The 132,377-nt window shown below is 35.6% G+C and overlaps 6 protein-coding genes, 1 long non-coding RNA gene and 1 pseudogene across 7 annotated transcripts; 2 read left to right on the top strand and 6 right to left on the bottom strand.

The window, feature by feature from the left end:
• Window positions 1-11,509: 11,509 nt before the first annotated feature.
• On the bottom strand, window positions 11,510-23,698 carry LOC133871744 (disease resistance protein RPV1-like; annotated as a pseudogene).
• Window positions 23,699-26,090: 2,392 nt separating this feature from the next.
• Window positions 26,091-29,058, bottom strand: LOC133871735 (heat stress transcription factor A-5-like). Its single transcript, XM_062309150.1, has 2 exons — window positions 28,687-29,058; window positions 26,091-26,750 (listed from the first exon to the last, which is right to left on the bottom strand). Exons 1-2 carry the CDS (start codon window positions 28,921-28,923, stop codon window positions 26,676-26,678), a joined length of 312 nt encoding a protein of 103 aa, XP_062165134.1. The 5' UTR covers window positions 28,924-29,058; the 3' UTR covers window positions 26,091-26,675.
• Window positions 29,059-35,219: 6,161 nt separating this feature from the next.
• On the bottom strand, window positions 35,220-42,636 carry LOC133871725 (disease resistance protein RPV1-like). Its single transcript, XM_062309141.1, has 6 exons — window positions 41,893-42,636; window positions 39,502-40,603; window positions 38,796-39,077; window positions 38,557-38,679; window positions 36,075-36,306; window positions 35,220-35,973 (listed from the first exon to the last, which is right to left on the bottom strand). Exons 1-3 carry the CDS (start codon window positions 42,387-42,389, stop codon window positions 39,015-39,017), a joined length of 1,662 nt encoding a protein of 553 aa, XP_062165125.1. The 5' UTR covers window positions 42,390-42,636; the 3' UTR covers window positions 35,220-35,973; window positions 36,075-36,306; window positions 38,557-38,679; window positions 38,796-39,014.
• Window positions 42,637-61,047: 18,411 nt separating this feature from the next.
• On the bottom strand, window positions 61,048-62,458 carry LOC133868091 (uncharacterized). Its single transcript, XM_062304944.1, has 3 exons — window positions 62,443-62,458; window positions 62,167-62,348; window positions 61,048-62,085 (listed from the first exon to the last, which is right to left on the bottom strand). Exons 1-3 carry the CDS (start codon window positions 62,456-62,458, stop codon window positions 61,447-61,449), a joined length of 837 nt encoding a protein of 278 aa, XP_062160928.1. The 3' UTR covers window positions 61,048-61,446.
• Window positions 62,459-66,984: 4,526 nt separating this feature from the next.
• On the top strand, window positions 66,985-68,650 carry LOC133868011 (uncharacterized). The gene is made up of 6 exons (XM_062304837.1): window positions 66,985-67,054; window positions 67,157-67,390; window positions 67,501-67,593; window positions 67,714-67,815; window positions 67,907-68,360; window positions 68,468-68,650. The coding sequence occupies exons 1-6, from the start codon at window positions 66,992-66,994 to the stop codon at window positions 68,638-68,640; spliced, it is 1,119 nt and encodes a 372-aa protein (XP_062160821.1). The 5' UTR covers window positions 66,985-66,991; the 3' UTR covers window positions 68,641-68,650.
• A 6,794-nt stretch (window positions 68,651-75,444) lies between these two features.
• Window positions 75,445-79,546, top strand: LOC133871713 (uncharacterized). The gene is made up of 3 exons (XR_009900862.1): window positions 75,445-76,013; window positions 77,859-77,957; window positions 79,255-79,546. It is a non-coding gene; the product is annotated as an uncharacterized LOC133871713 (long non-coding RNA).
• A 15,523-nt stretch (window positions 79,547-95,069) lies between these two features.
• LOC133867924 (disease resistance protein Roq1-like) lies at window positions 95,070-97,224 on the bottom strand. The gene is made up of 2 exons (XM_062304737.1): window positions 96,710-97,224; window positions 95,070-95,217 (listed from the first exon to the last, which is right to left on the bottom strand). Exons 1-2 carry the CDS (start codon window positions 97,204-97,206, stop codon window positions 95,070-95,072), a joined length of 645 nt encoding a protein of 214 aa, XP_062160721.1. The 5' UTR covers window positions 97,207-97,224.
• Window positions 97,225-99,392: 2,168 nt separating this feature from the next.
• On the bottom strand, window positions 99,393-105,681 carry LOC133867839 (disease resistance protein RPV1-like). Its single transcript, XM_062304635.1, has 5 exons — window positions 105,606-105,681; window positions 101,691-102,792; window positions 101,257-101,532; window positions 100,247-101,158; window positions 99,393-99,959 (listed from the first exon to the last, which is right to left on the bottom strand). The coding sequence occupies exons 2-5, from the start codon at window positions 102,726-102,728 to the stop codon at window positions 99,393-99,395; spliced, it is 2,793 nt and encodes a 930-aa protein (XP_062160619.1). The 5' UTR covers window positions 102,729-102,792; window positions 105,606-105,681.
• Window positions 105,682-132,377: the final 26,696 nt, after the last annotated feature.

Genomic DNA, 132,377 nt, shown 5'->3' with positions numbered 1-132,377 from the left:
AGTTCAATTAGCTTCTCAATTCATGCACGAACGACGGTTTAAGGAGACGTGGCCCCGGGTGTACGGATATTTCGGGTTCCGTTTACCTCGGGAGCACAATCAAGTTTCATGTCGTGCGTCGTGTCCCTTAGATTTCGGGTACTGCCGAGATATACGCGGACGTGGACATCGACTAGTATTTGGGTCGGCAATTTGGGACAGTTGAACAGATTGGGCCCAAGTGGTCTAAACGGGCTATGGTGGATTATTCTCTCTTTAATACTTGGACCTGGTCGGGTGGACCCAATGGGCCTAACTCCCGAGAAGGCCGATTTTTTCCCAACAGTGGTTTACCTAATTTACAACTAGTTTTCTGTAGTATCAAAATGAACTAAAAGATTCTTGAGGCATACCAAAAAAATAATTTACTCTCTAGAATTAATTTTTGTCCATTGACTTGACAAATTTAGTTAGTGTGCCACGACAAGCCAATAAAGACGCGACATGTGGCACACATAATAAAAATATATAAATTTTGACCCCTTTGAAGCAAAATGCGTTCAGCCACTGTCTACAACTATTTAGGAAAAATATAAATAAATAAATAAAGAAGACATAGTACAACTACCTCTTCTGATCATCTGAAACATATATATTTAATTATGAACATTTTGTCTTAGTTTTGGTTTTCGATGATACATACAACTATCTTCTCCTTCTCCTTTCTCAAATAAACATTTTAATCAACATTTTGTCAACTATTTTCTCCAGAGTTCCTATAAATTCAATAACCTATACATCAAACTTTTCAATAAGGATAAAAGCGATTTTGATCTCCTTATATATATGATGAAATGAATGTGAAGCAATATCTAGAACCTTAATTTGTCCTTGGCCTACTCCAATTAGTGCCATTGTACGTGCCACCTCTATTCTCCTTTTTCTCGTATTTTTATGTTATACATATTGGATATTACTCTAATCTTGGACTTGGACTGGCATATATTTTTGGTAATGCCTTCAAACTTAAAAAAAGAAGAAAAAAAGAAAAGAAAAAAAAAAAGCGTTTTCTTAGAGGCCGAAGCTTTTTCTTTCTTCTTATCAGCCATTTTTTCCCTGCAAAAATTCACGGGTTAAGAAATCAGGGATAGAATTCTGACTTCCCTTAATGTACTCAATGTCAAAATCAAATTTGCTTAAAATTGCTTGCCATCTGGCAACAATCTGTTTAGATGCAATGTTTTGAACATCCTTTTCTAAAACATGTTTTGCACTCATGCAATCAACTCTAATTAAAAACTTTTGGTTCAAGAGATCATCTTGAAACTTAGAAATGCATAGTATTATAGATAAAATCTCTTTCTTAATAGTACTATAATTCTTTTGGGCTGAATTCCAAACACCTGAATGGAAACGAACAATTTGTTCAGGTTGGTTGGAATGAATTTGCTGCTTAAGAATACCACCGTACCCAATGTCGGAGGCATCAGTCTCAACAATTTTAAAAGACTCATTGGTGGGAATGCCAAGACAAGGTAATGTCTGGACATAGGACTTAATATCTTTGACAACTGAAGTATGTTCAGTGGTCCATGGAGGAGGGTTCTTTTGAAGTCTATCAAACAATGACTTGCATTTTTTGCGAAGATTTTGATAGAAATCAGCAACATAGTTGAGGGATCCTAGGAACCGCTGAAGTTGGGATTTCTCAAGGATTTCATCAGGAAACTTATCAGCAAATTGGATTACTCTGCTAATTGGGCTTATTTTCGATTGATGGATGTTGTATCCAAGAAATCGGATGTTGGTTAAACAACTTGATTTTGGTAGCAGAAACAACCAATCCATTTGATTTGATAACTTCTAGAAACAAGTTCAAATGTTTCCAGTGTTCTTTAACAGATTTAGAGAAGATGAGGACATCATCTATGTAAACTATGGCGTATTTGCTTAGAGGATTAAGAATATCATTCATAATATTCTGGAACTCACTAGGGGCATTCTTAAGACCAAAGGGCATTACATTCCATTCGTACTGTCCAAAGGGTGTAACAAAAGCAGTCTTATACTTATCCTTCTCATGAATTTGGATATGCCAATATCCACTTTTCATGTCGAACTTAGAGAAGATAACAGAACCACTTAACCTATTGATTAGGTCTCTCTTATTTGGAATTGGATATCTTATCCATTCCAGGACTTTGTTGAGGGGCTTGTAGTTAATGACTAACCTGGGGGCTTCTCTCTCAAGTTCAGCATTTTTCTAGACATAAAAGGCTGAACACGACCAGGGTGACTTACTCTTACGAATAATGCCTTTGTGCAATAAATCCTCTATTTCTTTCCGGCAGAATTCAGTAACTTCTTGAGTCATTTGGATGGGTCTAGCCTTAGTGGTGATTCTTCCTTCATCAAAATCTTTGATATAAGGAAGGCTTATTGTGTGCTTCTTCCTATGCCAAAAGGCTGTAGGGACATCAGAACAAACCTCACTTTTGATCCTATCCTCAAAGAGTTGGATTCTTTGCTGAAGGGTCTTTTGACTTAATTGATCTTCGATTCTTTTAACCTTAATCTCCTCTTGTAAAAACCCTATATGTTGGGTCTTTGACTTGATTAGGTTAACAGACTTAGAAATTGAATTGCTTTTGAAAGCATTCAATTGACTTAATTCTGGTTTGGCCAGAAACTTAAACTTAACCTTTTCATCCATGGGATAGGTAATTAAACCATCCTGGTCTGTTGTAAAAGGATACAGCAAAGTAATGAAAGGTAGACCTAATATGACTTTGTCAGTCATATTCTTAACCAAGACAAATGATGTTTTGAAGCAAACATTGTCTTGACACACATGGGCTTTGCTTATCTCAAAAGTGATTTGCATCTTGCTTCCATTAGCAGATCGCAAATTCTCTTTTGACTTACTGTAGTACTTTGTAGGAACAAGTCCTTCTTGTATACAGTTCAGATCTGCACCTGTATCAATTAATACAACTACAGATAATTCAAAATCATGTATCTTAATTTTAACCTTGGAATACCATTTCTTAATATGGATTCGGTTGATTAGACTTATACAATTTTCTTCAAATTGTGGAGGTGTATCTTCAAGCTTAGGCTGGGACTCGGCTTCGCTACCATTAGGACTGCTAGTGGCTGACTTAAGCTTGTGCTCAATTTTCAAGAGATTAACATCCTGTTTTAACTCTTGATTTTCTTCCTTAAGTATTTTAATCTCAGACTTAATTTGATTAACTTCAAGTTGCAAATCTTTTATTGTAATTTGTTCCTTTGGTTTATCAAATCTTTTAAGCGTGTTGCTTAAACTTATATCAAGACTTTTAGGCTTATTAACTTCTCTTTTTGTTAGAAGTCTTCTTAACTTTTCTAGATAATGTCTTTTTAACTCAGGATTCTCAATTTTACTTATAAGATCAAGAAGCAATTCTTCTTGCTCTTCTTCCTTGGTCATAACACCAATTGTTTTACAACAAGTGTCGTTACAACCGAAACTTATGTCTGGACCAGACTCGTTGCTACTGCAGGAGCGATAGCTATTATTGCTTGAACTAATACTTAGTTCAGACTCATAATCACTGGGTTCAGTGTCTTTTATCTCTAACATTCTTATTAAATTCTCTTTTTCTTCGTTAGAGACTTTTAGAGACTTAATTGTTTCCTTGGCTTTGCAATCTCTTGCAAAGTGACCTGGTTTACTACACTTATAACAATTATCTTTGTTGTTCTTAGATCTTTTAAACCTTTTCTTAGGTTTTCTCTTTTCCTTTTTATAGAAATCGTTTGGCTCAAAGTTTCTTCTCTTGAATCTTTTAAACCGTTTTTTATGCTTTCTATATTCTTCGTGCTTATGAGACTTCTTATGTTTCTTAGATGGTGCTACCGAAGGCAGACCATACTGCTCACAAAAATTACCCATTTCGTATTTAGCCTTTTTCTTATCCTTATTGGCTTGGTTCGATATTTTCATATCAATACACATCTTAAGACCTTCTTTCTGGATAGCACTTATGATATTCCCGTAAGTGAGATTATCATACTCTATCACATTGTTCTCATTGACTAAGACTTCTTTGATCTTATGGGCGAAGAGGTAAGGCAGACCGTTTATGAATTTCTCTTTCCAAAATGGTTGGTTGCTATCATCTCTTAGCATGACTCTAGAAAGGAAAACATCCTTATACCATCTAAAGTCGCTCAGGGTTGGACATCTAAGGTTACTCAACTGATCATGAACCCTAGACGCAAGGTGACTTGGCGTGCCAATAAAATGTTCTACAATGGTATAGAACAAAGTGTTGACAGCATCAGAATCTCCTAATCCAATTTTCTCATTGAATATGGGGATTCCTTCCTCATTGGTTTTGACAGCACTTCTTATACTGGCTCTAGACTCATCGGTGAGATGCTTTTCCCACCAGGATTGAAGGGTTCCTGTGAAACCCTTAACCAGGAGGTCAACAACCTCTGGTTGGCTTAAATTATGGTTCATAACATAACTGCTAGAGACCATGGTCATATGGGTCAACTTTTCAAGAATTTGCTGCTCTGCTAAACCATCGATGTTCCACTCGTATAGTTTATCTGCAGAAACTGCAAATTGACTTTGGAAGTTTCTTTCTTCAAACTGGATGTCCGGAGGGGTAGGTCTGGGATACCAATTCTTAGTAAAACTTGTTGGTGAAAACTTAGGCTTATGGATCCTATTTAGTTCTAAGGCTGAAAGGGCTTTTTCAACTTTTCTGATATTTTCATCAGATTCAGACTCCGAAGAGGATTATGTTTCAGATGAATTCTCAGAAGACTCAGGGATCTTAGTAACAGACAAAGTATTGGAACTACTAGGCTGTTCTTGTTTGGTCTTGACCAAATCCTTAAGCATATCTTCTATTTTATCAATAAAGGGCTTTTCCTTATTAACCTTTAAACTAGTTCCTGATTTAAGATCTGGAAACTTGATTATTGGTTTTTCTTGCTTAAAAGGCTTATGTTTCTCTTTTGGGAGAGGCTTAGTATCGAGCTTTTCTTCAATCTTATCCAACTGGTTTCCTATGGAGTTTAGGTACTGGTTGGTGTAATTGGCTTGCTCAATGACTTTCTTAACATCTGTGTTCTCAGATGCAACCTTAAAGGGTGAGGCCTTAACCGTAGTGGTTCTATGTTGGAACACTATGGTTTCTTGCGGAGGGTGACTTGAAGAAACGACTGTGCTATCTTCTTTTACCCACTTTTCCTTAGAGATGGTTTGGACCTGGTTTTCTACAGGGTAAAACTCATCAACAAAATCGAAATAAGAGATATGCATCTCTATTTCACTTATGTGTTTCTTAAAGTGACTTAAGATTCCTTTCTTCTGCTCAAGATTGAATCTTTCCTTATAGGCTTTTCTTCTTTCGAGATTTGCTTCTAACTCAAAATCCTTGTTGAGCAAATCGAAATCTATCTCAAAAGGTTTTCTCATGGTGCATAGTTGGGGGTCTACAGCTGTTTCAACTATGAAATCAGATTCCGTGGGAGAGGCATTTCCTTCCTGGGATTCCTCATCTTCTAGATGTGTGTCAGCTGTATAACATGGATGACTTACTTGGGAGGTCGTCTGGACTCCTTTTAACTTAAGCCAAAACAAGTTTCAGAGTTTTAAAATTTTTTTTAACTCCTTTTCAAACACTCATAAGTATCTCCCTCGCTCTCATCTCTCTTAATCTCTTCAAACAGAATCTCTCTTTCTTTACTCTCTCTATCTGATCCGTCTCTCATCTCTCCATAGCTTCATGGTTTTCCTTTCTCTCTTTCTTTCTTGTTCTTCTTCTCCCTTCTTCCTCTCTCTCTCTCTCTCTCTCTCTCTCTCTCTCTCTCTCTCTCTCTCTCTCTCTCTCTCTCTCTCTCTCTCTCTCTCTCTCTCTCTCTCTCTCTCCCGACGACCACCACCGTGGGTCTCTCAAGAGACCCACGTCCTGGGTCTCTCCTGGGTCTTTTTTATTTGCGCTGGATTGGGCGAAGAGAGCGGTTTCGATGGGGAATGGTGACGATAAGCGATTCGTTTTCCCTCTAACAAGTTTACAAATTGAGTAAGACTTTGTTTTCATTTCTTTCTTTTGTATTTACATGCTTAATGCATTTTTTTTTTGCTCTTTTTTGTTGGAATTTGTGTTAATTTGAATGTGAATCTTGATACAAGAATGAGTAACGAGTAAAAATTAGAACTTTGTTTGGTAATTTTTCATGCTTCTTTGCTCATTATGAAGTCATTCGCAGTTCTGGGTCTTTTTGATTTTTTTTTTTTAATTTTTTTTAATATCATTAGCGGCGACCTGTATGTCGCCGCTAATAATTATTTTTTTTTAATTTTTTTCATATCATTAGCGGCGACCCTTATGTCGCCGCTAATGATAGCACATTAGCGGCCACATTGGTGTCGCCGCTAATGATAGATCATTAGCGGCGACAGTGGTCTCTGTTCTATAATTTTTTTGCGGCGCCAAAAAATATTAAATGTCGCCGCTATTGAGCGAGCATTAGCGGCGACTCTATATGTCGTCGCTATTGATCTTTAGAGGCGGAGTATATGCGGCGACTGCATTAGCGGCCATATGTCGCCGCTATTGATCAATAGCGGCGACAAAAAGACTTTTAGCGGCGACTTTTTGTCGCCGCTAATGATCTTTTTTTTTTTTGTAGTGGTTGCATGTTACCGGTTTTTTTCTTTTTTAAGAAATTTATTTGAAGAGTATAATTGTATTTTCAGTGTAGAAATAAATATAAAATAGAAAATAATATTATGTGAAAGAGAAAGAAAAAGAGAGCGAAAACGGAGAGAGACGTATGTGTTACATCTTGTCTATTCACTTCATTAAACAATATTACATAACTTACTATTTATAGAGAGATAATGAGTAGCGAGAAAGAAATTCAAGACTTAAATAAGGTAAATATCGATAAACCTAACTTAAAGAATATAAGTTTTTTTTTTTTGGTAAGTATATAAATATTCTAACATAATGGGAATAAACCCTACAAGGAAATCAAACCTAAATGGGAATATTATTTTAAGAAAATACATCAACGTAATATGAAAAATATATTCTAACATCCCCCCTCAAACTCAAGCTGCATGTAAGCTTGAGTTTGGAAATGAGAATGAATTAAAAGTAGTCGAAGTCGATGGTTGGATTAAGGCGGTGATAAAGAGAAAGACTGAAAGTGACGGCCAGAGAACGTAGACTATTGGTTAAAAGAATCCGGTGAAGGGCCAAGCCGCAACTGACAATGAGGTCAGAAAACAAAAACTAGCCGTTAAAAATCTAGTGAAGGGCCAAACCACATTGCATGTGCCAAGATTCGCTAATGAACAACGAGAAAGGCTAAAAGTGACGGCCGGAAAATAGAGACTATTCGTTAAAAGAGTCCCGTGAGGGGCCAAGCCACAACTGACAAAGATGGTAGGAGAACGGAAAACTAGCCGTAAAAAATCCTATGAATGACCAAACCACATTGTGTCAAGATTCGCCAATGAATTGAGCCGCAGATCACAACAAAATAGGCTTATGATATTTGTTAAAGGCCACATGAATTTAGCTCTGATACCATGTAAAAATAAATAGAAAATTATATTATGTGAAAGAGAGAGAAAATTAAAGAGAGAGCGAAGCAGAGATAGACGTATGGGCAACATCTTGTCTATTCACTACTTTAAACATTATTAAGTAACTCTTTATTTCCTTCAAGTTAATTGTAACGATCCAAGGAAAAGCGCTAGCCACATCTGCGATATCACCCAAAAGGACTAGTCAGTTTAAAGCTTCCATACAATTCCTTATAAAGCTTAGTTTCATCTAGTAACTAGACAATGTGGGACTTAGCACTCATGAGTATCTTTATAAACTATTTACTCTATGTGAGCTATTTATCTCTTCCCAATATGGGACCGGTGAATTATAAACTCCCTCCCCTAAATCCCTGACGTCCTCGACAGAGCAACGTCATACGGTGCTCCAATACCACATGACCTATCGTTACTAATTGGTTTTGATATCATTTGTAACGACCCAAGGAAAAGCGTTAGCCACATCTACACTATCACCCTAAAAGGACTAGTCAATTTGAAGCTTCCCTAGAATTCCTTATAAAGCCCAGTTTCACCTACTAACTAGGCAATGTTGGACTTAGCACTAATGAGTATCTTTATAAACCACTCATTCTATTTGAGCTATTCATCTCTTCCCTCTGGTCCACACCATCCAATGTCATGTATTGAAGAAAGGGAACAATCAAACCCGAAGAATTTGAACTCAATTCGCCAATACTAAGAAATCAGAAACCAACACGTCATCATATTGAAAACTGTGTCAACAATATTTATTAGAAAATTTTCTTGTTCAACAACTTTACACAAGAGAGATTCTAAGGCATGGGGTAATTTTCTGAGATGAAAGAATTGAGCAGTCTCTTCTATTCTCTCAGATGAACTTCAATTACTACTCAGTCGATAAATTTGTAATTATTTACAACAAGAGCTATGCCACTTTCCCATTGATATTTCAAAATCAATAGCCCACTACTATATATATATATCAAAACTCATTTCACTTTTTTACTGGGTTTAATGAAAATTTATGATAAACGTGAATGAGTAGTTCACAAATTTAAACAGACATGATGATTCAGAGTCATCACAATTTCACTCATACATTAACTATGTTTGTCCAACTAATTAAACCATGCATTTCGAGAATGATTAATTAAAGCATGGCAAATTAGTTTGAAATTATTTTGATCGATGAAAACATAGATTAAATTGATACTTCCGTATATTCATCCCCAAAAAAAACATAGATTAAATTTGGATTTAAAATATTTTTTAAGAACTTGTTTAAATTTTGTCAATAATTTCTGCCCAACTTTAATTTTTATGAATTTTTGTCTAACATTAAAAGAAAAGAAAAGACATAAACAGATCAAAAAACTGCATGAAAAAACACAAGAGAGAGCTTAACATAACATAATACCCATTTGCAATATTATGAAGATCCCAGCCGGAATAGTTTGCAGCTTCAGTAAGAGCTGCTCTCCACTTGTGCACCCTCTCCATCTCCGATTGAAACCGGTCTTCATGCCTAGCAAATGCTTCGGCAAAAGTTCTGGTTTGTTTTCGCACATAAGAGGGGTTCACATCATAAAATATGGGGAGAAGAATTTGGCCTATGGTATTCTTACGGTACAGGATTTCCACAAGCTCATCAAGGCACTAACTGGAAAAAGCATAGCCTTGAGAAAAATTCACAATGGAAACCCTTGATTCTTGAATAGCTTTGAGCAGTTCCGTAGAGATGTGGTTCCCACTAGGAAGCTCGTTGTCATCTCGGAAGGTGTGAATTTCAGCATGCACCAAGGCAGTGTAGAGGTGATCGGTGAAGATTTTGCGGGTGTCTTCCCCTCTGAAACACAAGAAAACGTTGTGATTCCAACGAGGTTTGGAAGGTGATGGAAGGGTTGCAGCAGCCATGGATAAGCGGCTGCTCTGCTATGACTGAGGTTGACTTGACTGCAAAAGGAGGCTCTTGTGAGTTAATAGGAGGAGCCTGGTGCCAGCATACTGTGTGAAATCGAGAATCTTTTTTTGCTTTTGTTTTTGTTTTAGATTTTATTTTTCTTCTTTTTATTGGTGTCATTCCTTTCTATTATTATTTTCATAATTTACTAAAAAAACAAAAAGTGAGAGGGAGCGACGGAGTGGCTTAAGAAGCTTTTTATTTATTTATTTACTATTATTAAAGAGGAGAGGCATTTTCTTTTAGGGAAATGCATAATGTAATACAATATTTATTATAATTTTTTATAAACTCACCTCCTAGGTTATAAGAGTGTCACACAAGTCATTAACTAATTAAATTTACTTGGAGCAGCATTTTCTTTTTGGAAAATGAATGTGTTACAATATTTATTATCTTTTATTCATGAGACTAATGTGATAAATGATACGGTAGACTTTTAAGAAATTTGTAATATAAGCTAGTATCTCTAACACCATTTCTTTTTAATTCGTGAACATGATATATATAGAAATATATTTCTTGAACATCATGTTTGTGAGATTTTGTCATATTGTTTTCACGTATCCTTTTATTGTTGGTATCAGTTTGCCTTGCTTCTGGTCGTCTACATATACAGAAAAACTATCACGTTTCTTTTGTATTTTTATTTTCTATCTTTTATTTTTTATTCTTAAGATAAATATATTAATAGATAACTTAAAATAATGTTAAAAATATAAAAATAATTTTCGCATTTATATTATAATACATTTTGAAAAAACTAAAAACTATTTTTATCTTCGTGTATCGCGTCATAACAAAAAGCAAAAAAGTTGATAAAAGTTCAAGTAAATAACTTTTTTTGGTACGAGTTCAAATAAATAAATTAAAAGAAGAAGAGTGGTACAAATAAAATGGCTAAACAAATACAAATAATTGGCCCACTCAACTGTAGCAGTTTTAAAGGGTATACACGCACGGATCCGGCTACTATGCGGTAGAAAAAAGTACCGCATATCTGCGGTACTTTTTTTTACGACTGAGATTTACGTGAAAAAATAAGGTGACTTCCCCGTTAGTCTTATTTTTAGTTTTTTTTTTTTTTTTTCTTCTTAGAATGCTCACGGCTTGTCACTTCATGAATGCCTCCTCTGTTTCTTCTCTCTCCTTTTATTTTCTTTCCCTGCTTCTTCTCTTCTCTTCCTCCTCTTCTCTTCTCTTCTTCTCTTCTGTTCCAGAAACATATGAGTTTCTCTTATTTTTTAGTTTTTTCTTTTTTTGTTCACCCCTCCTCCTTTTTCTTCCCTCTCCTTTTATTTTCTTTCCTTGCTTCTTCTCTTCTCTTCTTCTTTTGGGTTCCACATACAGAGAGAGCGAGAGTGATACCATAACTAAGAGAGCGGAAGAGCGAGAGAGATGCAGAAAGTGAGAGAAAATAGAGAAAGAGTGACCGGTTGAGGCAAAATGGGTTTCTTCAAGGTAGATCCTTTTCCTCTCTAGCTCTTTAGTCTTGAATTTCTTGGGTTGATTGAAGATAAAATTTGGGTATTTTGGTTTTTGATTGATTAGGCTGGTTTGGTTCTTTGTTCGAACTCCACACCGAATGGGTGGGTATTGGAGTTTCAGTTTGGGTTTCATTGAGATTGCTTAGATTCCGGTTGATGGGTTTGATTTGGGTTGTTATTGTGGTGGATTTTCTGGGCTGGATGAAACATTTTAAGAAAAAGAAAAAGAAAGAAACTAAAAAGAGGAGAAAAGAAACTCGTATGTTTCTGGAACGTAAGAGAAGAGAGAAGAAGAGGAAAAGAAGAGAAGAAGGGAAAGAAAATAAAATGAGAGAGAAGAAAAAAGAGGAAGCGTGAACATTCTAAAGAAAAAGAAAAAAAACTAAACGGAGGGTAACTAACGGAGAAGTCACGGTAATTTCTATGTGAATCCCAGCCGTGGAAAAAAGTACCGCAGATATGCGGTACTTTTTTCTACCGCATAGTAGCCGGATCCTACACGCACAGCACTACCGCAGAAATCGCATCTTCTTTTCATTTTTCTCGAACCGCGCGTTGACATCAAGAATGTGATGCGGCTTGATCCGGCCTCATTGTCATGATCATCACGACCTCTCATGGCGGATGCCATATCCATTGAATATTCGGAATCCATTATTGCATTTGGCTCATCAACGACTAGATGAATTCCAAACTCCTTCACTTCAATGAGTGTCCCAACCAAGGATATCGTCATTTCCATTCCACTTGCTATCTCATCTTCAGTAAATGGATTGGGTGTATACATTATGCAGCAGTAACGCTCTCTCTTAAGCGTTACAGGAATCAAGAAATAGGGATGTTTGTCTGGCTTCAAACGGCGGTTGTTAATCTCAATAGGGACCCCACGGACACCACGCACGTTCTCCTCGAAATTATCTGCACTTTGTCCACAAACAGCACAAACAAATAACCCCTTGATTTGATTCTTTGGAAGTGAAGGTAGTTGAAAGGATATCGATTTAGATCCATTTCTCTTATGGCTGAACCAATTTGGAATCTCATCACCCGGGAGCACAATGTAACGATACCGGTCACCACACTCGGACAAGTACTGTTTCGAAAGAAAAAAAAATGTTCACATGCATGATAAAAAAAGTTCACATCATAAAATGAGAGAATGACAGAGAGAGACACAGAGAGAGAGAGATCGAGAACCTGGAGAAGACTCTTCCTGAAATCATATGCTAGACCGTCACATCTCTCCATGAAAAAATTTGTCCATAATCTTTCCAGGTTCGGCACATTTGGGAGTCTCTGCAATGATGAGCAGCCACGTGCATACAACTCGTCTAAACTTGCAGGAAGTTCTGGAATTGATTGGAGACTTGTACACTCCTCCAACCAAAGTCTTTCTAATTTAGGGAGGCTACCGATCCAATGAGGCAGGCTACGAAAATTGTTTCGTGATAAATTCAATATTTTCAATGAAGATAAACTCCGAAGACCCATAAGAATCTCATCTTCAAACAAATTGTAATCACTGAGATTCAACTTTCTCAAACAACACAATCCAGAAACAGAAGTTGGTAGCAAATTTATGGGTTTCGGGCATTTTCGTGATAACCCTGACAAAAATTGTGACATCCAAGATTCTGATGATTGCCCTTTACATCCAGATAATGATACATTTTCGAGTTTCTCAATAGCAGTTGCTCAATAGCGTTCCATCAGCAACCAGATATATTAAAGCAACCATATTCCCAAATTGTTTTGGTAACTTGTCAATTTTTATGCAGTCAGACAAGTCAAGAATCATTAAAGAATGCAAGTTTGAAATACTTTCCGGAAGATTCTTCAAGTTCTCGCATCCTTGTAAATCTAATACAAGAAGTTTTTCCAAATCTCCAATAGACTCATGCACCTCAATCAAACTCATGCAACCTTTAAGTCTCAACGTTGTTAAACCAACCATATTCCCTAATTGTTTTGGTAACTTGTCAATTTTTATGCAAAATGACAAGTTAAGAGTCTCTAAAGATTCTAAGTTCGAAATGCTTTCTGGAAGATTTTTCAAGCTTTTGCATCCTTGTAAATTCAATAAAACAAGTTTTTTCATAAGTCCAATGGACTCATGTACCTCAACCAAGCTTGTGCAACCTTTAAGGATCAGCTTTGTTAAAGCAACCATATTCCCCAATTGGTTTGGTAACTTGTTAATTTTTATGCAGTCAGGCAAGTTAAGAGTCTCTAAAGATTCTAAGTTAGAAATGCTTTCTGGAAGACTCTTCAAGTTCTCACATCCTTGTAAATTTAATAAAACAAGTTTTTCCAAATGTCCAATGGACTCATGTACCTCAACCAAACTCGTGCAACCTTCAAGTATCAGCATCTCCAAATGTGGGACTAGTAAGAAGTTTGGCGATTGGGTGAGACGTTTAGAACCTTTGAGATTAAGAACTTTTAACTTGTTGAGTACCTGTCAAAACGAAATCAAATGAAAAAAAGAAAAAAAAAAGAAAAGAAAAGAGAATTTCATGTAATTTATTCATTCATATTTAATAAGAAAATAATAGGCAAAGTAAGATTTGTTATACTTTGTTCTCTTTCCAAACTTGTTTGACATTACTATGCTGCATGTCGAGAATAACAAGGTTCTCTAGGTGGAAATTTGGTGGTAGAAATTTCAAAGGGCACTTATGCCAATGAAGCCATCTTAACTCTTTGGAAAGATGTTCATAACATCCAGTGAGATATGCACCATCGATTTGGAGCAATCTTAAATTTTTCATCTTTGCAAATGCTTCAGTTTTCAATTGTACATCTTCAACTTCAAGTGTAGGTAGACTTAGGTTGAGACCCTCTATTGCTCTTGATCCCTGAAAACATAGATGGGTTAGCAATGCATATTCACATTTTTTGTGAAGCTAGAACACCTTCAAATTGGAGGTGACCTATATATTTTCACCATAATCAAATAAATAAATAAAACTAATGTGATTTATACATGGCCAGAATTGCATACTTCAATTTTTATTTTTTTTTTTAATTTTTTAATTTACTAAAGTCAAGTACTAGTTGCTTGATTGATTAGAGAATTGTACGTAGGATTTAAGATCTTCCAGTTATGGGTCATATTGATAGAATATTCAAGCTATATTCAAGTTTGGCAAAAAGACAAAACTCTCATATAGAAATACTTTCATAACATATGCATATTATGTCTATGTGCATGTACATGTACATGTATTTATATAATATTAATGCATCTACCTCTTACCAGATGCTTGTTAAGCACATCTAAGACATTCTCGCGAAACCACAATCTACTACGTTTTCCAGGATTCTTGGGTGACATTTCTCGAACAACCTCCCTTCCCATATCGCGAATCAAATCATGCATCCTCAACTCATTTTTGTCATTGAATGTCATGAGAGACCTCTCAATGAGAATATTAATACCAATATCCGGAAAGAAACCACAACCATCAAAAATTTTGATGGCATAATCTTTGTCCATGCCAACAAAGAAACACGCAATATCAAGGAATGTGTCCTTCACAGTATCATCATCTAGTGAATCAAAGCTCATTCTAAGTATTTTCTAAATCTCATGGTGAGGATGTTTTTGTAATTTTTCCAATGCAGTTTTCCACTCAATAGTGCTTCTTCCTGATAGAGAGGAACCCAAAATTTCAAGAGCTAATGGAAGCCCTCCCACATAATTAACTATACTAATTGAAAGCTCTCGGTAATCTTCTATTGGATGAGCTATCCTAAAGGCATGCCAACTAAAAAGTTGAAGAGATTCCTCATGATTCAATTCCTCGACCTTATATTTGTCATGCACTCTAAGTTCGGTTAACAAATGTTCATCTCGAGTTGTTAAAATGATTCTACTTCCTGGACCAAACCATTCAGAGCTTCCAGCTAATGAATTGAGTTGTTTCAAGTGATCCACATCATCAAGGATAACAAGAACTCTTGTACAACGAAATCTTTCCTTAATCAAATTGATTCCTCTATCAACATTGGCAATCTTCAAGTTCTTGGTTTTCAAGACATCAGAAAGAAGTTGTTCTTGCAAATGAACTAAACCATTGAGATGTTCAGAAATTTCTTTAACATTTAAAAGACAACTGCTTCCTTCAAACCCATTATATATTTGGTTATAAACAGCTTTGGCTAAGGTTGTTTTACCGATTCCACCCATGCCATAGATGCATACAATGCGAACATCACTTGTTCCAAGATTTAATAAAGCTTTAATCTTTTCAGCACGATAATCTATACTTATTGGATGTTTAGCAATATCCAAGCAAGAATTGTTCACTTTATGCAAAACTACTTCAACAATTTGCTCGATGAACCTTGATTCGTACCTGATAATTATAGTTTAAAAGAAAACAAAAAAAACAACATAAGCACAAGAAAAGAAAATGAAGAAAATTATATGAGTCATAGGATTCAAAAGGATATTATCATTTCGGTCATTTGAGACTAATTTTCGTTGTAAACACAAGCCTATTTCGGTGTCTTGTTCGAATAAAACACAAGTCTTGCCAGAGAATGGAAACAACATGATGAATTAAATGCGGAATATAATGGATAGAGTTAGGGACATGCTTTATGTAGTTCTAATGAAACAGTTTTCTAGTTTTAGAAATTTGAAAAACAAAGATATAAATGGAACCTTTTTTTAAAACAATATCTTTATCGGTGTTTACTTTTTTGATAATTAATAATAAATTGAATTAAACCACAATGGAAAATTATACAGACAAATATTTCTTCCGAACTAGGTTGGAAAAACTGCTTCCAACCCAATCCATAAAAATGTCATGCGTTCATTTTGCACATGAGAAGCACGTGCTTTTTAAATAGTAAGGATAAAGTTAGAAAAAACACATGCTTTTTTAATTAAAAATTTTCAAACTCTGTATTTGCTATTTAAAAAGCATATGCTTCTCACGCATAAAAAGACAATGACATTTTTATAAACTGAATTGAAGGAAGTCGGAGAAAAACTCTGTCCATCTTTTTTAGGATTAACCCCAATCCCAAACAAACATCATGTTAACATTGAGTTGTTAATGCTGTATGACAAAATTGAGTTCAATTTCAAAACAAAAGATTTGATAGAGTCTAATACCCCAGAATTCTATGCATCTTGATTTTAGATTTGATGTTGCCCATCACTATAAAACTCGTATTACTTTTTCTATAACAAAGATAAATGTGGATTAGGAGTCATAAAGTTAAACAGAAATGATGAAACATGACTCATCACAGTTTCGGTTGTAAGATATTATCTCCATATATGGCATATATGCCATATATACGGTGTTTATTATATTTATTATAAATATAATATACGGTATTATGGTTATGGTAATTTCTATTAATTTAGATTACCGTAATGGAATCGTTTAATTGATTGAAAATCAATTAATAATATTGTTTCCTTGATGGGATGAACAATACGGTACTTACCATATTTGGGGTCTCTGACTTAGCCTATCAATTAATAGCATGTATATACCATCAGTACGGCAATACAGTCATAGGCATAGGTTAGAAGATCACTCAAATAATATATTTTTGTTCTTCAGATATTCGTGGAAACGCTTGAACAAAGATGGCTAGAGGTAAGCCTGAATCCTGTCTTTTTATCTCCGTTGCGCATGTTAGTTTGAGCATAATATGTTTATATGTTCTAACATGTGGTATCAGAGCCACCTTTATACTATTTTGCTAAGCAATAAGTTTTTGTTGATTCTTAATTTACATTGAATCGAGTAGATTTTTTGTGAATATAGTTACGTTAATTTTTTGTTTACTATTCACATACTTGAAAAGCATGAAAACCTAGATATGGGTATTTTCTACTGTTTTACCCTTGTGAAACCCACTGTGAATTGCCTAGTGGATTTGAAATAATTGTAAAGCATAGAAAAACCCGTGAAACCCATCTAGTCACCAGCATGATCGGCATGTGGGAAAATCAGCCGTGAAACCCATCTTCAACTCCGGCCATTCGCTGGCGAAAACCCGCATAAAGCTAAGCGGGTTTCCACTGCATATAGTAGGCACCACCCGTCGTGGACGGCGTCGTTCCGCGTGGACCGTCACCGAAACTAGCGGCCCTTAGGGGGTGCCTAGTTCCGGGGCAAACGTGGGTCGCCGCTTTCGGGCCGCTGCTACTCAAGTAAACGACGATCCATAAGGGTCATCGTCAGTTCTCAAGCAGCAGCCTTTCCGGGCCGCTGCTTCTCCGGTAAATAGCGACCTACACGGGTCGCCGTTAGTCGTCAAGCGGCGGCCTCGAGGCCGTCGCATAAGGGGTGGCAGGAATAGGGGTGGCGACACATGGGGATGGGTGGCGGCGGCGCATAAATGGGTGGTGGCTAGGGCTTTCTTTTAAGCTTTTAGGGTTTTTTAACCCATCAAGACAAATACGGGTCGGGTTGGGCATCAAGTAAGGTTTTTAAACCCGTTGTCCCTATCTAGTATTACAAAAAAAAAACTCATTGAAGTGGGTTGACCTGGTTTGGGCCAGCCCAATACAACAACCCATTTCAGTAGCCCATCAAGAATTAAAAATAATAGGCTCATGTGGGGTTTAGAACTTGAGTCAACCAAGTGTAAAGAGCTTAAAACCACCTACTAAACCATTGGGCCATGTATTTTTATCATGTCCTCATATTGCAATTTTATTTATCTTATGTTTTGCATTGATCTGTATTAAAATTATTGTTTCTTCAATACATGAATTGAGGAATATATTTTAATTATTGAATTTATATTGTTTAAATATAAATTGCTTGATGCATAGACATAAGAATAATTAACAATACCATATATGTTGGCGTGTTTATGGTAATATCCAAGAATGCAATGTCTTGAAAAGTTATGGCTAGGAAAGTCTTGGGATTTAAGTGTGTCCTTGTGACCCCCCTCACTTTCCTGGGAACTCACCTGGTTGCACCTTGAAAAATACTGTTTACCCCATTTTCGTATTGGTTTGTTATATTCCTGGGGCTATTTAGGGGGCATCTACAAAGTTGTTAGATGTTAATGAAGTTGCAATTATTATAATGATTTTGGGAGAGCCACATCATCCCAATTTTTAATGATAATTGCATCAAGATTACACACACGTAATTATCATAATAATTTTTGGGAGAGCCACAGCATCCCAAATTTTAATGATAATTACATCAAGATTACACGCATGAACCTCATAATGAATTTCATTAGATGTTCATGAATTGCTGCGTGATTATTATGATTTTGGGAGAGCCACATCATCTCAATTTTATAATAATTGCATAAAGATCATACAGATGAACTTCATATAGAAAAATTAACATCTTCTTGTAATTAATTCATAAATTTAATTCCTTATCCCCACAGGAAAATTTTTATTTTTATGACTTAATTAGAATAAGATAACAAATTTAGTATTAAAAGTAAAATTTCTCTCGGTTGCCCATAGGTACGGAGAATTTTATTTATTAATGTTTAAATTTGCTTTTAGTTTTATTAATAAAGAGTAAATTTCATGCATGATGCAACCTTTACCCACAGGTAGGTTGAAATTTACTATTTAAATTGGCATTGGCTAATTTAAAATAAAGTTACTTCATAGCATTAAAGTATTCTTATTTTAATTTTCTTGGTGATTGCAGATATTCCTATTACTCCACCTTTTGGTAGTTTTATGTTCTAATACTTTGTGATAATATTTTTATGATTGGAAAAAGATTAATATGCTTTTTCATTTGAATAGTTTTTAATCACATTATGGAAATGAAGGATATTATAGTTTAGCTTAAGTCCTTAAAGATTGAGAGTTTGAGTCATTATTGGTCTATTTCAATTTTTGAATTCTTTCTTCTAAGCATATAATTTTATCAAACATAAGGATAAATGGTTAGGAACTTCTAACCATGTGTTCAAGAAGATGAGAGAATTCATAAAGTGTTTACATTATTATTCAGGAAAAGACCAATAAATGCAATCATGTCCATCAATTAAAGTATGAGAATAAGGTGCCAATAAAGTATTATGGCAATCAAGATACCTATTTCTCATGCAATAAGAAAAATTAAGGGCATATAAAGAAAGATTGCATAAAGTATGAGAAATGACTTAAAATAAAGATAATCTCATATATCTAGTATGTCGTGAATCTCTTTTAGTGGCTCATTCAAATATGTTGTGGATTGATTATTGTTTAACAATCCACATTGTCAACAAATGCAGAACAAGTGTTTTTTTTTTTTTTTTTTTTTTTTTTTTTTTTTTTTTTTATAGTTGGAGGTTGTTGGGATCTATAGGTCACTTTTAAAATTCAGTTATATTTTTTACTTCAAAATATTTTATATTCCATAATCTTTTAGAAATTTATTTTCTAGTTTAGTTTGTTAAAAATTTCAATTTTATTTTAAACTTGAAATTTTCTTATTTGGGTGGAATATTGGTTTGGGGTTTATTTAAAGTCTATTTAAAATTAACCTATGTCCCAACTTTTGAAACAAAATTATTTGTTTATTTCTACATACTGATGTTGATGTAAAGTAGAGTCTTTGTGAATTTAAAAATGCTCTTATTATGGCTTTGGAGATTGAAATATATCTCCATACATAAAATAAAAGTTGGTAATTTATTGACTTTGGTACTTGTGTGGACTACATAAGGAAAAGCATACCAACAAGACGATTAAAGGTGCCGAAAAGAGCTTTTTGAAATCCTTGAGATTATGTACATTGAAAGGTGTTGACATTTTTCATACTTATTGCCTAAATGTTAGAGATATTTTTATTTCCTTTAGTGATGACCATATAAGGTTTATGTTTCTCTATCTTCTAAATAATAAAGCTAAGGTATATATTGAATATTTTCAATACCTATAAGGAAGAAGAAGAGAAACAACATGAAGATCATAAGATTTGATATAGGTAAAAAGTATTATGGTAGGTACACACAAAAGGAAAATTATTAGTAATACTAATCTTCTATTACCCTTATAGAGTAAAGCCCTGAAGACTGTTGTGTATATGTTAAACATGATTCCATCTAAGGTTATCCCTAAGACACCTTTTAAAGTATGAAATAGATAGAAGCTTACTTTAAATTATTTACACATAAATAAGCTAAAGAGGGGATTTACAATTATCGCCTAAGGAAATTAGATTCAAGGACAACCAGCAGATCTTTTATAGGCTATACAGTAAACTCTAAAGGGTTTTTCTGTTTTATTATCCTTCATATAATCCTAAAGTTGTTGATTGTAAAATTTCTAGATGATGTTGAACCTAGTGGGAGTGTTTATCCTCAAAGGTTTTACTTAGAGGAAACACGAGAGTTGACTGAGGCTCCTTTATATGAAGAACGTTTGATTGTACTTATGGAAAATCAAATTGATTACCTTGAACTACAATCAGTTTTAGAATTGTCAACTCATGAAGAATAGGTTCAGTTTGAATCTACTTAGACTTTGCAAAATGCAGAGGAAGTAGAATTAAGAAAATCCTATAGAATAAGGAGATCAACAATTCTTAGTGATTATGTTGTATACCTCCCAGAGTCTGATGTTGACGTTGGACATAAAGATGATCCAAAATTGTTTTCACATGCTATGAGTGGAGATAACTCCACATTGTGGTTCAATGCCATAAAGTAAGAGATAAATCCATGGCTCAAAAGTCAAGCTAGACTCATAGCCAATGGTTTTACTTATAAGGAAGGCGTTGATTATCATGAAACATTCTCTCCGGTGTCTAAGAATGGTTCATTAAGATAATCATAGCATTAGTAGCTTATTTTGACCTAGAGCTACATCAAATGGATGTGAGAACAACTTTCCTGAATGGAAATCTTAAGTAAGAGGTTTACACAAAACAACCAAAATGTTTTTATAAATAACAGTCAGAATGCTTGCAAATTAAAGAATTCTATTTATAGGCTGTGACAGATCTCTCATCGGTGGTATACTTTTTACAAGGTTGTTACTTCATTGTTTATTGAAAACCTTGTTAATTAGTATATATACCTTAAGGTCAATGGGAGTAAAGTAATCTTTTTAGACCCATATGTAGATATTATTTTTTGCAAGTGGTGATTTAGGTTTGCTAAATGAAGTTCATTTCACAAAACTTCAAAATGAAGGATTTGAGTGAAATCTCTTATGTCTTTTGACACAGAGATTCACTGGGACATAAAGAACATTAACATAATTGTCTCAGAAGGCCTACATTGAAAAGATTTTTGGGAAGATTTAGAATGAAGGATTTTTGCACCTTTAGTAGCAACTACGATGGACAAATTCAATACAGATTATTGTCCCAACATGTATTGGAACATGGGCAGATGAAAAGTTTTTGGTAAAGCATCTGCATTATGCAACCTAATGCAAGCATATGCTTGCACTAGACTTAACCATTGGACTGGCAATAAGAATACTGGGTCAATAAAGTGCTGCAAATAAAGTCTCCCGGTATACGCAAGGAACCAAGAAGTACAACTTAACCTAAAGATACACTTTCCATTTGGAGGTGGTTAGTTGTTTAGATTTTGAGTTTTGCTGATTGTGTAGATAGTAGAAAATCTACTTTAGGGTATATATTTTCTTATTGAGGGATATATCCTAGAGATGTAGTAAGCAGACTATAATTGGTACGTCTAACAAGAAAGCTAAAATTCTTACTTGCTATGAATTTGGTACACAGGCATGATGGATGAGACATTTTGTTGAAAGTCTCAATATTGTCAATTTTACAGTTAGACCATAAAGATACTCTGCGGTAATTTTACTATAGTTTTCTTTTATAAGAATAAAGAGTAGAAGCAAAAGTAAATCGACATCATGTATCTCAATACGAGAGATAACATTAAGAGACATAAAGGGTCTATTGAGCATATAAGCACTGAATTAATAATTGCGGATCCTATGACTAAAAGTTTACCGGTAAAGAAAGTATAAAGTCATGCAGAGTATGTGAAATTCATTAATTCATTTTTGCTTGGTTAAATTCGTTTGTCTCTTTTTGGTCTATAGACATGAAGTTATTATAATAAAGATTTTGTGCACATTTGTTATTTTATCCATGAGGATAAATAAAGTTGGACCCGAATGATTTATAGGAAGTTCATTCATAAAGCTTGATTATCCATAAGGTACTCATTTAAGGAGTGTTTTATATTGTGATACATGGAAAGGATGACCTAATTTTATAATGGTTTTACCGTCATGATTCATGTGAAACATTTCTTATCTGAGTGGGAGGATTCCATAAGTGATTGGCCAAACTAAAGAACCTAATACTATAAGGTCATGTGTCATAAAGGTGAAGTGGGAGAATGTATAATATTATCTCCATATATGGCCTATATGCCACATATACGGTGTTTATTATATTTATTATAAATATAATATACGGTATTATGGTTATGATAATTTCTATTAATTTAGATCACAGTAATGGAATCGTTTAATTGATTTAAAATCAATTAATAATATTGTTTCCTTGATGGGAGGAACAATACTGTACTTACCATATTTGGGGTCCCTAACCTAGCCTATAAATTAATAGCATGTGTACACCATCAGTACGGTAATACAGTCATAGGCATAGGTTAGAAGATAACTCAAATAATATATTTTTGTTCTTCATATATTCGTGGAAACGCTTTATCAAAGATGGCTAGAGGTAAGCCTGAATCCTATCTTTTTATCTCCACAGCGCATGTTAGTTTGAGCGTAATATGTTTATATGTTCTAACATCGGTTACTTGTCATTAATTTGGTTTTGTCCAAATAAAAGATGTATTTCGAGATGATTGAAGCATCCCAAATTAGTTTGAAATTATTTAGATTAATGAAAGTCTAGATTTCCATTGGATTCTAGTTGAAATAACTTTGAGATTTTGTTCTTTAAATTTTGTCAATCTATTTTTACCTCATCCTCAACCTCAATATTATTTTATTTTATCAATTTTCGACTAACATTTAACAGAAAAACGAAAGACAAAATAATAATAATTTATTAATGCATCAAAAAGCATAAGAGATCGTAAGATATAATACCCGTTTGCAACGTTTTGGATATCCCAACCGGAATAGTTTGCAGCTTCAGTAAGAGCTGCTTTCCACTTATGCACCCTCTCCATCTCCGCCTGAAACCGCTCTTCGTGCCTAGAAAATGCTTTAGCAAAAGATCCGGTCTGTCTTCGTATGTCCGAGGGGTTTACATCATAAAATATGGGAAGAAAAGTTTGGCCTATAGTATTCTTACAATGCAAGATCTCCACAAGCTCATCAAGGCACCAACTGGAAGAAGCATAGCCTTTAGAGAAAACCACAATAGAAACCCTTGAACCTTGAATAGCTTTGAGCAGTTCGTTAGAGATGTGGTTCCCTTTAGGAAGCTCGTCGTCATCTCGGAAGGTGTGAATTCCGGCATGCACCAAGGCGGTGTAGAGGTGATCGGTGAAGGTTTTGCGGGTGTCTAAACCTCTGAAACTCAAGAAGACATCGTGATTCCAACGAGGCTCGGAAGGTGATGAAAGGGTTTGAGCAGCCATGGATAAGCAGGTGCTTGTTGTAAACTTGAAATTGAGGAATTGGCTGGACTGCAAAGGGGGCTCTTTGAGTTAATAGGAAGGTTGGCGGAACTTTTATATAGATGAAGGAAGGAAGGAAGGCTGGTATGAAAAAGGAAGGACGGTGGAAGTTATATGAAAGAAACGGGAAGGGTGGTGGAGACAGCATAGCGCGTTAATTCGACAACAATAATTCTTCCTTTGACGTCCATTAATTGAAAGAAGGAATACCGCGTCTATTGACCGGTGCCATTCCCTACTATTCTTTTCTATTTACTATTTATTTATTTGTTATACTTGCTAACATTTACATCTCTTCGAGGAGATAAGGATAATGATTTATTAAGTACAATTTATAAATCTAGTTTAGCACCAATGGATTCAACCCATTCAAAATCGCTTAAAATTTACCTACAACACGCTTCCCCCCCTTCAAATAAATTCAACAATTAGAATCTGAAACCAATTCGAATCAGAAGCGGAATCAAAACAAATAATAAGAAAGCGAACAGAGAGAGAGAGAACAGACATAGGTGTTGAGCTGGATTTTAAATTTCTATTAGAATTTTTCGTTAAATCTCAACGGAGGGATGTTAAAATTCTTAAAATACCCATCCTGTTTTTAAGGGAAGAAAAAAATAAGGTAAGGATTTAGGCGTTGGTCAGGATTTAACAAAATTTACAAAAATACCCATGCCTTGAATCTTCGAATATATATATATATATATATATATATAATAATATTTTGAGAATTTTGACATGATTTTACAAAAAAATCCTAACAGATGAGTGAAATTGAAAAAAATTGAAAGATTAATACACTAAATTGACACTTTTTAAAGTTTAAAGATATGATTATAAAAGTGATAAAAGATTAGGGGTGTTAAGTAAAGTTTTATATAAAACAAATGTTATGAAGCATACATTAGGTGTTAAATTTTTGGAATGTTCATGATATTGAGAGGCTGAAGAAACATCCTCATGGATGAGGCTGGTTATATATATATACACGGTGTAGGAGCGTATAGTGTACGTTATATATACAAACAAAATTCAATTTATTTTGAATAAACATATATATGTCGTTTCATTGTTACACTTCAGAGTCAGTTTCGTCACAAGGCCAATAAGTGCTTGGTCCGGCCTCATTGTCATGATCACGACCTCTCTTGGCGGACACCATATCCATTGAATATTCGGAATCCATTATTGCATTTGGCTCATCGATCAACGTCTAGATGAATTCCACACTCCTTCACTTCACAGAGTCCCCCAACCTGGCAATCTATGTTTATTTCCATTCCACTTGCTATTTCAGCTTCAGTAAATGGATTTGGGTATATACAGTATGCAGCAATGGTCTCTAATTAACGTTACAGTAATGCAAGGACAAAATATCCCCAAATGGCGGTTGCGGTTGCTGTTGCTAATCTTAATAGAGAATACCACTAACTTGGGCGCAGTTTCTTTTTTGAGTGCATAAACAACACAAACAAACAACCCCTTGGTTTGACCCTTTGGAAGTGAAGTTATTTGAAAGGATATCAAATTAGATCCAATTAATTCTCTTATGGCTGAACCAATTTGGAACCTCACCAGCAGGGAGCACAATGTAACGATACCGGTCACCACACTTGGACAAGTACTGTTTCGAAAGAAAAAAAGTTCACATCATAAAGTGAGAGAATGATAGAGAGAGAGAGAGTACCGAACTATTCGATATTTTGATGGAAGGATGCCGAATTATCATTTCTCTCGAATAAGGGTATTAAACTATCAAAAACCCTCAAATAAGGGTATTTCGTTAGCTTTGAGCGTTAAATCCTAACGGAAAGCCCAAAATACCCCTCTTCGTTTTCTAGAAGAAAAAAAAAATATTAGGATTTAGGTGTTGGTCAGAATTTAACAGAATTTATAAAAATACCTATGCCTGAATCTTTGAAAATTTTTATAAAATTTTTTTAAAAAATAAACACATGAGTATTTTTAAAATTTTGGCATGATTTAACACCCAAAGTTGACGGAATACCCTTATTTGAGGGTTTTTGATAGTTTAATACCCTGGTTCGAGAGAAATGATAGTTCGGTACCCTTCCAACAAAACATCAAATAATTCGGTACCCTTATGTAAAGTTAACCCTAAATTAAAAGAAGAAGAGTTTTAAAGAGGTTCAAATAAAATGGCTAAACAAATAATTGCCCCACTCACCTGTAGCAGTTTTAAAGCGTATACACACTATCGCATAAAAGCAAGTTTGATCTCCATATACAATGAAATGAAAATGAAGCAATATCAAGAATGAAGAATTTGTCGGTACTCCCTTCTTTTTTCTTTTTCTTTTTTTGTACTTTTTCTTTTCTTTTCTTTTTTAGATTCACATTGGGAAAAAAAAAAAGCTTTTTCAAAAATTTTCTTGCCCAATATTTAATGCATATTTTTGTTTTGTAGTAACATGTTGCCATGTTGGAATATTGTTCATATGACAAAAATTAAAGATGCCCTTTTTGTAAAAATGAGTTGTTTACTCATTTAAATTACTATTAGTTGTTCCTTTGTTATCAAATATATTTCATTCTTGTGCTTGAGACTCTATCCTTGACCTTTTATGGCACTTTTGTTGATCATTAGAACAATCATTGCTTGGTCCTGCCTCATTGTCGTCTCGACCTCTCTTAGCAGACGACTCCATATCCATACTTCCATATCCATCTCCTACATTTGAATCATCAAATAGTACATGAATTCCACACTTCTTCACTTCAATGCCTTACTGAGATATGATGTAGACCTCCACTTCCTCTCCACTTTCCATCTCAAATTGATGTCTTTTGAGTGGTATATGGCAGACACAGGAATGATCTTCACATGTTATGGGGATGGCAGAGAACGTTGGCCAAAAAATATCTTCGTGGCCTCTAGTTTTATTAGTGATTTTCATGGAAGGAACTGAAGTTGTCGCATCGGATTCTTGGCTGCATAAACAGCGCAAACGAGCAACCCCTGGATTTCACCCTCTGAAAGTGGGGGTACGTCGAAGGAAATAGAACACCCAATTCCCTAATGGCTGAACCAATTTGGAACTTCACTACCAGGGAGGAAAACGGCACGAACCTCGTCACGCTTGGACAGGCACTACATATTTCAAACCAAAAAAAAAAATAAAGGTCCACATCATAAAACTAGAGAGAGAGAGAGAGAGAGAAACCTGAAGAACACTCCTAAAATCACATGCTAGATTGCTCTGTTCCATGTGAATTAATGGTCCAAATTCCGAACTCTCCAAGCCCTAAATCTCAACCAATTTCTGACAGTTTGTAAGGAAAAAATGTAGGTGGCCTTTTTAGATTCAACAGAATTGAGAGTGTTTATATTGATGTGCAGTCAGTTGCATGCAAGCTCGTTAAACTTGTGGGGAGTTCTGAAATTGATTGAAGACTCGTGCACTTAGTCAACCACAATGTTGTTAATTTAGGAAGGTGGCTGATGCAATGAGTAGATTACGATAATTGTTTCTTGCTAAATCCAATTCCTCAAGTGAAGATAAACACCCAAGATCAATTGGAATCCCATCTTTAGATAGATTGCACTCGCTCAAAACTAGTTTTCTCAAAGACCATAGTCCTGAAAGGGAAGCTGGGAGCAAACGTGTGGGATTGGAGCTTTTTGGCGATATCCATGATGAGAAACGTGATAACCAAGATTTTGAGGCTTGTCCCCACACAAGTCAAGAGTTTGAAGAGATTTTAAGTTACAAGTACTTCTTGGAAAAGATCCTTTAAGTTTTGGCATCCTTCTAGATTCAGCAAAATAATTCTTTTTAGATTTCCAATGGACTCATGAAGCTTAACTAAATTTGTGCAACTTTCAAGCATCAGTATCTCCAAATTTGGGACTTGTAAGAAAGTTTGGTGACTCGGTGAGATTTTTGGAAATTTTCGGTCTCAGCAAAGGAAACAGAAAAACTCAAAATAGAAAAATCCAGTGGTTGAGAAAAAGCATTTAACAAAGAAGAAAAATCGATTGGGTGAGAGTTACATTCAAGCCTTAAAATTAACCTAAATATATGATAGTTTTATAGAACAGAAGAAGAAGAAAAAAAAAAAAAAAAAAATCTATTCTTGCAGTACCACCAAAGTACAGAACTAGAATCAGGAGGCCCATTTCCAATACCCAACCTCAATTCTGCCTCCAACTTTGATCTCCTCATCTCCAATTGGAGCCTTACAATTTGAATATTATGCCAAATTTCCTTCCAACAAAAGCTCGATTGTTCACTTTAGAGGTCTGACGACTTGTATGCTACCATACCTGAGTATCCTCCCCACAGACATTCTAACTTTTGCCCTCCCTAGAAGATCACCAACATGTAAACCCTTACAAAATCCTGGACACCAATGAAGAGCACTTCCAGACATCAAATGCAACTCAATAAAAAGGGCCTCATCTTCAGCACCAGCAAACCAATCCGAGAAAACAAATCCCAACAGTTCCTATCCGCATCAAACATCCTGCCATCCTTACTATAGTATAACACTTGCCTTAAAAAAGAAAAAGAAAAAGAATCTCCAACCTGCCTCGTTAAATCCCAGTTATCCTAAACGTTTAAGCTAATAGAAAATAGTAAACTTAATCATTTAATTGATATTTTAACACGCCCAGCAAACTAACTACCATGCAGATCTCTCAACGAAAAACAACTCCAAAAAAAAATTTAAGTTAAAAACATAAGCAATCAGAATACTTGAAAAGGATGCTACTTTATATATGCCATAACCTTCTCATAAGCTAAGGAATAAGACCCCAAAAGAAAATGAACCCCATTTCAGAAACCGCCAAGACATACAGAAAACGAACCCAATTTCAATCTGGGAAAACTAACAAAAAAAAATACAATTTATAAATCTAGTTTAGCACCAATGGATTCAACCCATTCAAAATCGCTTAAAATTTACCTACAACACGCTTCCCCCCCTTCAAATAAATTCAACAATTAGAAGCTGAAAACAATTCGAATCAGAAGCGGAATCAAAACAAATAATAAGAAAGCGAACAGAGAGAGAGAACAGACATAGGTGTTGAGCTGGCGGATGAAGCTGGAGAAGTTGTTGTGCTTGAAAAAGACGGGGAGGAGGACCCGGGCAAACTCGGGCGGGTTCCACACCACGAAGCTCGTCTTGTTCTGGCTCCACGACACGATCTCGTCCGTCGTCGAGTCGTCCACCATGTCGCACGTCTTTATCAGAAACGGCGCCGGGCCGCCTCCCCCTCCTCCTCCGCTCCCGCTCGTCGTCGGAGCTCCGTCCATCTTCAGGTCCCGGATTCCTCGGGTTGGGCTTGGGACTTGAATGGGTGGTTGTTTGTGGACGCGATTAATTAATTGACTTGAATAGTGTGTGTCACAGACAAATGAGACGGTGGTAAAACCTGTACGATGGAGGACCTGTTGACTTTTCTTACACACGGTTTCAATTGTTGGACAATTTTTTCTTAATAATTCCGTCTATTAAATTTAACATTTATTTTTAGAGTATTTGTTTTCCACGTGCACTTTTAATAAAGCAAGTAATTCTCATATTTAAATTTTAAATCATAGATAAGAATTACGTGCTCTAAAAATAGATTTCAACATATATTTTTTGAGTATTCTATTTTTACCTACACTTTTAATAAATCATGTGATTCTCACATTTGAATTTTAAAATATAGATAATAAGAATCATATGTTTTAAAGATAGATGGTAACATTTATTTTTAAAGTATTTCATTTTTACATGCACTTTTAATAAAGCATGTGATTCGCATTAAATTTTTAAATATAGATAAGAATTGCATACTCTAAAGATAAAAGCCAATATTTATTTTTAGAGTATTTTATTTTTTACATGCACTTTTAATAAAGTAAGTGATTCTCACATTTAAATTCTAAAATATAGGTGATAATCAACTACTCTAAAAATAAATGTCACTTTAATAGATTGAGTTGAACGAATTTTTTATAATCTAATTTAAAGAAAATAAATAAAAACTCATTAGGGATTTTTAATCTTTGTAGTGGACTCTTTGATGGAATGGATTCATATATTTTTTTATTTTTTTTTTTTTAAAAAAATGCTATTTTTCTATTTCTTGTCCAATTTCAATATATATATATATATATATATATATATATATATATATATATATATATATATATATATATATATATATATATATATATATTTTTAAATTGTCCATTAAATATGTAAGACCAACATGTAAGGAAACAGGTTCAAAGATTGATTTGAAAAAAGTTGAATGAAAGTTCGATAGGATTTGAAAGAATAGCAAGTCTCATTTCTTTTAACTTTGCTAAGGTCATGAGTTAGAATATTTATGACCTTAAAAAAAAAAAAATTTCTTTTCAAATTTTGAAAAATACTTTTTAGGAAAGGTACACATATTCCTCTCAAACTGTCATTCAATTGTGTCAATGTCATCCCTAAACTACCAAAAAATGTCAATACCCCCAAAACCAACAAAAAGACAAAAATGGCCCTAATTTTTTTTTTTTCAATAAGATAAAAATGTCCTTTAAGTTCGAAAAAATAAAAAACTAAAACTTGAAAAAATAAAAAAACGAAAATAAAAAATAAAATGAAAAAATGATTTTTTTTTTTTTGAAAGGAAAATCAAAATTTTAGAAAATTTTAGAAAAAAAAAAATCAAAAATGTAAAAATAACTGAAAAAACCAATTTTTTTATTTTATTTTCATTTTTAATTTTTTCATATAATTTTAATAATTTTATAAGGTTATTTTGTCATTGAGGGAATATTGACATTTTTTAGTAGTTTAGGGAGTACATTAACACAATTGATAATTTGATAGTTTGAGAATACATTAACAATGATGCGATAGTTTGAGAGAGTATGTGTACTTTTATCTACCTTTTACATAGTAATTATGGAACAATTGTTAAATGTGGCTCCCACAACTAATACACTTTTCAAAACACATTTTTGAAAATTTCTAACCTCCATATAAGAATATTTTGAAAAGATAAACGTTATTTTTCAAATTCATTTTCAATTCTTGTCTAACTCTAACAACTTTTTTAAAAATGAACCATTGAATATATAAGATCCACATCTAGAAAAATATATCTAATGGTTAGTTTAAAAAAAAAATGTTGGTTAAGAGTTTGATAAGAGTTGAAAAAGTAGCAGGTCTCTTTTGAAAATACATGCTTATTTTTCAGTGTGAAGGATGACTCTTGTTACTTAAAAAGAAAAAGAAAAATTAAGATTTTTAGGAAAAAAAAAATACACTTTGAAAATAAATCTAGACTCCTAGATAACCGTATCCAAATAGATAACCAAATATAAAAAGCAGTAAAGAGACAAAACACAGATATTTGGTTACGAAGTGGGAACTCTTTGAACCACAGAGAAAAACTACTCCATGGCAGCAAAACCTAGAAAATCAACTAACAGAAGAAATAACTAGTTATAAGAAGTTTGTACTCAGAACCCTTTGCAGTAGTCACTTTCTTGAATTCTAATAAGCACTTACTTGTCTGCTTATCTCCCAAACCCGTCTCGAGAGTTCTTCAATTGACTTCCTTAACTAGAGCTCCTCTCTAGTTAGATTTCAACGGTTGAACGATTACAACACAAAAATTCTAAAAGAGACACATATAACAATTTATGCATAAATAATATTCTCTTAGCATACTGAAATTCTCTAAAAGAATTATTACAATAACACTGCTTAAAAGCCCCTTTAAATAGGCTTTGAAAATCTTAAAACAAGTTAGGAACAGATTTTTAGGCAGCGGCATCCGGACATGACATCGGGCGTCCGGACAACCGACAGGCAACAACAACTTCATATTTTGCTGAAGGGCGTCCGGACAGCTTGCCTTAGTATCAGGACGGTTGCATAAAAAGCTTCTCAGTCTGTAGTCTTCACTTCTGCGTTCGGACATCTTTGCAAACAAAAGCTGTCTATGGTTCACGTCTGCTAGGCCGTCCAGATAGGTTGTGAACATGAACTCTCTGTGGCTTGCGTTCACTGAGCCGTTCGGACAAGTATTGAACATAGACTTTCTATGACTGGCGTCTAGACGCTACTTCTAGCCGTCCGAACGAGCTGCAGGAAAACCGACTTTTCTGATTTTGTAAAGTCTTTGTAATATTTTCTTCACTAGATTCTTTCCTTATTTGAGAAATACACTGCACATCTTGCCTTGTTTAGCCATTTCCTTTTCTTGATAAATATTCTTGTAATATAAATTCTGACAATCTTGGAAATATAGAGTCCCTGATATAGAAGTGTTTTTGTTGACAGAATAAAGCCAGTAAATAAAAAACCAACACACTTTACCCTCTTAAGTATCACCACTTTGGCATCTTGGCCTCCAAAGTAAAGTAACATTTGAACAACCCACAAACTATCAAATTGTGACAATTTTAGCCTATTTGTTGAGTTTTTACGATTGTTTGGACAAAATATAAATCATGTGTGTTGCACGTAGCCCCTAAACTCCCAAAAATGTCTTGATGATAAAGTTTTTTTTTTTTAAAAAAAAAAAGATTAAAAAAGGGTTAAATACAAAATTAAAAAGAAATTAAAAAAAGGAGATAAAATTTGGGGTTGGCCGGCCACCCCATTTGGAAAAAAATGGTGGCTTCGCCACCTCCTTTGGCTAGACTAGGGTGGCTGAAACCATTCCTAATTTTTTTTTTCTTTTATATTCAGCCTTTTGTTTTGTTTTATTTTGTTTTGTTTTATTTTATTTTTATTTTTATATATATTTTTTTAAGTTTAGGGGCCGAAAAGTCACATGTGATGCACATAGCTTTCATTCCCTTCAAACAAATGGGAATTTTAATGAATGGGCTAAATTGTCATAGTTCGATAGTTTGTGAGATTTAAGTGTCATTTTTAAACTTTATAAGCTAAAATGCAAAAATGGTAATCCATTTGAGGTAGGAATGTGGTCGTGCAAGAACCCTAAATGGAAGAGGGACCGAGGGAGGGGGATACATGATAAAAGGGAATGAAGGAGAGGGGATGGCTACAAGGGGTTGTTATAAATTTGAGGTAGTCTCCCTCTCGACACTCTATTCAATGTCATCGTCTCTGTTAGTTTTTTAATTGGCTACATTCTGGATAAAACAAAAACACTTTATGTAATGGTTGCATTTTAACATGATGGTCGGTTTTCAATTCAGAATCTTCATGTATCCAGACAATGATCAAATCAAAGACAATAACTGATCACAAGCTTCTTGAAGATGTCCATGAAGAATCCTTGCAAAATTCAAGACAAAAACAGCCGGTTCCTATGCAACTGTCCGGACGGGCCTTTGAAGGCGTCCAGATGCCCCTCAGTGTCCAACAATAACGATGAAGATGTCCGGATGTCAAAGCAACACCGTCCGGACGCTAGGTCAATCCGTATTCAACAAGGAGTTGGATTTCAGAAGTCGACACTGTTTGGGAAGTCTCTGCCACATCGTCCAGACGATATCTAGTATTTCAGAATATTCTAGAGTTCCGTTCGAACGCATAAAGGATTTTAGATAAGACAGTCCGGACACTCGGTCAAGCCATCCGGTTGTGATCCTGATAAAGATAAAATTGCGCTGTTTCTGAAAGGATATCGCAGAAAAACGTCCGGACAAGGCTAACTTCCATCCGGACGCTCACCAGTCAGAGCCCGAATCTTAGCAGTTTTAGGTTTCCTGTAAGCCTATAAATAGAGGGTCTTAGGCTTGTGTTTTGTACATAATTCAACAGTGAATTCCATAGTGCTTAGAGAGGGTGTTTAGAGAGAATCGAAGATCCTCTAGCTCTCATGCCATTTCCGGTGTGTGCTTAACTGTTCGTGTGAAGTCTATCTTAAGGGTCGGCCCTAAGGTAAAAGAATCCATAAAAAACCCCTTCAGGTGAAAGATTTGGTTGGGAAGCGTTCACGATGGGCTTTGTATCAAAGTTAAAAGTATGACTACTGCATAAGGTTATGTGAGTACGAGTGTCTTGTAACTAGCTTTATTTTTGGATAGTGGATTTCTTGGGATTGGCTGCCCCGGAGTAATTTTTCTCTTCACAGAGTTTCCACTTCGTAACAAATATTTTGTTTTATTTAAATTCCACATTTAAGATATTTGTTTGCACACAAACACACACACTTGGGTTGTTTAGAAGTTAATAATTTATTTTTCAGTCTCTTTGGAGAATAAACTACTAGTAACAGACTTGTTGGAGTACAAGTACTACTGGTATCCAGGGTTAGCTTGATGAATTTCGAGGCTTGATGTAAAAAATTTAAGTGTAACATTTTTATTATATTTAAATATTAATTAGATAATATTTATTTTAGCTTTATATTAAAGATTTTCTAATATTTCATTCTCAATTGATAAGACATATTTAAATATCCAACTCTCCTTACCATCTAGCTACCTCTCCTAACTAATTTCTTAAATAAACATTTTTATGAACATTTTGTCAACTATTTTAACCGTATTCTCTATTTTTATAAACATTTTCTTAGCCTACATTTGTGCATAATTTTCTTTTTCTCTTTTTCAATTTCATAATTTCGTTAGAGTTTTCCGTTAAATCTTGACGGAATTGTGTCAAAATTCTTAAAATACCCCTTCTGTTTTTTAGGAAAAGAAATTGCAAAGATTTAGGGATTGGTAAGGATTTAACGGAATTTACAAAAATACTCATACCTGAATCTAAAAAAAAAATTATATATATAAAAGGATATTTTGAAAATTTTGACAGAATTTAACGGAAAATCTTAATGGATGAGTAAAATTGAAAAAATTGAAAGATTGACACACACACACACACACACATTTTAACGAAAGATATGAGTATTTCGTTTATTTAAGGTCATGAGTATAAAGCTCTTACATCACAAAGCATAAAGCTCTGCAAAATCATAGGCATATGCTATGAGGTTACATAGTCATAGATATAAACAAATTTTTTAGAATAAATTGCCATCTATGACTTTCATCTTCAGCTAATCTATGTACAAAAGTAGTTAAAAAGCAAATCTGTTCCGAGCAGACTAGATCTAAGACAAAAGAACTCAAATATCCAAAAAAATTATTTAAATCGGTCGTGAGAGATAACCCCTCACACTGAACTATCCAAACCGTGAGAGATAACCCCTCACACTTGACTAATCTTTATCCTATAGATTGCCCATGATGACAGATCTAAAGAGAATAAAACTTTTATTCAAAGAAAAACACAACTTGCAAACAGCAACAGCCAAGGAAGAGATGAACGGCACAACACGGAGGTAAAATGAAAGATGCATAGCAGAGAGACTGAAATTGCTAATTTAGTTGGAGAACACTTACAATCAAAAGAAAAATCCAGAATTGAATGGGGAGGGTAGGAGTGAAGAGTAGAAGGGGAAGGAAGAGAGTGAAGAGTAGAAGGGGAATGAAGAGGAGGAGTGACAGATCTGTTTTCTGAGGGGTGAAGCCTAAAGCCGGCTTGTAAAACAACCCGAAGTTAGGATATTGATACACTAAATTGTCACTTTTTAAAATTTAAGAATATGATTATAAAAGTTATAAAAGATTAAGGGTGGTTAAGTGAAGTTTTCTATAAAACAAATCTAATGAAGCATACATTAGGTGTTAACTTTTTGGAATGTTCATGATACTGGTCATATACAAGATGTAGGAAGGGTAATGTTATACATACAAACAAAATTCAATTTATTTAGAATATATAAACATATTAACAAGTCCTTTCATTCTTACGCTTCAGAGTCAACGATCCTTGATCTTTTATGGCAGTTTTCGTCACTATACCAATCATTGCTTGATCTGGCCTCATTGTCATGATCATCACGACCTCTCTTAATTGGCGGACGCCATATCCATTGAATATTCGGAATCCATTATTGCATTTGGCTCATCAACGGCTAGATGAATTCCAAACTCCTTCACTTCAATGAGTGTCCCAACCAAGGATATCGTCATTTCCATTCCACTTGCTATCTCATCTTCAGTAAATGGATTGGGTATATACATTATGCAGCAGTAACGCTCTCTCTTAAGCGTTACAGGAATCAAGAAATAGGGATGTGTGTCTGGCTTCAAACGGCGGTTGTTAATCTCAATAGGGCTCCCCACGGACACCACGTTCTCCTCGAAATTATCTGCACTTTGTCCACAAACAGCACAAATAAATAACCCCTTGATTTGATCCTTTGGAAGTGAAGGTAGTTGAAAGGATATCGATTTAGATCCATTTCTCTTATGGCCGAACCAATTTGGAACCTCATCACCACGGAGCACAATGTAACGATACCGGTCACCACACTCGAACAAGTACTGTTTCGAAAGAAAAAAAAAAAAAAAGTTCACATGCATCATAAAAAAAGTTAACATCATAAAATGAGAGAATGACAGAGAGAGACAGAGAGAGAGAGAACCTGGAGAAGACTCTTCCTGAAATCATATGCTAGACCGTCACATCTCTCCATGAAAAAATTTGTCCATAATCTTTCCTGGTTCGGCACATTTGGGAGTCTCTGCAATGATGAGCAGCCACGTGCATACAACTCCTCTAAACTTGCAGGAAGTTCTGGAATTGATTGGAGACTTGTACACTCCTCCAACCAAAGTCTTTCTAATTTAGGGAGGCTACCGATCCAATGAGGCAGGCTACGAAAATTGTTTCGTGATAAGTTTAATATTTTCAATGAAGATAAACTCCGAAGATCCATAAGAATCTCATCTTCAAACAAATTGTAATCACTGAGATTCAACTTTCTCAAACGACACAATCCAAAAACAGAAGTTGGTAGCAAATTTATGGGTTTCGGGCATTTTCGTGATAACCCTGACAAAAAATGTGACATCCAAGATTCTGAGGATTGCCCTTTACATCAAGATAATGATACATTTTCGAGTTTCTCAATAGCAGTTGTTCAATTGCGTCCCATCAGCAACCAGATATATTAAAGCAACCATATTCTCCAATTGTTTTGGTAACTTGTCAATTTTTTTGCAGCCAGACAAGTCAAGAATCATTAAAGAATACAAGTTTGAAATACTTTCCGGAAGATTCTTCAAGTTCTCGCATCCTTGTAAATCTAATACAAGAAGTTTTTCCAAATGTCCAATGGACTCATGTACCTCAACCAAACTCGTGCAACCTTTAAGTCTCAACGTTGTTAAACCAAACATATTCCCCAATTGTTTTGGTAACTTGTCAATTTTTATGCAGAATGACAAGTTAAGAGTCTCTAAAGATTCTAAGCTAGAAATGCTTTCCGGAAGATTTTTCAAGTTTTTGCATCCTTGTAAATTCAGCTTTGTTAAAGCAACCATATTCCCCAATTGTTTTGGTAAATTGACAATTTTTATGCAATCAGGCAAGTTAAGAGTCTCTAAAGATTCTAAGTTAGAAATGCTTTCTGGAAGATTCTTCAAGTTCTCACATCCTTGTAAATTTAATAAAACAAGTTTTTCCAAATGTCCAGGGCCGGCTCAATATTTTGTGAGGCCTAAGGCGATAATTTTAAATGGGGCCTTTTTTATATTTAAATATTAAATAATTTTTAATTTATATATTATAATTTTATTTCATTTTTCTCAATATTTTTGTATTTTTAAAATTTTTCATATCCTTTGCATCTTTTTAACACACATATATAATTAAAAAAATTACATAAAAGAATAATTGAACCTAATTTTTCAAAGTCACTTCACTTTAAATAAAATCATTTAACACTCTAAACTGGTATAAATAAAGACAATTTTTCTTTAAAATTTGATCATCAATGACTAATTAATGGACAAGCTAGAATGTTTCAAAGTTTAATATACTTAATATTAATTTATTAATTTACGTTTTTGTTGAAAAAATATATAATACTATTTTATTAAAAAAAAAAAAAACATAAAGTTAAGTCTGAAGACTCAAGTCACTTCCTCCTTTTCCTTATTGTTTAGGGAAAAAAAAAAAAAAACAAAAGTTCATGAATTCACGTTGCAATGACAAAAAAAAAAAAAAAAAAAAAAAAAAACAAAGAAAGAAGAGCTTGAAATGACCGTAGAAAAGTCCACAGCCACATCTTTTTATCATTATCTCTGACAACACAAGTATGGTTTGAACTTTAAAATGACTATAGAAAGATTCAGAAAAAGAAATGCCTAGAAGGGCAAGCGACAAATCCAAATAAAAATAGCAGAGTCGAATGGGTGTCAAATACCTCTTTGGTGTTGTGTGTCAAGCGGAGAACGGCAAGAGAGAGCTCAGAGAGGCAGAGAGAAGCTAGAAGCTAGAGCTGGCTGGTGCTGGTGGTCAAGCGGACGAGTACCGAGCAGCAGATTGTAGATGGGTTCCTGCATCTCCTACTTTCTGGCTGCTAGAGGAAAATGTCAAAAATGCGGTGCATTATAGGTAGTAATTTTAGTAATTTGTTGGAAAGACGCTGTTCTGTAATTTTTTTTAAAAAAAATCAGATTTGTGTTCTTTGCTTATAGGGTTGATTTTTTTTATGCGAGAGTTACAGAGTCCCCAAAGGAAGAAATATATATATATATATATATATATATATATATATATATATATATATATATATATATATATTTTGACAAAATCATTGTGTTTCTTGGAATCTAACGGTTGGTTTTTCCATGGGAGTTTTAGAGTCCATGGAAAAGATAAATCACTTTATTTCTTTTTCTTTCCCAAAATCATGTGTTATTGTTTTTTGGGCTCACCTTTAATTTTTCTATCAGATCTAGAGTCTCCAAAAAGGTTTTTTTTTTTTTTTTTTTTTTTTTTTTATTATATATTATCACGAATGGCTAATTGGGGGCCTTCTTTTCCCTGGGGCCTTAGGCGACCGCCTAAGTCGCCTAAGGAAAGAGCCGGCCCTGCAAATGTCCAATGGACTCATGTACCTCAACCAAACTCGTGCAACCTTCAAGTATCAGCACCTCCAAATGTGGGACTAGTAAGAAGTTTGGCGATTGGGTGAGACATTTAGAACCTTTGAGATTAAGAACTTTTAACTTGTTGAGTACCTGTCAAAACGAAATCAAATGAAAAAAAGAACAAAAAGAAAAGAAAAGAGAATTTCATGTAATTTATTCATTCATATTTAATAAGAAAATAGTAGGCAAAGTAAGATTTGTTATACCTTGTTCTCTTTCCAAACTTGTTTGACATTACTATGCTGCATGTCGAGAATAACAAGGTTCTCTAGGTGGAAATTTGGTGGTAGAAATTTCAGAGGGCACTTATGCCAGTGAAGCCATCTTAACTCTTTGGAAAGATGTTCATAGCATCCTATGAGATATGCACCATCGATTTGGAGCAATCTTAAATTTTTCATCTTTGCAAATGCTTCAGTTTTCAATTATACATCTTCAACTTCAAGTGCAGGTAGACTTAGGTTGAGACCCTCTATTGCTTTTGATCCCTGAAAACATAGATGGGTTAGCAATGCATATTCACATTTTTTGTGAAGCTAGAACACCTTCAAATTGGAGGTGACGTATATATTTTCACCATAATCAAATAAATAAAAAAAACTAATGTGATTTATACATGGCCAGAATTGCATACTTCAATTTTTTTTTTTTTTTTAATTTTTTTTTTTACTATAGTCAAGTACTAGTTGTTTGATTGATTAGAGAATTGTACGTAGGATTTAAGATCTTACATTTATGGGTTTTTTTTTTTTTTTTAATGAATTACAGTTATGGGTCATATTGATAGAATATTCAAGTTTGGCGAAAAGACAAAACTCTCATATAGAAATACTTTCAAAACATATGCATATTATGTCTATGTGTATGTACATGTACATGTATTTATATAATATTAATGCATCTACCTCTTACCAGATGTTTGTTAAGCACATCTAAGACATTCTCACGAAACCACAATCTACTGCGTTTTCCAGGATTCTTGGGTGACATTTCTCGAACAACCTCCCTTCCCATATCGCGAATCAAATCATGCATCCTCAACTCATTTTTGTCATTGATTGTCACGAGAGACCTCTCAATGAGAATATTAATACCAATATCCGGAAAGAAACCACAACCATCAAATATTTTGATGGCATAATCTTTGTCCATGCCAAGAAAGAAACACGCAATATCAAGGAATGTGTCCTTCACAGTATCATCATCTAGTGAATCAAAGCTCATTCTAAGTATTTTCTGAATCTCATGGTGAGGATGTTTTTGTAATTTTTCCAATGTAGTTTTCCACTCAATAGTGCTTCTTCCTGATAGAGAGGAACCCAAAATTTCAAGAGCTAATGGAAGCCCTCCCACATAATTAACTATACTAATTGAAAGCTCTCGGTAATCTTCTATTGGATGAGCTATCCTAAAGGCATGCCAACTAAAAAGTTGAAGAGATTCCTCATGATTCAATTCCTCAACCTTATATTTTTCATGCACTTCAAGTTCGGTTAACAAATGTTCATCTCGAGTTGTTAAAATGATTCTACTTCCTGGACCAAACCATTCAGAGCTTCCAGCTAATGAATTGAGTTGTTTCAAGTGATCCACATCATCAAGGATAACAAGAACTCTTGTACAACGAAATCTTTCCTTAATCAAATTGATTCCTCTATCAACATTGGCAATCTTCAAGTTCTTGGTTTTTAAGACATCAGAAAGAAGTTGTTCTTGCAAATGAACTAAACCATGGAGTTGTTCGGAACTTTCTTTAATATTTAAAAGACAACTGCTTCCTTCAAACTCATTATATATTTGGTTATAAACAGCTTTGGCTAAGGTTGTTTTACCGATTCCACCCATGCCATAGATGCCTACAATGCGAACATCACTTGTTCGAAGATTTAATAAAGCTTTAATCTTTTCAGCACGATAATCTATACTTATTGGATGTTTGGCAATATCCAAGCAAGCATTGTTCACTTTATGCAAAACTTCTTCAACAATTTTCTTGATGAACCTTGATTCGTACCTGATAATTATAGTTTAATAGGAAACAAAAAATCAACATAAGCACAAGAAAAGAAAATGAAGAAAATTATATGAGACATAGGATTTAAATGGATATTATCATTTTGGTCATTTGAGACTAATTTTCGTTGTAAACACAAGCCTATTTCGGTGTCTTGTTCGAATAAAACACAAGTTATGCCAGAGAATGGAAACAACATGATGAATTAAATGGGGAATACAATGGATAGAGTTAGGAGTATGATTTATGTAATTCTCATGAAACAGTTTTCTGGTTTTAGAAATTTGAAAAACAGAGATATAAATGGAAAATGTCTTTATTTTGGTATCACTTGCTTTCAATTTTTTGAGAGCCGCAACTAAAAATAAATAAATTAAAAACAACATTTTTTATATTAACAATGTCTTTACCTGTGTTTATTTTTTTGATAATTAATAATAAATTGAATTGAACCACAATGGAAAATCATACGGACAAAGATTTCTTTAGAACTAGGTTGGAAAAACTACTTCCAACCCGGTCCATAAAAATATCATGTGTTCATTTTGCACGTAAGAAGTTCGTGCTTTTTAAATAGTAAGGATAAAGTTAGAAAAGACAAATGTTTTTTTAATAAAATTTATTCAAACTCTGTATTTGCTTTTTAAAAAGCATATCCTTCTCACGTGGAAAAAGACAATGACATTTTTATAGACTGAATTGAAGGAAGTTGGAGAAAAACTCTATCCATCTTTTTTAGGATTAACCCCAATCCCAACCAAACATCATGTAAACGTTGAGTTGTTAATGCTGATATGACAAAATTGAGTTCAATTTCAAAACAAAAGATTTGATAGTCTAATACCCCAGAATTCTATGCATCTTGATCTGAGATCCGATGTTGCCTAACACTATAAAATTACTTTTTCTATAACAAAGATAAATGTGGATTAGGAGTCATAAAGTTAAACAGATATGATGAAACAGGACTCATCACAGTTTCAGTTACTCATCATTAATTTGGTTTTGTCCAAATAAAAAATGTATTTCGAGATGATTGAAACATCCCAAATTAGTTTGAAATTATTTAGATTAATGAAAGTCTAGATTTCCATTGGATTCTAGCTAAAATAACTTTGAGATTTTGTTTTTTAAATTTTGTCAATCTATTTTTACCTCAACCTCAACCTCAACCTCAATATTATTTTATTTTATCAATTTTTGACTAACATTAAAAAGTAAAACAAAAGACAAAATAATAATAATTTGTTAATGCATCAAAAAGCATAAGAGATCATAAGATATAATACCCGTTTGCAACGTTTTGGATATCCCAACCGGAATAGTTTGCAGCTTCAGTAAGAGCTGCTTTCCACTTCTGCACCCTCTCCATCTCCTCCTGAAACTGCTCTTCGTGCCTAGAAAATGCTTTGGCAAAAGATCCGGTTTGTCTTCGCACGTCCGAGGGGTTCACATCATAAAATATGGGAAGAAAAGTTTGGCCTATGGTATTCTTACAGTGCAAGATCTCCACAAGCTCATCAAGGCACCAACTGGAAGAAGCATAGCCTTTAGAGAAAACCACAATAGAAACCCTTGAACCTTGAATAGCTTTGAGCAGTTCGTTAGAGATGTGGTTCCCTCTACGAAGCTCGTTATCATCTCGGAAGGTGTGAATTCCGGCATGCACCAAGGTGGTGTAGAGGTGATCGATGAAGGTTTTGCGAGTGTCTACACCTCTAAAACTCAAGAAGACATCGTAATTCCAACGATGTTCAGAAGGTGATAGAAGGGTTTGAGCAGCCATGGATAAAAAGGTGGTTGTTGTAAACTTGAAATTGGGGAAGTGACTGGACGGGAAAGGGGGCTCTTTGAGTTAAATCTTAATAGGAAGGTTGTTGGAACTTTTATATATATAAACGAAGGAAGGCTGGTTGAAGTTAAAAGAAAAAGGAAGGGCGGTGTAATCAGCATAGCGTGTGAGACGGGAAAGGGGGCTCTTTGAGTTCATACTTAATAGGAAGATTGTTGGAACTTTTATATATATAAACGAAGGAAGGCTGGTTCAAGTTACTTAAAAGAAAAATGAAGGGCGGTGTAGTCAGCATAGCGTGTGAGACGGGAAAGGGGGCTCTTTGAGTTCATACTTAATAGGAAGATTGTTGGAACTTTTATATATATAAACGAAGGAAGGCTGGTTACTTAAAAGAAAATGGAAGGGCGGTGTAGTCAGCATAGCGTGTGAGACGGGAAAGGGGGCTCTTTGAGTTCATACTTAATAGGAAGATTGTTGGAACTTTTATATATATAAACGAAGGAAGGCTGGTTCAAGTTACATAAAAGAAAAAGGAAGGGCGGGTAGTCAGCATAGCATGTGAAGTCGACAACAAGAGTTGTTATTTTTGACGTACATTGAAGAAGGAATACCGCCTCTTTTGACCGGTGCCATTCCCTACTATTCTTTTCAATTTACAATTTTTGTTTTTGTTCTTGTTTTTTTGTTTTTTGTTTTTTTGTTTTTTTTTCTATTTTTTGTTTTACTGCAAATCTTCCATGAGATAAGGGTAATGATTTATGAGGTGTGATTCATAGGGAATGGAAATCGTCCCTAACCCACCTCTTTTTTATGAAAAAGTAATTTTTTTTATTAAAAAGTAACTTTTGATGTCACATCAAAAGTTACTTTTTGATTGAAATCGAGTATGAGGCTAGCTAGGGATTTTTCTTTCTACTTTTAGAATAGGTCTAGACGGTTTTTATGAAACCGTCTTTCTATTTATAGATGGTTTTAATATAACCGTTCAGAATTTTCTAATTCCAGACGGTTTTAATATAACCGTTGGTAATTATATAATTACAGACGGTTATATTAAAACCATCTGAGTTTTAAGGACAGTTTTTGTAAACCGTCCGTAATTTTTTTTTTTCAGACAGTTTAATAAAAAAACGTCCACAATAGTTTTTTTTATAGACGGTTTTAAAAACCATCTATAAAAAAACTGTCCATAAAATGCGGTTTTTTAGTAGTGAATGGTTATCAAGTAATGATTCAATTATGTTGTATCTTTATTATTGTAAAGGTGCACTTGGCAATCATCTTAATTAATGTATTATTTCAAAATAATTATGGATTAATTGAGACAAATAAATGAATTCCTTTTCCATATTTACCTCAACATAGGTTTTATATGAGATGTACATTTTATGACTATCTCTAATGTTCACTTTAATTATGATTGGAAGTAATATTTGTTGTTTTCTTTTACCTTCCTGTTGAAGTTGAGCTAAGTAAATTTATTATGATATCCATTTTGAGATAAATGAACTTTTGGTTAAATTGAGATAATGTTGTTGTAGGCCAAAAATGGATGATTTTGAGTGGTTATGTATATAACAATCCACCCTTAATGATACAATATTGTCCGCTTTTGACTCTCCACCTCCCCCAAACTAGATCCCTTCCCATAGGTCACCCATCATGGTACTATTATAGCAGAAGCATGCTCAACTGCAGAGTTCTGATAGGTTCATGGCTATTACGGCTTTAAAATGCGTTGTTTCAATAAGGGTGCGTTTATACATATAAGCACATTCTCATTCCCATATCCAGGCGATGTGGGACGTCATAATATACCCGTCCATCGAATAATACTTTTTTAATAGGGAAGCAAAAAGTAATTTTGTTCCTTACATTTAGGGAAAATGATTGAGAAGCTATTGTGAATGCTCCAATCATGATAAATTATCGGGTTTTTATTGGATATTATTTTTTAAAAAAAAATTGGGGTAATTATTTTGTGAACCATAACACTTCTACTAAGATCCATATGGATAATTAGTTTACCCTATCGGTGAATCATTATTCGGTAGGATGCTTAAGATGATGAAGAAAAAGGTTACACATATACTTTGCAATAGTTGGCTTAGCTAGCTAGTCTAATCCTATCGATAGCGGGTCATTTTAAGTTTTTGTATTTAATTATTTTGCTTTATTATGCGTAGGAGCCCATTGTGTATTACAGACTCTAGCATAAAATTTAAGATCAAAATAGTGCGTAATAGTGCATTAATTGTGTATTTCAGACTCTAGCATGTGTGTAAGATGAAAATCTTACCATTTGGTGAATAAGGACATTTATGAGTGCATGTTTCTATTTTCACATGCATCATAAAATCATTAATGTGGCATCCTCAATCTTTAGTACTAATCCTCGCATGTCTCTCCTAGAAAGGACATATTATGAAAGGTGATAGCTTCTGAGTCTCAATAGCCCCAAGCAATCTCATTGGCGTTAATTGTGTGTAGCTTGATGTGCACTACTCAAGTATGTACACAACGTCATAAATATTCATATTGTTGGTGTACTTGAAAAATACTTGATGCTCTAGAAAGTTGCAAATTAAGAAACTACTAAGGTACTTGCAGGGTGTCAAGGACTTTGTGCTAACGTATCGGTAATCTAACCTTCTTGATGTAGTTGGATATTGTGATGCCAATTATTTTGATTGTCCATGTTGTTCATTCATGATGGCATGAGGAGCTATTTCATGGAAAAGTGTCGTACAAACACTTATAGCTTCCTCAACTATGGAGATAGAATGTGTAGCTTATTGTGAGGCTACGTGTTGACTACATAATTTAATCTCAAAGCTGGGTATTCTAGATGCCATTGTAATGTCGCTGGAAATATTTTGTGTTAATTCTACAGTAGTTTCTTTCTCTTGAATCACTAGGAGCTCCTTGCGATCCAAGTGCATATTGACATAAAAATATGGATACTCTCACGGAACATATGTTGGCGAACCCACCAACCAAGGGTTTGGTTCCTTTTGTGTTTCAATAGCATGCAACTCATATAGGATTGTTAGTCTTTTGTTGTTTTATGTTCTATTGAGTTAGTGGGAGCTACGTGCCTTTGTGTAAATCATGAAGATTTCTGTATGACCATATATTGTTTTGCGCACATTTGTGTTCACTATGCATTGGTGTTGTGATACAAGACATTTTGTACGAGTCTCAATGAGACATTGTGTATTAGTTTGGGTAGGCTTCATGTGAATATATTGTAATCACTATTTGTATTATTTATGTCCTACACTTGCATTCTATTTTTCAGGATCACGTGATTGTAAGACGTAAGTATTTGTTTTGTCATGTATCATAACGGTGTATTCTTAATTTGTTACTTGCAAATACATTTGGATCACACTGTGTTTTGGAATGCCTATTTGTTTTTGTGGTCAAATTATGTTGTCCGAGTGAGAGATTTTTGGATTTATTCATTTTGAGTGGACTAGCATAATCATTTGTTAGTTTTAGGCTCCTAATGAGATGAACCAATTTTTGCGGACACACGAGGAACCCTTTACCCTCACCATATATATAAGTGAAGTTGGCTCATTAGACTTCACTTCTGTCAATATGCGAAATTAGGGTCGGGTAATAGTCTTTCAACACACAAAACAATACTGTTTTTCTTATGTAATATTGGGCATCTACAGGAGAGTAATCAGACAAATATTAGAAACTAGTATTGACAATAATGAAGGTATATCATTCTTATTCTTGATCAATCTACATGCTTATTTTAGTAGAAACAAGATTCAAACTCAAAATCTTTACTCTAATGTTAAATCTGACATATATCCAAAAACTTGTGTTCGTAGAAAATGATAAACTTAATAATTTAAAATAATATTCTAACAAACACAGTTGAGCAAATCAAATGGAATTTGGGATTTGGGGCAAAAAAGTAAGAAATAAATTGTTAAAAATGGTTTATAGTTATGAACTTATGGAGCTACGTACCAAAATAATTTTTAATGTTTTGCCTTTAAAATTTTAGTTTTTGAATGCATTATTATTTCAAATATAATTCGTACTAGAAACATCAGACGAGCCACCTCATTGTCGGGAGGTTCCTTGCCACCTCGTTATTGAGGAAGGTCGCAAGCCACAGGTTTTATGGTTTTTTTGTTTTTTTTTGTTTTGTTTTTTTTTTAAAAAAAAAAAAAAATTTATAAAATCTATTTGAAGAGTATAATTATATTTTCAGAATCATTTTTATAACATATTTAATGAAAAGCTGACGAAAGTCTATCTTGAATATAAAATAGACTTAAATTACTCGAGTCTCCAATATATCAAATTTAAAAACTTAATTTTAAAGTTAAAATGACAAAAAATATTGCAGGAGTTTTTTTCCCTCATTTCCCTTCAGTTAATTCTTAATTTACCATATAACATCCATGTCGTATACATAGTAATTAGTACATGTGCTAACTTATATTCTTAATTTACTTTTAGATATCATATCTATTAGAAAATTTAATTTTCTTGTTCAACAACTATATATACGTACATAAGTCATAGGTGAGATTCTAAGGCATGGGGTAATTTTCTCAGATGAAAGAATTGAGCAATCTCTTTCATTCTCTTCAGTCGATAAATTTGTAATTATTTACAACAAGATCTATGCCGGCCACTTTCCTGTTGATCATATCCCATGCACTACTATATATCCAAAACTCGTTTCACCTTTTTACTGGGTTTATTGAAAATTTGTGATAAACGTACGTGAATGATGATTCAGGAGTCATCACAGTTTCATTACTCATCGATCATTAACCATGTTTGTCCAACTAAACCATATATGCATTTCGAGTGTTGTTAGGGAATATTCGTCCCCTATGTTAGGGAATATTCGTCCCCTATCAATGTGGGGCCAGATTTGCCTTTATAATGGAACCCCGGACTTCGGACTTCGATTTGGTCTTTGGATCTTGAGCCTCGGTCATGAGCAGCGTTTAGTATTTATTAGGCCAGTCAAATCAAGTCAGAGAAGATATAAAACGTCTACATGGAGCCCTGCGCTTGACAGGGGTAAAAGGGACATATAGCACATAGGGGCATAAAAAGGGAGTATAAAAATTATTAAAGGGGGAATTCATTACTCTCTGAGATCTCTCTCTCCTCTTCTTAAAAACACTGGACTGACTTGATCGTCGGAGGAGGCTCCGCCGGCCAACCCCCGGCGGGTCTTTCCTGTTTTGCAGGCCGGCATGGAAAGGAAGGACGTCTCTAATCATGCCACGTCACCGGCCCAAAAATATCATCAACAATTGGCGCCGTCTGTGGGAATCGAACCCACGACCACGTGGTCGTCCTTATAAAAATCCAAAACGGTGATTGGCGATCGGAGACACCCTTCGTCAAAAGAGGGAAAGTGGATGGAGCAGATTTGGGGTTTATGTCTGACAGATTTGGACGCAAATGTTACGGGCCCAAGCTTAAGAGCAACAGATCTGCGCTTATTAACAATGTTCCTGCGGGAACCCATCCCGGTATGGCTTTCTGTTGGCGATCGTATCTGTATGTGTGAACAAGATAAGTTCTTTGCTCTTCTTCCATGGTTTGAATCGGTGGCGACTTTGTATCTTCACTTTAGAAAATTTCGATTCCAATTTAAAATGATATTTTGGTGATCTCGACGGAAGAAGATAATTTCTTGATAGCCAACCTCGGACGGCAAGGAGTGAATGAGGATTCCCATAATTTGCAGAAAGTTTACAAAATGCAATCGGTGTTTTCACACCTGTGAAGGAGAAGCTTTTAATGTTTAATGTATTTGTGAAAAGCATTAGGTGGAGGGATGGCCACGTTTTAGATTAAAAGAAGATTGTGAGGAACATAAGCCTTTGCTTTATTGGACTTGACATAAAGTCATGCTTCTCTGACAATAACGTCAGTTGTGCCTAGAAGGATCTGAGGAACCACGTCGGATGTTCACTATTCGATCGCTAGGGTCGGTGATGACAAATTCAGAGGCAGCCGGCCCGCTAGGCTCGTCCCGGGGAAGCGCAGTTCAGCGACTCGCTCGTTCAGGCAGGTGACGCCGGCCCAGTTGCACGGGGTCGAGTCCGTGAGGTTTCAGAGGAGCAAGCGTCCTTTCACGACGCCGCGGAGCGCTAGGAGAGCCGCCCTGCCCGGCGCCAGATCGACACAACAAACAGCACTGGCAGTAGTGCGTTAGTTCGTTGGCCAGGTATTAAGTTGACGTCAAGATTACGTCGGGCCTGATATAGTTCTACCAAAGCTGTCCACGGGCGAACCTGCCAGATAACAGTTCCGGGATCGCTCCCCTGCCACTCTTGGGCTCAGTAGGGCTGGGTCATAAATGCAGTGATGTTTAGATCACTACACAAGAAGCACACCATAGTAAAAAATAGAGACTACCATCTTCTGGGGAAGTATGGTCATGTGAATAAACCTGGAAGCACGTAAAGGCGGTGTTTTCGTTAAGAAGGTGCACGGGTCCCAATAGCAAATTCTGGAGCAGCATTAGATGGTTTCAGTTCATTGGTTACGTAGGAGCATGCCCACAGGCTAGGGTTAGGACCAATTTGAGGGACAGCTCATCGGGGACTACACCGGCGTGAAATCTTCTGGGAGTACCGCAGTCCCTCCGAGAAGTCCCGGTTTTACTTTGTTGTCCGTCGTCCGGATGAGGGATCCGTACGACAGTTTCTGGGTGGAGGAGTCTCCAGAAGCCTCCCTGTAGAGGTTCGTACCATTGAGCCAGGCAGAGGTTCGCCATGCATAGGGACTTGATTAACAGGCCTCCATGCAGTTGGTCTTTGTTACTAATAACTTGAGAGGGGGCAGAAACCATGGCAGACATGTTGTGTCAGGATCGAGCGGAGTAGACAGGGAAGATGGGGTTTATATTCGAGACCGTATCCGAGGTCGCATCAGAGGTTGCTTCCGGGGTCCGGGCATCGACGTGGGCACCTGGTGCCGACGGTGCTATCATCAAGGTCCTCGCTGGTACCGGCATCAGGACCACCATCGGTGCTGCCGACAGCGAGATTCCAGCGCTGGCCTCCGACCCGAACTCGGCGACTGCATGGGTGAACTCGAACATGGTTCCCCACTATCCCGCTAGCAAAAGCACACTCATCACCGTCGGCTCCGAGGCCAGGGTGACTGTGGGACAAGGCTGGCCCAGCACCATGCACGTGTTGCATGAATGTGGTTGAAGTTACTAAGATGTCGGGATCCGAGGAGTAGGAAGGGCGACAAAGTTGGAGTACCGAGGTTTACCCCTCTCCACTGACGGGCCCGATCAGGATGCACAGTAACAAGGTTCAAGAAAAAGCCGGGGGTCACAGAAGGTATGTACAGTATGACTTGCACGTGTTGACCTCCGCTTTCTCCAAATTCACGTTGAGACCCAAGGCCTTGATCTCCACGATCTGTTTAGAGGCCAGCGGGATCGTTCGGGCATCCGTGGGCCTATTCTAATGCAGTGATTCCAAAGGACCATATATCAGCCTTCAAACTGTACCCCTTGTGTAAGTGAATTACCTCCGGAGCCATCCAGTACGACGTGCCCGCAACATCAGTAAGCGCCAAAGGGGATAATAAGGAGCCTGCTTGAGTCAAATTAGACTCATAGACAGAGGCCGACATTCCCAAGTCTGCAAGCTTGACGGGCCCATTGGAGTCTATAAGGATGTTGCCGGCCTTGATGTCTCTGTGAAGGTGCCCTTGGCTATGAAGATAGGACAAGGCGTTTAGAGTTTCTTTGAGGAGTATGCATGGAAATGTGTGGCTCGGATAAGCCATCTGGGAAAGAAGAAGATATTATGGATTGTAAAGAACCAGCGGACGTGAATGGCATCACCACCCAGAGGCGATGATCGACTGTGGAGGAACAGTGAGCTTTGAGGATATTTGGGTGAGAGAGAAGGGACATGGTCTTGGCTTCGCGTCTAACATTTTCCAAATCCACCGCGATTAATCAAGATCGATGGCTTTGAATGCCACCGCCATGGACCCTATGGGCAAGTATATGGCCTTGTAAACAGTAGCACTAACACCAACACCAACTTCGGCAAACCAGGGAACGGCCGAGGGCAGTTCCAAATGCATGAAAGAAAAGTAGTAGAAAGAGAGTTCTAGATTGTCCGAGGACAGTTCCGGAATCATTTCTGGGAACTTGTCCGAGGTCAGCTCCGAGGTCATGTCCGAGGACAGTTTCGGGGTAATTTCTGGGAACCTTTCCGAAATGAATTTCATAGCTTCGACTATTTGATGAGAGCCTCCCCAACACAGTTACACAACTAACTGACATGGCGAGTACCAGAATAAAGAAGGAGGTCGAGAACTCATATTCAGAAAGACCGCGCAAGAAATGGTGCTTTCCGATGACATCGGCGACAAAATATGAGACTCAAGATCCTGGGTACCACAGCGGAAGAAAATCCAAGTTGGCCAAAATTCTTTTTTAGAAAAGAAAAGAAAGAGAGAAAGAAGCACTCATAAAGTTGCACTCCACTATCTGACTTTGTCTCAAGATACCACCTCGGAAGTTCTAGTTGCTATGCACTTTCTTCGTAAAGTGAGAATAGTTATGAGCCTATGAGGTTACTTTCGACCCCGAGTCAAACCTCGGTGGGTCCCTGCAAAATTTTTCTTTCTTTGACATGAGAAGCAGTGCCTAGAGCATCTGTGAGTTAATCGTGAGCATGGAAGCACAGGACCCTGCACATATATCTATATATACGGGACTCAAAATACTGGAGTGGTGCAATCCCAAGCAGAAAAGAGCACTCCTACACTGACTATCACAACAGGGATGAAAATGGAAATATGACCGGTGTAACTCAATCATTTTCTTCCTCATATTATTTATACATCATCTGGTGGGGTATTGAAGAATTATAGCTATTTCAGGCAGCCTATTGGGAATTCAGTAACTACGTGGGCAAAGGGATCAAGGTGTGCAGATGGTGTTGCTGGCGACTTGGGTTATGAAAAGGGATTTTTAGAACAACATTGCAGAGACTTGCACTCGTGACTAGCAGAATGCTGGAAGTTGGATTCGGTCCTAGTTTGGGCCACCCCAAATCGAGACTCAGTCCCCTGGAAACAACGAGATAAGTTTCTATCTCTCTATCTTTATTTCATTCAATTAAATTTTGTGTATTAAAATTTGCGGCATGGATAAATGTCTTATGATAAAATCCGTGAAGAAGAAATTTCAAAGTATCAGGTCTAAAATGGCCTCTCTGACAGTTAATAAAGGCTAGTGAATTATTTTGCCTTTATACCTTCACCACTGCTTTGGAGCACAACTACAAAGACTTTTAATAATCTTGTAATTCCAATAATAACGGATAGGTGTGCTCCTATACAAGAAGCCTAGAACTTCCCTTCTGATGCTTGTTAGCTTTTGATATTTTTACAAAGCAAATATTTGAGCTCGTGAAAAAAAAAAAGTACAAGAAAATGTTCGGCTGAATTTCTTTGCAAAAAAAAAAAAGTGAAAAGGAAAGCTCCTGAAGACCCATTCCGGGAGTATTGTTAAATTTCGAGGAGGTGACCTCGTTAAAAAACTATGGAAGAGGAGTAAGAACCTCGGTAAAAAATCAGGAACCCGCCCTTAACAGGGGATTACCGGGGGAATCGAGGAGGTGACCTCGTTAAAAAACTATGGAAGAGGAGTAAGAACCTCGTTAAAAAATCAGGAACCCGCCCTTAACAGGGGATTACCGGGGGAATCGAGGAGGTGACCTCGTTAAAAAACTATGGAAGAGGAGTAAGAACCTCGGTAAAAGATCAGGAACCCGCCCTTAACAGGGGATTACCGGGGGAATCGAGGAGGTGACCTCGTTAAAAAACTATGGAAGAGGAGTAAGAACCTCGTTAAAAAATCAGGAACCCGCCCTTAACAGGGGATTTCCGGGGGAATCGAGGACGTGACCTCGTTAAAAAACAAAGGATTAATTTTTACAGGCTCTTGTTGCCACACAAGCTGTTCGGGTCTATGTTCCCAAGACAAATCACTCCGGCCAGCTTTCCTCAGACCGGAGTGCTTTGGGGGGGTAAGAGCTTGGAAGATTGATTTGAAGATTGGTTGTCAAATATTTGATATGTAAAATCCCGTTAACATTTCTGATGACATTTTCGATAACTTCCGGATTAGATTAAAGGAAGAGGAGTAATAACCTCGTTAAAAAATCGGGAGAGGAGTAATAACCTCGAAAAAAGTCCAATTTTGGACAAAGAACCACCCCTCTTGGTAGAGCACGGGGGGTGATGAGGAAAGTCCGATCTCAGACAATGGACCACCCCTCTCGGTAGAGGACAGGGGGGTGATGAAAAAAGTCCGATCTCGGACAAAGGATCTCCCCTCCTGGTAGAGGACCAGGGAGGTGAGGAGAAAAGTCCAATTTTGGACAAAGAACCACCCCTCTTGGTAGAGGACAGGGGGGTGATGAGGAAAGTCCGATCTCGGACAATGGACCACCCCTCTCGGTAGAGGACAGGGGGGTGATGAAAAAAGTCCGATCTCGGACAAAGGATCTCCCTTCCTGGTCGAGGACCAGGGAGGTGAGGAGAAAAGTCCAATTTTGGACAAAGAACCACCCCTCTTGGTAGAGGACAGGGGGGTGATGAGGAAAGTCCGATCTCGGACAATGGACCACCCCTCTCGGTAGAGGACAGGGGAGTGATGAAAAAAGTCTGATCCCAGACAAAGGATCTCCCCTCCTGGTAGAGGACCAGGGAGGTGAGGAGAAAAGTCCAATTTTGGACAAAGAACCACCCCTCTTGGTAGAGGACAGGGGGGTGATGAGGAAAGTCCGATCTCGGACAATGGACCACCCCTCTCGGTAGAGGACAGGGGGGTGATGAAAAAAGTCCGATCTTGGACAAAGGATCTCCCCTCCTGGTAGAGGACCAGGGAGGTGAGGAGAAAAGTCTAATTTTGGACAAAGGATCTCTCCTCCTGGTAGAGGACCAGGGAGGTGATGAGAAATGTCCAATATCTTGGACAGGGGGGTGATGGCAGCCGGAGATGACACTAGTTAATTTGCCGATATTAAAGACAGAAATAATTATGGCAGCTCGTCTGTCATCGGGAGCTATCTATGCTTGGGGTTATATCAAGGACGAGAAATTTCCAGTCTAACAACCCGGAAGTCGAATACGGAAATTGGGGTGATTACCTCTTCTTTGAAGAAATGGAAAGGGCAACTGCGCCTCTAGCAGTCCCCGAACTTCAGGCGTACTGGTTAATGGGCATCCATCTACCAAAAGAAATTAATAGTCCGACGAAAGGTTTCCAACTATTGGGAACGGTGGATATGTTAAAATGCCATCGGAATCATTGTCCGGGGAAGCATAATGCTAATGCTTGGCATGATGTTGTGTAGGCGTAATTTTACGATTTATGAGACATCCATTTCGGTGGTAATCCGAGGAAATTATTAGAGATTAATTTGGAATTCACGTCGTGAGGGCATAACTTTCATCGAAGAAGAAGATTTTATTAGATTTACTCAGAGGGCACACGTACATGAAGACGAAGAGAACAGACAACCCCGAAGGAATACTATGCATGGTAGTCATCTGATCGCAAATAATCCTGACACTGCAAAGAGGAATTGCCTGGAAACCTTGAGGGGATCGTCCGCGTAAATTCCAAGCGCGGCTTGAACAGCTGGTTTCCCACGAGCTGTTGGGGCAAAAGTTGGGTGCTGCGCGATTCCTGCAGGCTGGACAGGAATAGGTTGGTGTGAAGCCAGAAGACACGCACCCCTGTACGCCTAAAGCCGGAGATCGCACATTCGATAGAACCGCCATGGAGAGCCGATGCTTCACGGCAGTGAACTTCTAAATCAAAACCATCCTTAATGGATTTGTGAATATGCTCGGTCGTGAAGACCGCACCGGGAATGAAGAACATTGTGAGAAAGTTTGAAGAGTTCAAATAGGATAAAAGGAAAAGATCCGATCTCCAGAAAGGGAATAAGAAGAGAGGAAAATCTACTCAAATGAGCAATCTAGAGACCAATGACCTTCTTGCAAAGGAAATGGCGAATAAATAGGAGAATAATGACAATCGATGCACGCATGATTTACGGGGGTGTTAGGTGAGCCTAACCAAAGGCGAATTTATGATGGAAATAAATTCTTGATGCTGGCCATAAATGGCTTGGAGCCGCGTGGAACGGCAGTCAAAGAAACGCTTAAGTTTTCATGGGATCAAAGGAGGGCATTATGCAAGTTGGACGAGGAATGGTCAATGAGCCAGTCAAATAACAGAGATTTCATTAGGTAAATTCTCCGTACCTTTATACCAAAGATAGGAGAATTGGGGGGTAATTGTTAGGGAATATTCGTCCCCTATGTTAGGGAATATTCGTCCCCTATCAATGTGGGGCCAGATTTGCCTTTATAATGGAACCCCGGACTTCGGACTTCGATTTGGTCTTTGGATCTTGAGCCTCGGTCATGAGCAGCGTTTAGTATTTATTAGGCCAGTCAAATCAAGTCAGAGAAGATATAAAACGTCTACATGGAGCCCTGCGCTTGACAGGGGTAAAAGGGACATATAGCACATAGGGGCATAAAAAGGGAGTATAAAAATTATTGAAGGGGGAATTCATTACTCTCTGAGATCTCTCTCTCCTCTTCTTAAAAACACTGGACTGACTTGATCGTCGGAGGAGGCTCCGCCGGCCAACCCCCGGCGGGTCTTTCCTGTTTTGCAGGCCGGCATGGAAAGGAAGGACGTCTCTGATCATGCCACGTCACCGGCCCAAAAATATCATCAACAATTTACCAAAGGTATGGAGAATTGGGGGGTAATTGTTAGGGAATATTCGTCCCCTATGTTAGGGAATATTCGTCCCCTATCAATGTGGGGCCAGATTTGCCTTTATAATGGAACCCTGGACTTCGGACTTCGATTTGGTCTTTGGATCTTGAGCCTCGGTCATGAGCAGCCTTTAGTATTTATTAGGCCAGTCAAATCAAGTCAGAGAAGATATAAAACGTCTACATGGAGCCCTGTGCTTGACAGGGGTAAAAGGGACATATAGCACATAGGGGCATAAAAAGGGAGTATAAAAATTATTGAAGGGGGAATTCATTACTCTCTGAGATCTCTCTCTCCTCTTCTTAAAAACACTGGACTGACTTGATCGTCGGAGGAGGCTTCGCCGGCCAACCCCCGGCGGGTCTTTCCTGTTTTGCAGGCCGGCATGGAAAGGAAGGACGTCTCTGATCATGCCACGTCACTGGCCCAAAAATATCATTAACAATTTACCAAAGGTACGGAGAATTGGGGGGTAATTGTTAGGGAATATTCGTCCCCTATGTTAGGGAATATTCGTCCCCTATCAATGTGGGGCCAGATTTGCCTTTATAATGGAACCCCGGACTTCGGACTTTGATTTGGTCTTTGGATCTTGAGCCTCGGTCATGAGCAGCCTTTAATATTTATTAGGCCAGTCAAATCAAGTCAGAGAAGATATAAAACGTCTACATGGAGCTCTGCGCTTGACAGGGGTAAAAGGGACATATAGCACATAGGGGCATAAAAAGGGAGTATAAAAATTATTAAAGGGGGAATTCATTACTCTCTGAGATCTCTCTCTCCTCTTCTTAAAAACACTGGACTGACTTGATCGTCGGAGGAGGCTCCGCCGGCCAACCCCCGGCGGGTCTTTCCTGTTTTGCAGGCCGGCATGGAAAGGAAGAACGTCTCTGATCATGCCACGTGACCGGCCCAAAAATATCATCAACAAGTGTGATTAAATTAAAGCATGCCAAATTAGTTTGAAATTCTTTTGATCGACGAAAACATATATTTTTCGATAAATTTTTTAGGTTAAATTTTGTCAATCCATTTCTGCATGCTTGACTTCAATTTTTATGAATTTTCGACTAACATTAAAAGAAAAAAAAATAGACAAACAGATTAAAAAAAACTTGCATGAAAAAGCACAAGAGAGCTTAACATAATAATACCCATTTTCAATGCTGAAGATCCCGGCCGGAATAGTTTGCAACTTCAGTAAGAGCAACTCTTTACTTTTGCATCCTCTCCATCTCCGCTTGAAACCGCTCTTCGTGCTTAGCGAATACTTCAGCAAAAGTTCCGGTTTGTTTCCGCACATCCGAGGGTTCATATCATAAAATATGGGAAGAAAGGTTTGGCCTATGGTGTTCTTACAATGCAAGATCTCCACAAGCTCGGCAAGGTAGCCTTCGGAGAAAACCACAATAAAAACCCTTGAACCTTGAATAGCTTTGACCAGTTCGGTAGAAATGTGGTTCCTTCTAGGAAGCTCGTCGTCATCTCAAAAGGTGTGAATTCTGGCATGCACCAAGGCAGTGTAGACGTGATCGGTGAAGGTTTTGCGGGTGTCTTTGCCTCTGAAACTCAAGAAGACGTCTTGATTCCAACAAGGTTTAGAATTAGGTGATAGACGGGTTTGAGCAGCCATGGATACAGAGGTAATTGAGGTTGACGTACTTGACTGAAAAAGGAGGCTCTTGTGGTCTTGTGACTCGGTTTTAATTTGGTGTAAAAGCAAAAGAAAGCCGGCCGGCAATCTAGAATCTAGATTGCAATTACCAACTACCACAATGTTGACGTTGACCAAGACTTAAGATCAGTTAAGCGGTAACGATTCCGACATTCTTGTAGGGAAATTTATGTAATTTAAATTTTTTTTTTTTTTTTTATAAAGAGAACTCAAAAAAATTTAATAATAGATTAAAAGAGATTATTATTATTTTTTTGATATAATATAGCGTCTTGTTAAAAGAGATTGAAAATTTTTATTAGGTTTTTTATAAAACTTTTTGTAAAAAGTTTTTGTGCAACTTTTATATAGAATTCCTTTGTATAAAATTAGGTAAAAAAAAAAATTGAGAGAGAAGGCAGGGGAACCTTCTAGAAAGACTAGTGGGGGTTAGTTCTCTTTTTAAATACACTCTCCTGAGCCTAATCCAGACAAATGACAAATGGATTTCTCAAGCAATTAACGTGTCTCCGGAGGGATTTCAGTTTCCCCACGTTGCAGCCCACTTTCCCCTTTTATTTGCCACGCTTCAGCCCTCTCCCTACACGTTGCAAACATGCACACTGCTCAGAAAAATGAAGCCACGCAGAATCTAACGCCTCCTTCCGCCTTCTTTTTCAGATCAGGTTCTCCAACGATTTTAAAAAAATTTGAGATTTTCAAATTTTTTTTGAAATCAAGCCATTTTTATATCGAAATAATGTAAAAAATACCACATATTAAAGATATGACTTATTAACAATGAAATTAAAAAAAAAAAATCATTCGAAAAAGCTTTTTCTTACACTTTATGTCGTATAAAAGCTTTAGCAAAAAATTGTCTTTTGATTTAGTAAAAAATAAGCGTATCTTTAAAAGTAAGGAAAATGCCTTTGAGATTTTTTTTTTTTTTTTTTTGGTTTTATTATTAACATGTCATATCTTTAATATGTAGCATTTTTCACGTCATTTATTTGTAAAAAGCGGCTTGATTTCAAAGAAATTTGAGTATTTCAATTTTTTTTTGAAATTGTAAGAAATCTTGATCCGACAAAGAAGAAAGGAGGTGTTGTTGATTGAATTTAAAGCTTGAACTTAATGATAGGTTTCGGTTGCCTAGATTTTAGTAGAAATTAGAATGGGTACAATAATCTCTTTTTTCTCTTTTGGAATCGTTTTGTGGTAATGGGTTTTGAATTTTGGAATGAATGTAGTTGATTTTTGAGTTGTTTAAGAGTGGATTTCGTTCATAGAAAACTATAAGGTAAGGTTTGAAGTTTTTCCATGTAGATTATATTCGCTATATCCATTGATTTTTAAAGCTTGAAAATGGTATAGGTTAGTATGGCTTTTGTAAATCCGAATTTAAAGCTTGATTGGGGGATGGGGCTTTGCTATGTTGTTGGATTGATGTTTGAATTTCGGTTCTCTTGTGGTTTGGCTGAATGAGTCATTGTAAGGTTAATTTTCATTGAGTTTGATCTATTGGTAAATATTGATTTTGGGCAGGATGATTATTATGTATTGGTATGGGCTTTGGCGAAAGGGTTATGAGGTATATGGAATCTTGAAGGAAAATTCTGGTTTATTGATGAAGGTTGTAATTGATTTTAAGTTGGTTATTTAAGAGATTAATTATATGTGATGGATTTGTCGATACCCATTGGTTTGGGACTTTATTATGATATCAGTATGTAGTGGCGAATTATTGTTATGAGATTTTGGTAGAAAGTATGTTGGTATTTCCACTTATGAGAGAAGTTGGTCTTGAGATGTAAATGAGGATTTTTAAGTAATTGTTGGGTAAAGTTCAATTGATTAAAGTTAAATTCTTTGTTATGGCTCATTTGGATGCTTTCACTACGGTGATGAGGTTTTTGATTTAGTGTGGGGTTGATTATGAATTAGTATGAGATTTAATGAGTATTGCTATATGATTTTGTGAAAAATCTGAGTGTCCTCACTTAGGAATAAGCAGTTGAATTTGATGTCTATGGATGTATTGTTATTGTTGCTTGGAGAAAGAATATATTTAAAGTTGAATAGGGTTATTTGAATGTTTCAAGTATGTTTTGAGGTTTTTATTTAGTAGGAATTTATTTATGAGTTTGTATTGGCTTGTGTTATGGCTATGTGGTTTAGGGTGTTAATAGATTCACTTGATTATGTCTATGAGCTTAGCTAGTTTTAGAGGCCAGTAATGCTACATGTGAGCACGCGATTAACATCATGTGACCTAGAGTATAGAGTTAGATTGTTTAGTGGAGTCTAACATTACGATTGTTTGTAGGCACGTAACATGAAGTTGGAGACTCAAACTTGTTGTCCAATGTAGAGTTTAAGGTAAATAGAACGTGGAAGAGTACTTGAGTCGTATATTCTCTGCGGTTTATCAGAAGTTTTAGCAGTTGTCACGTACCTTTTAGTAGTAGTATTGAGGTAAGTAAATCCTTTACCCTTTCTGAAATTGTTTTATTTCATCCCTTATTTTTAGCATATTTGTAAATAATCGTATTATTTATATATTGCCAATTTTACCTTACTTGCATGAAAGATTTATAAAGAGTTTTCGAGTTTTCAAATGAAAGGTTGTTTGTGGAAAAATGATACTTTTGAAATCAGAAATTTGTGGAGAAATTTGTAGCAAAACACACCCGAATGTTTTTTAAATCACATACAATTCCATATCGAATTAGAGATTCCACCAACATGGACAGTTGTCAAATGCTTTCTCCCTAAACAAATTTCTCCAAAAGAAAACTACATAACATTTACTGCGCAGAAACTCGTTGAATAATACAAGTTCTTACTTTAGCATTGAAGATGACCGGATAGAGAGAGATAAAGAGAGAACATAAAATTGAACGTCATCAACCAGTTTCAGATTACTTAAAGAGAACTAATGATTCCATTAAATACGTCATTTTCTAATTAGCATATTACTCAAAACTCAAAACTGACAAAAGATAAAACAAAAACAATTCCAAAGATACGAACAACATCCTCCATATCAGTGCACATGCACACACGTACAATTAAATAGGATTTTAATAACGAAATACCCTCTGATAGACTGATAGCATGAAAAGAATAATCCTGATCGATCAACTAAATCGTATTCCTTGTTTGGTTCTACACTTGTACCACATTTTTCAAAGCTCAAACGGTATTGAGCTGATACAGCATCAGATCTAGAAATTATCCGATTGAAAAAAAAAATTTGGGGTTAAATGCCTTATCGGTATTTGAGTTTTACGTGTTTTTAAATTTAGTATCTCAGTTTTGTTTTGTATCATAGGTGGTACTTGAATTAAGGGTAAAAGCCCATTTGATACCTTTGTTAGATTTTTCGTCCAAATTTTAACGCTCCGTCACGTGTCAACCGCTGAAGTTGACATGTGGCACTATATAAAAAAAATAAAAAATAAAAATCTTTAAAAAATAATTAAAAAAAAAATTGAAAAAAAAAAAAAGAAAAAAGAGAAAAGAAGAGGAAGCCATCCCCTTGGCTGGTCTGGAGTGGCCAAACCACCCCTCATTGGTGGTTCGGCCACCCCATGGCAGAAAAAAATAAAAAATAAAAAATTGATGGGTTTTGGCCCTTGTGGGTGGCCGAACTACCCCTGTGGTGGCTAAGGGAGGTGGCTCAGCCACTCCTCTTCTTGTTTTTTCAACTTTTTTTAATTATTTTTTAAAGATTTTATTTTTTTTATTTTTTTATATAGTGCCACATGTCAATCTCAGCGGTTGACACGTGGCAAAATGTTAAAATTTGGATGAAAAATCTAACTGAAGTACCAAATGAGTTTTTACCCCAAATTCAAGTATCGCCGATAATACAAAACAAAACTAGAGTACTAAATTTAAAAACACTTAAAACTCAAGTAGCAATAAGTATTTAAGATCACAAATCAAAATACACTCCAGAAAACCTGAAACAGTGTCTCAAAAAGGAACACAAACCCGGCCCCTAAGATCAAAACAAGCCAAACTCCTAAAAAACACCTGCAACCACACAGGGAGCAGAACACAAAAAACCCACAAACAACAGACAACGCTCACGTCTTAACAGCAGAACAAGAACGTGAACACAGAGTTAGCAACAACAACTAAACAACAGAAACTCAAACAACACCCAACTCCATAACAGAACACTAAATCAATCCAAAAATTTCAATTAGAAAAGACAATCATCAACGAATAATATTGTACAAAGGAAGTAACAAGTCGAGGAAACCCTACAGCTCGTACCTGCAATTGAAACAAAGCGAGATCCAAACCTAGAGAGAGAAAGCTAGGTCCAGGGATTGCGAAACACGGTCGGGGTTAGGAATGTGGAAAGCAGGGGTAAAATGGGAATTTTCTGGTGGCTTGGGATGCTTCTCCAACAATGTGACTTGGAGTGTTTGAATTTGTGGCTTTTGGCAGTTGATACAGGTTCATTTCCTGACAGAGTGAATGGGGGGAGGGGGAAAGGGAACTGGATATTCTCCAGTTGAGTTTCAACTGGAGAGGATCCTATTGCGGGGGAAAGGGACTTGATCCTCTCCGGTTGTGTGAAAGGACCGACATAGGCTTACTATCGTGCTCCTCTCCAGTTCAACCGGAGAGAATCCTGTTGCGGGGGAAAGGGGGGTGGGGGTACACCAAACAGGGCCCATATCCTTTGAATATTCTGAATCGATTATTGCATTTGCCTCATCTACGACTAGATGAATTCCACACTTGTTCACTGCTGCTTCACCGAGATCGAGATCCGATACCCAGGATATCGTCTTTTCCATTCCACTTGCTATTTCATCTTCAGCAAATGGATTGGGTATATACACCATGCAGGAAAGATGGCCGCAGGAATATTGATCGTCAACAAACCTTAAAGGAACCCCATGGGGGTTTATATCCAAAGAGCGGTTGTTGTTAATGTTAATAAAGAGCAGCGAGTAGAACAAGAATCTCTCCACTATTTCTTCGTCGGGTGCCCAAACAGCACAAACAAACAACCCCTTGATTTGAGCCTTTGGAAGTGAAGGTATTTGAAAGGATATCGAATTCGATCCATTTCTCTTATGGCTGAACCAATTTGGAACCTCATCACCAGGGAGCACAATGTAACGACACCGGTCACCACACTTGGACAAGAACTGTTTAATTCGAAAGAAAAAAAAGTTCACATGCATCATAAAAATAAAAAATAAAAAAGAAGAAGAGAGAGAGAGTTGTACCTGGGGAAGACTCTTCCTGAAATCATATGCTAGACTCTCACAACCGTACCATCCATGAAAAAAGATGTATATAACCTTTCCCGGTTCGGCACATTTGGGAGTCTCTGCAATTATGAGCAGCCATTTGCATCCAACATGCCTAAACTTGCAGGAAGTTCTGAAATTGATTCGAGACTTGTACACTCAATCAACTGAAATTAGGGAGGCGACCGATGGAATGAGACAGGCTACGAAAATTGTTTCTTGATAAATTCAATGTTTTAAGTGAATATAAACCGATCCCAAGATCCATAAGAATCTCATCTTCAAACAAATTGCAATCACTGAGATCCAGATTTGTCAAAAAACATAGGGCTAATTACTTTTTTCCCCCATCAACTACCAGTCATTGTCAACATGGCCCCATGAACTGACACCTCGACCAAAAGAGAGCATCCACTACAAAAATCGCTGCAGTTTGACACGTGTCTACAGTACCCGTTACTGTAGACACGCGTCAAATTTGACACGTGTCTCAAAAGACACGTGTCAAATTGTGCATGCGTAAAAAATGGACACGCGTATGAAAGACACGTGTCCAATTGGACACGTGTATTTAATACGCATGTCCAATTGGACACGAGTATTAAAGACACGTGTCCAATTGGACACGTGTCTTATTACACGTGTCCATTTGGACACGAGTATAAAATACTCGTGTTGAACTGGACACGTGTAATAGTACACGTGTCCAATTGGACACGAGTATTTTATACGCGTGTCCAATTGGACACGTGTATTATTACACGTGTCCAATTGGACACGTGTCTTTAATACGCGTGTCCACTTTGGACACGTGTATTTTTACACGTGTCAAGTTGGTATTTTTTGCCAAAATAAACATTAAAAAAAAAAAATCAGTGTTGTATTAATTTTTTTTTTTAAAAAAAAAAAATTAAACTCATTATCTTATTAATCATACAAATCTTTGAAAATACGGTGTACATAACTTATACACATAAAATTAAGTTTGAAAACTATATGCTATATGTAAATTTTATATTTGAAATTTATACTTTTTTGGTTCTTTATTTATATATATATAGTATACTATATTGTACTATATGCATAATTAACCAAATTTGGTGCTATATATCTAATTAAACCAAATAGTTCAAATTAGGGTTCAGTTTTGTACACCATCTACGTTTAGAAACAAAAAAAAAAAATTTAAACATAACAAAGTTAAAAAACCTATAATTAATACTATATATATAGATATGCATGCATGTAAACGGTTTAGAAACTATATACAGTAACCTTTTTATTTATGGCTATATATAGTAAATGCAATTATTTTTAGAGTTCTGCGCTACATAATGAATTAAATACTTATAGTATACATACTTAGGGTTAGGGTTTATCGCTATATATAGTATATACACTTAGGGCTAGGGTTTATACCTATATATAGTATATATACTTAGGATTATGGTTTATTGATATATATAGTATATACACTTACGGTTTGGGTTTTAGGGTTTATAGGTATATATAATATATATACTTAGGGCTATGGGTTATAATTTAATTGATTTTACGTTTAATGAATAATAATGTCAATATATTTTTCACGTTTCATTATTGTACACTTTTAAATATATATATATATATTAAATCATGAGCAGTTCAAAATTAAATAAAACCGATATATATAGTATATACACTTAAACTTATGATTTATAGCTATATATAGTATACATACTTAGGGTTAGGGTTTATCGCTATATATAGTATATACACTTAGGGTTAGGGTTTATAGCTATATATAGTATATACTTAGGGTTAAGGTTTATCGCTATATATAGTATATACACTTAGGGTTAGGGTTTTATGTTGTATAGGTATATATAATATATACACTTAAAGCTATGGGTTATAATTTAATTGATTTTACATTTTATGAATAATAATGTCAATATATTTTTCATGTGTTATTATTGTATACTTTTAAATATATATATTAAATCACGAGGATTAGGGTTAGGGTTTATGACTATATACAATACGTACCATTAATTAGGATTGTAGTTTATAGCTATATATAGTCTATGCACTTAGGGTTAGAGTTTAATTTTATGGTTAGGTTTTAGTTTTTATTTTTTATTTAGCTATATGTACGGTATATACATTTCAGGCTGCATGGGTTTGTATTTTTTTTTTATGTGGTTAAATTATATAAATACACACACACACACACACACACACACACACACACACACACACACACACACACACATATATATATATATATATTATGCATGCAAATACATTTCGGGACGTGTATTTAAATACACGTCCCGGATTGGACACATGTACTCAGTACACGTGCCATAACCCTATAACAAAACAAAAACTCTAACCTTAACCCTAAACCATTTTTTTAAAAAAAATACCCTAACACCCTAACCCTAAACACGGAACAATAAACCCTTTTTATAAAAAGAAGAAACACCCTAAACCCGTATTTGTTTTTGTTTTTTAAATAAAGAACATTCAACTCTTAAAACAAAACAAAAACTGTATCCCAAAACTTTATATCCTAAAATCATAACCATAAAACCAACACAATAATAAACCCTTAAATAAACGCTGAATCCTACACGTTCTAAAAAAAAAACCCTTACCCTAAACCCCAAACCTTAAATCCTAAACCCTAAAAAATAAAAAATTCCTACACTTTCAAACCCTAAAAACCCTAACCCTAAACCTTAAACCCTAACAAACCCTAGTCCTAGCCTTAAACCCTAAACCCTAAACCCTAAACCCTAAACCCCAAAAATATCGTACACTTTCTAAAAAAAGAAACCCTAACACTAAAAACAAAATTCCTAACCTTAAACCTTAAACCCTATACCCTAAAAAAACAAAATATCCTACACTTTCTAAAAAACGAAACCCTAACACTAAAACAAAATTCCTAACCTTAAACCCTAAACCCTAAACCCTTAAACAAAAATATCCTACACTTTCTAAAAAAAGAAACTCTAACACTAAAAACAAAATTCCTAACCTTAAACCTTAAACCCTATACCCTAAAAAAATAATTACCCTACACTTTCTAAATTAAGAAACCCTAACACTGAAACAAAATTCCTAACCTTAAACCCTAAACCCTTAAACAAAAATATCCTACACTTTGTTAAAAAAATTTTCCTAACACTAAAAACAAAAATCATAAACTTAAACCCTAAACCCTAAGAAAGTAAAACCCTAAACCCTAAACCCTAATCCTAGATCCTTAAAAAAAATAAAAAAATAAAAAAATAAAAAAATAAAAATCCTACAATTTCTAAAACCAAACCCTAACCTTAAACCATAACGAACCCTAAACCCTAAACCCTAAGAAAAAAAAAACCTACACTTTCTAAAAAAAGAAACCCTAACACTAAAAACTAAAATCCTAACCTTAAACCCTAAACCATAAACCCTTAAACAAAAATATCCTAGACTTTCTAAAAAAAAAATTCCTAACACTAAAAACAAAAATCCTAACCTTAAACCCTAAACCCTAAGAAACTAAAACTCTAAACCCTAACAATTTCTTACGTTGTTAAATTATATATATATATATATATATATATATATATATATATATATATATATATATATATATATATATATATATATATATATATATATAATTATTATTTTTAATTACATACAATTTCTACAATGGGGGACGTGTATTTTAATTACACGTCTCCCGCGCGCCGCCATTTTAAAATTCAAAATAATATATAGTACATATACTTAGGGTTAGGGTTAGGGTTAGGGTAGTATAGTATATATACTTATACTTAGTGCATGATTTAAATTTAGGGTTTATATTTAGTTTTAATTTATAGTTTATGTTTTAGTTTTAGGTCTTAGGGTTTAGCAATGTGTACATGCAGTACATGCAGTGCATACACGTTCTGGGTTGCATGGGTTTATATAAAATATATATATAATATATATAATATATATAAAAAAAAAAAATTAAAAAAATGACATTTGGAGACGTGTATTTACATACACGTCCCCAATTGGGCACGTGTACTACGTACACGTGTCCAATTGATTGGCCAGGTACTGCGCGGGAGTTCTCCCGCGCGCCACCTGGCCAATCGGAGGATAAATTCGATTATATATTATATTTAAATTATATATTATTCAAATTATATACTTTTTTTAATATATTTTATATTTTAAATATTAAATTTTATATTTAATTTATATAAAAGAAATGGGTAGCTTCCAGAGGAAGCTACCCATTTCTTACGTTTACTCTCTCTCACTCTATCTCTCTCTCTCTCTCTCTCTCTCTCTCTCTCTCTCTCTCTCTCTCTCTCTCTCTCTCTCTCTCTCTCTCTCTCTCTCTCCGTCGAGCTCAGCTGGCCGGCGACAGCCCATTCCGCTACCTCTCTGCCGGCGACCCTCCCTCTCTCTCGCTCTCCCTAGCTCTCTCACCTCCCGTTCCGGCCAGTACTGTCCGGTACCGGCTCTCTCTCTCTCTCTCTCTCTCTCTAGCTCTCTCTCTCTCTCAGCTCTCGCCACTGTCCCCCGCCCACCACAGCCCTCGCGTCCGGACCGGTATTCCCTCCACTTCCTCTCACTCTCACTCATCTTCTCAATCTCTCTCTCTCTCTCTCTCTCTCTCTCTCTCTCTCGGTTTACAGTGCATGTTCTAACATTTTCAGGTTTTTTTTTATTTTATTTATTTATTTTTTTTTTCTGTCAAAAATTGCAGGTACACGTACAAGCTTGCAACCATCCTACATACACATGCGGGTCCTACATACACATGCGGGACGAATGGGCGAGGGTAAATAGGCAGATTAAGCAGGCAATGTGGAACGCGCTGATGGTATGTTTATGAATATAATTTAATTATTTATTTGAATTAAAGTTGAGCTGAATGTTTTTGTTGAAGTTTTTAAACCTATAATGCTTTGATTGAAATGTGCAGGAGGAGTTCTATCTACCTGTATCAGTAGACATGCGCAGGGCACAACAAGAGGCGTGGAATGATATTGGACGTAAGCACCGCTCGTGGAAGTCGAGGTTCAAAACCCAACTACGAATTGGAGACGGTGACACGCCCGAGAGTATCCGTGCGAGAATGCCGGAAATTTTTTTTGAGGAGTATGATGCAGAAAATGTAGAATTCCTGCTGAGAGATTGGTGCAGAGAGCATAAAATCGTATGTAGGCCAAAAAATTGTCAACTATTTTTTAATAACAGTTCATTTAATTTTAGTTTTAATTTAAGTGTGTCAATTGTTACATGTTTATTTTCATGTTCAATGCGTAGGCAACCTCTGAACGGATGAAGAGGTTGCGGGAGCGGAATGACCTACCCCATTGTGCGGGATCTAAAAGTTATGCCAGATTTAATCACGAGGAGGTAATTAAATATATATGTTTATGTTTTTAATATTTGTTGGTAATTGTTTTTCTTTTTCTTTTTCTTTAAACTATTTTTATCGCTATCTGTTTGTTATATATGTCAACTGCATGACGACAGACATGTACATCTGGCACGCCCCCCACTCGCGCCGCGTCGTTCGTGAAGACCCACACAAGGAAGGACGGCACTTTCATGAACGACCGTACACGGGTCTTATGCGTATGCTACTGATTTAGTTTACTAATATTTTTAAATTATGTGTGATATGTCATTATTCAATATATGACTTTTTCATGTTGACGACGTACAGGAGAGGATGACGCAGAGTTTAGCCAGTGATCCAGCCGCCACGCAAAGCGTCTCCGCAGACACGGTGCGTTGGGCACCGAACGACGCTAACGAACAGGCGATTGGGAGGCCTGAGTATGCAGGGAGGGTTCGGCAGGTTGGGCCGAACGTCACACCTGTTCGAGGGACATGTTTCTCATATAGGCCTCGGTCACAGGGGGGACCATCTCAGGGGACATCTCGGGATTGGGCCGAACAGTCTCGGAAGATGGAAGCGATGCAAGCGGAGCTACATGCTGAACGAGCGAGGAATGACCGGTTGGAGCAGCGCGTGCAACAGTTCGACGGCATAGAGCAGCGCTTGCGACAGATGGAGGTCTTCATGTCCTCCATGGGAGTACCAGCACCATGTGTTGGTAATCAGTCTTCTCCTGCACACGTAGGTAGTACGTCGTCCGTTGGTAGTGCATCTGCAGGTATGATTTATATTGTGTATAGGACAAAATTAATTTCAATTTGTTTTCATTACCCCTTTAATTTTGCAAGTAATATTATATACTTTAATTGTCTATATTATTTGCAGGTAATTCGACAACGGTTGGTACGTTGTCGCCTGTTGGACGACAGCTGAGCCAGCACTCCACTGTCGCTACACCTTCGCCCGCTACACCATTCATTGCGCAGCAATCGCCGGTGGGCGAGAACATGCCTGGGACGGTACCTCGTGATTCGCAGAGACGCCCTTCAGATTTGTAGATATTGTGTGTAATTATTTTTTGTTCGTAAATATTTGCTTGTTAACAAATATGTTATTAATTATTTGTTTGTGTAGTATGATTTCGTGTTTGTTTTGGGTAAAATAAATGTTGCGTTATTTGTGGTAGAAAATTACAAAACTTGAAAAATTCAAAAAAATTTTTAATTAACCCAAATAAATTTTAAAAAACAATAAAAAAAGTATTTTTTTAAAAAAAAATCCAAATTCAGTTTTTTATTTAATTAAAATTTTTATTTAATTTTTTAATTGTATTTTTAATTAAATTAAAAATAAAAATTAAATTTAAATTTAAATTTGATTTAAATAAAAAACTGAATTTGGATTTTTTTTTTATTAAAAAACAGTTTGACACGTGTATTGGAATACACGTGTCAAATTTGACACGTGTATTCCAATACACGTGTCAAACACAATTTGACACGCGTATTATAATACACGTGTCAAATTTGACACGTGTATTTCAATACGCGTGTTAAATTGTGCAGTTTGTAACATGCACATTTGACACGCGTAATACGCGTGTCAAACCGCACGTGTCTAAATGTTTGACACGTGTACGACACTGTACACGTGTCAAACTGCACGTGGCTATTTGCTGCAATTTTTGTAGTGATCCAACTACCAACTTTACATATTTTGCCCTCTTTCGTCAGTTTAATTCGTAAAAAGACTGAAATACCCTAACTCAAATTCAAAAATGACATAAATGCCCTCAACATTTTTAAACATATTAATTTTAATATTTTTTTTATTAATTACTGTTGGAGGGCATTTTGGTCTTTAAACCAAAATTAACGCCCAAAAATGGAATATTCCGTCCAAGTTAACGGGATTCCCTGATGGAGGGGGGCAAAGTATGTAAAGTTGGTAGTTGGATGCTCTCTTTTGGTCGAGGTGTCAGTTCATGGGGGCATGTTGACAATGGCTGGTAGTTGATAGGGGGAAAAGGTAATTACCCCAAAAACATAATCCAGAAAAAGAAGTTAGTAGCAAATTTATGGGTTTTGGGCATTTTGGTGATATCCACGACAAGCAACGTGGCAACCAAGATTTTGAGGGTTGCCCTTTACATCCAGATAATGATACAGTTCTAAGTTTCTCTAAAAGACCAAAGGAGTAGGGTAGTTGTTTAATAGCAGTTATATCAGCAAGCAGAGCATTCTTAGTAGCCTCATCAAATTTTACTCACCAAAATAGCTAAAAATCACTTTTCTTTATTCTGATGAGCCACTTTTTTAAAATTTTGCCAGCAGCCTCACCATTTTAACTATTTATTATCACTATTCCATTTAAATAATATTTTTTCATATTTCTTTATTCTTTCTCTATTTAATATTTTTAATCTTTTTACAAAGATTCCTTCATGTCCATTGTTGGTACAGTTTCCGGTACGGTGACGTGTGGCCTTGTGATTCGTTGCCTTCCTTAATCTTCGCTCTCCTCGTAATCTGCAAAATAATAAACGGCTCGTCGAACTATGGGGGTGCCGACCGGACCCCCACTCCGATGCCTAAGTCAGTTCAAACTAATTTTCTGAAAAATATATGTAATCTCAAAAGCTCAAAGAATCTGCTTGTTTTTTTAATACCTGACACCGTAGTCTTATTTATAGACTCACAGTTCACAGTTATAAAACCGCTAGAGTGCTTGGAGCATAATTTAATTAAGAGCCTAAGTCCTAGATCACATAGTCTTGAATCTTATCTTTCTGATTAGGAGTCTGAGTCCTAGATCACATAGTCTTGAGTCTTATCTTCATAGAATTCAAATTGGGTAGTAGAGTCCAAACTGGATAGGACACTACCCCTTTAGCTAATGTCATTCTATTAGGTACCTTATCCCATATTTGATGGGATAGAGGCCTATTTTGATATATTCTGAATATCTGTCTTTTTGGAGATAACGAATGGTCTTGTACTTGGGTCTGATCTGGCCGGGCCAACCCGATGGGCTCGGCCCCCGATACTACCTTAGGCCCACATGTCTTTGGTGTTAATTATTTCTCCAACAGTTACCCCCCTAATTCTCTTATTTGAATTTAGAATGTAAGAGAATTAAATACCTCAATTTCTGAATCTTGATCTTCCATAATCTGTATCTGACAATTGCCGCCTCTTTCAAAGTAATTATGACGAATAATGCCTCGAATCTCTGGAAGTATTGGAATTCCTACTCCTTGTCGATCTAGAACTGCTGTCAGAGTTCTAATTGGACTCTGATCCTTTATTAGACTTCTAATCTGATATCTTCTTAAACTTCTGATTTGATCATTCTTCTTATCTGATTGGACCATAAGTCCTATCCCAATTCTACCAGGGATAACTGATACCTGATTTCCCTGAAGTAGTTGCTAAATGTTTATCTTCTCCTTGGATCGAGTTGAGTAGATCCAACTTGTGATCTGTCATAGTACTAATAGCAACTTCTCATAGATATCTTCTTCATAAATGCCTCTACATAATATTGTCGGTCGGGCCAAAGTTGTGAAGATGATTTTCTACTCTCGGTAGGAGATGGATCGGACTGATGTAGTTGATTTCACCAAGATTGTGGTGAAATGCCACTCTGAGAGAACACTTTGAGTATAACTTTCCTGAGATCAAGGTTCTGTCTGGCAAAAAATGGTAAACCGTTGAAGAAAAAGGCTTAATGATGAGTACCAAATATTGTGTATTTGGACCCCTTAATTTACATTAGTTAAACCTTTAGTTTTGTTACTTTCTAATGTTTTGTGTAGTTTTAGTGTTTTTAATATTTTGTTGGACAATAAGAGAGAAATGATACAATTCAAGCAAAATACAAGGAAATTCGGATGCAGCAGACTACTACATTTATACTGATCATAACAGGACCAAAAGATATCCGTTTTGGGAGTTTCTTAGGTCTAAATTGAAGTTCAAGATGTCAGCTTTCCAACTCAACAAGTTTCAGCCAATTTGGAGATGCGTGGAAAAAGATATGGCTGTTTGAATTTAAGTCGTCGGATCATCCCGAAAATCCGGAACCATCTCTCTTATTATTTTTCTTTTGCTTCATCCCTTGTCTCCCCAAAGCTAGAGCCAATACACGTTTTTCTCCACATTCTCAGCCACTTAATCACCTTTTTTCCCCCACTCAACATAAAGTAGCATCTTTCCATAAAACACTCACCACCCATTCCATAAAACACTCACCACCCATTCCATAAAACACTCATCACTCATCTCTCCACTCATACATAAAATAACACCCACTCACCCATTCCACACAAAACCAACCGGCCATCCTCTTGGCTATAAAAGGAGACCAAGGCTGAAGTGAAAGGAAGAGAGCATATGGAGTAGAGTAGCATAATGTAGAGTAGGGTAGAATAGAATAGAGTAGAGTAGAAATTCTGTAATTAAGTTTAATTTCGTGCTTCTTGTAGTTTAAATCAGTAGTTTATTTTCATATATTTTCTCTTTGTAAAGCTTCTTCTTTTACTTCCATGGGTGTTCATCATGTTCTTGTGGTGTTCTTAGTCATGGAGGGATAGTAACCTCAACTAGGGTTGAGGATGAAACCTTTCCATTGATAACACTCACAATCTTGGTGCACCACTTGCTCATTTAATGATATATCTTGTTAGTTGTTCAAGTTCCATTCATTTAAAGCTTTATCTTTTGGAATGAATGTGATTATTGGTGGATAGAGGACATTTTATGTGTTTCAACCAGCTAATACATTGTTTTATCGGTTTGAATGAAGATATCCATTGTGATTGAATGATACATTGGATGTTTGGATTTCAATTGGTACTCTTTGTGATTTGTCAAAGTGTTGGATTCATTTAATGGTTTTTTGGGATGTGGTTAAGAGACTTGAATAACACCCTAAGCTTAATGTTCTTTGGATGTTCAAGTGGAAACCAAGGGTGTGAGTTGTAGGATTTGGTTTGGTGGATTCTTTAGCCTTAGTTTCTTTTATTTCATTACACCTTTCTTTTCCTTAGTCTTTTGTTCTTAAGCATCAAACATTTGGAACTAGGTTAAAACAAGGTTAATTAAGCAAGACACTAATATTTGACCATTTCTCTGTGGGATCGACCTCGCACTTGCAATACGCTATATTGCATAACGATTCGTGCACTTGCGAGTATAATTTAAGACACATCACTTAACATACCCGAAGCTTCTTCATCGGTAGCGCTTCGTAGACCGCTTCCACAAAAATCTCTCTTGGGGGCTTCGGAAGCCCAGACTAGCACTGAGGCTTTGGTTGTCCGAGACTTATAACGATTAGGGGCTTCTGCTGGCCCGAGGTTTTGTGTTTGGCGTACCGAATCTTCTAATCTGAACACCATCTAGCTTGGTCTCTCCTGTGAATATCTTTATTTTCGAACTTTGTAATGTTTGAATTCTTTATTATGGAAAACTTTCCATGACAAATCAATTCTCACTTATCTTCTAATAACTTGAACAAACAATCGGTTTGCGTAAGTTAACTCCGAGGAAGGTAAGAAAAATCTTTTGTTTCAAAAATCTTTTTGTTTTGAACTCCGTGACTAGGAGAGAAAAAATCTTTTGTTTTAACCTCCGAGCTGAAGAGGGAAAAATCTTTTGTTTTGAGTTATCCTCCTTAACTTAAACAAACAATCGGTTTGTGTAAGTTATGACCGAGGAGGATATGAAAAAAATCTTTTAGAAGCGATGAACTTACTTGGTTATTTTTTGTAGAGGTAATATCCTCGTATGGTTTGTTATAGGGGTTGTCTCCCCGTATCTTTGTTCGAGTTACTCCTGAGAGATCTTAATTTGAGAGTTTGGTGTAGCTTCGATGATTTTCCCTTTGTAGAAGCTTTAACTTTGTTGAGCTACCCCCCATAGCTTTAGTCCGCGACCGCGGGCTAAGTCGTTTGAGGCGGATAGTCAAGTCCTCTTGGTATCCTGGACGATGGTGTAAAAGAGATCTCGGAGTTCGGAGTGAGTCTCAGGGCTTCAACCTGTAAATACTTGAACTTTCCTTTTCAAATGTATCTTTTCTTTTTCATGTAAAATTTTTGTAATGAACAAAATTTCAATGTTAATGAATGGAAGTCTTGAACTTTTTGACTTTCACTTTCCTTATCTTATTAGCCGTAGAACCTCATAATTTTTCAAACTGAATTGAACATATTTACCTAGAAAAAAGTTTAAAGTTTCTCACTCAAAAAGTTCTTCCGAGACATATCTCGGTTTCTTATAAATCTTACTTTTTATACTAGAGTTACCTCCAAAACTCGAACAAACAATCGGTTTGTGTCAGTTTTTTCCGAGGGAAGAACTGGTCTAATTTTTTGAAATTTAAGCTACCCCAAATATTTTGAACAAACAATCGGTTTGTTGAAAAATTTTACAGAGGAGAATAAAAAAACTATTTGCATCAAAGTGTTGAGTCTTACTTGATGATTTTTTAAAGAGGTTTTATCCTCATACCTTCCTGAAGCTTTTCCTTCCTGAAACTTTATCATTCTGCAGCTTTGTCATCCTAAAGCTTTGTCGTTCTAAAACTTTATCTCCCTGAACCTTTTCCTTCCTGAAGATCTGTCTTTCTAAACATTTACCTTCCTGTTTGTTTTCCTGAAGCTTTATCATCCTGAAGCCTTATCTCCTTAAACCTTTACCATCCTGAACCTTTGTCATCCTGAAGCTTTGTCATCCTTGAAGCTTTATCTTCCTGAATCTTTACTGAAACTCTTTCTGAAGCTTTATCTTTTTTATGCTTTATCTTTCTGAATCTTTCCTGAAGTTCTATCATCCTGAAGCTTTTTCATCATGTTTACCTTTCTGAAGCTTTATCTTCCTGAATCTTTATCTCCCTGGATCCTTCCTAAAGCTTTGTCATACTGAATCTTTCCTGAAGCTCTGTCATACTGGAGCTTTTTCTCCCTGAATCTTTATCATTCTGAAGTTTTACCTTCCTGTTAACCTTAATGAGCTACCCCCCATAACTTTAGTCTGCGACCGCAGGTTAAGTCGTTCAAGGTGGGTAGTCAGGTCGCTGAGCTTTACCTTCCTTTCTGAAATCTTTGTGACTTGTAAAAGACTTTATATATTACTGAAATGAAATCATAACTTGAAATCTTTACCTTTTAATTTCTTTATCTCTGAATGCTCCAATCTTTTAACGTCTGGAGACCTCCAACCGAGAGGTTTTCTTGTCTTGGTGTCCTTTTCATAACCATTTCGGGTCGTCCGAGGAAAGGACTCGGGCCGATTCTATCTTGGATGTTCATGTCCTTCCGAAAACCTGCAATCCCGCCGTTGTATCCTTTCCATAACCCTTTCGGGTCGTTCGAGGAAAGGATTCGGGATATCTTTAACCTTATCCTTCGGAAACCTCCAACCGGGAGGTTTCAACCCTTTGTATCCTTTCTATGACCCTTTCGGGTTGTTCGAGGAAAGGACTCGGGCGGATTCTAATTGGGATATCCATCATCTTATCCTTCAGAAACCTCCAACTGGGAGGTTTCAACCCTTTGTATCCTTTCCCTGTGTAAAGACCAAGAAAAATAATAAGGTATTTAGCATTTAATGATTTATATTTTTAAATAAGATGAGATTAATAATTAGGTTTTAAGTGATAATATTTGTGTTGTCTAAAATAAAATGAGTTAAAGATAAAATGAATAAAATAAGATGGGGTAATAACGCAATTTAGAAAGAATAGGGGCTAGTATTTAAAAAGACCAAAGCTTGGCCTTATCCATAGCCACGTGTGTGGCTATGGATTATTGGGGGATATTTTCCCCCTTCAGTTTCGCAGCACCCCCCCCCCCCCCCCCAACCACTTCTTCTTCATTTCTTCTTTTCCTTCTATTCTTCCTTCTTTTCTGTTCTACCCGAACACACACAGAGAGAGTCGGAGAGATTGAGGGAGGAGAGAAATAGAGAGATGAGACCGAGAGAGAGCCGAGAGATGTGAGAGCCGAGAGATGCTGAGAGAGAGATGAGATCGGGAGAGTTGAGGAGTGATCGGAGCCCGATCCTCCGGTGGGTGGCGCCGTCGAGACCAGAGGACGCCGGCGACGCGATCTCCGGTGAGCCCGTGAACCAGAGATGACCCGGGAGAGAGAGAACCCGAAACCCACGAGCCCAGAAAACCCGTGAAACCCGTGACCCGTGTGCAACCCGAGAGGAAATCCGGTTCCCCAAGTGCGTTTTCCGGCGGATGGAGGCTGTTCTCCGGTGGTTTCCGTCGGTAGTGGACTGCCCAGAACCCCACGAACCCGAGACCTGCGACCCATGACCCGCTGAACCATGTGGAAGACCCGGTCCTCTAGGAGCGATTTTCCGGCGAGTTTTCCGGCGGTCCAGTAGCGATTTCCGGTGGATTTTCTAGGAAAATCCTCTAGGTAATTTTTTGTTGATTCCTAGTTGCTAATTTTGTAGATTAATTTGTTGATTGTTGAAATTAGGGTTTGATAATTTTGGGGGTTCTCTATGATTGGGTTTCGGTCTTGATTGGTTGAGTGATGTGTGTGCACTGTTTGGCCGAATTTGTGGGTGTTGTAGCTTGGATTTATTTCCCCGGTAATGGTTGATGATTTTCAGAATTTGGGTTAAGTTTTGGGAAGAAATTTGGTGGATTGCTATGGCTTTTGTTATGATGTTTGGATTGGTTGGATTCTTGAGTGTTGGTGATTTTTGGGAGATGATGGGCTGATTAGTGTAAATTTGATGGGTTGGTTTGGAATAAGTTTTGACAAGATTTAGAGTTGCATCTTAGGGTTGTTTAGAGGTTAAATATTATGGGTGTTACTCTTTATACCCGAATGAGTGTTTTGATCATGTTTTGAGGCTTTCACTTAGTTGGAAATTATATATGAATTTGTATTGAATTGTGAACTAAGGTTATGTGATTTTGGGTGCTAGGAGGTTTAGTTAGTTGTGTTTATGAGTTTGGTTTGTTGGTTATCCTGTCTATGAATAAGATTGGATTCATTGACTTTGGATTATATTTTACGGGTTTTAATAGGCTGATTTGGTGTGGTGCCTATTGGGTGAGTTTTGTGGTTATGTTGTGTTAGATTGTTGATGGTTGTATGTATGTGGCTAATTAGAGATGCATTAGGTGAGAAGGATGTAGTTTTGGAATTGAATCTTTCGATTCTTTTGCTATAGGTTCATAATCATTTAAAGGGAGTCAATTAGCTAGTTTTGATATGGAAGTTAATTTATTTAGATCCTTTGTGTGAATAGCAAATACGGTTAAAATAAAGAATAGATTATCGTTGTGTCTAATCGAATAAAATGAATATGTAATACTTAAAGAAAGAATGAGTAGAAGTAAAGTGTCAAATGTTAGGTTTTATGAGTTAGTTATAGAAATATTTACCTAACTATAAATAAATTAAGGGAATGGGTAAATAAAGTAAATGTAAGAATATAGTAAATAAATGGAATTATACTTGGTCCAGTTTAGTTATCAACCAATGATTCATTAAGATCCTATAACCTAATATTAGAATAAAGTACTTAAGTATGCCTCCGAACTAAGCTTGAGCTTGTTAAGTATTGTACATATATATATATATATATATATATATATATATATATATATATATATATATATATATATATATATATATATGTATATATACATATATATATGTATATGTATATATACATATATATACATATATATATATATATATGTATATATACATATATATATATAAGTATTGTACATATATATATATATATATATATATATGAGTTAAATATATATGTTGTGAACTTAGTAAATAGCAACAAGCTATAAAAAGGATTAGGAATAATAATGTGACAACGTAGTAATTAATCCACCTATACAAGCACTCATAATATTTATGTATCATCGGATTAGGTTTAAGTATTGTATGTGTATACGAATATATGTATACATATGTATATACATGTATGTGACTTAAATATATATATATAATACTAACTTGGTGAATAAACAAGAAACTATAAAAAAAGGATTAACAATGATAATGTGACTTAATGATAATTAATAGGCAAGTAAAATAGTAAACGTGTTTTAAAGATAATAAGCGAAACAAAATGTGAGCTTAAACTTAAATGATAACCTAATAATAGTTTAGGATACTTAACTAGACTTAGACACGGGTAATGTGGCGTGTGAGCAAGCGGATAGTTTATGTGTCATAAAGTTTAGGTTCAATAGTGTAGTCTAATGTTACCAATGTTTGCAGGCTTGTGTCGTGATTGGAGACATAGACTTGTTCTCCAATGTAGAGTTCGAGTAATTGGAATCCAGTGGAAGTTCGAGTCAGGAGTCTAATGCAGCCAAGGTGGGTATTCCACTCACTGAGAAAATATATATTTTTATATGTATTGGATTGATAAAAATATATATATTGTTATTGAAACTGAACCAACCATATGATGAAATGTATATGCTTTGAGATGATTTGTTTAGTTTCGATTATGTTTAAACTATATCAATGATGTTTAAGAGATAGTGCAAGAGTGAAAAGTATTGACTAGATTTAAAGTGTTGAGTTCTGTGGTTGAGATTTAAATTATTCAAATTGTTTGAGAACATGTCATGTTGAAACTGCGTAGATTTGATAAAGAAACTAAGTTTTGAATGATTTCAAAGTGTTGGATTAAATGCTGGATTTGTTTTGTTTTGAGAGGACGTGATTTAACAACTGCATGATTTGAGCATGATACAGTAGTGAAATATATACTGGTCAAGCACGGAACATTGAGCATGTAGTATAGAGCATACATCAACAGTAGTACAGCAGTAAAGGAACAGGATACACAGTAAAACAGCAGTTATCAGCATCGTGGGGGACCGAAGCCCCAGTAGACCCAGTCATCCATATCATGTATAGCATTGTTTAATGAGTGATGTTTTTATATTATGAGTAGATTTTACTAGACGTGTTGGTATGCATAAGTGTCTTAAATGAAAAGCGCTTATGTATATTTCTATCGGATAGTCATGTGTTAATAGCATACATTGAACTTGAAAGTACATGGATACATGATTGCCCAGGCGCGAGTAATGGCATGTCTATGAGTAAGAAAGTTGACTGTTCTTGTTCTTCAGGAAAGACGTGTTAGCATGATTGAGTTTAACTCTAGTGCTCTCATGATCTACTGACGTCAAGGCACGAAGCTGAAATACGATTAGAGATGGTGTTGCGAGTGTACCGTTGACGGATGTTGTCCTAGTATGGAAGAGTAAGATGCCATGTTCTTTGCTTAAGACTTATGTGTATACGTGATATCTGTGATGGAGTGATCGTGTGCACATATGTCCAAGCGACCGGTGAAAAGTATTATTATAGAGGGGTCTATATGTAGAAACTTCCAAGGAGGGATGTCTGGAACTTCTACATATGTTCACAGCTATATAGTATGTTTTAAATGTTTTCTAAATAGTCGGTGTTTGCTGCATTAGCTATTGGTAAATTGTGGCTAATATAGTGCTCGTACGACTAAAAATAAATAGAGGTTGGTTCTTTGTGAAAACTCAGTTAGTCTTATACCACTGAGGTCTTAGTATGAGGTATACTAAGGCGGTGAACTCATTATTTCACCTATGCGGATGTGGATACCACCACAACCGTATAGATGGTGTTTCTTTGGCTGCAGGTACTACGGTATAGTCGATGGGTCGGTAGCAGGGTGCTTGGGATATTATGACTGAAGCTCACCGCGACGGTTGTAATTGTCGGACCACGGGCTGTCCACTGTTTTATAGGTTTGGTATAGCTTGTGACGTTTGTGTCACATATTCTTTGTAAAGCTATAGTAGTTTTGTAAATAATGTGTTAATAAGACTCATACAGATAGATGTTAAATGGCTCTTTGTTGTAATTAATTTGTGATAGATGTATAAGTTGTAATTTCCGCTATTCAGATTTATGTTTTCCGCTGCATAGATAGATGTATGTTATACTCTGATTATCAGGTACATGTTATGGGGCATGTGTCATATGTTGGCTGAGCGACACGTAGTCGTGCCACTGCGATGACTCGTTTTATGTTTGTATAAAAAAAAAAAAACGGGTCGTCACACCCTGTCCTTTTTGGGCTGTTCGAGGAAAGGATTCGGGTGGATTCTTCTTTGGATATCCTTAGCCTTATCCTTCGGAAACCCCCAACCGAGGGGTTTCAACCCTTTGTCTCCTTTCCCTGGCCCTTTCGGGCTGTTCGAGGAAAGGATTCGGGCGGATTCTAGTCCTCATCCTTTGGAAACCTCCAACCGGGAGGTTTCAACCCTTTGTATCCTTTCCCTGACCCTTTCGGGTTGTTCGAGGAAAGGATTCGGGCGGATTTCTTTCCCGAACATCCCCACCATAACTCTTTCGAGTCGTTCGAGGTGGGGAGTCAGATGGACGCTGATGTAGCTTGATCATCTTTGGAGAAGTTTGATGAAGAAGTGCTTCCATTCTGTCTCGGACTGCTGCTTTATTCTTAACAGAGATCAATCGATACCTGGGGACTGTCTGTTCTTCCTTGTTCTCGGTGTTGGACTAACTGAGAGACTTTCCTTGTTTTTTCTGCAGGGTTGTCTCCCCGGCTCTCGGTGTTGGACTAACCGAAAGACTTTCCTTGTTTTCTCTGCAAGGTTGTCTCCTTGGCTTTCGGTGTTGGACTGACCGAGAGACTTTCTTTGTTTTCTCTGCAAGGTTGTCTCCTTGGCTCTCGGTGTTGGACTGACCGAGAGACTTTCCTTGTTTAATTTGTTGTAGGGGTTGTCTCCCCGTATCTTTTCTGCAAAAAGAGTTAACAAAGCACTGCATATACTAAAACAAAATAGCAGAATGCACAGTAGCACTACATATCCTTTTCATCCGTCGGGATGATTTTGTGATCCTTTCACTCACGGTAGGAGTGAGGCCTCAACACACGAGTCTATTTTATCAAAAAAAATATATATATTTTTTCCTGGTTGATAAAAACCAACATTTATCCTTACTTTAACATAAATCATAGTTGTAAAAGAAGAGTATGAACTTATCTGGTGAATTCAATGAAGATGGACCGTCTTACTTGGAGCTCCTTATCCTGCACGCCACTCGATATGGTGCTCTTTGGGAGAGTTCCTCAAACTGGACCCTCGGCTCGGATTTGTCCCTCGGCACGTGACTGTGCACTTAGGAGGATGGCAAATCTAGAGGGGTCCTCAAAGTGTGCCATTTGGAACTAGGAGCTCGGGCATAGTCTCCTCGGGATAGTACCCTCGGAATAATACTCTTAGTATGTGTCATCTCGGTACATACTTTTCGCCTCGGTAGAATACCCTCGGATCAAACTTCTCGGATTATACTTTCTTCTCGGTATATCACCTCGGATCTAACTTTTCGCCTCGGTAAAACACCTCGGATCTAACTTTCCCCTTGGTATATCACCTCGAATCTAACTTTTCGCCTCGGTAAAACACCTCGGATCTAACTTTCCGCCTCAATAAATCACCTCGGATCTAACTTTTCACCTCGGTAAAACACATCGGATCTAACTTTTCACTTGTGTAGAACACCTCAGAACTAACTTCTCACCTCGATAAAACACATCGGATCTAACTTTTCGCCTCGGTAAAACACTTCGGAAATAACTTTTCACCTCGGTAAAACACGTCGGATCTAACTTTTCACTTGTGTAGAACACCTTGGAACTAACTTTCCGCCTCGGTAAAACATCTCGGATCTAACTTTTCACTTGTGTAGAACACCTCGGAACTAACTTCTCGCCTCGGTAAAACACCTCGGATCTAACTTTTCGCCTCGGTAAAACACCTCGGATCTAACTTTTCACCTCGGTAAAACACATCGGATCTAACTTTTTTTTCTTTCTTTCTTCTTCTCTCTTTTTTTTTTTTTTTTTTTTTTTTTTTTTTTTTTTTCCGTTCGTACATGATGGCAAAAGAAGCTGCAGGTTCTTATGTTTGGTATTTTGCTTCCATGAAGGCAGCTAGGATTTTTATTCCTGGAGCTGTAACTTTGGGCTTTTTTTTTTTTTTTTTTTTTTTTTTTTTTTTTTTTTTTTCCTGGACTGAAACACTACCTGAGCCCCAGTAGTTTGGCCCAAAAATCTCCCTTCTTCTCTTTTTCGACTATGTGTATGTGTAGGCCTAGAAAGCAAACTTCGGTCGTTGGTGTTCTTGAAACCTAACTTGGAATAAAACACAGTATGTCTGACATCCCCGCGAGCCTAAAACACCTGAGAACTAAATTCCGGCTCCCTACCGAACTGGAACATGAATCTTGGATCAGGCTCGGCGCTAATGCTCAAGTGCAACTGATTCACCTCATCTCCACCACGTGCAGATTCACCGACACTGCGACAACAGGCACATGGACGGCTCAGGCGTCCATGCCTAGATCTTGACTTATGCCCGCCGGATGCCGAGAGGAACGGTGAAGCTGTCCACAGGCTTGTGCGGAGTAGTGCCTCATCGATCACCTGTTCCTGTGATCGACTAGTCCAACCCCGTAAGCTAAAGCGCCAACGCCTCATCGTTCTTCCTTTGGAGCTCGAACAACATGCTTTCAACGACCATCTGGGCGGCTGGGGAGACCGGATATCCGAGACAACGACCCAATCAGCATCCGATCCGTAAGACTGACCCGAGGTGGAGACTTTCCGAATTTTGCCGAACTCAGACCTGGGTTCCGTGCTATGTCGAAGACTTCCCATTGAATAGGACTTTGATCTTTTGCCCATTAGCTTCTTTTTTAAGGCACCTTCGGGTTGGCCCATTTTTATTTATTTTTTTTTTTTTTGACAAACAAAAAAATAAGAGCCTTGGCCTTGTCTCTTCTTCACTTTTACAAGTTTTCAATGCGTGATCCAAGTCCTTTCTTCAATCCCTTCCGCACGTCTTCATAATGTCCATCTCCTTCCAGAATTCAAACCCTTCTCTTTATTTATTTTTCTCTCATGTCTGTCTCCCTCTCTCTCAATCACGTCGCTGCCCATGTGATCAGATTGTGATTGACAAAGTCATGGCCCTTTCTTTCTTGTCATCTCTGCAGAGAAGGTTAACAAACACGTTGCCGGTACTATAGATGAGCACAAATCTAGAGATATACTTTTATTGACTCAAAAATCTCTTTCTAATAAAAGGAAAGGCATGGGCTAAGAATTTTTTCAATTTTTCATAAAATCAAGGCTTGAGAATTTCAAACCATCATTCTTCATTTATAAACCCAATTATTTGTCTTGTAGTGCCAATAAAAAATATTAAAAATCAACAAGTTTCAGAAGAGAAGCATCATTCCAACCAAAACTCAATAGTATAGTTGTAAGGCTTCATGTTTTTTTTTTTTTACGAAGCGCTTGTAAACGGACAAGGGCACAATAATTATTGATCTTTGCCTCTTGTTGAAGAGAGTTTCAGATCTGACACTCCAAAATTTCTCATCATTGGATTTCATCATAGCACATATAGTTATCCACACCATGAATTTCTTTCCACAATTTAACAAATCAGAATGAAAAGAAAGGTATGGACTTATCTTGCGCATCCGCAGTGAATAGTTTTGATTTTGTGTCGGTGGACGCAGATTGGGGGTCTTCATGAAGGAAACCATCGGCCGGTTTCAGCCATGAATTGTCGTGAAGTCATCGTTGTGAATTTTGTACTTTTTTGTTGTTTCAAAAATAAGCTGAATCCATCATCACCGAGCAATTAGGTTCCGATCCGTGATTTCAAACTTGACTTGATCGCGCAGTCACCGTTGCGGATTTATTTTTTCGTAAGAACGATTCTTCGTTCCCACAGACGGCGCCAAACTGTTGGTACAGTTTTCGGTACGGTGACGTGTTGCCTTGTGATTCGTTGCCTTCCTTAATCTTCGCTCTCCTCGTAATCTGCAAAAATAATAAACGGCTCGTCGGACTATGGGGGTGCCGACCGGACCCCCACTCCGATGCCTAAGTCAGTTCAAACTAATTTTCTGGAAAATATATGTAATCTCAAAAGCTCAGAGAATCTGCTTATTTTTTTAATACCTGACGCCGTAGTCTTATTTATAGACTCACAGTTCATAGTTATAAAACCGCTAGAGTGCTTGGATCATAATTTAATTAGGAGTCTAAGTCCTAGATCACATAGTCTTGAATCTTATCTTTCTGATTAGGAGTCTGACTCCTAGATCACATAGTCTTGAGTCTTGAGTCTTATCTTCATAGAATTCAAATTGGGTAGTAGAGTCTAAACTGGATAGGACACTACCCCTTTAGCTAATGTCATTCTATTAGGTACCTTATCTCATATTTGATGGGATAGAAGCCTATTTTGATATATTCTGAATATCTGTCTTTTTGGAGATAACGAATGGTCTTGTACTTGGGTCTAATCTAGCCGGGCCAACCCGATGGGCTCGGCCCCCGATACTACCTTAGGCCCACATGTCTTTGGTGTTAATTATTTCTCCAACATCCATGAAATAAGGACATTATCGTGTGAGAGAAATGAGAGATGGAAGAAGAAAATGAGAGAAAAAAGAAAAAAAGTGTGCTAATCATGTGAGAGAGAAAGGTGAAACAAAATTGGTGAGTGAGTTGGTGAGTGAATATTACTTATCAGAATTGGTGAGTAATTTTACTTGTCAAAACATTTGGGTTAAAATGGTGAGGCTGCTGGGAATGGTTTTTTAGTGTTTTCGTCAAATTGGCTCACCAAAATAACTAAAAAGCTATTTTGATGAGGCTACTAGGAATGCTGTTAAAGCAACCATATTACCCAATTGTTTTGGTAACTTGTCAATTTTTATGCAATCAGACAAGTTAAGAGTCTCCAAAGATTTTAAGTTTGAAATGCTTCAAGTTCTCACATCCTTGTAAATTTAATAAAACAAGTTTTTCCAAATGTCCAATGGACTCATGTACCTCACCCAAACTCGTGCAACCTTCAAGTATAAGCATCTCTAAATGTGGGACTAGTAAGAAGTTTGTCGATTATGTGAGACATTTATAACCTTTGAGATTAAGAACTTTTAACTTGTTGAGTACATGTCAAAATGGAATCAAATGAAAAAATAAAAATAAAAATAAGAATTTCATGTAAGTTATTCATTCATATTTAAAAAGAAAATAAAAGGTAATGTAAGATTTGTTATACTTTGTTCTCTTTCCAAACTTTTTTGACATTACTATGTTGAATGTCGAGGATAACAAGGTTCTCTAGGTGAAAATTTGGTGGTAGAAATTTCAGAGGACACTTATGCCGGTGAAGCCATCTTAACTCTTTGGAAAAATGTTCATAGCATCCTGAGAGATATGCACCATCGATTGGGAGCAATCTCAATTTTTTCATCTTTGCAAATGCTTCAGTTTTTAGTTGCACATCTTCAAGTACAGGTAGACTTGGGTTGAGACCCTCTATTACTTCTAATCCCTGGAAACATAGCTGGGTTAGCATACATTTTTTGTGAAGCTAGAACACCTTCAAATTGGAGGTGACCTAGATATTTTCACCAAAATAATAATAATAAAAAAAACTAATGTGATTTATACATGGCTAGAATTGTTTAAACTATAGTCTTTTTCTTTTTTCTTTTTTTTTTTTTACTATAGTCACGTACTAAGCTGTTTGATTGATTAGAGAATTTTAGTACTTAGGATCTTACAGTTATGGGTCATATTGATAGAATATTCAAGCTATATCCATATTTGGCAAAAAGACAAAACTCTCATATAGAAATACTTTCATAAAGTATGCATATTATGTCTATGCATGTACATGTATTTATGTAATATTAATACATCTACCTGATCTTACCAGATGTTTGTTAAGCACATTTAAGACATCCTCGTGAAACCACAATCTACTACGATTTCCTGGATTCTTCACTGACACTTTGCGAACAACCTCCCTTCACAACAAAAATTAAAATGATTTGTGACTGACTTTTAGTGGCCTTTCAGGATGCCTGAAAGGCCACTAAACAGTGACGTGTGATTAGTGGCCTTTCTAGAAGGCCACTAATCAAGGTGTCAATATTTCTGACTTTGTGACGTGCCATTGATTGACACGCCATAAATTAGTGGCATGTCCTTTCAGCACGCCACTATTATATGTAGCGGCGTGTCGTTCTGACACGCCTCTAATTTGTGGCGTGTCAAAACGACACCCCACAATATATATAGTGGCGTATCGGTTTGACACGCCACAAATTAGTGGCGGGCCAGAATGACACGCCACTACGTATATTGTGGCGTGCCAATGTGGACACGCCATTAATTAAGGCAATTTCTTTTTAAAAAAAAAAATTCTGCAATCCAAACTTTGCAATCCGAATTCTGTATTATACTACAATTCTAGCAATTCATGATCAACACAATCGCAACAATTTGAATTTTTATCAATAATCAATAATCACAACTACCAAAAAATCATTCCAAAAGTTTCACCAAACATGTCATACATTCATAACGATCAAACTAAAAGTTACAACAAACAAAATATACAATCAATCTTTGTCATAGATTGATACCAAAAAATCATTCCAAAAGTTTCAATAAACGTATGTCATAGATTCATAACAATCAAAACAAAAGTTTCAACAACAAAATATACAATCAATGTTTGTCATAGATTGATAACAAAACCGGAACAAAAAAAGGCAAGTACGTATTCGCCAACTAAAACAAACCTAAATGTTACCCAATATCAGTCGTCAGCAAGATTTTCATGATCGGGTAACTGCACAGCATTTTCCGTAGAATCTACGAATGATAAAACAAATATAGTTAGCAGAAAATATAATTGAATCATATCAAGTCCTAAGCATTGAGCAACGTGTGAATTTAAACAAACGTAATCATACTACGAAAAAAAAAAGCCATTAATTATTACCTGATCTGCTATCAACAGATGATACATTCATATGATGTGCGGAATTTTTTTCTGGCACTGCGTTATCATTAGAGACTCTGGGCACGGATACTGACTGGCGCCACAATGACTCCATTTGGCTAAAACGGGACATAATCTGAGATTGTGCTGCCAACACCTCATCCATTTGTAACTTGTGTCGTGCCCGCTCACCCTCGAGTGCTCTCTCGATCTCAGAAGCTTGTCGTGCCCGCTCAGCCTCGAGTACTCTCTCCATCTCAGAAACGTGTCTTGCCCGCTCAACCTCGAGTGCTCTCTCCATCTCAGAAGCGAACATTTCTTGAGGGAAGACGGCGTGCCCTTAATTTTGTGATCGTGGCTGTGATGGTGTATGGTATGAGCGTATGGACCCCCGTACAGGCCAAATATTTGGCCCAACCTGCCGAACTCTGCCGGCGTACTCCGACTTATTTCCGAGCGCCTGGGCGTACGTGTCGTCATGTCTCCAGCGTACCATTCCTTGTGTTACACTTGATGATTCAGCAAAGTCGGTTGGCATTAGCATCACCATCCTCTCCTACATGTATTAAATGTTGATGTGTCAAACTATTGTGCATCGTAAATAAGTTATCACACGTATAAGTAAAACAATATATGAAAGGTGAGTAGCATACACATCTCTCTTTTACTATATCATTTGGATAGCTTACATCCTTCCTCGTGTGAGTTTTTATGTACGATTGTGCTCGCGTAGGAGGAGTGCTACCCTTGACAGCCTACCAAAAGAATAAAACATTATAACACATCTTTATATATATAAAATGTTTACATTTATATGTACGGAAAAAATTGGTGCACATACTTCTTCGTGTGACAATCTTGCATAACTTTTGGTCCCCAAACAATGAGGAGTATTTTGCAATGCTCATAATTGCTTCATATGACCAGCATACTCCTACACAATTAACATTCTTATTATGTGAACACTAACACAACTAAATGAAATTAATGAAACTACACAAAATAGTAATATAATTCATGACTAACCTGATACTCCTCGTCACACCATTTATTCAGCAACGCATCCAAGTCGTCGGGGTAGTAGTCGGAGAGTCTTCTTGCCCCTACTCTTGTTCGTACCATCTCAGGAGTATCGCCCCGCTGAATGCCTAGTTTAACTTTTGTGTTGTGTCTCCAATTCTTGAGCTTTATGCCCATATCCCGAAATGCATCCCGTTTTACTTTTTGTAAATCGTTACTTGGCGGGATGTAAAAATCCACCTACACAAGTTGGAAGTTGATAAAAAAAAAACAAAAAAAGCTTGGCGGGATGTAAAAGTCCACCTACCATTAGGGCTTCCCATATATCCTCCTTCGTACGAGCCTGTACATGCGTCCAGTTGTCCCGTAAATGCACATAGTTCCCGCTCCTTATTAGCTTCCCGGTTTGCCGTCTAAATTTATTGGCGCTAAATCCTACAGGTTGCCATCCTGGATTATAATCCATCACGACCCTCTTCCCCACGGGGATCTCCCACGCCTTGTGCGGGTCTGTAATGGTCAGAACTTCGAAGTAAGTGATGCCATCTGGATTAGTACCTATAAAATTAATAGATATCGATGTTAATTATTTCGAAATGAATATAAAATACAAAACAATAAATACGTATATATCCTTTAAATTTATAAAAATATGTATTTACCTATCGTCCGGGTCTGATACGGGCCCAACACCTGTGTAGCAAGCTCATCCTCGGGCTGTGCATCATGCAGGCCCTCCGGAGCTTGTGTCTCGCTATAGTCCGAAAGATGTGTCTCGGTGTCATGAGAACCCGATATGTTGTAGTCAAATAGCCGCGCCACGTGACCAGGGGAACACGCCTCTAACTGGGTCACCGTCTGCTGCATATGAGACAAATGATCAAATGTATTATCTTGCATGTTGTACTAGTAGCCCGAGTGATCATCTGCCATTACTAGTCTGTACCCTGCCTCTGTGTGCGCAGGGTCGCTAGATCTAGATCCTTGGCCCCTATACCGCTTCATCACACTTGGGATTCTATAACTCATTGTGCCCTACGAAATACATCACGTATTTATACATTATATATCAACCATATGCACCACAATATTTAAATGAGTCACATATTTAACAATCACCAATCAATGTAGAAATAAATAATTTAAAATTTCAAATAGAATTCAATTTTTTTTTTAACACATACGTTTGGATCGGATCTACGTCGGGTCGGATGTGATCGAAGTCATCATGCAGATCATGGTCATTATTACTGGTCAATAGGAGCGGCTCGTACTCGTGGTGGTTAGCACACGCATCATCATGCCTTTCACCATGACCAACATCGTATACGTTCCTGGGTTTAGTTCTTACAACGCAAGCCCAACCTAGGTCCCATTCATCTTCAACGTAAAAAACTTGGTCAACTTGTGTAGTTAGGACGTACGGCTCATCAGTGATCAACTTTCTCGTGTGGACAAGTTTTTTGAAGTTGACAAGCACTAGCCCATACTCATTCACCTTGTACCCTATGTCCCTCGTGGTGTCCGCCCAATCACATTTGAACAGGATGTACTTCGTCTTATTGTAGTACTCAACCTCAATTATTTATGTTAACTTCCCATAGTACATTTCGCCATCAACGGTCGGCACACACACACCGCTGTTCTGAGTTCTCTTTCCCGCATCATGTGTTTGAGTGAGAAACAGTTTGCCATTTACAACATATCTATTATATCTTATTGCTGTCTCTTTCGACCCTCTACAATGCATCACCAATTTGTCACACATTTCCTTCTTACCTCAATCGACATACGAGTATATTACGAACAATGTAAAACATAAGAAATTAGTTTGGTTAGTTTATATGATGTACAAGTTCAACATTTAATACTTAAACATGATGATAATTCGTACATATTCACGGTACCAATCATAGAACTGTTCATGATGTTGGGCTTCTAACTGATCATCCGTATTTCGCCCCTTATTGTGTGATCGCCTAAGCATATCCATGTGCATACTACAATTGGAAATTAATCGCATTATTATTCACCTTAAGGCTGCAACATAATTGAACATGCATATTTATGTAACGCAACTTACGCCTAGAGCTGAAGGAACTCGTCAAAGTTCTTCGTAATATATCGGTGAATCTGTGTCAATGTGATACGGTCGAGGATGACTCGTGTTCCCGCCCCTTTTGAACCATCGGGATTTCTTTGGATCTTGTTGTGAAATGTTGGTGCGTTATCTAGATACTTCGAGCAAAACGTCACCAACTCGGTCGCTATGTAGCCCTCCGCAACGTAGCCCCCTAAGGCTCTTACATAAGAACATCATTCAAGCACTGCTAGTTAACAATTGTATTCTAATATCGAAAAAATTAAAATAATTATTAAGCATGCACAAATTTTACCTCTGCCGGATACATCCACCTATACTGTACGGGTCCTTTGAGTCGACATTCAGGGACAAGATGCACAACCACGTGAACCATGCTAGTAAAAAAATCAGAGGAGAATATCTGTTCCATCTTGCACAAAGTGACACAGACATCACCCTCTAGTCGGTCCATATCCTCTTGTGTTAAGTTTGTAAAGCATAAGCCCCCGAAGAATGCAGACGTCTCAACAAGAGGTTTAACCACGTTATTTGGTAGTGATCCACGCAATGCAATAGGGAGAAGTTGTTGCATCAGTGCATGGCTGTCATGACTCTTCAAGCCTGATATTGTACATTGTTTAAGTTTTACACAACGAGAAATGTTAGAGGCATATTCGTCGGGCACCCTCACATTTCGGATCACTTTCAAAAAATGTGTTTTATCATCCCTGGACATCATGTGGCATGCTGCGGGCATATGGGTTCTACCACCATTGGCCGTGAACGGATGAAGTTTATGTCTTGAACCCATTTCCTCCAAGTCTGTGCGGGCTGCAATGTCATCCTTTGTCTTCCCTGGGATGTCAAGAATTGTGCCAAGTATGTTGTCCATCACAATTTTTTCTATGTGCATAACATCAAGGTTGTACCGCAATAAATTATCTTTCCAGCACGGCAACCAGAAAAATACTTTTCTTCTTCAGTCAATGCTTCTCCCTTCTTCCACTTCTTCCTTTTTTATTTTTATTTTTATCCGTGTTTGCCATGCCCGCGTTCTCATCCCCGAATACCATACCCTCTAACTGTCCCAGGATTTCATCTCCTCTTTGCACATGGGGGGCACATTCTGATTCTTAAGTTTCTTCAAATGTTTTTTTGTTTGGCCTCCATGAATGGTCCATGGGCAAGTATCGCATGTGCCGCATATAACAACATTTTTTGCCGTGTTTTAACCATTTAGACCGTGTTGAATGCATACAGTAAGGACATGCATCCCACCCTTTTTAGGCCATCCGGACAAATCTGCATATGCTGGGAAGTCATTTGTTATCCACATCAACTGCGCTCGCATCACAAAATTATTTTTCATCAAGGCATCAAATGTGCGTACCCCTACATTCCATAGTTCTTGTAACTCCTCAATCAATGGCTGAAGGTAGACATCTATATCCATTCCAAGTGAACTTGGGCCCGCGATAATCGGGGATAATATGAATGATGTTTGTTTCATGCACATCCAAAGAGGCAAGTTGTATGGAACAAGCATTACTGGCCAAGTGTTATGGGAAGTGCTCATGTTCCTAAATGGATTAAATCCATCCGATGTTAGACCAAGCCTAACGTTCCTGCTATCGACCGAAAATTCTGGATGTAAGAGATCGAATGATTTCCATGCTTCACCGTTGGCCGGATGCCTCAACACGCCATCTTTAGTGCGGCCTTCTACATGCCATCTCATGTAGGGCGCAGTATGTTCCGACGTAAAAAGCCTCTGTAGCCGGGGGATGAGTGGAAACCACTGCAATACTTTCACCGGACGTTTCTTTCTTGATGATATGGGTTGACCATCCTCGTCCAAATGAATTTCATCCTTCCACTTAGATTCTCCATAGACGATGCATGACTCTAATTCTTGATTGTCCTTCCAGAATAACATACAATTATTATGACATGCAGGAATCTTCTCATACCCAAGTCCCATGTCACTAAGAAACTTTTTCGCCTCACATTTATTAGTTGGCAAAGTGTCATCACATGCAGGCAACAAGTACTGGATGATGAACTCAAGCAAATCCGAGAAAATCTTGTTGCTAAGTCCGCCAACGCACTTCAAGTTGTATAAATGTACAATAGCACTCAGCTTGCTATATTTAGTACCCCCATGAAGTGGCTTCTCCGACTTTTTAAGCATGTCGTAGTACTTTTGAGCATCCCCTTCAGCTGATTCTTCATTCCACCCAATTTCTTCACCTCCCTGAACCACGACCTCAGGCTCACAATTGTCTTCTCTAACTTCATGCATGCCGAATGCATCACGCAACAGTGCGTGTATGTTGCCACCATGTTCTGTGCTTCCACTAGCCGCATCTACGGCCGAGCGATTCGAGTAAGAACTTGCAATAGGACCCCAAACATGCTTCTCATCGTGCCAAAACCATGTAGTGTATGTAATCATTATTCCCTTACCCCCTGTCAAGTGGGCAAGTACGATACCAGGCGGGTGGCGCTGATTATTTCGATACGACTTACAAGGGCAGTGTATATTTCCATTGGAAATTCTACAATTTCTAACTGCGAAGTCCACAAACAATCTACACCCATCTCTATATTCCCTCGTACCACTATACTTTGTCATCCAAGTCTTGTCCATCTTTTTCTCTACGTACAATACAAAATAGTAACAAAGTAAAGTAAACAACATATTAGGAAGGTCATTATTTTTTTCATCATTAATATTAACAAAATTTCAAGACTAAATCATCTATGATTTTGAAAAAGCTAAATAATATATTATTTATGAGATTTATCTTTGCCTATTAGTCTACTCTGTTTCTCATTGGAATATGTGTTTCATAAAGACACCGATCCTAATTTCAACGGATCTAATTTTAATCTAGTAAAATTAATAAAACCTTTTAAGAATTCATTCTCCAATATGAGCACACAAAACTCCACCAGATTAAATTATCATTTATTATAAAAGTTTAAGTTAATAATAAAAAAAGTTTAACCATTTAAACTATTATTCTAATAAGTTTAACAAAGCAGCCAAAATAGACATGCCATTAAATTATTCTAATAAGTTTATTACTTGATCTTAAAAGAGGTATTGAAATTTCGTTTTCCATCACACGAACATAAATTTCACCTAATTGAAACATAAAGAGATGAGGATGAATATATAAATTCCCTTTTTTATTCCTCCCCTTGTTAATTTTTTTATTTTTTATTTTTTTATTATTTATAAAAAATAAAAAAAAAAGACAAACAAACAAACAATTTAATAGACAATTCAAACACAAACACTCATAAAAAAAAAAAAATACAAAATACTTTTTCAAACAAAAAATAAACACCTCCAGATCAACAAATTTTAACTAAATTTTAATTAAAGAATCATTTTTTCCTATTTTACTTAACCACTTGTTCAAAGAATTTAACGTCACTTTATTTTAACTATTCACTTTCATTATTACATTTAAAATATTATTTCTTTATGCACTTACAATTCCAAAAAATGTGAGAGAATCAAATTGATTTTTTATTTATTTATTTTTTTAATGCATTGTTAATTTGACATTTAGCTAGCTCATTGAGAATACTCTAAACAAATCAACAAATATAGCCATAAATTTCACTTGTCAGACATTCTCCTCTCTAGCCTTATGGTCAGAAAAATACATTAATTCCTAAAAAGGGAAAATATATAATTAACTAATTTTCTATCTTTACAATGAGTGTATTTACTTGTACAAATTTGAATTTTCTAAGGGATTAGGGCACCCGTAGAGGGAGTCTTCAATGTTTCTCTACTTTATTGTAATTTGTTTCCTTAAAAAAAATAATAATGGGACTTGGACTCACATGCATGAATGAATCCCACACTTATCATGTGATAATAAATTTAGCAAAATTTATGGCACTTGTAAATGTAGTAGAACCAAGAGGTTTAGCAAAATTTTGTACTTTTTATTTTTTAATCTGACGTGAAGTGATAATAAATTTAAATATTTTGTTAACTTTTTTTGCTAAAGAAAAAAAAATAAAAATAAAAAGAAGGAAAAAACCGGAGTCACTAACCTTACGGATGGACGGCGTCAGAGGTCTTGGGCGGCCGAGGGTGGACGGCGTCGGTGGTCTTTGGCGGTTGTGGGTGGCCGGCGTCTGAGCTGGGTAGGATAGCAAGAGATGAGAGAGAGAGAGAGAGAGAGAGAGAGAGAGAGAGAGAGAGAGAGAGAGAGAGAGTAGAGTGAGGGAGAGGGAAAATTTTGTTGTAGGAGAAAATAAGGAGAGCTGCACGGGCGTGCGCCGTTCTATGAAATTTAGTGGGGCATGTCAGTCAGACGCGCCACAATTTTGTGGCGCGTCTGACTGACACGCCACTATTTATTGGCGTGTCTGACTGACACGCTACAAAATTGTGGCGCGTCTGACTGGCACACCACAAATTTGTGGCATGTCTGACTAACGCACCACTAAATTTATGGCGTGCTGAACCCAACACGTCACTAATGATTTTAGTGAAGTGTTAAGATTTAACACGTCACTAATTAGTGAGGTGCCAAAAAATAATTTACTGTAGACACACCGCTAAATGCATAGTTTTTTGTAGTGCTTCCCATATCGCGAATCAAATCATGCATCCTCAACTTATTTGACTCATAAACTACTAGGAGGGACCTTTGAATGAGAATACCGATACCAATATCTGGAAAGAAACCACAACCATCGAACATTTTGACAGCATAATCTTTGTCCATGCCAACAAAGAAACACGCAATATCAAGGAATATGTCCTTCACAGTATCATCAGGTAGTGAATCATAACTCATTTCAAGTATTTTATGAATCTTGTGGTGATGATATTTTTGTAATTTTTCCAATGCATTTTTCCACTCAATGGTGCTACATCCTGCTAGATAGGAACCCAAAACTTCAAGAGCTAATGGAAGCCTTCCTGCATAATTAATTGCACGAATTGAAAGCTCCAAGCAATCTTTTATTGGATGAACCATCCTAAAGGCATGCCAACTAAAAAGTTGAAGAGATTCCTCACAATTCAATTCCTCGACCTTGTATTTTTCATGCGCTCCAAATTCGGTTAGCAAATGTTCATCTCGAGTTGTTAAAATTACTCTACTTCCTGGACCAAACCATTCAGAGCTTCCAACTAATGATTCGCATTGTTCCAAGCGATCCACATCATCAAGGATAACAAGAACTCTTTTACAACAAAATCTTTCCTTAATCAAATTGGTTCCTCTAGCAGCATTGGCAATCTTGAAGTTCTTGAGTTTTAAGACATCAGAAAGAAGTTGTTCTTGCAATTGAACTAAATAATTGGGTAATTCTGAAATTTCTTTAATATTTAAAAGATAACTGCTTCCTTCAAACCCCTTATATATTTGGTTATAGACCACTTTGGCTAAGGTTGTTTTACCGATTCCACCCATACCATAGATGCCTACAATGCGAACATCACTTGTTCCAAGATTTAAGAAAACTTTCATCTTTTCGACACGATAATCTATACGTACTTATTGGATGTTTGGCAATATGCAAGCAAGCATTGTTCACTTTATGCAAACCTACTTCAACAATTTTTCTGATGAACCTTGATTCGTACCTGATAATTATAATTTAATAGAAAACAGAAGAACAGCATAAGCACAAGAAAATGAAAGGAAGAAAATTATGAGTCATAGGAGTCAAAAGGATGTTATCATTTTGGTCATTTGAGACTAATTTTCGTGGTAAACACAAGCCTATTCCGGTGTCTTGTTCGAACAAAACACAAGTCTTGCCCAGAGAATGGAAACAACATGATTAATAAAGTGGGAATAGAATGGATAGAGTTAGGAGCATGCTTTATGTAGTTCTCATGAAACAATTTTCTAGTTTAAGAAATTAGAAAAACAAAGATATAAATGGAAAAGAAAAATGTTAAACATCCCAAAAAAAATTTCCAAAATTTTGCTCTCAAATGATATGTCACAATCTCATGCGATCTATTATTTTGGAAAATGTGTCATAGTCTCAAGGGAATGTGACACATATTTGGGGAATAAAATTTTGAGAAGTGTAGCATTTCTTAAATGAAAAATGTCTTTAGTTTGGTATGTTTTCATTTTCTTTGAGACCTACAACTAAAAGTAAAAAATAAATATAAATATAAAAAAAAAAAAAAAAAAAAAACTTAGATTTTTTTAGAACTACAATTTTTTATATTAACAATGTCTTCTCCTGTGTTTTCTTTCATGGAAAATTATACGGACAAGATTGTTAACCCAACTAGGTTTGAAAAACTACTTCCAACCTAAACCATAAAAATGTCATATATTCATTTTGCAGGTGAGAAATATGTGTTATTTAAATAGTAAGGACAAAGTTGAAAAAGACATGTGATTTTTTAATAAAATTTATTCAAACTCTGTCTTTGCTATTTAAAAAGTGAATGCTTTACACCAGAAAATAAAAACAATAACATTTTTATAGATTGAATTGAAAAAATTTGAACAAAAACTATGTCTATCTCTTTTAGGATTAACCCCAATCCCGACCAAACATCATGTAAACATTGAGTTGTTAATGTTTATATGACAAAATTGAGTTTAAATATTTCAAAATAGAGTAATACCCCAGAATTCTATGCATCTTGATCTGAGATCCAATATTGCCTATATATCACTATAAAACTCGTATTACTTTTTCTATAAACAAAGATAAATGTGGATAAAGAGTCATAAAGTTAACCAAAAATGACAAAGTTAAATAGAAATGATAATACGGGAGTGAGGCGTCATTACAGTTTCGGTTACTCATATATCATTAATTTGGTTTTGTCCAAATAAAAGATGTATTTCAAGAATGATTGAAGCATCCCAAATTAGTTTGAAATTATTTAGATTGATGAAAGTTTAGATTTCCATTGGATTATAGCTAAAATAATTTTGAGATTTTTTTTCTTTAAACTTCGTCAATCTTGTTTTAGCTCAACCTTAATTTTATTTTATATTATTTTTATCAATTTTCGACTAACATTTAAAAGAAAAACAAAAGACAAAATATAATAATTTATTAATGCATAAAAAAGCACAAGAGATCGTAACATATAATACCCGTTTGCAATGTTTTGGAGATCCCAACCGGAATAGTTTCCAGCTACAGTAAGAGCTTCCCTCCACTTCTGCACCCTCTCCATCTTTGCTTGAAACCGCTCTTCGTGCATAGAAAATGCTTCTGCAAACGATCCGGTCTGTTTTCGCACGTCCGAGGGGCTCAGGTCATAAAATATGGGAAGAAAAGTTTGGCCTATGGCATTCTTACAGCGCAGGATCTCCACAATCTCATCAAGGCACCAACTAGAAGAAGCATAGCCTTTAGAGAAAACCACAATAGAAATCATTGAACCTTGAATAGCTTTGAGCAGTTCGGTAGAAATGTGGTTCCCTCTAGAAAGCTCGTCGTCATCTTGGAAGGTGTGAATTCCGGCTTCCACCAAGGCATAGTAGAGGTGATCAATGAAGGTTTTGCGGGTGTCTTCACCTCTGAAACTCAAGAAAACATCATAATTCCAACGAGGTTCAGAAGGGGATGCAGGGTTTTGAGCGGCCATGGATAAGCAGGTGCTCGTTGTAAACTTGAAATTGAGGAATTTATCACTGGACAGCAAAGGGGGCTCTTTGAGTTAATAGGAAGGTTGGTGGAACAAGGAAGCCTGGTGGAAGATGCTTAAAAAAAAAAGAAGAGAGACGACAATATATAATAATTGTTCTTTTTGACGTACATTGAAGAAGGAATACCGCCTCTTTTGACCGGTGCCATTTCCTACTATTTTTTTCAATTTACTATCTTTTTTTTTTTTTTTTTACTTGCAAATCTTATATCTCTTCGAGGAGATAAGGGTAATGATTTATTACGTATTTAAATTGCCTGAATTAGAGAAATACAAAAAACTATAATAGAGTACTTTCTGTATTATTGACAATACAAAAATCAAAACAAAATTCTAGCAAGGAAATTTAACAACAATTTTTTGTTGAGTGAGAAATTTAACAACAATTGATATAGTGTTTCTACACGTCCAAAAGAATTTTAAATGTATATTAACATCTCCAACGTTTGTTATCTTTGGGCCTAATCTTAATGATATAAAACAAGGACCAAGAGATTTCAAAATACCTATGTCCATGATATAAACCCAAGAACATGATATAAAACAAGGACCAATGTCTTCTCACAGCCATTGGGCCTAATCTTAATGATCAAAGAAATTTAACACTGATTTTATATGATGCTGTGTCCATGTCTCTCTTTACATTAAAATATTTTCAGCTTGATGTTTCAAATATTCGTCATATGTTTGTTCTCATATCTTTTTATGGTGCCCTCAGTCAGCCCTTGTTTGGCGTTTATAAAGAGAAACAAAAATATTGCCCCTTCTTTTAATATATTCAAATCAACCTTGATTCTTCTTTAAATTTTTCCTTAAAAATGGGTAACAAATAAGTAGTCCCAATTTTTAATATGATTAATAAAAAATCATGTTCTTTCTCACCTGATTTGTAAGAAAGTCAATCCCCCCTTAGTGTCGTTGCGCCTTTGTTTAAAGAGATGTGTAACGTTTAGTGTCATTCTGATTTTGCATGTTTTTTTTACAAATTTACCTTTGAATATGTGGAACTCATACGTGGTCTCATAGATTTAATGGTCAATTTAAACATCTCTTGTATGGAAATAGACAAAAGATGTGTAAGAGAATAAAATCAAACATTTTTCTTATTCACAAAAAAAAAAAAAAAAAAAAAAAAAAAAAAAAACAACAACAACAACAACGTATGAGGCATGTTGGTGATTTGTATCATATCATTAATAATCAATAAATAATATTTATCATTCTTCACCATTCATTTAAAATTAAAAAATAAATCAACAATAATTGCGAACCAACAAAGAAACCCAAATTTCTAAACCTCATCAACAAAATAAAGAATCCAAATTAAGTAAAAAGAAGAACAAGGATGTTAAAAGTAACTAAATGTAAAATTTCCGAACCTTACAACGCATCCAACCTTAAAAAATAGTTATGTCTGTTGAATGTTGGAACTTTATTTTTGTGTGCTTTATGCTTTGAGTATTGGCTAAAACTCTAAATTGACATTGTGTGTTCACTATTTAGCTATGGACATTAATTATTTTAAGGCAATTGAAATCAATTCATTTGCAGTTTGTTTTTCTGAGAATATAATTCAATTTAATTGCAGTTTGTAGTTTTTTTTTTTTTTTTTCAAGTTAGAATTTAGTTGGGGAAGCATTTTCTTTATGGAAAATGAATGTGCTACAATATTTCTTATAATCTTTTATAAACTCACGTGGTAGTTATAAGAGTGTAACATGGATATATATATATACACAAGTAAATTTAACTAGTAATTAATTACTAATATATATGTGAGAAATGACAAATGAATTACCACATCGATTTTTAAGAAATTTGTAATAAAAGCTAGTATCTCTAACCACATTTCTTTTTAATACGTGAACATGATATATATATATATAGAAATATATTTCTTGAACATCATGTTTGTGAGAATTTGTCATATTGTTTTCACATCCTGGCCTTTTACACAGAAAAACTATCACGTTTCTTTTGTATTAATTTTTATTTTCTGTCTTTTACTTTTTATTCTTAAGATAAATATATTAATAGATAACTTAAAATATTGTTAAAAATATAAAAGTAATTTCCGCATTTATATTATAATACATGTTGAAAAAACTAAAAACTATTTTTATATTTCATTCTTGTGATTGAGACTCCATCCTTGACCTTTTAGGGCACTTTTGTTGATCATTAGAACAATCATTGCTTGGTCCTGCCTCATTGTCGTCTCGACCCCTCTTAGCAGACGACTCCATATCCATACTTCCATATCCATCTCTTACATTCGAATCATCAAATAGAAGATGAATTCCACACTCCTTCACTTCAATGCCTTCAGCAGATATGATGTACACCTCCACTTCCTCTCCACTTTCCATCTCAAATTGATATCTTTTGAGTGGTATATGGCAGACACAGGAATGATCTTCACATGTTATAGGGATGGCATAGAACGTTGGCCTAAAACTTTCTTCGTGGCCTCTAGTTTTATTAGTGATTTTCAAGAAAGGAGCTGAAGTTATCGCATCGGATTCTTCCTTGGCTGCATAAACAGCGCAAACGAGCAACCCCTGGATTTCACCCTCTGAAAGTGGAGGTACGTCGAAGGAAATAGAACACCCAATTCCCTGATGGCTGAACCAATTTGGAACCTTACTACCCGGGAGGAAAACGGCACGAACCTCGTCACACTTGGACAGGCACTATATATTTCAAAAAAAGAAAGAAAAGAAAAAAGGTCCACATCATAAAACTAAGAAGAATGCTACATATCATCCTTGTGTCCTCCTTTTATCCTCCCAAAATTGATGTGGCTCTTAAAATTACCATTGAATTTATGATAGATCATTATTGAATTTTGATCCAATGGTAATTTTAAGAGCTACATCAACTTTGGGAGGATAAAAGGAGGACACAAGGATGATATGTAGCATTACTCTAAAACTAAAGACGCACAAATAGAGAGAGAGAGAGAGAGAGAGAGAGAAACCTGAAGAACACTCCTCCTAAAATCACATGCTAGATTGTTACACTGTTCCATGTGAATTAATGGTCCAAATTCCAAACTCTCCAAGCCCTGAATCTCAACCAATTTCTGACAGTTTGTAAGAAAAAATGTAGGTGGACTTTTCAGGTTCGACAGATTTGAGACTGTTTCTATTGATGTGCAGTCAGTTGCATGCAAGGTCGTTAAACTTGTGGGGAGTTCTGAAATTGATTGAAGACTCGTGCACTTAGTCAACCACAATGTTCTTAATTTAGGAAGCTGGCTGATGCAATGAGGTAGATTACGAAAATTGTTTCTTGCTAAATCCAATTCCTCTAGTGAAGATAAACACCCAAGATCAATTGGAATCCCATCTTCAGACAGATTGCACTCGCTCAGAACTAGTTTTCTCAAAGACCATAGTCCAGAAAGGGAAGCTGGGAGCAAATGTGTGGGATTTGAGCTTTTTGGCGATATCCATGATGAGAAACGCGATAACCAAGATTTTGAGGCTTGTCCTTTACGTCCCGATAATGATAGAGTTTTGAGATTCTTCAAAAGGCCAAATGAGGCAGGGAGTTGCATAATAGCAGTTCTGTCTGCATTCAATTCCGTTAGAGCCATCATATTCTCGAATTGCTCTGGCAGCTTAGCAAGTTTTGAGCAACCACACAAGTTAAGAGTTTGAAGAGATTGTAAGTTACAAGTACTTCTTGGAAGATCCCTTAAGTTTTGGCATCCTTCTAAATTCAGCAACATAAGTTTTTTTAGATTTCCAATGGACTCATGAAGCTTAACCAAACTTGTGCAACCTTCAAGTATTAGTATCTCCAAATTTGGGACTTGTGAGAAGTTTGGTGACTCGACTAGATGTTTGGAATTGCTGAGATTAAGGACTTTCAACCTGTTGAGTATCTATCAAAACAAAATCGTTAAAAGAGAAGAAAAGAAAATTTTGACTTATACATTTAACAATACTTAAGAAATAAAAGGAAATGTAAGATTTACCATACTTTGATCCCCTTCCAGACTTGTTTGATATTACTATCATGCATGTCAAGGATAACAAGATTCTCTAAATGAAAATTTGATGGTAGAAATTTCAGAGGACACTTATGCCAACAAAGCCATCTTAGCCCTTCAGAAAGATGTTTATAGCATCCTGAGAGATTTACACCATTGATTTGGAGCAATCTCAATTTTTTCATTTTTGCAAATGCTTCAGCTTTAAAATGTACATCTTCAAGTATAGATATATTTAGAATGAGACCCTCCACTGCTTCTGATCCCTGGAGAAATAGGCAATATATAGGATTAGTAACACACATTCTCATGTTACGTAGGCTTATATATTTTCACTATAATTAAAAGGTTTAGTCACACATAATTGATTTGGAGCAATCTCAATATTTTCATTTGTTTGTAAATAAATGATTACACTTCTTACCATTTGTTTGTTTAGCACGTGTAAGACATCCTCACGAAACCACAATCTGCTACATTTTTCTAGATCGTTGGATGACCTTTCACGAACAACCTCCCTTCCCATATCTCGAATTAGATCATGCATCCTCAACTCATTTTTTAAATTGATTGTCACAAGAGACCTCTCAATGAGAATATAAATACCAATATCCGGAAAGAAACCACAACCATCGAATATTTTGATGGCATAATCTTTGTCCATACCAACAAAAAAACACGCAATATCAAGGAATGTGTCCTTCACAGTATCATCATTTAGTGAATCAAAGCTCATTCTAAGTACTTTCTGAATCTCGTGATTAGGAAATTTTTGTAATTTTTCCAATGCATTTTTCCATTCAATAGTGCTTCTTCCTGATAGAAAGGAACCCAAAATTTCAAGAGCTAATGGAAGCCCTCCTGCATAATTAACTACACTAAATGAAAGCTCCAAGTAATCTTCTATTGGATGAGCCATCCTAAAGGCATGCCAACAAAAAAGTTGAAGAGATTCTTCAAGATTCAATTCCTCGACCTTATATTTTTCATGTACTCCAAGTTTAGTTAGCAAATGTTCATCTCTAGTTGTTAAAATGATTCTACTTACTGGACCAAACCATTCAGAGCTTCCAGCTAATGAATTGAGTTGTTTCAAGTGATCCACATCATCAAGGATAACAAGAACTCTTTTACAAAAAAATCTTTCCTTAATCAAATTGATTCCTCTATCAACATTGGCAATCTTCAAGTTCTTGGTTTTTAAGACCTCAGAAAGAAGTTGTTTTTGCAAATGAACTAAACCATTGGGTTGTTCTGAAATTTCTTTAATATTTAAAAGACAACTGCTTCCTTCAAACCCATCATATATTTGGTTATAAACCGCTTTGGCTAAGGTTGTTTTACCGATTCCACCCATGCCATAGATGCCTACGATGCGAACATCACTTGTTCCAAGATTTAATAAAGCTTTCATCTTTTCAGCACGATAATCTATACTTATTGGATGTTTGGCAATATCCATGCAAGCATTGTTCACTCTACACAAAACTTCATCAACAATTTTCTCTATGAACCTTGATTCGTACCTGATAATTACAATTTAAAAGAAAACAGAAGAACAACATAAGCACAAGAAAATAAAAGGAAGAAAATTATTCAAGTCATTTTAGTCAAAAGGATATTATCATTTCAGTCATTTGAGACTAGTTTTCATGGTAAACACAAGCCCATTTTGGTGTCTTGTTCGAACAAAACACAAGTCTTACCCAGAGAATGGAAACAACATGATGAATTAAGTGGGAATAGAATGGATAGAGTTAGGAGCAGCTTTAAGTAGTTCTCATGAATCAGTTTTCTAGTTTTGAAAATTAGAAAACAGAGACATAAATGGAAAATACCACAACTCAAAAAAAATAGCTTTTTTGGAAAACTGCATTTTTTATATTAACAATGTCTTTACTTGTGTTTACTTTTTTGGTAAGTAATAATCAATTGAATTAAACCACAATGGAAAACTATACGGACGAAGATTTCGTCCAAATTAGGTTGGTGAAATCTCCTCCAACCGAGTCTATAAAAATGTCATTTGTCTATTCTGCATATGAGAAACACATGTTTTTTAAAGGACGTCTGTAGTAAACTCATACAATTCTACTTTTAAAAGTGACACATGTCCTTCAAGCTATTAAAAAAGTATGTGAGAAATACATACTATTAAAAAAAGATGTGCGATAAGGGCAAAATATTAAATATTTAAACCCTTTAATTTATATTAGCTTATTCTTTAACTGTGTCTTAATCTAATGTTTTGTGTTAGACTTGTGTTTTTAGTGTTTTATAGGTTGCTAATGGAAAATGGCAGCTTTAAGGTGAAAAATGCAAAGCTTGGAAGAAAGCATACTTTGAGAATACCTATATGATGTAGTTATATTTAAACAAATCAATGAAAGGATTAAATCAAAATTTCTTTAATTAGAGTCAAAATCAGATTGGATTAAATTTCATATTATGCACATGTCATAGTATTTTTACCATAACTTTCTGCTCAAGTATTGGATTAAGATGAAATTAGCAGCGTTAGAAAGCTAACTCAAAATAATACAAATCATTATGAAATAGGATTTTCCTAATTTGGATGCCTATTATGCCAAAAGTGTCCCGTAATATAAGAACGCAAATCTGAACGAATCATAGCTATTACTAGGATTGCTTCCAAATTTGACCAAGAGATTGAAGTAAGATTTTTTTGGAATTTCTAGGGCTTTTAGGGTTTGTTTTCTCCCTGTAACTAGACTGCTAAGCCTCAAGAAAAAGAATGAGAAGGAGAGCTAAAGACCAAATATATTTTCTTCCTTTTAGTTTAGTTTTTCTTTAGGTTGGGTTTTATTTTTCATAATCATGTGTAGCTAATTTCTCAACTAAGGTTGAGAATGAAGCCTCATCAATGAACAACAACAATACTTCTATTTAAGTCTTTATTATCGGATTTTATTTGGTTTAATTTTTTCAATGTTTTACTTCTTTTCATTGTGTAGAATGATTCTTGGATATCTTTTGTGATTCAAGGATACATTTGATGATTTAGGATAATTTCACATAATTGATTGTTTGTTTTTTATTTATAGAACAATTGGATATCCCTTGTGATTTATTTTACAGATACAATTGATGTTTTGATTTAAATTGGATATCTTGTTGTGATTTACGAATACACTTAATGATTTGATTTAAATTGGATTTCTTTTGTGATTTGTATAAACATCGAATGGATACATGAGATGATTTTGATTAAATACTTGAAACATAGTAAAGCATACTTAGGATTTTAATTGTGAGAACTTCAGATTAATATTGATGAATATGGAGTATGTTGTTATGATTCGGTAGGTGTGGATTCCAAAACTTTAGTACATTTTCTTTTGTTTTATTTTATTTATGTTTTCTTTTATTCACCAAAATCAAACATTTTTTGGAACTAGGATATGATTTGAATAATTTAGTTATAAATTTTGTTTTCAAAAGCAAAATTCCTGTAGGATCGACCTCGCACTTGCAATGCATTAATTGCAAACGATTCGTATACTTGCGAGTACAATTAAAATTCACATTAATGTGTTTCTCATATGCAAAAGACACGTGTTACTTTTAAAAGCTAGCTTGTAGAAAAATTTCTACAAACCAGTTTGTAGAAAATTTATGTCTCTTTTTAAATAGTAAGTATAAAGTTGGAAAAGACACATGTTTTTTTAATAAAATTTCTTTCAACTCGATCTACCCTTACTATTTAAAAATCATGTGTTTCTCACATACAAAAAGTATAAATGACATTTTTATAAATTGAATTAGAGAAAGTTCCTCCAACCTAATTCGGAAGAAAACCTATCTATCTTTTTGAGGATTAACCCCAATCCCGACCAAGCACCATGTAAATGTTGAGTTGTTAATGCTAATATGACAAAACAACATAAGGATTTGATAGAATCCAATACTAATATGACAAAACAACATAAGGATTTGATAGAATCCAATACCCCATAACTCTATGCATCTTGATCTGAGATCCAAAATTGCCTATCACTATAAAATTCGTATTTTTTTTTCTATAACAAAGATAAATGTGGATGAGGAGTCATAAAGTTAATTAAACAGAAATTATGATCCAGAGTCATCGCAGTTTCAGTCAATCATCATTTATGGAAGTTTAGATTACCATTGGATTCTAGCTAAAATAACTTTGAGATTTTTTTCTTTAAATTTTGTCAATCTAGTTTTAGCTCAACCTCAATTTTATTTTGTTATCAACATCTAATAGAAAAACAAAAGACAAAAGACAAAAATAAATAAATGAATAAAAATTAATAATGCATCAAAAAGAACAAGAGACCGAAACATATAATACCCGTTTGCAACATTTTGGAGATCCCAACCGGAATAATCTGCAGCTTCCGTAAGAGCTGCTCTCCACTTATGCACCCTCTCTATCTCCGCTTGAAATCGCTTTTCATGCCTAGAAAATGCTTTCGCAAAAGTTCCGGTTTGTTTTCGCACATCTGAAGGGTTCACGTCATAAAATATGGGAAGAAGAGTGTGGCCTATGGAATTCTTACAGTGCAGGATCTCCACAAGCTCATCAAGGCACCAACGTGAAGAAGCATAGCCTTGGGAGAAAACAACAATGGAAATCCTTGATCCTTGAATAGCTTTGAGCAGTTCTGTAGAGATGTAGTTTCCTCTAGGAAGCTCGTCGTCATCTCGGAAGGTGTGGATTCCAGCATGCACCAAGGCGGTATAGAGGTGATCGGTGAAAGTTTTGCGGGTGTCTTCACCTCTGAAACTCAAGAAGACGTCATAAAACCATCGAGGTTTGGAAGGGGATTGAAGGGTTTGAGCAGCCATGGATAAGCAGGGGTTTTGCTGTAAACTTGAAGTTGAGGTTGACTGGACTGCACAAGGGGGCTCTTCTGAGTTAATAGGATGGGTGGTGGAGCCTGCATAGCACGTGAAATCGACAATATTTCTTCTTTTTGACGTACCTTACTTGTGCTATTCTTTTCAATTTATTTATTTTTCCTTTTACTTGCAAATATTGCATCTCTTCGAGGAGATAAGGGTAATATTAGAGAAAAAAATACAAAAAACTATAATAGAGAAATTATTAATTCATAATAAATATTCTCTACTTTCTGTATTATTGACAATACAAACATCAATAAAAATTCCTAGCTAGCAAGTAAAAATTTAACAACAATTGACATAGTGTTTCTACACAATTAAGAATTTTCAGTGTATATTAACATTTCCAACATTAGTTATCTTTGGGCTGATATAATAGATGGAGTTAGATATTTCAGTTAGAGTAGAAGATCTGATATTAATTATTCTCATATGTTTTTATGTCCTCAGTCAGCCCTTGTTTTGTGCCCATAAAGAGAAACAAAAATATTGCCTTCTTTTAATATATTCAAATCAATCCTAATTCTTTTCTAATTTTTTCTTTTAAAATGGGTAACAAAATAATTGTCCCAAATAATTCTATTCATCACTCCATTATTTTCACCCATGTTCTAAAGGTTATGTGGTGTGATTTTTAAAATATAAAAAGAAAATAACTGGGTGAATAATAAGGGTGATGAATAAAAGAGACATGTTATTCTTTTTAACTCTTGTCTGACTTTTTTTTTAAATCTACCGTTGAATGTATATGACACATATGTATCTACAAATTTAATGATAAATTTGAAAAAATATAAATATATATATATATATATATATATATATATATATAAACGAAGTTTAATAGAAATTGAACAAAAATAAAAAATAGTATTTCTATTGTTAAAAAAATAAAAATAAAAAACCAGGTCCTATTGTCAGCAATTTATTTTTTTCTTATTTTCTTGTTTTGTCTATATCGATAGAAGATCAAATAAATAAATAAATAAATATATAAATAAGAAAAAGTTTCTGTGGCCGAAAACGCACTATTAGTGGTGCCCGTGGGATCGTACGTTGCTTTTTAAGGGTTGCGTATTTTTGGAGCAGAAATCGCATCTTCTTCTCCGACATTGAGGCTGTGATGCGACTTTGGCATGTGAGATTGGTTTGCGGATACTTTGTAACGCTATTGTCTATTGTCTATTAATTTTTATTGTCTATTAATTACAATCTGGTTGATCGAATATTGTCTATTAATTTTTATTAATATTTGTTAAATAATTAAAAAATTTAAGAGTTGATAGCACTACTATATCAACTAATTAGTAAGATGAAAATAGAATGATAGTAGGGGTGAAAGGGCGGGGGTTAATAACGTACTGCGCCTACTAACCAATAGCCGCCTAATCATTTTTGTAGCGGATTGGAAAAAATCTCAAACCACCCAGGGCGGAGCAGTTAACGGTTTTAATGATAGACGAAAGTGGTTACTAACTACTAACCGCATACCCATATATGTATATAAATATATACACACAAAATGACGTCATTTCATATGAGGTTTTAAATGACAGAATACATTCCAGCCAAAAACAAAAAAATAAAGTCTCCAAAAAAATTTAAAATAAGCCCAAAAAAGAGATCGAACGAAGGCACAACTTTCAAAATAGGCAAAAAAAAATAAAAAAAAATTGTCTAAATTTAAAAACAGTTATACAGTGCGGTTATAGCTAATTGACAATTATTTTATAACCACTAACCGCTTAAGGCAGGACGGTTGCGGTTATAACAATAAAATAATCGTATTTTCATCTCTCAATGATAGGGTATAGTATATAGCATTACGCATACCATATAACTAAGATAATGTGACAGTAAAAAACAACAAATGCTTGTAAAAAAACAAAAATCAATGGTTAATTTTTATTGTCACGTCATTTTAATTATATAATAATCGTATAATAATTTATCAAATAGCATTTCTCTACCATTATTATATAAATGCACTTTAGAATAATCCATATCCCTAATTTCTTTATTGCATAAACCTTTGGAATCTTGGGAAAATTATAAATATGACCACTTGATTAATTTTAATGTGAGTGTCAATTTAATTCTTAAACTTTTAATTTTACCAATTTACTGTGGATGCAAAAATTGTGATAAATAAATTCTTCTATTACAAATTTCTATTAAAACCAAACAAATCTAATTATGATGCACGTTCGTTATGGCTTCGGGGTCGCCAAGCCACCTCCTTGGGCAAATGAGGATGATTGGGCCATCCCTAAAGGGTTTGGAGTGGGTTCAGCCACCCCATTCGTTCGGCCTAGGGTGACGAACCACCCCATTAAGAGTTGCCAACCAACAAAGAAACCCAAATTTCTAAACCTCATAAAAATAAAACTAAAAAAAGAAGAAGAACATTAAGAGTAACATTTGTAAATTTTCTAAACCTTACAACGTATCCAACCTTAAAAAGCCCATTTCTTTGAAATAACCCCAAAACATGCTTAGTCCAACCGAATAATGTTGCATGCTATCATTTTATTTTTTAAGAATTGATGTACCTTTTAAAATTATAATTGAGTTTGAGATGAATTACTATTAAATTTTAATATAATAGTAATTTTAAAAGTTACATCAACTTTGAAAGGATAAAAATAATATAAAACGATAGTACATAGCATTACTTAGTCCAACCTCATTAAGACTAGAAGTTTCTAGAACATGAGGAATCCTGGAGATTGATCAATCTTGGTCATGGAGGAAAATTTTTAATTTGAGAGATATTGTCCGGGCTAAGGTTTCTACTATGTAGTACAAGTGAAAAATTTTAGGGTAAATGTCTAATAAATTCTTGAGTCAACGCGCGATTTGAAATCAATCCCTCACTATTTAAAAATTAAATTTTGCTGCTTAAATTTGTTGCGGATTTGAAATCAGCCATTCCTTGATTTTTCCATCCATTTTCCCAATGTCCGTTAGGGTGAGTCACCGTTTATTCACGTAGGCATTGACACATCAGGTAAAACAACACCGTTTGAAATTTGGGCTTTACATGTTAGCCCCCAATCATGCGAAATTTCATATGGGTGGCAGTTTGAAATTTTTTTTCTCAAAATTGAGGAGGAAATATAGAACAATCTTGAAAAAGTAAGGACCTATCCTATTCATTCACCAAAAAAATTTGATACCTTATCTCATCATCGTCTCTGTCGTCCCTGGCGTTGCTGTGGAAAATCTTGTCGTAACCGTTCTGTTCCCGCTGCGAGTATCAAAAATCTCATCATCTCTGTCGTCCCTGGCATTGTGTTGAAGGTAATATCTCATTCATTCACAATTTTTATGTTGTTGTTTCCCCAATTTAGGGTTTTGGGTTATTATGTCCCGAAATTATGAAATGATGTTGTTATCACTGATGTCAAACAATTTTATATAATTTTGAGTTTGAAATTTGTTATTGTAATTTGTCTACTATGATGTGGATATGTATATGTGGATATCTGTCTTTGCTTAGGACATGTGGGTCAAATGTGGATGTTGAAATGGCTTGGAAAACGAATGGTGGGAATAATAAATTACGATTATGTGTTTGTCTTTAGGGGTAGTTGAGTGAACTTTATAAGAATAATATAAGCAGTTAACATGTGGCACAGCTGGTTCTTTTTTCAACTTTTGGACATACCAATGAGATTGTGGTCCTTCAGTTTTGCGTATTCGTGTGCATTTTACCACTTGATGTGCAGTTAGCATGTGGAGTTAGGTTCTATTTTCACACTCTTGGACATACCGATGAGATTGTGGTCCTTAAATTTTGCGTATTTGTGTGTGTTTTACCACTTTATGCTGCTGCATGAAGTAAATTTTGCATGCAAACTTTTCATGTAAACCTTAGCTATTTGTCATGTGAATATTTTGTCTTCTATTAGAATTCCAACAACATAAAATTGTTTGACTAAAAATATATATAATGCTCTTGCAGATATGTTGGTCGATGTAATTATTCACCATGGTGGAACAATGCAACACAATCCTTTTGCGTATCTTGGGGGGGTATATATGAATGAAGTCAGATCATATGATGTTGATTTCTTGTCAGTGTGGAAGTTGAGGACCTTGTTAGGGGTCTTGGGTATGTGAATGACTTAAGATACTAGTATAAGCTAGATGACAATGATATGGACACATTAGGGAAGTCATTGACAAATGATGAACAGGTAGTGCATTTTTTGAACATTGTAGAAGTTTACAAATGTAATAGTGTTCACATCTATGTCAAACATAGGATTGATGTGCCATAAATTGTTGGGGAAGTACTCTCGTTGCCACTCTCTGGTCCACATCTTGATGAACCAGAGGGTGATGATAACAATGACCATGGGAATGACATAGAAAATGTTGAAGGGAATGTTGGATAGGCGGATGATGTAGAAAATGCTGAGGGGGATATTGGACATGGGAATGACGCAGCAAATGTTGAGGGAATGTTGGATATGTGAATGACACAGAAAATGCTGAGGGGGATGTTAGATATGGGGATGGTGTAGAAAATGCTTAGGGGAATGTTAGACATGGTGATGACGCAGAAATTGCTTAGGTTGTTGAAGGGGATAAGGCTGCTGCAACAAATAGTTCACAAAAGAAGGCTGTTGTACGGGAAAAAGAAACAAAACATAAGGGTGTGAGAAAAAAAGGGTTGATGTGAAGTCCAATGCCGATGGTTCTGCCACTATTAGAAGAATGAAAATAGGGCTGCTAGTGAAGTGCCACTTGAAAAGGATGCAAATGGTAGAAAAAAAATGGGTGCAGGGTCTAGTAGTAGGGGTGTTAGGGGTGGCCGAGAGTCTGCTAGAAGAGGTGGTGGTCAAGATAGTGGTGTGCCAGATGTAGTAGATGAAGAAGAATTACAGTTGAGTAACTTCAATATAACTGATGATGATGATGATGATAATGATGATTTGTTCACAACTAATGTCCCACTTCGAAAGGACTATATGAATAATTGGTTGGGAAAGTTTGTAGGTGTTGAGCATCATGCAAACATTGCACATGAAAAGGGTGAAGAGTATGCTGACAATGAAAAGTGGTAAGCTTGGATGGGTCTGATGATGATGGGACAAGTCGAAGAAGGATGAGGTATCGTGAGATCAACGAGAACCATGACATGAGAATACCAATCGAGTTGGAGAAGGGTCTGATGTTTGCTGATACTCGTGTTTTTAAAAAGGCACTAAAATGGTATGCTATGCAACATGAGTTTGATTTCAAATACAAACACAATGATAGGGTGAAGGTGAGTGCAGTTTGTAAGGAGCAAGGTTGTGATTGGAGGATTCATGCATCTTTTGATGCAAAGAAAGAATCAATAATGAGAAAAATATTCAAACCAGACCATCAATGTGGGAGTCAATATGAGAACACAAGAGCTGATGTGGAGTCTTAAGGGTGTAAATCTGGCCGGGAACCCATAACTGAGTACCAACTGGCTTCGGGTAACCGGAAAATCGGTTTGGTACCCAGCTATTTATAACTGGTACCCGGAACCGATTACCGGTTATTACATTCTTAAAAACCCAATTATAATCGAGTAACAAGCTTGAGGTATATATATATACAAATTAAAAAATATAAAAAAAAAAAAAAAAAAAAAAAAAAAAAAAAGAAGGAGGAATTTATCTCTGCTACCCTTTACCCTAATAGACGATTTCACCTCTACTTTTCACTACTAGAAACTTTCGACTTTGACTCTTTAAGAGCTTTCACTTTTCTTTTCTCACTTTGACACTTTCCAAACTCTTTGGCTCTTCCTTCTCCTTCACTTCACTAAGTTCAGTGCCGATCTTCACTTCAGCGTCGATCTTCTTCTTCAAACTTCTTGAGCTCCTCATCAATGTTCCCTCAGCGCCAATCTTCATCTCTAATCTTTTCACTGTCTTAGGCCCTTCAGCCGAATTAGCCCAGTCCGACGCTGTCAGCCTGCCGTGCCGTTAACGCCAGTTGAAGGGGAATTGGGAAGTGGTTTTTTGAGAGCGATTCACCAATTTCTGAGGTAATCTTGGTGGTTTTAAGGTTTTATTATTAGCTATGTGTATATATCTCTGTAATTTTATTTGAGATTCTTAGGTTGATATGTGGGTAATATCAGACTCTTTTGCAATTTTTTATTTTGGTTCCGATTTGATTTCGTTTAGTATGGATCTGATTGTTTGATTTGGCCTATTATTTTATCTAGTTGTTTGATGTGGTTTATGGGATTTTAACTGGCATTTCAGTGTTTATGGATTAATCCGCATGGCCGAATTCCTCTGATTCTTACTTTTTTTTTTGTTTGTTTGCTGGGAAAGTGAAGAAAAATGTGGAAATTCCTATTTTGTGCTCCAGCCTGAATAACCAGGTACAAACAGGGTGGTTAGCCGAGGTACCCAGTTACTGGAGCCGATTGGCAATTTCCAATAACCGGAGACCCCGGAGCCGGTTACTGATTTTAGCCAATAACCAGGAACCGATTCCCAGTTTAGACCCCTATGGAGTTTATTGCCACAGAATATATGTCAAGTTTCAAAGATGATCCCACATGGACCCCATATGTATTGCAACAAAGGGTGAAGATAGATCACAACATTGATTTTTCCCTAGGCCGATGCTGGAGGGTTAAAAAGATGGCACTGAAGGCAATCTTTGATAGTCATTCAAAGCAATACCGCCATGCAATGAAGTATTGTGAGGCCATATTGATGTCAAATTCCAACAGTATTACATACGTGCAAATGGAGAGACACTGCTTCCAGATTATATATATATGCTTGGATGCATGTAAGAAATGATTCAAGTAAGGTTGTAAACCAATCATAAGTTTGGATGCTTGCCACCTTAAAGGGAAAAATGGAGGCCAGTTGATGTGTGCCATTAGGAATGATGGGAATGATGATATGTTCGCCATTGTGTATGAGGTTGCAGAAGCTGAGACCAGGGCATCTTGGGAGTGGTTTATACATTTCTTATTGATGATATTTATGTGTGAAGTGGCGAAGGTCGCAGTTAGACTATTATCTCTGACCGACAGAAGGTAATGAGAAAGTCATGTTTACATGTTTACTCTTTTTTTTTTTTCTTTTTTTTTTTTTTTCTTTTTTTGTAGTTTTCTGAACTTTATTGATAAAATTTTTTTGTACATGTGTAGGGGCTTGGCGACGCAGTAGATACTTTGTTGCCGCATGCTGAGCATCGATTTTGTATGCATTACCTACATGCAAAGTTCAAGTCAAAGGGATACAAGGGGAAAACATTTAAGGATGAGTTGTGGGGAGCTGCAAGAGCAACAAATGTAAGGGTTTTTTAGCATCACATGAAAGTCATACAAGGTATGAATGCTGGTGCCTAGCAGTATCTTAATGATGTCAACCCTGTATCCTGGTCTAGACATGGCTTTTCTACACAGTCTAAGAGTGATATGCTTTTGAATAATCTCGTGATTACATTCAATTCCTGGATTAAAGAATCTAGGGACAAGCCACTCTTGACTATGTAGGAAATGATTCGGCGGCAATTGATGACAAAATTCCAGCTGAAAAGAGACGGAATCCGAGCCGTTACTCACAAAATATGTCCCAAAATTCAAAAAAAAAAAAAGTTGGAAAGATCCAAAGATGAAGCAAGGAACTGTGTATGTAGATGGCAAAATGAGTCGGAGTTCAAGGTTGACCATGTGTATGATGCACGTTGAATAGTTAATTTGGCTAAAGGTACATGCACATGTGGGAGATGGCAGATCAATTGTATCCATTGTGCACATGATTATGCTGCCATTTACATGTACAAACAAATGCCTAAGCAACATTTAGATGGTTATTACATGATGGAAAAGTACATGCAGGCATACGAACCACAAATACATGCTATGCTAAGGCCTGAAGAGTGGCCAGATGTTGATAGGTGTGATGAAATTTTGCCTCCAATTGCGAAAGTTCAGCTTAGACGTCTAAGAAAAGTTAGGAGAAGGGCACCCGATGAGCCCACTAACCCATACAAGATAAGTCGTAGTGGGTATACGGTCATATGTGGGAATTATGGGGGGTTAGGGTCACAATTACAAGGGTTGTCATCTACTCCCTAAACCTTAATCGAAAGAGATAGAACCCAAAGAAGAGGAAGACTGCTGAAACTTCTTCAAATGTAAGTGTAATATAGTTCTATTCTTCTATTACCAAATTTAATGTTAACACAGTTCTTACTCCTTGCTGTGTTCTAGGTATCCCAAAATGAAGCTATGTCATCCCAACCTGTGTATACTCGTGTTCGAAGAGGTAGGGCCAAGACAATGGCTACTCAGTGAGAATATTGTTTTATTTTTATTTTTGTAATGATCTAAATACTCATGGAAATGGTTTGTGTTTGATGAACAATAGATGTATTTTGTTATTGTTAATACTTTGGAAATACATGTTCTATTAAGATGAATGTTATTATTTTGGATGAACAATAGATGTATTAAGTTGGTGGAATGAACAATATTTTGTGAATGAATTAGAATTATAGTACAGATTTAGTATTGTTCTTGTGGTGTTCATGCGATGGCTTTGAGGCAATATTTAGTGCACTGTTTTAGAATGATATCTTTAAGCAGGTTCTTTGTTTGTGCATGTAATGTGCTTATGTTGGCATTTTATCACGAAGAGTACATTCATTCCATTGTACCAACGATCAGCCATATGGAAATTAGTAAACCAAATGCACGAAAAAGTCATTCATTCTATTGTACCTTTCACAAAATGGGAGTACCAAATTATGCAATGATCCAAATTCACAAAATGGGAGTGCTAAATTCTATAATACATCCAAAAATGCCAATGATACCATTACAAATACACTAGAATATTCTTGTTGAAATTACAAACATACATTACAACAGACCGTGTCAATGCATGGCCATACGCCCCATCAACCATACTCCCGCCAAAGCAATAATTACAACTGACAAAGATACTAACATATGAGTAAGCTGTCTCTTCTATGCTCTAAGTTATATCACCTCATCCTTCAAGCACTTCAATTCATTACGCAACGGATGCAATAATTCTTTTCTGCAAGGACATGTCTCTTTATCAAACCAATGGAAATAATGACATTGGTTACCTTCCTTGAATGAAAAAAGGAAAGCAAAATGTTAACAACACTGATTTGGGTATATCATTAAACATATGGGGTACGGTTCACTTACCCTTTGTGCGTCATATATGCACACCTAAAGAAGTAGCTCCCAGGATTTGTTGTTGTCCAAGAAGTTCTTAATGGAGATCGAAGGCCGCATTTGCACATCCGTGCATCCACATCCACATCACCTCTCACCGATGACATTGAAGAAGATGACCATGACAGTGATTTGTAAACCCTAAACAGTCAGATTGGAGAACTTTCAGCAAAAAAAAAAACTCTAATCGAAACTACCATAAAGATAACTTATCGATACCCAACCTTATTTGCCTTCCCTATGGAGATGTATTCCATTCCACCTTCTCCTTCTCCTTCTTCCAACTTTTTTTCTTTTCTAATCATCCTTCCCCAATAGTTGAAGTTCTTCAAGCCTCGGGAACATATACATCTGAAATTTTTCACGATTAGGGGCTGACGTGTAAAGCCAAAAGCTTGCAAATACCCTAAAACAGCGTCGTTTTACTTGATGTGTCAATGCCTAGGTGGATAAACGGTGACTCGCCCTAACGGACATTGGAAAAATGGTTGGAAAAATCATGGAAGGGCTGATTTCAAATCCACAACAAACTTAAGCAGCAAAATTTGATTTTTAAACAGCGAGTAATTGATTTCAAATTGCGCGTTGACTCAAGGATTTATTAGACATTTACCTTTTTAAATTTTCTGGATAATTAATGATTTTAGCGTGGAGGAAATAAAATGGCATAACATAATCTATTTTCACTATAGAGAAATGATTGTTGTACAACTCTAACAACTGTTTTTCAAACTAACTATTGAATTTGTTTTCTTACATGTGGGTTCTACATATCCAATGATTGATTTTTTCTTTTTTCTCTTTTTTAAAAAAAAAGAAGTTGTTGGAGTCGTACAAAATTTGTAAACGTATCATATTTCCTCACTATAATATCCTATCAAGAAATGATTCTCCCAAATCTTTGATACCTCTTTTACACCTCATCCTATGTGGCGTTATTTTTACTTTTTATTTTTATCAACCAACTTTTAGTGACAAATTTAAAATGAAAAAAAATGACGCCACGTACAATGAGGTGTATCAAAGATGTAGGATAATCATTTCTCTATCCTATATAAGCTACAAGAGGATGGAGTGGGAATAGAAAAATGATTGTTGTACAACTCTTAACACAACTTTGTATAACTCCAATAATTTTTTTTTTTCAAACTAACCATTGTATCTGTTTTTATAAATGTGAGTCCTACATATTCAATGGTTGATTTTAAAAAAAAAGTTGTTGGAGTTGTACAAGAGTTGTAAACGTATCATATCTCATTGGAATAAGGGCGTACACGAGGGCCAATGACGGAGAGAGGTAAAATAAAAAAAATTAAGGTAAAATAAAAAAATTAAAATTAAAATTAAGGTTTTTTTGGCCTATTGGCCCATAGTAAGAAATTTTTGTGGCTCGATCCTTGGTCCATTCCCTTTTATCATCTCTTCAACTAGTTTCATCTCATTTGGAACGATAGCTTCATTGTCAAAAAAATTTCTTTTAATATTTCACGGGTAGCAACGGACATGCATGTCTGAGAATGGTAACAATGGAAGGAGTTTTACAAAGTTGTAGAGATTTTGTTCAAATTAAATGAAAATGGTTTAGTAAATCAGTGTATTGGAAGAAGACAGATGTGGATTTGAGGAGTCGCACGCCTGACAAAGTTCAATTTCTTAAAGATGTGTGGCCAAAGATAATGTGAAATGGAGATTCATTTTAATATAGTTAGATGGTATTAGAAAAGTCTAGAAGATATGTATTTCATTTGTTGTGTTGCGTTTAGCATAATGTGTTTTGTGTAGAATATAGTGTGTTTTGTATAACAGTTAGTGGGCTATTGTGTTAGTTAGAGTGAGTTGTTCTAACAAAAGGAACAAGAAAATGTTAGTTTTAAGAGTTATGTCATTCAAATAAAGTCTTGCGAGAACGTCGAGAAACACACAATTCATCTAACTCAAATTTCTCAATTTTAGTATTGAAACTGAGATCTTTTTTTTCTTTTCTTTTCTCTTATATATATATATATATATATATATATATATATATATTTCATTTTTTGAATCTTTAGATAGCAGTTTTCTTTACTTTTTTTTTTTTCAAAAACTCTTTTCAATTTTGCTTATTAATTTTTAATTTGAAAAGAATAATAAAAATATCAAAACTGGGTTATGTTTAATTTACTTAAAATTTGCCTTAATATATGTTCATACTTTAACCCCTACTTAAGAAAAAACAATTATTTGACCCCCTCCCATTAAAATGTCTAGCTCCATCCCTGTCGAGGGCAAATGTTAACTGCTTACATCCGTTATCGCAATTATCTGTTATTCACACATACGTATGCAGTTAACAAAAACCACTATCTGCATATGCGAATACGGATAGCGGTTTTAGGGTATACAGATATAGTTAATAACCACATATGTATACCCTTTACATATAAAATTAATTTTTTTTATATATTATATTATATTATATATTGTGTAGCAGGTGTATGTTGTAGATAGCTTGGTTGGCTGTGTTACTTAATTTCTCTTGTAACACTTGGGCAAAAAAACAAAAATAATATGAAATTAATATATTTTTAAAACATTAGGGCTCAAAAAAATTAAAAACAAGCCCAAAACTCTAAAAGCCGGCTCAAATTATTTTTAAAGTTGTTTAAAATATAGGCCCTAATAGAGAACCATACAAGGCATAATATGCCCAATTAAAGGCCTAATACCTAATATGCGGATAATGAATATTTTTTTTGTTACAGACAGAGCTAACGAAATTAGCTAAAAAGTTAGGTTCGAGAGTGAAATATAAATGCTAAGGCTTTGCTAATAGCTAGAACTACCAACTTACAGATCTTAGTCCTGTATCTCATATCTAAAAATAATCTCCTGCTATTTTTTTTGTTTTTGTTTTTTTGCCTATTGTGTTTTACTTTATTATTCTTACCCGTCCTGAATCTCATATCTATCGTACAATTTAGTTGAAATCGTTATTGATAGAGACCAAAATATGTAATAACATTTTGAGAATAATGTAATTAAAATGCATTAAAATATGTAATAACATTTTTTTTTCTGCTCCCAAATTCTCAAACTTGTGCCCTCTATCTTCTATACACACATTACTTTTTCTTTTCTTTTCTTTTCTTTTCCCTGGGAAATAAAGCATAACTCAAAATTTTAGTGAAAATGGACAAGATCATCAATTAAAGGTTCTGATAATGAAATTCTTGACATAGATTAAGGGCTCATATTGGACTGTCTGCCGAGTGTGGACGCACTACAAAAATCTCTTCACTTTGCCACATGCAGTTTGACACGTGTACAGTGTCGTACACGTGTCAAACTGTTTGACACGTTCATTTTGACACGCGTGAGACGCGTGTCAAATGTGCATGTCACTAACTGCACATTTTGACACGTGTATTCCAATACACGTGTCAAAATGTTTTGACACGTGTATTATAATACACGTGTCAAATTTAATTTTTTTTTTAAAAAAAAAATCCAAATTCAGTTTTTTATTTAAATAATTAAATAAAAAACTGAATTTGGATTTTTTTTTTTTTTGAAATTTAATTTTGTTATTGTTTTTTAAATTTTATTTGGGTTAATTAAATTTTTTTTTTTTTTTTTTTTTTTTCAGATTTTATAATTTCCGACCACAAATAACGCAATATTTATTTTACCCAAAAACAGCACGAAAATCATATTACACAAACCAATAGTTAACAAGCAAATATTTACGAACAAAAAATAATTACACAAAATATCTACAAATCTGAAGGGCGTCCCTGCGAATCACGAGGTACCGTCCCAGGCGTGTTCTCGCCAACCGGCGATTGCTGCGCAATGAATGGTGTAGCGGGCGAAGGTGTAGCGACAGTGGAGTGCTGGCTCAGCTGTCGTCCAACAGGCGACAACGTACCAACCGTTGTCGAATTACCTGCAAATAATATAGACAATTAAAGTATATAATATTACTTGCAAAATTAAAGGGGTAATGAAAACAAATTGAAATTAAAGGGGTCCTACACACAATATAAATCATACCTGCAGATGTACTACTAACAGACGACGTACTACCTACGTGTGCAGGTGAAGACTGAGTACCAAGACATGGTGCTGATAGTCCCATGGAGGACATGAAGACCTCAAACTGTCGCACGCGCTGCTCTATGCCGTCGAACTGTTGCACGCGCTGCTCCAACCGATCATTCCTCGCTCGCTCAGCCTGTAGCTCTGCTTGGATCTCTTCCATCTTCCGAGACTGTTCGGCACAATCCCGAGACGTGCCCTGAGATGGTCCCCCCTATGACCGAGGCCTATATGAGAAACATGTCCCCCGAACAGGTGTGACGTTCGGCCCAACCTGCCGAACCCTCCCTGCATACTCAGGCCTCCCAACCGCCTGTTCGTAAGCGTCGTTCGGTGCCCAACGCACCGTGTCTGCGGAGACGCTTTGCGTGGCGACTGGATCACTGGATAAACTCTGCGTCATCCTCTCCTGTACGTCGTCAACATGAAAAAGTCATATATTGAATAATGACATATCACACATAATTTTAAAATATTAGTAAATTAAACCAGTAGCATACGCATAGGACCCGTGTACGTTCGTTCGCGTAAGTGCCGTCCTTCCTTGTGTGGGTCTTCACGAACGACGCGGGTTTAGGATTAGGGTTTAGGGTTTTAGTTTTTTTTTTGGAAGTATAGGAATTTTTTGTTTTTTTAAGGGTTTAGGGTTTAGGGTTAGGGTTTTAGTTTTTTCTTAAGGGTTTAGAGGGTTTTAGTTTAGGGTTTTATCTTGGGTTAGGGTTTTTGTTTTGTTTTAAGAGTTGAATGTTCTTTTTTAAAAAAACAAAAACGAATATGGGTTTAGGGTGTTTCTTTTTTTAAAAAAAAGGGTTTATTGTTCCGTGTTTAGAGTTAGGGCTTAGGGTTTACGGTTATGAATTTAGTGTTTAGGGTTAGGGTGTTAGGGTATTTTTTTTTAAAAAATGGTTTAGGGTTAGGGTTAGAGTTTTTGTTTTGTTATAGGGTTTGAGCTTTAGGGTTAGGGTTTTGCTTTTTCTAAAGGGTTTAGGATTTAGGGTTTATGGTTAGGGTGTTTGTTTTTTTTTAGTGGTTTAGGGTTAAGGAGCTTGGTTTTTTGGTTTTTTAAAGGGTTTTTTGTCATAAATTAAATATTTTGGGTCATTTTATGTTTCTCAAATTATTTTTTTAAGAAAATATCAAAAACGAATAGTACGATATACTTGTTTCAATTTTAGTTTAAACAATTCCATAATTTTATTTTTAAAAAGTGATTTTCTATATGAGGATCATTTTGTTGAGTCATTTTGTCAGATTTCGGTTTTATAGAATTCCCAAAAACCAAAATATGATAATTGTCGAAAATGATAATAACAACACAAATTTGTAAATGGTAAAATATATCACCAAAAAATATACAACTGTACGCATGCATATTTTCCATGCATAATAACCAACCACAGAAAAATCAAAAAAATGATACAACAATATATAGTAATACTGCAATGATAAACAATTAAGAAAAATATATAAATAAATACTATCACAAATATTTGAAATTTATTATAGCCAAAAAATGTAGGAAACAAATTTTGAAAATTATTCACAATCCTGTACTCTGTGATGTAATATACTACTGATTGTTGTATTTTTTGTACCTGGATTTTTTGGGAGGAACAAATTAATACTATCAGCAAAAATAAAAAACACAAAATTACAAAAAACTAACTTAATATTATTACACAGAGAGAGAGACAGAGACGTAGAGATACAGAGAGAGAGAGAGAGGGAGGCAGAGAGAGATAGGGAGAGAGAGAGAGAGAGAGACATAGAGATACAGAGAGAGAGAGAGAGGGAGGCAGAGAGAGATAGGGAGAGAGAGAGAGAGAGAGACATAGAGATACAGAGAGAGAGAAGAGAGAGATAGGGAGAGAGCGAGAGAGGGAGAGAGAGAGTATACTGAGAGAGGCAGAGAGAGATAGGGAGAGATACACAGAGAGAGAAAGAGAGAGAGAGAGAGAGAGAGGTAGAGAGAGAGAGAGAGAGAAAGAGATAGAGAGGAAGAGGGAGATAGAGAGAGAGAGGTAGACAGAGAGAGAAAGAGATAGAGAGGAAGAGAGAGATAGAGAGAGAAAGGTAGAGAGAGGGAGAGACGGAGCGAGATATTAGAGAGAGAGAGACCGAGAGGAGGAGAGGTGGAGAGAGGGCGTCTCACCGGCGGGAAGGGCGGATCGCGGTGGCCGGGAGTTGTCCGGTGCGGCTGTATGTGTCGACGGAGAGGGGGAGAGAGAGAGAGAGAGAGAGAGAGAGAGTGATCAGAAATGAAGCTACCAATTTCCGATATATATATATATATATATATATATATATATATATATATATATATATATATATATATATATATATATATATATATACATATAGACGCACAGCAAGGCCAGGTGGCGCGCGGGAGAACTCCCGCGCAACTGTCCTGGCCAAAGGATTGGGCACGTGTACTGAGTACACGTGTCCAATCAGGGACGTGTATTTAAATACACGTCCCCAATTGTATTTATTTAAAAAAAAAAATTATATATATGTATTTATATAATTTAACCACATAAAAAAAAAAAAAAATACAAACCCATGCAGCCCTAAATGTATGTACCGTACATATAGCTAAACCTTACGCGCTAAAACTAAACCGTAAACTATAATTTAAAACTAAACCCTAATCCTAAAATTTAACTCTAACATTAAGTATATATACTATATTAAACCCTAAATAAAAAATAAAAACTAAAGCCCAACAATAAAATTAAACTCTAACCCTAAGTATAGACTATATATAGCTATAAACTATAATCCTAAGGGTACGTACTGTATATAGTCATAAACCCTAACCCTAATCCTCTGTCCAAAAGTATATATTATATATATATATATATATATATATATATATATATATATATATATATATATATATATATATAGTTATAAACCATAACCCTAAGTACATGTACTATATATATATATATAGCTATAAATCATAATCCTAAGTATATGTACTATATATATCGGAACAATCTAATTTTGAACTGCTCATGATTTAATATAAATATTTAAAAGTGTACAATAATAACACATGAAAAATATATTGACATTATTATTCATAAAATGTAAAATCAATTAAATTATAACCCATAGCTTTAAGTGTATATATTATATATACCTATAAACCCTAACCCTAAGTGTATATACTGTATATAGCGATAAACCCTAACCCTAAATATGTATACTATATATAGCTATAAATCATAAGTTTAAGTGTATATACTATATATATTGGAACAATCTAATTTTGAACTGCTCATGATTTAATATATATATATATATATATATATATATATATATATATATATATATATATATATATATATATATATATATATATATATATATATATATATATATATATATATTTAAAAGTGTACAATAATGACACGTGAAAAATATATTGACATTATTATTCATAAAATGTAAAATCAATTAAATTATAACCCATAGCTTTAAGTGTATATATTATATATACCTATACACCATAAAACCCTAACCCTAAGTGTATATACTATATATAGCGATAAACCTTAACCCTAAGTATATATACTATATATAGCTATAAACCCTAACCCTAAGTGTATATACTATATATAGCGATAAACCCTAACCCTAAGTATGTATACTATATATAGCTATAAATCATAAGTTTAAGTGTATATACTATATATATCGGAACAATCTAATTTTGAACTGCTCATGATTTAATATATATATATATATATATATATTTAAAAGTGTACAATAATGACACGTGAAAAATATATTGACATTATTATTCATTAAATATAAAATCAATTAAATTATAACCCATAACCCTAAGTGTATATATTATATATACCTATAAACCCTAAAACCCAAACCCTAAGTGTATATACTATATATATCGATAAACCATAATCCTAAGTATATATACTATATATAGGTATAAACCCTAGCCCTAAGTGTATATACTATATATACTATATATAGCTATAAACCCTAACCCTAAGTGTATGTACTATATATAGCCATAAACCCTAAATGTATGTACTATATGAGGGACTAAACTATAAATATTTAATTCATTATGTAGCGCAGAACTCTTAAAATAATTGCATTTACTATATATAGCCATAAATAACAAGGTTACTGTATATAGTTTCTAAACCGTTTACATGCATGCATATCTATATATATAGTATTAATTATAGGTTTTTTAACTTTGTTATGTTTAAATTTTTTTTTTTTGTTTCTAAACGTAGATGGTGTACAAAACTAAACCCTAATTTGAACTATTTAGTTTAATTAGATATATAGCACCAGATTTGTTTAATTATGCATATAGTACAATATAGTATACTATATATATATATAAATAAAGAACTTAAAAAGTATAAATTTCAACCATAAAATTTACATATAGCATATAGTTTTCAAACCTAATTTTATGTGTATAAGTTATGTACACCGTATTTTCAAAGATTTGTATGATTAATAAGATAAGGAGTTTTTTTTTAAAAAAAAAAAAAAATTAATACAACACCGAATTTTTTTTTAATATATATTTGGCAAAAAATAACAGTTTGACACGTGTATTATTACACGTGTCAAATTGGACACGCGTATTAAATACGCGCGTCCAATTGGACACGAGTATTTCATACGCGTGTCCAATTGGACACGTGTATGAAATACACGTGTCCATTTTGGACGGCTGTACAATTAGACACGTGTCTAATTTGACGCGTGTCTACAGTAACGGGTACTGTAGACACGCGTCAAAATGCTTCTATTTTTGTAGTGACGAGACAAAAAATTACTATTATTTTTTTTTTTTAAGCTTTTACATGTTACACACATATGTCATACAATTGAGAGGTTTTTTAGCTAACACAATTGCAATGATTAATGACGATTTAAGATAGAATAGGTGGACTTTCTTTTTTCTAATTGAATAGAGCCTATATACAAAACACAAAGTCAATCAAAAGAAAAGCAAACGCATTAGAATGGAGGCATCCAATTTGGATTGAGGTTGGCATTAGAATCATGTTCTCCCTGAGATTGGAATTAAAAAAAAGGAGTAGGCAGGCAGATCTTGTAAGTTGTACAAGCTCTAGCTATCACCGAAGTCTTACCTCCAACTTTAGTCAAAATTCAAATTCGTCGACCCTTTTGTGCATGGTCAAACTCATCTATATATTTTCATCATGGCATCTCCCAAAAAAAAAAAGAGGAGGTCAGAGAGGCCCTGCATAGGCAGTTGAGGATAAGAGGAAAAGAGAAAGCAAAAGAAAGATAAAATACACAGAATTTTGGAATAGTTCAGTGTTAAAATTTTATGTCCATGCACCACGCTACATCTTGTTCTTATTGACTTAATTATTCTTTATAATATAAAGGTCTTTATTTTTTTAAAAAAAAAAAAAAAAAAGAAAAAAAGAAAAAGAAAAACTGTGATAGGCGTAAAAGTACAAATACGGTTTTATCAAAATCAAACTAAATGAAAAATATTTTAGTATCAATCTAATATGGAAACGTATTAGCCTAATATGGAAAACATATATTCTAACCAGAGATAACGCGGTTATCAAAGTAAGAAGAAGCTGAATTTTGCATTGGGCAAAACTAAAAATTTAAAATTGATTTCTTTTACCCCTTTTCTCTACAATAAATTGATGCATGTTTGATTTCTACGGTAAATTTGGTGTTACACGTAAGTACATAGCTAATCATTTGAAACTTACATTTTTGAGAGAAGGCTACTAATTATTAAGATAAAGACTTATGTTCGAGGAATTTCTTTTGGCAAATATATATTCAGCGATTTGGAAATAAATTAACAAGATTTTAGGCCATTAAAACACTCACCTTTATTTTCGTGAATTAAGTATATATTTATGTTCGATCTTCTAAAATAATTAGCTGAACCAAGTTGAGCTCGATGATATGCATATCCTTTGAAAGAGCTTAATTAAGGTCTGCCCTATCAGTGGATCGAGTACATTTGTTCACTACAGGTGGCAGATCGATGGAGGTCGATCGATCTTCGTGAGTTTTCTTCGGGTGGAAATTCCTTCTCCACTGTTGAGCTGCAAGTACATGAAGATAATACATTGTTTAGGGTCCCCTCAACTGAATAAAAGGAATATATTTATTCATCGATCTAAAAAAAGAAAAGAAAAGGGATATATTCCATTTATGGGCAGCAAAATGATGCACTTGACGAGAAGAAAAACCATACAAGAAAACTTGCAACCCGAATCTAGCTAGTCTAAATTCTTTCAGTACTTGCTATAAATAGAAACTCTAAGACTTCCCATTAGAGCACAAATACTTGAGAAGAAGTGAGGTCTAACATGAAGATTAAAGTTTTGTTTAATAGCCAAGAATGACTTGCCTGCTATATATACTCGCAAGAGGTTAAAGTGTTTGCATTGTCTAGAAATTAACCTAGCTTGTTCGATTCCCACGCAGGTCATTTTGGCTAAACTGACAAGCTTTTTTCTTTCATGTTAGGCTTTCTCTTTTTCACCAACAAGATTTGGAGATATTATATATCATAGACTCGAAGTATTACTAATATGGTGATTGTTCTCTCACAGCCAAAGCAAATTAAGAGGAAGAGAGATCTAACATGAAGATAAGAGTTCCATTTGGTAGCCAAGGATGACTTGCCTATGCTACTCACAAGAGGTTAAAATGATTTGTATTGTTTGAAAACCGTATTTGGTTTCCACGCAAGTCACTTTGGCTAAACAGATAAGCTCTTCTCTTTGATGTTAGGTCTTCTCTTCTTGACCAACAAGGTTTTGAAACAAACAATGAAACATTACAGATCATGGAGCTAGAGCATTATTTTCACCCTACATTGGAGACTGTTCAACATACAATACAAGCTTACAAGGAAGTAAGGTCTAACATGAAGATAAGAGTCTTGTTTGGTAGCCAAGAATGACTTGCCTGCTACTTGCAAGAGGTTAAAGCTAAAGTGACTAAAATTATCTAAATACCTTTTTTGGTTTCCACACAAGTCACCTTGGCTATAAAGACAAGCTCTTCTCTTTCATACTAGGCCTTCTCTTCTTTATCAACAGCTTTTAATACATTACATGTCATGGAGCCAGAGCATTATTTTCACACTACATTGGAGACTGTTCAATATACAATACAAGCTTACAAGGAAGTAAGGTCCAACATGAAGATAAGAGTCTTGTTTGGTAGCCAATGATGACTTGCCTGCTTCTTGCAAGAGGTTAAAAGTTAAATGATTGGTATTGTCTAGGAACCTTATTTGATTTTGTAAATATCAAGAAAATAAATATAGAGTTTAGCAATTAATAAATTATATTAATTAAATAAGATGAGACTAATAATTAGATTCTAAGCGATGATATTTATATTATTGAAATAAAATGAATCAAATAAAATAATGAAAATTGGAATAGCAAAATACTACTAATGGGTCTTTAGGAAATAATAATAATGATGGATCTTAGAGAATAAATAATTATTTGTATTGGTAAAAATATAGTTAGATTAAATGTGGGTTAAAAAATTAATTGTTAAAATATATGATTTTAATATAATAGGGGTTCAGATGTAATTAATAAAAGTTTAGGTTTTAAAATAAAAAGAAGATTCTCCTTGCCACGTGTCAATACATGGTTGACTAAGAGAAGATAACATCATCTTCTCCCAACCACCGACGATGGGAATGTGTCCCACTCACCCTCTCTCTTCCCTTTCTCTTTCTTTTCTCTCCCTTTCCCCTCTTGCACGACCATTCTCTCCCTCTCCCTTCCATTTTCTTTCTCTTCTCCTTTCTTCCTCACTCACACACGGACCCGAGAGAGAGTGTTAAGCCGAAAATGGAGGGTGAGCACCGGAGAACACAAGTCTGAGAGGGAGAGTCCGAAATGCAGAAACTGTGGGTAAGATTTCTCTTCCTTGTCTTTGATTTCACTTGTATTCTCTTGATTTTCTGTAAACCGGATGGGTCTCTTGAGTTGAGAAGATGGTGGGTTTTGCTTGGGACGAAATTTAGGGTCCTCCTTTAGTGAAAATTTATGGGTTCTCCATTGTTTTGGTTTTCACCCAAAATGGGTATGAATTTTGTGGGTTTGTAAGATTGATCTAGTTCCTTTGTTTTCATGTTTCGACTGAGGGGAAAGTGTGGTTTTTAGTTGTTGTTGCTTCTTGGGTTTTTGTAGCAACCGGTTGATGTTGTTGGAGTTTTGGTTTGCTCTCCATGAAAGCATGACCGAATGGGTCCTTTCCTTAAGAATGATGCTAACCGTAAATGGAGGGTGATTTATGAAGGGTGTATTTTGGTTGGATCCGAAATGGGGGGTTGGATTTGTGGTGTGATGTGTTGATTGTTCGAATGGATGATATGGGTTATATTTGAGTTTTGGGTTTGGGTGATTTGTTGTAATGGCTGATTGCTTGTAAAGGGGGGGATTTTGCTTGTATTTTGACGAATGGTCATGGATGTTGAAGGTTTGGCTGTAGGAGAATTTTAGCTTATTGTTGGAATAGAGATTGTAATGATTATGATTTATGTTTTATGAATTTTAAGGGCTGTTTTGATAAGTTAACCGATTAAGAATAATGTTTATTTTACAAACTAATAATGGAATAAGTAGAAAGTAAATTGTTATAAGCATAGTAAATTAGATTTGCATAAATTGCAAAAAAAAAAAAAAAAAAGAATGATTAAATGAAGGAAGCATTAATAGCGTGGTGGTGGACTAATAGCAAATAGAGCCTAAGTATAATGCTTGGCTTTGAGGTCTATGTATATGCCTCAAGTGTTAGTAAATGAATATATATATTACACAATATGTGATTGTAATCTAATCTAATAAGAGTTATTAAATTAATATGTTGGATAAAGATTTAAGCCATATAGTCTAATCATTTAAGTATTTGTATCATAAAAGAATAAAGAGTTGAATAGGAGAGTTGAAGATAAGGATGTCATGGGATTTATAGTTTAATCTAATTAGGTTCTATAATCTAAACTACTTAGATGGTTAGTAATTAATAAAGAGTGAATATTAAATATAGCGGTTAAGACAAGAAGAACAAAGAGTTGTAAATTATCCAGATAACCTTAAGTTGATAAGTATAAGTTAGGGAGCATATAGAAACACATAAATAGGTTCCGATTTATTTAGTTACGCGATTAAATGATTAACGCATCTTTCCGTGTATTATAGGATACCTAGATGTATTAGGGTTGTGCTTGGCATTAATAAGCATCATATACATGTATGTCTATATATATATATATAACCGAATACACTTAGTTAGCTTAAGTGGATAAACAAACTATAAGGCTTAATAGCTAATAATGATAACAAGGTAGCTTAGTAACCAACTCACATATCCGTGTACACATGATATTTATGTGTATCAATGGATTAGGTTTAAGCTTATTAAGCATTGCGTGTGTGTATATATATATATATATATATTATTAACATAGTAAATAAACAACAAGCTATTAAAGGATTAACAATGATAATATGATGTAATAATAATTAGTAGGCAAATAAAATAGTAAACGCATCTTGAGTATAATAAGCGAAATAAATAAGAATCTAGAGCCGAGGATTAACCTAATAATAGCCTAAGGCATCTAGCTAGCTTTAGAAGCAGTTGATGCGATGTGTGAGCACGCAGGTAGTTTATGTGTCATAGAGTATAGGTTCAATAACATAGTCTAACGTCATAAATGTTTGCAGGCTCGTGTCATGATTGGAGAATTTGACTTGCACCCCAATGTAGAGTTCAAATAACTAGAATACGGGGAAAATGTTGGGAGTCATGAGTCTTATGTAGCCAAGGTGAGTATTCTACTCACTGAGAAACTACTATTTTCATATATTATAGAATTGCAAAATATATGTGTTTTATAAATTCGAACCGACTATATGTTGACAATATGTTTTGGATGTTTTAAGTAGTTTCAATTATGTTGAAGTGTCAATGATGTTTATGAGAAATAATGTGTGACTGAAAAATGTGATTTTGAACTGATTTGAAGGATTTGATTGTGAGATGTTGTAATTTAAATTACGGAAATATTGATTGAAGAATTGATGTGTTAAATTGTTTATGAATTTATATTGAAAGCATGTGTTAAAGACATAATTCAAGAAATGAAATGTATTATTTTAAGGCATGAGGCATAAGCATATGAACGCTAAATGTGTATCGAAGTGAGGTTTATAGCCCACGGAAAACTATACTTGGGTTAATTCCCATGAGTTCTTGGATTAATTTCCATGAGGTATTTGGGTTAAATCCCATGAGGCTTGGATTAATTTCCATGAGGTACTTGGGTTAATTCCCATAAGGCTTTAATTAATTTCCATGAGGTACTTAGGTTAAATCCCATGAGGCTTGGATTAATTTCCATGAGGAAACTTGCATGACCATGTATAGCATTGTTTTTATGAGTGTGATGTTTTTATACTATGAGTAGTTTTGTTAGACGTATTAATATGCATAAGAGTCTCAATGGAAAAGAACTTATGTATATTTCTATCGGATGGTTGCATGATTTAAATGCTATTGTTTTCTAAGTCTCACTGAATCAAAAGTATTATAGTAGGTGGGGATGTTTGTAGTTGTTTCCAACAATGGAACTTCTACGTATAAGTCTCAGCTGCATAGTATGCTGTCAATGTTTTCTATTAGTCGATGTTTGCTATATCAGTTATGAGAGTTTTCAAACAAAAATTTATAAAATTGGTGGCTGTTATGGTGTACGCATGACTAAAAATGAAAAGTTGGTTCTTTGTGAAAACTCAGTGAATAGTATACCTCTGAGGTTTTAGTGTATTTATTTATGCTAAGACGGTGGGCTCATAATTCCAACTATACGGATATGGCAAACCCCCATAACCGTATAGATAATGTTCCTTTGGTTGCAGGTACTCCGGTCGTAGTTGATGGTGTTGTAGATATGCACTTGGGATATTATGACCGAAGCTCGCCGTGACTGTCGTAATTGTTGGACCTCGGGTGTCCACTGTTTTATAGGTTTTGTTTATGGCTTATGACGCTTGTGTCACTTGTTATTGTATAAGTCATTCACGTTGTATAATTATCATGTTGATAAGAATTAAACAAATAGATGTTAAATGGCTCTTTATTGTAAATAACTTGTGATAGATGTATAAGTTGTGATTTACACAATTCAGGTTTATGTTTTCGTTGCATAGTTAGATATATGTTATACTCTGATTTACCAGGTACATATTATGGGGTATGTACCATATGTTGGCTTTGCAACATATCGTCGTGCCACTGTGAAGATCCATTTATATTTTAAGAGATTAATGTTTATGCAAATGTTTTTGTATATATATATATATATATATATAAAGAAAAAGAAAAAAAAAAAAAAAAGGTTTGCACAGATTCCCACGCAAGTCACATTGGCTAAACTCACAGTCTCTTCTCTTTCATGTTTTAAGCCTTCTCTTCTTCACTAAAAAGCTTTAGATACATTATATGTCCTGGAGCCAAAGTAGTATTGTGCACTACATTAGAGACCGTTCAGTACAAGCTTACAAGGAAGTAATGTCTAACATGAAGATAAAAGTTTTGTTTGGTAGCCAAGGATGACTTGTCTGCTACTTGCAAGAGGTTAAAAGTTAAAGTGATTGGTATTGTCTAGAAACCTTATTTGATTCCCGTGCAAGTTACATTGGCTAAACTCACAGGCTCTTCTCTTTCAGAAAAAGCTTTTGATACATTATATGTCCCGGAGTTAGAGTAGTATTGTGCGCTACATTAGAGACTGTTCAGTACAATCTTACAAGGAAGTAAGGTCTATCATGAAGATAAGAGTCTTGTTTGGTAGTCAAGGATGACTTGCCTGCTACTTGCAATAGGTTAAAGATAAAGTGACTAAAATTGTCTAAATACCTTTTTTGGTTTCCACGCAAATCACCTTGGCTAAACAGACAGGCTCTTCTCTTTCATGCTAGGCCTTCTCTTCTTTATCAACTCCTTTTGATACATTACATGTCATGGAGCCAGAGCATTATTTGCACACTACATTGGAGGATGTTCAATATATACAATACAAGCTTACAAGGAAGTAAGGTCTAACATGAAGATAAGAGTCTTGTTTGGTAGCCAAGAATGACTTGCCTGCTACTTGTGAGAGGTTAAAAGTTAAAGTGATTGGTATTGTCTAGAAACCTTATTTGGTTCCCACGCAACTCACATAGGCTAAACTGGCACTCTTTTCTTTCATGTTAAGCCTTCGCTTCTTCACCAACAAGCTTTTGACACGTTATATGTCTTGGAGGCAGAGTGTTATTGCTCCCTATATTTGAGACTGTTGAGTACAAGCTTACAAGGAAGTAACGTCTAACATGAAGATAAGAGTCGTGTTTGGTAGCCAAAGATGACTTGCTGCTACTTGCTAGAGGTTTAAAGCTAAGTGACTAAAATTGTCTAGATACATTTTTTTGGTTTCCATGCAAGTCACCTTTGCTAAACTAACAAGCTCTTCTCTTTCATGTTAGGCCTTCTATTCTTTATCAACAACTTTTGACACATTACATGTCATGGAGCCAGAGCATTATTTTCACCCTATACTATTCAATATACAATACAAGCTTACAAAGAAGTAAGGTCTAACATGAAGATAAGAGTCTTGTTTGGTAGCAGGATGACATTAAAGTTAAAGTGACTAACTATAACTACCATAAAGATAACTTACCGCCCAACCTTATTTGCCTTCCCTATGGAAATGTCTTCCATTCCACCTTCTCCTCCTTCTTTCAACTATTTTTCTTTTCTAATCATCCTTTCTCAATAGTTGAAGTTCTTCAAGCCTCATGAACATATACATCTGAAATT

Source organism: Alnus glutinosa, chromosome 1, assembly GCF_958979055.1.
Source record: "Alnus glutinosa chromosome 1, dhAlnGlut1.1, whole genome shotgun sequence".
Lineage (NCBI taxonomy): Eukaryota > Viridiplantae > Streptophyta > Magnoliopsida > Fagales > Betulaceae > Alnus > Alnus glutinosa.
The sequence above is the reverse complement of the archived record's forward strand: the minus strand, read 5'-3'. Positions and strand labels throughout refer to the sequence as shown.

Bases quoted from the DNA above. Each gene is read 5' to 3' on its own strand.
- LOC133871735 (XM_062309150.1), bottom strand. From the start codon at position 28,923: ATGGACGGAGCTCCGACGACGAGCGGGAGCGGAGGAGGAGGGGGAGGC. The intron at 26,751-28,686 runs GTCTGTTCTCTC...TGAAATATGTAG, and splicing joins TCCGCCAGCTCAACACCTAT to TGCCTGTCCAAGCGTGACGA.
- LOC133871725 (XM_062309141.1), bottom strand. From the start codon at position 42,389: ATGGCTGCTCAAACCCTTCTATCACCTTCTGAACATCGTTGGAATTAC. The intron at 40,604-41,892 runs GTATTATATCTT...TATAATTATCAG, and splicing joins ATCCAAAACGTTGCAAACGG to GTACGAATCAAGGTTCATCA. The intron at 39,078-39,501 runs GTAAGAGGTAGA...CTATGTTTTCAG, and splicing joins ATGTGCTTAACAAACATCTG to GGATCAAAAGCAATAGAGGG.
- LOC133867924 (XM_062304737.1), bottom strand. From the start codon at position 97,206: ATGGCCGCTCAAAACCCTGCATCCCCTTCTGAACCTCGTTGGAATTAT. The intron at 95,218-96,709 runs GTATTATATGTT...TATAATTATCAG, and splicing joins CTCCAAAACATTGCAAACGG to GTACGAATCAAGGTTCATCA.
- LOC133868011 (XM_062304837.1), top strand. From the start codon at position 66,992: ATGCGGGACGAATGGGCGAGGGTAAATAGGCAGATTAAGCAGGCAATG. The intron at 67,055-67,156 runs GTATGTTTATGA...TGAAATGTGCAG, and splicing joins CAATGTGGAACGCGCTGATG to GAGGAGTTCTATCTACCTGT. The intron at 67,594-67,713 runs GTAATTAAATAT...GCATGACGACAG, and splicing joins CCAGATTTAATCACGAGGAG to ACATGTACATCTGGCACGCC.
- LOC133867839 (XM_062304635.1), bottom strand. From the start codon at position 102,728: ATGGATATTGCCAAACATCCAATAAGTATAGATTATCGTGCTGAAAAG. The intron at 101,533-101,690 runs GTAAGAAGTGTA...CTATTTCTCCAG, and splicing joins ACGTGCTAAACAAACAAATG to GGATCAGAAGCAGTGGAGGG. The intron at 99,960-100,246 runs GTTTCTCTCTCT...TGAAATATATAG, and splicing joins TTAGGAGGAGTGTTCTTCAG to TGCCTGTCCAAGTGTGACGA.
- LOC133868091 (XM_062304944.1), bottom strand. The intron at 62,086-62,166 runs GTACAACTCTCT...CGAATTAAACAG, and splicing joins TCAGGAAGAGTCTTCCCCAG to TTCTTGTCCAAGTGTGGTGA.